At 38.0% G+C, this 136993-nt stretch overlaps 10 protein-coding genes and 1 long non-coding RNA gene across 11 annotated transcripts; 7 read left to right on the top strand and 4 right to left on the bottom strand.

The window, feature by feature from the left end:
- The first annotated feature begins 268 nt into the window (after nt 1-268).
- On the top strand, nt 269-16226 carry stra6 (signaling receptor and transporter of retinol STRA6). The gene is made up of 17 exons (XM_015002515.2): nt 269-853; nt 2366-2432; nt 3127-3209; nt 4963-5096; nt 5548-5714; nt 6443-6568; nt 8672-8742; nt 8816-8895; nt 8992-9053; nt 9373-9535; nt 9627-9702; nt 10085-10218; nt 10331-10448; nt 10769-10870; nt 10965-11128; nt 12357-12494; nt 14349-16226. The coding sequence occupies exons 1-17, from the start codon at nt 783-785 to the stop codon at nt 14576-14578; spliced, it is 1986 nt and encodes a 661-aa protein (XP_014858001.2). The 5' UTR covers nt 269-782; the 3' UTR covers nt 14579-16226.
- A 271-nt stretch (nt 16227-16497) lies between these two features.
- On the bottom strand, nt 16498-19891 carry islr2 (immunoglobulin superfamily containing leucine-rich repeat 2). The gene has a single exon (XM_088006252.1). It carries the CDS (start codon nt 19889-19891, stop codon nt 17720-17722), a length of 2172 nt encoding a protein of 723 aa, XP_087862378.1. The 3' UTR covers nt 16498-17719.
- A 4951-nt stretch (nt 19892-24842) lies between these two features.
- Nucleotides 24843-38134, bottom strand: sema7a (semaphorin 7A (JohnMiltonHagen blood group)). The gene is made up of 14 exons (XM_015002517.2): nt 37780-38134; nt 37435-37574; nt 36278-36319; nt 36093-36188; nt 35737-35824; nt 35477-35587; nt 34651-34793; nt 31588-31766; nt 31397-31505; nt 30600-30795; nt 30350-30462; nt 29470-29615; nt 28538-28602; nt 24843-28456 (listed from the first exon to the last, which is right to left on the bottom strand). The coding sequence occupies exons 1-14, from the start codon at nt 37889-37891 to the stop codon at nt 28050-28052; spliced, it is 1947 nt and encodes a 648-aa protein (XP_014858003.2). The 5' UTR covers nt 37892-38134; the 3' UTR covers nt 24843-28049.
- LOC148158661 (uncharacterized) lies at nt 38131-41217 on the top strand. Its single transcript, XR_015763035.1, has 2 exons — nt 38131-38255; nt 41082-41217. It is a non-coding gene; the product is annotated as an uncharacterized LOC148158661 (long non-coding RNA).
- Nucleotides 41218-42181: 964 nt separating this feature from the next.
- Nucleotides 42182-44284, top strand: commd4 (COMM domain containing 4). Its single transcript, XM_015001939.2, has 8 exons — nt 42182-42340; nt 42614-42685; nt 42765-42830; nt 42919-42958; nt 43132-43251; nt 43439-43519; nt 43652-43828; nt 43917-44284. Exons 1-8 carry the CDS (start codon nt 42338-42340, stop codon nt 43955-43957), a joined length of 600 nt encoding a protein of 199 aa, XP_014857425.2. The 5' UTR covers nt 42182-42337; the 3' UTR covers nt 43958-44284.
- Nucleotides 44285-44375: 91 nt separating this feature from the next.
- On the top strand, nt 44376-50771 carry neil1 (nei-like DNA glycosylase 1). Its single transcript, XM_015001938.2, has 10 exons — nt 44376-44692; nt 46060-46541; nt 46624-46743; nt 47711-47819; nt 47911-48004; nt 48088-48209; nt 48295-48322; nt 50216-50283; nt 50354-50552; nt 50643-50771. The coding sequence occupies exons 1-10, from the start codon at nt 44579-44581 to the stop codon at nt 50687-50689; spliced, it is 1383 nt and encodes a 460-aa protein (XP_014857424.2). The 5' UTR covers nt 44376-44578; the 3' UTR covers nt 50690-50771.
- man2c1 (mannosidase, alpha, class 2C, member 1) lies at nt 50567-58551 on the bottom strand. The gene is made up of 26 exons (XM_015001935.2): nt 58341-58551; nt 57279-57404; nt 57057-57180; nt 56904-56974; nt 56642-56819; nt 56368-56557; nt 55936-56042; nt 55740-55850; nt 55441-55533; nt 55211-55327; nt 55028-55123; nt 54797-54942; nt 54363-54486; nt 53775-53896; nt 53603-53688; nt 53378-53524; nt 53226-53305; nt 53061-53155; nt 52882-52986; nt 52626-52782; nt 52398-52541; nt 52209-52318; nt 52042-52121; nt 51826-51968; nt 51067-51170; nt 50567-50982 (listed from the first exon to the last, which is right to left on the bottom strand). The coding sequence occupies exons 1-26, from the start codon at nt 58439-58441 to the stop codon at nt 50871-50873; spliced, it is 3069 nt and encodes a 1022-aa protein (XP_014857421.2). The 5' UTR covers nt 58442-58551; the 3' UTR covers nt 50567-50870.
- Nucleotides 58552-68123: 9572 nt separating this feature from the next.
- Nucleotides 68124-81778, bottom strand: ca12 (carbonic anhydrase 12). The gene is made up of 9 exons (XM_015001936.2): nt 81570-81778; nt 81355-81375; nt 77022-77201; nt 75922-76064; nt 73252-73347; nt 73081-73144; nt 72159-72316; nt 71932-72058; nt 68124-69279 (listed from the first exon to the last, which is right to left on the bottom strand). Exons 1-9 carry the CDS (start codon nt 81631-81633, stop codon nt 68630-68632), a joined length of 1503 nt encoding a protein of 500 aa, XP_014857422.2. The 5' UTR covers nt 81634-81778; the 3' UTR covers nt 68124-68629.
- Nucleotides 81779-85759: 3981 nt separating this feature from the next.
- LOC106926791 (kunitz-type serine protease inhibitor bitisilin-3) lies at nt 85760-89279 on the top strand. The gene is made up of 6 exons (XM_015001919.2): nt 85760-86001; nt 86990-87181; nt 87630-87806; nt 87894-87938; nt 88092-88170; nt 89083-89279. Exons 1-6 carry the CDS (start codon nt 85935-85937, stop codon nt 89159-89161), a joined length of 639 nt encoding a protein of 212 aa, XP_014857405.1. The 5' UTR covers nt 85760-85934; the 3' UTR covers nt 89162-89279.
- A 2623-nt stretch (nt 89280-91902) lies between these two features.
- usp3 (ubiquitin specific peptidase 3) lies at nt 91903-99738 on the top strand. The gene is made up of 15 exons (XM_015001933.2): nt 91903-92346; nt 92611-92671; nt 93628-93765; nt 93933-94016; nt 94212-94293; nt 94379-94458; nt 94977-95090; nt 95347-95460; nt 95551-95700; nt 96279-96385; nt 96553-96633; nt 96728-96846; nt 96957-97070; nt 98046-98113; nt 98621-99738. Exons 1-15 carry the CDS (start codon nt 92256-92258, stop codon nt 99045-99047), a joined length of 1830 nt encoding a protein of 609 aa, XP_014857419.2. The 5' UTR covers nt 91903-92255; the 3' UTR covers nt 99048-99738.
- A 3397-nt stretch (nt 99739-103135) lies between these two features.
- On the top strand, nt 103136-110185 carry fbxl22 (F-box and leucine-rich repeat protein 22). Its single transcript, XM_015001916.2, has 2 exons — nt 103136-103797; nt 108708-110185. Exons 1-2 carry the CDS (start codon nt 103460-103462, stop codon nt 109054-109056), a joined length of 687 nt encoding a protein of 228 aa, XP_014857402.1. The 5' UTR covers nt 103136-103459; the 3' UTR covers nt 109057-110185.
- The last annotated feature ends 26808 nt before the right edge of the window (nt 110186-136993 follow it).

Here is a 136993-nt window from a genome sequence, read left to right on the forward strand (position 1 = left end):
CCTTGATTCTTATCCATCTGACAGGGAGAGATATAACCTTTTGGGAGAATGTTCTCTGTCCTGCTAAACACATTCTGCCGCATGTGGTTTTGGTGACTCGCCTTGATTAGCCTTTGGTAACCTTTCACACATGATTTGTCGTGGTACAGGGTATCCCTGTACCACGAACAACAGTAGAATTTCCCTGTTATCAGCGTGGAACTCCAATGGCTCTGATAAGACAGACCCATTGCTTCCAGCTACCCACACAGTCAAAGCTGGAGTTTTATTACCATGCACACCCAACCTCTTAAGCCACAAGCAACAGGTCCGCCAGCGGAGTTTAAACAGTAGATGTAATCCCGGTAAGACACAGGTGGCCTTCCAGATTGGCTCCCCAGATCTCCACATATCTCCCTCCTCTCTCACATTCTTGCCCCCCTCTCTCACTCTTTTTCTCCAGGTTTGTTGGTGGTAACCCTAAGCTGAAACAGGGCCTTAAAGCAGGGTGGAGGCAGCAGGCAGGAGCTGGGACTTGTCACATTATACTCAGGACCAGAGCGGGACGAGGGCACCTGAATACAGACTGTGAGAGAGGGTAGCTGACGCTGAGTGAGAGTAGACCAAACACAGAGGAACAAGGACGCCGGGGCAGCAGCCGCAGCCGCAGCAGAGGCCAACGTAGGACTTGGCAGATTCCTCCCCCCACCTCGAGGCAGGGGGATCACAGCTTTCCGTCACCAGACACTGTGGACAGTTTTCCAACTTTTTTGTAACAGGATCTGTTTAAAAAAGAGAGCACAATGGATAAGGATGCGCTCGTGGACTATGAGTATCCGGATCTGGATCCACTGCCATCCAAAATCGAAACAGAGTAAGTATAGCACTTTCTAACTGCACTTCATTTCAGATCCGTATTTTGTCCGTAATTTTGAACATCATGCTGTTTTTTTCAAAAACAAATTCAACTTCATCTGTCCTGTCTTTCATGTTGAGTAGTAATTCCCCAATCTTTTGTTTGGAGTCTGTGCTGAGATACACCTCTCTGTTGTGACTTTTTTACACTTATGTTGTTCAGTATATTTGCATGATAAGTGACTGATTTACAATTATATGTTAAGCATAATTTACATGATGATTATTATTAATTGTATTGAACATGATTGTATATAATTACAAAGGCGAAGTGAAATATATTTCAGTGCAAGACATGATTTATTTGAATAGAGGAAGTCTTTTATTTTGAAGAATGCTTAAGGATCTGTTACTGTTTTGTCACTATCTTGCTTTGTTGACTTTTGATTGCTATTGGTAACGAACAGCTGTTGTCCGTTATCAGCTGACGCCGTTTTTTTCCTCTTCAATAAATACTGAACAGAAAGGTTCAGTAAAAGAAATACGAGCCTCCGTCTTGTTTGAGAAGAAGCTTTACTCCGTAACATTTTGGTGCCGAAACCCGGGAGTTGTCTGGAAGCTGGTCTTTGTCACATTGCCAGGGTAACTCAACTTGGTACCTTCCGTCTTCAAATGTTGTTGTTTGTTCAAAACGTTGCATAATTTCTGAGTCCTCTGGGCTTTCTGACTGTTTATTTACAATACCCAGGGACTCCACCTCCCAGTGAGATATAAGGTGACTCGTACCAAACTTCTTCTGTGTCACAGTAGGTGACCCAGATTGGAGTTTTTTTTTTTTTTTTTTTTTTGGTCATTCTTAAACTATATCATTTTCAGGCTTTTAAGTTTGCAAATATTATTGGCTGAATCTTTTTAACAAAAAGGCTTAAAAACTTTAACACATTTTACCCAAAATAGGCAGGAATTCAACATTCAGTATTGATTTGGAGTTTAAATCATTTTAATAAAGAAAAACCTCTTAAAGGAAGAAAAAGTCCTGAGACTAGGTCAAAGGTTCAACTTCAAGCAGGAGAACAACAGTAAACAAACAGCCAGACAGACAATGGATTGGTGTACCTTACTAATGTATTGGAATGGCCCAGTCAAAGTCAAATTTTCAATTGAAAATTCAGCAAAATGTGGAACAATCCACGAGTGACTCTGCATGAAACAACAAGCAGTATGCCTAAAAAGTTACTAAAGGTCAGAAAATGTTATGTTTGATGTTTTTCTGGACGCCCAGTGTGAACCTAGCATATTTACCTCCCCTGTCGCACAGGAACATGATCATAGGCTTTTCTCGTGTCACACTCATACCACTCCGTTTAAATCCAAATCTCTGCTCTTAGACTTTGTCCACCAAGTTTCCAGCAACAAATGATCCTGACACTGACGTGAAATGCTTAGTGAGGCACAACGAAGGTCAGCTCAGGAACTCTGGGCGTAACCTTCTGTCTTTGGTAACATGTGAATCATTTGTCTTTTTCTTTAGAACTATCCCTCCATGTGACCCCACTGCAGATGACATGCTGTATCACATATGCATCACTGCGATATCTGTGAGTCTGACATCCGTTCACTTTTTCTCTTACACAATATTACGCTGACGTGCTTAATGAGGTTATGCAGCGTCAGTCATGTTTCACTTCCTGGATTATGGAAGTTACTCCATGCCTGGTCCTATTATCATTAGCAAAAAAAAAACAAAAAAAAACAACAACTCGGTCTAGCATGACCCCTTGGGTTAAAGAAATTACATTATAAAGCAAACTTTAGACATTTGTATTTCTTGTGGTATACTGAAAAAACCTTTCTGTCATGTTTTGACTCATGAAAATTGTACATCTTCATCAGAGATGTTCATTCATGACCACTGATGGTGCAAAACAAATGCGCAATAGTTAAGAATAGTACAGTATCCACTATCTTAAATCTTGCTTTAATTTCTTTTTAGATTACGCCTTATAATCCTATGTGGAGATGATACCCAGGGTTTGTTCTTTTTAGAGACAATTGCGATAGACTGCCTCAGTTAATAGCCAAACATTGTTCCCACCCCAGTGTTTCCTAAATGTGTCACAGGTCAAAAAGGTCATTGAACCCCACAACTCAGTAAATGGTCATCCTGACTAATGACACGTTGGTCAGACCGCATCTATAGGGAACACTAATGAGACTGAGGTTAAGCCTTTTGTTACATGTCACTGCATGGTGCTCTGCAGCTGAAGCTAACCAAGATGTCTGTTCTTTCAGATGGTCATCATGCTAATTCTAGCCATCCTGGCTAGGCGCACAAAGGTCGGCAAGAGACAGAAAGGACTTCCAGGTTTACTCAGGTATCATTTATGTTTTTCTTTACTCAAATGAATGGATTATTGTGATGTTCAAGTTGTTTGGTAACATTCTGTTCCACTGGCCTCAAATCCTTTGGAGTAAAATAAGGTTTAACATGTAAACAAGTTTACTTAGATGGGGGAAATCTCTCTTGGAGACCATTTGCTATTGAGGGGTGAAATTTCGCCTTTAAGATCTCTGAAGTGTTTGTTGGTTCAGTTGTCACGTCATAAATCAGGGGTAAAAGTGTATGTTTATTTTGCTTTCAGTTGTGTTTTCACTTTTCTTGAAAACATTTTGGGAAACGCATTTTAATATGGTTGCCAACTAACCAGGAAACCTGAAAAGGTTGGCAAGTTTGTTTACTTCTGAAGCACTGTTCATATAGTTTAATATTCCATCAGTGAACAATTGATGGAACAGTATTAGATTTATTGGTGCTAGGAAGCTTAATTAGAATCAGCTTCATTTGCCAAGTGTGTGCACACAAACAAGAAATTTGACTTTGGTTCCACTTTGCTCTTAATGAAGACAATTAAAAACATGTATTGTCCCTAAAGTTGAAATTGCATGAGGACAAAGTTCTTCAGTTGTAAGTAATAGAAACAGTTAAATTTGCTGACTCCTCCTAGCTGTTCAAGTTGGAATTTAAACTTTAGCATGCGTAAGGCTTGTGTTTACAAAGAGACATCTGACTTTTAACATTTAACAGAGCACAGTATTAAAGTTCAATATTTAATATGGGTGCCATGCAAACAAAACTATTAGTCAATTTTTCAAATTGTGTTTCTAGACCAATGGCACAAACCATACAGCGATTCCTTGAGAAAATGTTTCTTCATAGAGTTTGATCACATAAGTCTATATTTAGGGCCTCTAGTTGTGAACAAATTACTTTAATGTTTGAACACATCAGGACTTGAGAAATACATTTTTTGTTTGCATTGCAAACACTGGTTAGCATTTCAACAATCAGAAAATCCAATATCCGAGCTAACATCTGAACATGAGTATCATGTGGATTTCAAGCTGGCTGAGTAAGTTCTAATGAGTTCAGATGAGTCCCAAATGAGTATCTGGAAAATCAGCTGAACATGCACCAACATGGGCCCTGCTTCTTATCCATAATTGTCCAGCATCAAACTTTTATAGGCAGTTAACACAGGGCATTACGTAACCAAATAATCCCATCTGAAAGACATTTTCAACCCATTTTCCATCCATGAGGGCCCCATATGTAAATCGTGCCTGTGTGGTCCATCTTGCAACTATGCTGCATTCCATTTTCAGTCAGAGCTGATCTTCCAAGTTACCAGTTGGAGAGAGAGAAAAAAAACCCCAGTTTGAATTCACATTGGGGAATCCGAGGACTCGTTGAGCAGACATAAGGTTCATAAGACATAAGTATGCAATATGACTGCCGTGTGTACAAAACGTAATAAACATTGAAGATATAATCTAACTATTACCAGTTCTGAGGGTTTGCTTTGATTCTAACCAGTGGCACACTCTATTTGTGAATATGTTTCTTTGGTGTTTAAATTCTTGGAGAAATACATTCTTATTGTTCTGTACTGCTACTATACTATTCTACTACAATAATCAATTCCCACTGATCTTTCCACCTATTTTAAATGAGAGGAAGATGAATGATAAAGATTCCAGCTTTTAAAATGCATTGACTAACCATTCTCTCATTCATATTTTGGTCTGGTAACATGCGAGCACTAAACAGCTGCTGATTTGCTCTCTCAGTCCAGTCAACTTCCTGGATCATACGCAGCACAAGGGTCTGGCAGTGGCAGTGTTTGGAGTGCTGTTGTGCAAACTCTGGGGGCTGCTCATATCCCCCAATCCCTTACCTTTCACCACAGACTCCACGAACAAACGTGAGCTCAACCTCATCCTGTCTGCAATGGCTTAGCGTATATTATGTCCATATTGTGTGATAAAATATTTTTCAGGAAAACACTGGAAGGATAACCACTCTTAAAACACTACATTTGTTCTAAAACTTGATTGTTGTGTCTTGTTGCATGCCTGCTCTCCTAGACTCAGACATTTTGAACAGTTTTTTTTTTTTGTTTTTTGTTTTTTTTTGTCTGAAATTACATAAGAAACAGCTATAATTTTAAGGAGTCACTGTATTGTACCTTTACGCCAAACCATAAACCGTAAAAGCTTCACAGATCAGAAAAAATATAGCTGCTAAATAATTAACACCTGTTAATCCAAACAGATTCTTTAAGATTTATTTAGGCCAGAACTACCTTTAGTGCAAAGATGAAACAAAATGTCGTCACACCTTCAGATGTTCACACACTGGTGTTGTATTTGCAGAGAACTGGGTGATTCTGGGAGTCTTCTACTACCCCACTCTATACTACCCTCTCCTGGCATGTGGCACTTTGCATAATAAAGTTGGCTACGTACTTGGTAGCCTCTTATCCTGGACACACTTTGGTGTTCTGGTGTGGCAAAAAATCGACTGCCCCAAGACACCTCTGGTGAGTAATTTATCTCTTTTGTTTTCTTTGGAAATAACTCAGAAATAACCTTCATTCTTTGATGTCTTCATTTGTGTGAGAGAAGGAAAAGGAAGCTGTTCATGTGGTTTATTTCTGTCAGTCCGTCTGTGTGGTGTCTCCTTCAGTGTAAAATGGATTATTTCAAAAACAAAGCGGCTCTGTCCTGCAGTGGAAGCCCACTGAGTACCAAACAGAATTGGTCTGCAGTGTGACACAATTAGAAAAGATGAAGACTGAGCTACCCTGAAAGATTAACGGACCTTTACTCCGAGGCTTTGAATGTAGCACAAAGACAGATTTTGTCCAAAGATTTTAGGACTTTTTGTGCACTAAATAGCGTTCTGTCCAAACGATTAGCTGCACTGTCCTCTGATCTGAACCAAGATGTTTTGTTGGTATTAATCACTTTAGAGTGTGTCAGTTAAAGAAAAAAAAACCTGTTGAATTGATTCTTTTGTGATAGTCTTCTTCTGTGAAGCTTTGTGAGGTATTGAGCATCTTTACTTACCAAAAAAGCAGGATAAATTTTTTAATTATTGCTCTTTTAATTTAATCCAAAATAACAGGAAAATGACTAAATCCCATCTCAACACAGGACATGCCTATCTTGTTCTGTATCATGCAAGACGTTTTCTAAATGTGTTACTATAAAGATCCACAACCACAAGTGATCTAAAGTGTTTGTTTTTTTTTTCATTCCTCTGCAGATACACAAGCACTACTCCTTGTTTTCCAGCCTGCCTCAGATAGCTTGCTTAGCATTCCTCAGTTTCCAATATCCCCTGCTTCTATTCAAGGGCTTCAAGGATGCAGAAAGGACCAATGCCACAGAGGTGAGCTTTCACCAGGGAGCATCTTAGGCCTGGTTCAGGATGGTTGCAATTATTCAGCTTTCATACTACCCAAAAATAGGTCCATGTTCTTTTCAAATATACATATATATATATATATATATATATATATATATATATATATATATATATATATATATATATATATATATATATATATATATATACACTGCTCAAAAAAATAAAGGGAACACTCACATAACACATCCTAGATCTGAATGAATGAAATATTCTCACTGAATACTTTGTTCTGTACAAAGTTGAATGTACTGACAACAAAATCACACAAAAATCATCAATGGAAATCAAATTTATTAACCAATGGAGGCCTGGATTTGGAGCCACACACAAAATTAAAGTGAAATGTTCCCTTTATTTTTTTGAGCTATATATATATATATATATATATATATATATATATATATATATATATATATATATATATATATATTTTTTTTTTTTTTTTTTTACAAAATGCACGTTTACTCTAAATCTGTGCACGTGAGGAGGGTTTAAGTACTGGTTAAACAAGAAGCTTACTGCACTCATTCAGTCGAGGCTTAATAAAAATTTCGGCCCCTCACAGTACACCAGTCGCGTAATCATTTTAAGCAGGTTTGACGCAATTGGTTTACAATATGCTCTTGATCAGATTATGAAAAGGTTTCCAGGTTTTTTTCTTTTTTTGTTGTTGAAGGGGAAACACAATGCTTTTTTTCTTCCACGCTAATCTTGGCACGGGCGTGACAGAGTTTGGTGAGGCGATTGCCTGGATTTTGTATCACCTCCATCCCACCTCTGCTGAAATCTTCCACAGAAATGAACCTCATTAACCTTATCAGGAAGAGATTTATTTTCCATAACCTTTGCAAATGACAAAATCAAAATTTCTAAATGTTTCAGGACTTTATACATGTGAGCAAAGTAGTTGTACTGAGGTCTTTTAAATCTTTTCTTTGAAGCTTTATTTAATTCGAGTAAATTACATAACACCAATAGAATGTTTTGCTGGTACAGACTGGCTCAAGTCTGGAAATCTTTGCCATTTTACTATAGCTGTAGTTAAAATGCCTGATTGAAAAAGTACATTATTCTCATTATCAATGTGGAGTTTATTCACACTGTTCTTCTTTGTTGCTACAAGCAGGAATCAATGTGCAGTGTGAATTAAGTTAAAGTTAAGTCAGATTGCAATCCATTCGCCCTCGATTTAAATAGATCTTTTTGTTTTTAAAGTGTATTAAAGCACAAAATAAATGTGACATTCACTGCCAGGGATGTAAACTTCTAACTGGCAGTGAAGACGGTTCTTTTTGTGAGTTTCTTTCTGGTCTTTTCTCTTCAAATCTGAAATGCAAGTTGAGAAGGTTGTTGTCTTATGATTGACTGAAATATTAGAAAATAAACTACTTCCTTTACTCTTTAACATTGCTTTTATTTTGCATTTAAGCTGTTTATTTTATTATTATTACTATTATTGTCTATATTGTTTAAAAATTCTCCAACCAGGATTTGGCTTGAGCTTAGGTGACACCATATATCCATGTAGATTTAATTTCCCTTATGTCACTAAAACACTAAGAAACCTGTAGTGAAGTTTTGGATAAGTTTTCCAAACAAAGTCTTCTTTTGCAATTCTTGAATTGCATACAGTTTGTATTTCATTTCATTAAGTGTCATGTTCATGGTGCACTTGGCTAATGGCGCACTTATCTCCATGAGGCATTCATCACTTAGACATTTTGAAGATGGTTCCTTGACCACAAAGTGGATCTCATGGACATATTTTCTACTTGGATCAGCTCAGTGGATATGGAGGCTTTTTCTGTTTCTAACCTAACGGCTGCAGGGGGGTCTTTTTGTCTCAAACCCCCCCAATTGTGCAGGGGTTTGGTCTCCAAACTATAAATGTAAAAGGTAACAGTTTGATTGTAAATGCCACATTTAGAATAAAGTGTGTTTCTGTTTCATTAACAGCCATAAAGTAAAGTCGGGGTTGAATATTCACAAACATGATGAATACGCAGATCGTGACTTCATTGCATCTTCCGATATAAAGCATGTTGACATTTTCTGTTCCTTCAGGATCTTAATAGCAGCTATTATAGAGATTATGTGAAGACAATTCTTTATGAGAAGAAGTCCAACAAAGTCAGGTAAGAATAATATGTTGTCCACTTTGGTATTTAGTGCAGTTCAAGTGCGTAACTATTTACTTTCCACCTTTAGCAAATCAAGCACAGACAAACCAAAACTCCCACAGAGAGTGACTGATGCTGTGAGATCTTATATTTACACACCAGAGGAAGGTAAGAATGTGTTCATGTGAACTGGTTATATGCATACATAAAAAATATTTTTCACTTTTTTTTTTTTTTTAACAATAATGTTTTCTTTTCAAGCAGCTTTCCGTTTCCCTTTGAAGTTGGCAATATCTTGTGTTGTGTCTTTCATAACTCTGTATCAGGTAACTACCTTTCTTCTATAGATATATTTAGCAGTATATTCAGTTGTATATCCCTCATCAATATGTTCTATTTAACACAAAATAGACCAACACCGTTGACTGTATCAGTATCACTTACTGAGATATTTACATTCACTGTATATAATATCCCTCGGACATTAAATCAAACTTTTCCTGTTTCAGGCAAAAAATTTTCCTTTTGCTGAAACCCAGAATTATTACAGATTTCTATTTTTGCATTACTTTTGTAACTTTTTTGTTTGCTTGGAGAGAAATGACCGAATGAATTCTGTTTTTTTTTTTTTTTTCTCTCCATCAGATGGGACTCGTATTGATCTCTGCTGTGGTGCCAACAATGCAGAAAGCCCGTTTTGGCGTCGACGAAGATATTGCAAATGTTTTAGCTGGCTTCCAGATTATCCTGTCTCCAGACAGAAAGGAAGTCGTCAGAATCGTTGTTTACTACATGTGGTGTGTGGAAGGTGAGTGAATGAACAGCCTCAGCACGTATCTTTGTTTTTTGAGCTCGATGCGACAGCGTTTTGAACTTGCCACATGCTGATGTCCCTGCAGTGTGCTACATCTCTGCGATGACTCTGTCTTGTCTGGTCAACTTGGTGCTGCTCATGCGGTCGATGGTTTTGCATCGGTAAGTCAGAAAGCATAACTGAACAATTGCTTCCTTTTCCCTATTTCTGGTCCCCCGGTCGGTCAGTGTCCAAAAATTGCCTTTGCGTTCCACTGTGCTTCATCCTGATAATTTGAAGGTTATTATAACAAAATAGAGAGGTAATCATCCACACAGAAGAGCAGCCAGGTTTCCGTTTCCTGCTGTTTAAGTTGAAAACAACAGTTTAGATGGAAAATTAAAAATAACAATTACCAAAATGGACATCATATTAAATGAAATGGCTTCAAAGGTAAAGCACAGTCTTGCATTTTTAGTAATATTTTACCTCTGCAATATGAGTTTTATATTAAGTATTGTGTTTTCCACCGTGCTCCATTGTCTTGAATGTGTTTTCTTCCAGGTCCAACCTAAAGGGGCTGTACAGAGGAGATATTTATAATGTCTACAACTGCCAGCGAAGCATCAGGGCATCCAGGCCAGCTCTGGTCTGCTGGATGGGCTACACCAGCTTCACAGCAGCTCACATCTGCATTGGTACTAACATTACCTATCCAGTCAGAATGAGGCTTGTAGAAATGTATTTCTAATTCATTGTAGTAAAACGGAGGGAAAAGTGAGTCTGAAATATTTCATGTTTCTTATGCAGGTATGATCATCCAGACCTTGGTGTTCTTCCTCTGCCTTATGGTCGCTGTCTTCCTCATAATCATACCCATTTTGCACAGGCAGAATCTGATTCTCTTTCAGATCGTATTGAGCATGTGGTGAGCGACATCGCACTGCTTGCATTTTACACTCACAGTTGTCCTTTTACATGTTTTTAATATTTCTGTCACACGAGACACTCGTTTCATATGTAATTTTTAGCAATGCATATAAAAGATTTCAGTACATATCAAAGCAATCTCTCTCTTTCTCTTTGTTTTTGTTTTGACACCCAGAAACCATTTTCACTTTACAATATCTTCCATGTACAATTCATAGGAATAATTTGGCTTGGCCACATTTCCTGTCCGCTACAAATAGGTTTTTTGTCTCCTGTCTAAAAACAGAAAATGTTTGACTGTCAAATTTGGCCTTTCAGGCCTTTCTGGTTGATGATTCTCCTAGCTGTGGTGCTTCAACACATCACTGCCAGGTTTTGCTTCATCAAAAAAACAGCAGGAACTCGAGACCTAACCAACAGGTAATTCTCTTCACTCGCCGTTTGTTTGTCTGTCTCACTGTTTAACAGCTGCATGGCGTTTTGCACGTTTGACGCGCTCTGACCTATCTTGCAGGGGTAATCTGTTCCTGCTGACATATCTGCTGTTTCCCGTCAATGTTTTGATTGGAGTGTTGCTTGCTATCTGGCGCATGATCATCACAGCTCTGTTCAATATCGTTCACATGGGACGCATGGACATCAGTCTTCTTAACCGCAACGTGGAAGCATTTGACCCAGGTGAGCCAGATATATTTTGCATGGTGTACAGAGGCATTAATGGTGCTGGGACTGTCAGTTTATAAAGATGTATATTTTATGTAAATGGTTTCAGGATTTAGAAGTATAAATAATGATCAAGTGTTGTAATGAAACGTTTCTGAGGCTGAGGGGGAGAGGCAAGATAGTTTTTCTTTTTTTTTTAAATCTGTAAAAGAATTCACACAACAAGATCACAACACTTGTCCACCATTATTAAGAGGAGCATAAGGAGTCTAACCTTCTATGCATAGTTTTCCACCATGGCTCTCTTGGTTCTTCTTTGCAGAATACGGCTGGCTTGATTGATGTTGAATTCCTTCTCCACGTAAAATCTCCAATTATCCCACAATGCACGAGCAAAGCAGAGCTCCCTTTGTGTGCCTCAGCTCTGTTGCGCAACAAAGGATGTGTTTACACTGCAGAGTTAAATATTCAGTTCTGTTCTTGACTCATGCATGTGCATGATGATAAATTATTCCTTTGGTCCTGCAAGTCGCTTTTTTTTTTTTTTTTTTTTTCTGTTCAAATCATTTCAAGCACTTTGCGTTTCACAAATGTGTCGGTCTTTGAGTATTGGATGCATTTTGCAATGACTGTCATTTCCATAAAAGTGCATGAATATGAGTGGATTTTAGAAATAATGCATGCATAATTATTATTTTTATTTATACCCATTACATCTGGGTTGAGAGACAGGGGTGATGCTGGGGTGTGCAACATTAAAACTAAATGTGCAAGCAAGCCATAAGCACACACAAATAGCTTTCAGAATTTCCATGATTGTGTTTACATATCAGAGAGTAGCTCCAGCATGCTTGTACACTTGTAAATGCATTGTTATTTTTCTCACATAGGTTTCAAACGTGGCCTTTTAACCAACAAGAAAGAGCTTCTGTTATCCCACTTAGAGGCAAGAAATTAGCATCCTATCCATTTTCCTGTTCTGTCAGCTCTCTGCAGCTTGCATCATATCTGTATTCTGTGCAGTGTGCAAACTAATTGGACACCAATCTCTGAAATGGGCTCAGATTTAAGACATCTGTTGTCAGGAAAAGCAGGTGCTGGGGGGAAAAAAAGAGAAAAGTGTGATTGTGCAGCCATTATGTGTGATTGCCTCAAAGCCAACATGAGGTGTGGCCTTGGCTTTTTATTGCTTTTGCCCTGTCAGAGTAATACCCCCCTCTCTCTTTCCTGTGTCTGCCTGCAGCCTACCGCTGCTATGCTCATTATCTGAAGATTGAGGTGAGCCAGTCCCATCCTGTGATGAAGGCCTTCTGCGGGATACTGCTGCAGTCTTTGGACCAGGAGAGCAAAGCTGCACAGAAGTCACGGGATGCTGAAGAGGGTCTGTAGCACCAAGTTAAATTCACATCAACAACAATTCCTTCATAAGGCATTACAGCCTTATCTGTTGGATTTTTGCACAACACACTTGATGTTTTATGGCCTAACTTGAGGCCATAAACCCTCAAGTTAGGTACACTTTCAGGATGAACATTTTGGAGACAAAAAAAATAATTTAAAGTTTCAGAAAATAACTTTATCTCTACCAACATGATAGTTTATGGAAATAGCATATTTTCTGTGCTGTCTTTGTACCACTAAGGCTTCTGTTGTGCAGTTCAAGCACATCCCACTCTCTCTTTTGACTTGAGAGAAGCTGTACTACAGTCCTCTTCATGTGCTATCACAAGAGGTTAATCTACTAAACAAAAGGAGAATTTGGATGAAGTGAGAGATACATCATGTTATAAACAGCCAATAAGAAAGATGGATTCTATTGGACAAGAGAGAGAGCAAACCTTTAAACTGTCATTGCAGATATCGACAATGAATAGATATTTTTGTAAATTTTGACACGGATATTAAAAGTTTTTATAGCACAAAACTTCAAGCTAATAAAATCCTTCATGTTTTGGAAATTACTAACTCCATCAGTGAAGAAGAATCGATTTTTGGTGGATGCATCTAAAGGGACATTTCAATGGGCCTTGCAGTTAAACAGTTATTTTATGTGAAAAGTCCGATCTGAGAAATAGTGCTACTTCCAGTTTATTTTATTCGGTTTATTCAATTAGAGCTTGGGAAAGAACTTGAGATGCCATGAGTTTGATAGCAGAATATGATGCATTTAACTGTGCGGTCGCTGATTGTACTGCTAAACTACATTGCTGATTGTGGTGATAAGCTAATAGTGATATTGATGAGACGGACACTAAATAATCTTAATGATTCCGAGGAAACAGATGCGTCTTACAAACCATGAAGTTGCTGCTAGCATTTTAATTGTTTTTTTTTTTTTACACCAGAAAATAACTCACAAGGTTAAAGATGAACGCCGGCCCGATATTGGCATTGAAAGCGAGACGGAAAGTTATTTAATTTTATCTGAAATCAAGACATGGTAGCACATAATCAGATCTCAAAGCTGCCTTGCACACATGCTCAAGATGGGAGATTCGCAGTTCTGATTTAATTTTCCTGGAACAAATTGAGTCTCGCTGAGGAATAATTTACAGCTCTGCTGCTGGTCTCAATCAAATCTTCCATAAATAAATCAGCGTCCCTCATTGCCCCGGTGAGCTTCCATCACCTGAAAGACAATATCATCGCTGCTAAAACTGTTATTTCTCCTCATTCAGATGAAACCAATTTTATACTTTTAATTACTCACAGCGAGTAGGGCTGCTTGGAGGCTCTGCTGCTGAACTATAATCATAGCTGCGAATGGGAGGTGAGTGACAGTCGCCCACGCAGATAGTCAGAGAGAAGCAGGGAAAACTCATCAGGACTCATCAGCTGCTGAGGAATGCAGGTTCCAGTTGAGTCTAATTACAGACATGCTGTGGACATGTTGCTTGTTTGCATCCAGAAAACAATGCATCTATCAGGGATAATCTATTGTATTGTAGAGATTACATCTTCAGCAGCTGATTAAACAGATGAGCTACACTAATTGCCTGCTACATATTCATGCTGCCCGAGGGATTCAAGCTTTCAGCCAGTATGCTCCCACAACGCTTAGAGGATTAAAAAAAATGATTGCTTTCTAATATTACTCTTTTCATTGTATCTTTCAAGCCCTTGGTGGCCCATACAAGAGGACCTCATTTCAGCTTTGAATCTAAAAGATCTTTTTTTGTGTGTGTGTGTGTTTCAGTGTCTTGTTGGGACCATCATATTGTCTGTCTCCCCTCAGGGATCCAGCTGGTGCAGCAGGAGAAAAAGCTGCACAAAGTCTCCAGTGCCAAGCGGGCTCGGATGCACTGGCAACTCCTGTACACTCTGGTTAACAACCCCTCCCTGGTGGGCACCAGAAAGCACTTCCAGCTTCAGACGGCAGATAACTTTCTAAATGGAAGCCTCAACCGGAACAGCAAAAAGGAAGCGATACCCAAGGAGGCGGAGGCAGCAGCAGCCAGCAATTGAACCAGTGTTTAACCCTCATAATGTATTGGCTTCAGAAGCTGCAATAATTTATGAGATTTCTCCAAACCTGCAATAGATGTCCGCAACTTGCATTATACAGAGTCTTGCATAAGTATTCCTGTCCCTGGAATTGCTTCAGGTTTTACACATTTTCAACCACAAACCTCTGAGGATTTTATTGGGGTTTGTCTGTGACAGCACATGACATAAAGTAATGAATATTTCTGAAATGCAGTGAATAAGGCGCACGGTCTTCCATAGTTATGATAAATAAAAACTCTAACGTTTGACATGGATTTGTAGTCAGCCCATTTAAGTCTGGTATCCCGAAATAAAATGCAGTACAATGAGTCACCTTCAGAGGTCACACAATTATTCCAATTGTATGTAATTAACTTTCAGTATAAATACAATTGTGGGAAAGTTAAAATCAGAGTTAGGATATAAGGCGATATATCAAGCTTTGAACATCTCGTATGCCACTTTTGAGTCCATCTTCTCTAAATGAAAGACCACTGTAGTTCTGGGGGAGCTGCAAGAGAGCAAGAGCTCAGGTGTGGAGATTTTTGTTGTTCAGGACAACTACAGTACAGTTTACAAAATCTGGCCTTTATAGAAGAGTCATGCCCTACAGTCCATGAGGAGGACACGACAAATGTAGAAGAACGTGCTCTGGACAAACAGGACAATATTATACTCTTCAGCCTGTATGTAACATAGTGTAAAAATGTGTGGTTGTAAACTTACACTGCACATCATCCTGAACAAAAAGTCCTCACGGTAACACACCATGGTGAGGATAGTTTGCTTCAGCAGGAACACTTAAGCAGGTCAGATCTGACTATAAGTTGGAATGAACTAAATACAGGACAGTCCTGGAACAAAAGACTTGAGACTGGGACATAGCTCCACCCCCTCATCAGAAAAACATCAATGAACTTACAGCAAGTGTTGCAGCGGTATGGTTCATAAACGTGAGCTATAGTGGCACAGTCCAAGTCCAGACCAAAATCCATTCATTATCCATTTCTAAGATTATGCATTACTTTGTATTGATCCATCACGAAAATCCCCAAAGAGGCAACATGTCCGTAGACTATAAACAGTGCCTCGTTTTGAATTATTTATCAAGATTGTAAGGCCTGTTTTGGTCATGTGACTGGAGCATTTTTGCTCAGTCTGATGCGAAAGCTCGCCCGACTCTGGTTTTTCCTACAAATGCATTAAATATAATTTGCAACAAATGAATGTGCTCACCTTGGGTTAGACCTTAGCTGCACCAGAGTTTAAAACCTCTAAAATAATCATGTTTTCTTTTGTGAAATGCAGAACTTACATATGTTTAGTTCCCTACACTGAACACGTGACTAGAGTCCAATGAACCATCTTTCAGCTGAAGGTATTTATATAGAGATAAAGAGAATATTGACAGAACTATTTATAAATAAACAAATGTTTTTCTTTTTTAATTATTAATCTGTGGAATAGGAGCTGCCATAGAAATCGTGTCTTGTCCCATTTAGTCCAAACGCACTTGCTGCTAAAAGCCCTTTCTATTGTTATCACAGCTCTATTGTGGTTTACCTTGTCTAGTCATGCTTCACTTTTCTGATTAATGTGTCAATAAAACTTAAACAAGTCATTTGAATTAATGTGATACGTCTTTATGTATTTTCTTATTTCAGTTTTAAAAATGTAGGGAACCTGGGGATATACGAGAATTTGGTCTCAATGTCGCTTACAAATCCTCAGATTTCTACTTTATGTTTTAGTCATTCTAAATTTCACCCTTTAAATTCCGTTCATATTTAACTAGTGGTATTGTTTCTTTTATCCTAGAATTCCGGGGGAAAAAAATCTGCCATTTATCATATTTAGGAAAAAATGTACGGTTAAATCAAGACAGAACAGAGCATCCGTTTAATTTTATGGGTTTTATTAATTCCACTCACATAGATTTATATCAAAAAATCGTAAAAGGTCACGTTTTTATGTTTTGGTTTTACAACATTGTTCACAAAAAACTCACCATATGTAACAAAAATGCAGGACAGTGAAGCCGCAGGGCGCTCCGAGTGCCTTTTTGTCATCCCGCTTCGCTGTAACTGGAAATAAAGTAAAACCCGTAAAAAAAAATAAAAATAACTGTAATTTGCTGGGATTTACATCACAGTTAGACAGCAACATCTAAAGCCCTACAGACTACACTAATCAAAAACCACACAAGGAAAACACGCGTGACATGCCATGGACGCGTTCTTTGTAAAAAAAAATAAAAAATAAAAAAATAAAAAAATTAAAAGAAATAAAAACAAATAAAAGACGAAAGAAAAAAAGAAAGACAGTATAGGTACCGCAAGCACCCTTTGAATAATTTCTAAAGCCTTTTATACGTTACGTGAAACAACATTTTATCAGTAAATAACCTAGAATTGTTTTTTTTGTCTTTCTTTTTTTTTTTTTTTTTACCATCAAACACACACAGCTGAAAGCGCAATCTCCCTTTTTGGACGGACAGGACAGCGAACAAGGCGCAGGTGTGCGCTCTTCCCGACTCTAATACCTGATCACCTTATCAAACGCCACATCACACTGAATCAAACACTTTCAAGTGAGTCAGTGACACCTGAGAGGATGTTAAACGGCGGCCTTAAAGCAGAGCACAAAGACGCACACAGGTTAACAAGAGAAGCGTCCCTGACGTCTGCTTATTAAAACGACTTTAAAAAACATTATGGCACTTTGCTTGGTTGAGTTTTTTTTTTTTTTTTTTTTTTTGCGGTCCCAAAATGGCCATTAAGGTTTCATTTGGCTTTTAATTATCTAACTCGCCGCACCTCTGTCTAATTTGCGCCTGCGCGTGTGCTTGTCCTGCAGAAAGAGAACATTTTGCTGCTTTCTTTTGGTGAGGTCCGAGAAGCTGTCTAAATCTGTGCTTGTTCTGTAAACACGACAGACTACAAATGCAACACGAATTAATTCACAATCTCGGCGACTGAAGGACTCTGAGGTAAAAAATAAATAATTAAAATCCGCTTTCTTTTAAAATCACGTGTTTCGATGAGGCGTGGGTTACCTGCTCGAATGTGGGCTACTTTAAAGTAAACTATTTTACACAATACTCGCAGGCGTCCGTGGAGCTCAGCGGCTGGGCTGCTTGTAGTTTCCGTTAATTTCCTCCGAGATTGTGACGGCCTCCGCTCCGAGCGGTAACCTGTCGCTGTACTCGGAGCCGACCTCGAACTCCTCCGGATTGGTTTTCGATGAGGATCCGGGGATGGATTCGGTCACCACGCTCCCCTCAGCATCCCCATCCCTATCGACGTCTCCTTCCTCTCCCTCTCTGTCTCCCTCGGCCTCCTCCTCGTCTTCTCCCTCTCCCACCTCACTCGGGTTGAAGGTTTTCTCTGACTCAACAAAAGACGCCCTCGGATCAAAATCTCTTGTCATCTGCTTCTCCACCTGATCCAGATTCTGCGCCTTCATGATCAGCTTGTAGGTCTTTCCTTGGTATTTGTACAGCAAATGGCAGCAGGTGGCTCCCAGCAAGGGGACAGTGGCCAGACCCAATAGGAAAATGCTGACAACCACAATAATTAACAGGGAGGGGATCTTTTTTCTTGTCGTGAAGACTACTTGGACCTGGCAGTCCTGCCCCCCATAAGTGAGGCAGAGAGTGTAATTGGTGCCGGGCTTTAAGTCGTGGAAACGATATGCATTTACCCCCTCCTCTATGTTGGACCACTGCACCAGGGAGTGTCCGTTTCCTGTTTTCACACAGAGATAGAGCATGTCCAGTGTGTCCTTGCTGGAAGAAGACTGCCGCTGACCAAAGGGCTCCTTGACCACCATTTCCTGGTTCTCAGCCTGACTCAGATGGAGGTTAGACTTGCTGCTGGGGAGCTGCAAAGGGTTTAGCTGTACTTTGGCCTCCGTCTCTGAAACTTCCAACGCAATGACACCAAAATCGAAGGTGTACTGCTTCAGGTCATCCAGGGTCATGTTGAAGGCGTGATTGGAGATGTATTCGCTGCCTTCTCTCACACCACATTTGCTCCCAAAGCTGGGGTCCTTGTAAAAACCTCCCGCTTGCTCTGAGCCGCCGGTTTTGTGCTTTGAACTGTCGTCTGTGCGTTCCTTTGTCTTTTCCTCATGCTTATTACCATAGTTGATCACATTGTTCTTGGCCACTTTGGGGTCTGAAAGCTTTTTGCCAGATACACGGCTCTTGTCCAGAGTTGAATCAGGGACTGAATTGCTCCCTTGCTTTGGGCTGGGAGCCAGAGCCAGTTTGACACTTCTCTCTGCTTTACCTAACTCGTTCACAGCAGAGCAAGTGTAATTACCATCCTCCTTCGTAGTCATGTGAGGGATGGCGAGAGTCCCGTTCTTGAATATGAGGAATCTATTGTTGGTTGTTTTGTCATTTATTGGCGCATCATTTACTTCTACGGTGGGTGGCAGGGGGAAGCGGTAATATCGATTCCCAGCAATCACCTCCCAGTTGACCTGAGGCATGGGGCTTCCTTTTGTCTCGCAGTTTAAGGTGACCGAAATGCCTTCATGAAGAACAGTGTTCTCTATGTTTGGTCGATAGGTTATGGTGACATTAGGGGCTTCACATTGCAATTTAGGAATCTTTGAAACCTGCACACCCTTCAGATGTTCAGGGGCCTCACACAGGATTTGAGTAGGCTCTGGCACAGAAATCTTTGTGGTTTCAATCCAATCTCTCAGCCACTCTAGGCTGCAGGAGCAAGTGAACGGGTTGCTGTAAATCTGCAGGTGGGACAGAGAGAGGGCACTGAAGGTGCCCTCCACAATGGTGGTGAACCTATTATTGTTGATGCGCAGGGATCTGAGCTCTTTGAGTGTGGAGAAGGCGTCCTTCGGAAGGTTGACCATCTCGTTGTTGTTCATTTTCAGTAGCTGCAGAGCCGTGAGGTTCCGCAAATCCTCCCAGGGGAAGTTCACAATCTTATTGTTGCTGATGTCCAGATTGCGGAGCTGAATCAGAGGGGCCAAGGTGTTTGTCTGTATGCTGTCGATCTCATTGTGTGCCAGCCAGAGAGAGGTGACCTGAGTGATGTTGATGAAGCTGTTACTTTCCAGGGATGTGATCTTGTTGGCTGAGAGGCTGACGGTGGTAACGTTGAAGGGGAAGCCAACGGGCACCTTAAGCAGATCTTTGTAGGCGCAGTCAGCAAACTGGTGGGCAAATTTATCCTGGCAGTTGCAGAGCTCCGGACAGCTCTGCACAACGCCCGTCAAAGTGGTCCACAAAGCAAGAAGCTGCAGGAGCCTTCGAGCCATTTCTGTACCTGCAGGCACCAATGAACAAACATTATAAAATGCTTTGCAGTTTTCTTACTCGTATAATTTAAATGCATGTTTCAAAATGATGTATTTACTAACAAATGCAAACAAAACCACAGCGGATGTCACAGCATGATTAGATCTGATAGAAAAAGGAAGTGTCATTTTTTTTTTACATTCTATCTTTTTTAATGTGCAATACTTTAGTTGATTTATGTAAATAATGGCACAGTAAAACTGTATTGCAGGCTGTGATGTTACATGAGCAGACACTCCGGGGTCAAATTATCTTTCCTCCTTCGGGCGCGCTTCTGATTCCGCACCAGGCGAAACGGCGCTGTCCATGGTGACTAAACCACGTTTTCTCTTTTAATTTTAACCAAAAACATTTTATTCTTAGCAATGCTTATCAAAGTATTATCTTTTAAATCGGCATGCAAAACGTTATGAACTTTAGGGTAAACGTCCTTTGTGATGCATAGAAGCTGCTCCAGTTCGCCTCTTTCACCTCATCTTTAACACTTACAGTAACTGGCTTGATTATTTATCGAATCGTCTTACCTTCTGAGAGTTAACTTCAATTCCTGTTATTTTTATACGGAGTTTTGCAATCCTCTAGATTTTACAAGTTTAAATGTGGAAAAAAGTGGCATCCGCACGCGTGGTAGATCCCTTCACATATTTTTTGCCGAGCTGGACAGCACTGAGGAAGGAGGACGGTGGCAGGAACATTTTTTCCCCCTCTTCCCCTGGACAGTCGCTGTTGCGGTCCGTCGGCCGCTTTTTTTTCTTTCTCAGTGCGAGTGAAGGATCCGCTGCGCGCTCCCGTCGCTGCGGAGCGAGAAATGGGGACATGAACGCGCAGCCTCTCCCATCTCTCTGGCCGCTATTAAAGATACAGAAGCTCCGGGGCTCCTCCGCCCTCAAAGAGAATTCATAATTTAACATTTGATGTTTAATTTATGGCTCGCACTCCAGCCCAGTCTTTGACCTCTTTCGGTCTGGGTGCAGCCTTTTGTCTGTCAAATACTTTGTAAACACACTTTATGATTTGAGATAGTTGTTCCGCAAGTGGCGACACGGTTGAAGGCTGCAGTATTATAGATTTTGTATTTAAAAAATACAGGGGGAAAAAAAATCAGACAAGCAAATCTCTTGGAAAGGGAAATTTTCTATTTCGCATGTAGCATACCACTTTATTTTAGGCTTCTTATTTTTTTTATTTTATTTTATAAACATAATCCGATATAAGTAATCAGAACTCTTGTTCCTGGTTAAATGCTGCCACCTTCTGGCGTTCAGTCTGAACTTTTCCACTGAGTCCAAACAACTGAATAGACAGTTTCGCCTTAGGTTTAACCATAAAGAAATGCTAAACATTTTCACTCCCTTAAAAAAGTTAATCTTCCCCTTGAGCTTCATATTTTGTCACATTAAAGTATTTTTTTGTGTGTAGTATGCCAACACAAAACAGAAAGTCTAATTATAAAGTGGAAGAAAATTATTCACGGTTTTCAACATTTTGAGAAATAAAAATCTGAAAACTGAAGTGTGTATTCTTATCCAGTCCCCCGAGTCAGCACTTTGTAGTACAATCTGTTGCTGAAATCCCAGATTCATGTCTTATGGGAGGCATGTCTCTTCAAGCTTTGTACATTTAAAAATTAAATGTATGTCAGTTCTTTACAAAACAACTCAAACTCATTCAGATTAGAGTTTGTGAACATAATTTCCCCAGCCTCACTATAGATTCGGGTCTGAACTTTGACTTGCCATTCTAACACACAAATGTGCTTTAACTAGGCTATTCCACTGTAGCCTAACTGTTTTTTTTTTTTGTTTTTTTTTGGGTGAATAACTCGTAACGTTGGGTCTCATCAATTCTGACCACCTTCCCAGTCCCTCGTTTTAAAACACAAAACAAAAAAATCAACTTTACAACATGCTGCTACCACCACCATGAGTCATGATGGGAATTATCTATTGCGAGTAATGTGAAGTAACTTCCCCCCACAAAAAAAATACAAATAAATACATAAAATTGCTGATGTAGGCCAGAAACTTTACTTATGTCATTTGACCAGAGCACCTACATGCATGCTGTGTCCCCTGTGGTAAAATATAACTGGGGATTCTGTTGACTTCCTTTTGCCACTTCACAATATCGTGAAGTGCACAAATATTTATGTCAACAGATTCCCCCACTTTAACTGTGGATTTCTGCAGCTCCTGCAGAGTTACCATAATTGCTGCTCTGATTAATGGTCTTCTTGCAAGCAAACGGATGGTAATATTTTGGTAAGTTTGCAGTTTCTGGATTGAACAGTGCTGTGTGAGATGTCAAGACAATATTTTCTAACCTTTCTAAACTTCTCCAAGCATAACAATTTGACCCAGTTTGTTGAGTTAAAGCAGGAGCCTCAACATTTTTCACAGAGTGCCACTTAAAATAGATAACAACCTGACCAGACTTCAATGGTCAGGTTGCTCTTTGATAAACTAAATAGCAAGATGGTGAATAGGTTTTTGACAGGTAAAATGACCAAAAATCTATTCACATGATTTTTTTGTATAAAAATGTTAATTTTGGTAAATGGCTTTTGGTCAAACACAGTTTGTTCCATCCATTCATTCCTCCCATTTTTGGTGAGATCCTAATTTTATCAGAGGCACCTGAAGAAGGAAACAAAACAAAGGCCAGTTTTGCATGCAAATAGCGCCCTCTGCTGTCAAAAAGAAATTACAATGACCTAAAACTAAACTTTCCCTCAAAGTTTACTTGTCCTCCAAGTAACTTTTACATGAGTATACATTAAAGTTAATTTTGCATATTCCTTATTCATTTGTAAATTTGTATTTATTTTGTCCCATTTCTTTTACATTTCTAAGAAAAATGTGAAAACCAGTAAAAAGCAAGTGTCATTGTGCATAGGTGGTTCAACAGTGTTAGTTTAAGGGAGTGCATGCTCACGTAACGGCATATTGTGCCTTTTTATTTTTTGCATTTTGTCCCCTTCTGACTAATTGGCTTGTTTTGTACAGGATAATTAGAATGTAACTTATGAGGACAAATTTTAAAAATAATTTAATGACAATCTCATTTTCTTACTTCACAAAAACCTGGCCTTGCAACAGGGGCGTGCATGTTTTTAAGAAACACTGTGCCTGTTTTATATAAAGTTTAGTTTTTGACTTCCACCCTGCAGATTTCTGCATCCCATATGCAAAACAGGAAACCATGGAACTGGTTCAAGGTTTGCTTCTAATCGGAACACGACGGAGGTAAAAGAAGGTCACAGTGGCCGTTTCTGTCAAAACAGACTACTCAGCGTCACTGATCCGGCTAAGAGCTTCAGAGATAAAGAGAACGCTTCTTTAAATAGGCCAAAGGAAAATCCAATCAGCGCTGCTTAGCTGCACAGAACAAAGGCCAGACACAAGCTTGCAGAAGACATCTTGACCAGGTTCTGTTATTTTACTGTCGAAATGAGAACATGGAGTGTTTAACTGCTCTGGGCGACTTGAGAGGATGACTTATAATTTGGTTTCCCCACAAAAACCAGTACACACAAAAAATAAAATCCTCAACCTCCTTGTAATGTCTACTAGTAGTCTAAAAGATGTCTGGCAGCTAAAAGACTGTAAACCAGAGTATCTGTTAAAGTTACCCAAGTGTGACAACACCCAATGCTCTGCACCAACACCTGATTTTCATCTGAAAAAATAAAACAAAACATATGATATGACCTCAGACACATCACCAGCGTTTTGTATTTAGTCTTTCTGAAAACCTCCAGAATCTTTTATAGTGAGCTATATCTTTATTATGTTGAGTAAGTACAATGTGTTGGCACAAGATTTTGTTTGGGTGGTGATGCTTTCATAAAAAAAAGAAAAAAAGAATAATATAAAAGAAAAAAAATAGCATGTAGTTCATGGTTCCATTTAAATGGGAGTGGATTTAAATGGTTTCATAAGATACTTTTGTGGAGCTTCTCAGAGATGATAGCTGTAACTGTTATCTGCGCAAACGGGAAGCGTTTCCCTAATCGTTATTAAGAGCGTTTAGCCTTGAGATCCAGGAAAGCCAGATTAACTTTTAGTGTCCTGATATACCAAGGCATTCCTGCCTTAGAATACAGTCTTGAAATAAGTGTTATCTTTGAAAGGCATTTTAACAAGAAATGGTTTTGCACATGTTTTGGCAATAACATGTTACCTCAAAATTTGATACCTCAAAAACAGCCAAAAAATATATTTAACTTAAAAGTAAAAGGAAGGTCTCGTTTTGTACCCCAGGCTCTGTAAAAATGCAGCAGATCTCTCCATTGCATGTTATGATTGGTGATGAAGGCTACTTTAGCACATGGACTGTTAGTACAGACATTACTGTTGTAATTGGTGTAGAACAGATTTTGGCATCAAATTGTTGCAACAAAAAAGGCTCCACTAGAATACTACCCATGTTGCATCACACACTTTTGATTTTTGCCATAAATTGAGATTTTAACCTGTGGAAGTCAAACATGCTATGTTGTGTTTTATCTGCTTTTTTTAAATCACGTTACTGAGTAAAAGACAAAAGCATTTTTTTTAACACTTTCAGTATGGTCAGTTCTGAACTGAAACAGAACTGACCAGCGTCTTGCAGTTTGTGGGAGGTATTAGGCAACAAGAAAGCATTTCCTGTGTCAGGTTGCTTTTGGAAGCAGAAACAAAGTCCAGAAGGAAGGATTTGACTGCGCGACAAATTGTGATGACTAGACAGCTGTCATGGGATCTCTAAAAGTGCAGCACTTATAAGATTCTCTTGATTTTAAGTGGCATGAAGACGTATACCAGAATGAACGGTGAATATTGGGTCCCTGGGGAAAGAGGCTTCATGAATCTCACAAAGTAAAAAGATGTGAATCTTCAGAAAATTAACACATTGAAAGCACCAGATGGCTACATCTCATGAGTTATGTTTTATTAAATCTGGTGAGTACTAAGTTTTTAAAAAGTCAAAGGCCACATACATCAACAACCTGGCTCAGGCAAAAAATATATTAGCATTCTGCTGTTAGAGGCATTTATGACATCATTCACATTATTTTACAAATGTTTCTTTTGGGTCACCAGTGACCTACAAGTTAACAATATTCTCTTTGTAATGTGACATTTTCAAACGGGTTAATGCACTCTAATGAATGTTTGAGGAACCAAAATCAAGTCAGTTTATTGCCATGGTCTATAATTTCCATGCTTACCCATTGTGGACCTTAGGGCACATTTGACCAGTGTTGTGGCTACACCTTGTCCAGAGTTCCCATCCGTACATTTCTCTGGCTGAGGGAGTCCACAAAAACATATTTCTCACTGAAGTTAGCTTAGATGATAATTCTAGTAAAATACCAAATACAAAAAGAACACAGAAACAAAGCAGATAAAAGATATAACAATAAATGGAATCATGAAAAGTGCTTAATCAAAACAGCAGGAAAGTCAGATTAACTTTTGTTAAAAGTCTCAGCCTTATAACAACTAGAGGCAGAAAACTATGCAGCAGTCGGGGGGTTTCTGTTGATGCTGTGGTACCGTTTGCCTGGCAGCAGTTAAAAAAAAACAAAACAAAAAGAAAACATCAAATAGAGGGTGGGAGGAATCTCTGACACTGTTCAATGTTCTGTTGCTGCAAAGCGATCCTGCACACAGGGAACGGACACTACAGCAGTCCTTTTGGCTCCCTTCACTAGTTTCCACAGAGGATTCTCGTCTGCCATATTGCTGCTGGAGGAGTTGATGCCAAGTAGTGTGGACTCGGGTCACAACCTCTTCATGTCAATGATCATCTCCTTTGTTTTGTCCAGAGTCATTAACTGCTGAACAACTTCTTTTTCCGGTGTTATCCTGAGCGCGCATTTGCTCCGAAAATTTAGCTTACAAATTTACAGTTTTCCCAGAGTTTCAGCTGCTTAACATTGTATTGCCTTTGTAATGTAAGAAAAATATACAGTTTTAAAAAACACTAATATAGTGCAATATTAGGTTCATGTTAGGAAAATGCAACTTTCAGATAAAAATGCACTTCATGTGACCTACAGCTGTTTTTTCTCTCTTGACTGCACATTTTTCACTGACCACTGAAAGGAATTATAAAAACAAGTTAAATAACTTAATTTCCCTTATTACTCCACCCCTTCTCAAACCATCTAATACAGATATACTCTTATCCGTGCCAAGGAAAGAGCCATGCCCAGGATGAGCTCTCTGCCTTTCTTGGCACGGAAACTTCATGTTTTATTTGCTTTAATGGGAAACACAAGATCTAAAAGTGCAGATAAACTGCACTTGTGGTGTTTTTGCAGCTAAAGAGAACAGTGAAAATATTCTGTTCTCGAAGCATAACAGTGATGGTAAAAAAAAAAATGAAATGCCTCCTGCAACTTCCTTTCATTTCTCTTACTTCAATGAAATACTGTCTGGGTGTGCCGTTTTCTTCCTTAATCACTACATGTTCCAGCTCAAAGTAAGCAAAAATAATAAATGCCTCAGCTGTAGTGGATTGAATTCCACTGAACTCAGCTATGGTGCAAATCCATCAGGGTGAAAACACCTGAGCTGGAAGATATTGATTTACTTGTTCAGCTGCTGAACAAGTAAATCACCGTTTTGTGACTTCACCCACAAAACAAGCGCAGAACCAAAAGAAATACTGAAGTTTTAAACATAAAACACAGTGCTGGGCTCAACCCTTTACGGCATGTTTTTCTCCCAGCAACTCCCTCCATCTCAAGTATTTCCACTCTTACAACATCCATAATTCATCTGTGCCATGTTCTTTTCCTCCTTTATAGGAGGAAAAAAAGCCTAAAAGATCAAATATCCTTCATCTGTACCTATTCAAGCCAATGCAGTATTTTGTATACAATTTTGTCTCCTTGCCAAGCAGTAATGTTTCCAGTTTTCATCCTGTTTGACCAAAGACTATTACCTGTCCAATTTTGCCTGTGTGTACTTTGGTTAGCAGTGAATTCTCAAAGACCTTACAACTGATACCCAACTCTAGTTATTCTATTCGAGCATTAACCCGAATCAGGTTTACAAGAATGGGTGTGGTTTTCTCATTATTAAAGGTTATTCTAAGGCTTTGACCTTACAATGTGTGAAAGAAAGAAAACCTATTAGCATTTGCTTTTTTTTGTTGAAAGAAACGAAAACGTTTCACTTGTTTAAGCGAATATGTAACACCATGCATTCATATATTGCCCTTTGTGCCAAAGACGTAGCAAATCCAGGTAGAATTTGCAGACATCCCAAAGTATTCTCAAGCTAGAAGGGATATTTAGTGCCTTCGAAGAGTGCTGGTTCTGCCTCTGACTCTCCTGACCAGATGTCTGAATCACCTAAGCTGATTCATTCTGATGCGGAGGAGCCGAGTCCGAACCCTGAGTTCTCCCAGATATTGGAGGTCCTCACCTCGTCTCTAAGATTGAGTCAAGCCACACTTCAGAGGAAGCTAATCTCAGCCACTTTATCAGAAATCTAATTATTTTTGTCAGGCTCCTTATGAGAAAAAAGGTGACAGTTGAATTAACTGCATGATAAATTAAAACGAGCTTGATAATAAAATAAGGGCGATAATATTGGTCATTTGTTTTTTGTCATCTCTCTTTCTACCAAAGAGACTGGATGTCAAAAAGCTTCACTCCGGTGCCTCTAGCTACGCCTCCGCTCATTTCCTTGGTAATAGCTAAACACACAGGGAGCTAAAAGCTTCAGTTTTTCCTAGACACGATATTGACAAAAGTGGCATGGCTAGCCAGCGTGTGCACATCTGCGTGTACAAGGGTAGGTGAGCCAGAAATGCATTTTCTTTGCCTTTTAACTATGCTCTTCCATCAAAACATTACTTCAAATGAAATCCTTCTCCAACTATTTATCAAGCTTTCCATCCTCCCAGTAACATGACACACAGGTAACCTCCCTTTTTTTCCAGTGAGAACTATTTAGTAAAAGCTGCCAAGATGTGCATGCCAGAGCGGAGTCTCACAACAAAAAGATCAGACTAAAAGGTCTAAACTAAAAGGTCAGTTTAGCTTAATTTGATGTTATAACTGTGGTACGGCCTGCCATTTTTTGAGAAAACTGATATCAAATCCCAAATTAGCAGAAACTATCTCAAAATTTCCCACAGCACTGCAGTGCAGAGTATAACCCACAACAGCTCAGGAGCAAGGATTGGTGCATCATTCGGTTTATAATTGGCAGACCTGCCGTCTTGCTTTTCATACTGCTGCTTAAGAAGGTATTTTTTCAAACTTTTGTTGTACTCCTTCTCTGTGGAGACGCATTCATATTCCCCATAGTCCTCTGGTCCCATTGAAGGAATAAGGTGCAGACAGTTAGAAAGCATTTGCAGGCACGGTCTGTCGTGACTTCCATGCTTCCAGGTGTACTTTGCATGATAAGACTCTATAGGACAGGACAGATAGAAAGGGACACCTTCGGGGACTGAGTGGACTGTCCCTGAACTCTCTGGTGAACGTATCTGCCTTTTGGACCTGGTCGTTCCCCGTGACTCTGAAAAAACAAAAGAAAAGGCAGCTAGGTAAAGATGTGACAAAGCTGCTATGGTACAGCATGTGGCATTTTATAATTTACCATTCGCTACTTTATTTTGTGAGCAAACACTTTTGTGTCCATCCTTTATATTTTGAATGCCCCCACTGTGAAAAAATGACAAAAGGCAATTTATATGTCCATACATCATACCAAACGGCACATAACAGACAACCACAGGACAGGTCATAAAAAGAGAAAACCTTTCCACTTGCAAACAGTAATCTGGCTTTTTATGCAGCTTTCAGAATGGATTCTTCCTAGCTGAGTGATCTTTTTGATGTTTGTAAAGCACTTGCTTCTCTGTGGATAATATCTACAACTAGACATTTCTGCTTGCTCGCAATTGTTCCAACTGATGAACATGGCACCTTTAGGGTCCTGGAAATTTTATCGAATTGGGACAACTGCAATTCTCATCTTGACTTTATGTCAAGCAAAATGCTTCCAATTAGCTAACTCTCAATAGTCATGATAATATCAGGGCTTTCTCATATTTTTTGAAAAGATATAAAAAGGAATTGCTACACCTGCCTTAGGAGTCAATTAAGCAAGTTTTCTTAAAGGGGGATGTTTTACTGCACTGAAAAATAAAAGGTACTCCAACAGTTTGATTTTTCTGAGTTCTAAAATTAGTGTACGACTATCCAATAAAAGATAATATACATCAATACTTATTATCTTTACAAAACAATACTTTTGTTTAGTTTTTTTTCCCCCACTTAATTTTTGGTCAAACCCTCCCGACCCCACTAAGGGACAAAGGGTGTACAGAAAATGGATGGACGGATGATTTTTAATCAAGATGTTTACCAAGACTCCAAACAACTCTGATCAGTACTTTTGATTAAGCTTGATGAAGTCTGTGGGAACCAAGACCCCACCAATCCAAACAATGGTAGATCTGTCTGATGAGAACTGAGTGGACATTTTGGACTATTATTAGATATGTGAGGAATAAAGCTCGTACTTACAGGTTAGAAGGGGTGCATCCAGATGTGGTCCATGCACAGTAGGGGTCCCGTGCCAGGACACAGTCAGCACAAGACGCATTGTACACTTTGCACTTTTGAAGGTCCACTGTAGATATTTTATCAGAGAAACCCACCACTAACCTTTTCTGAGAAATATGAAAAAAAAAGGTATTTCTTATAAATGCGTGTCATTCAAAATATAATATACGTAAATGTAAAAATTACATTCATTCTTCCATAGTTTACTATTCTCTTTGATTTTGACTTATGTAAGTGAATCTGAAGCAAGTAACATTCATTTGTGTTTTAAAAATTATTGAAGAAAACTCTCAGTGACCATCCTTTTCATTTCTTTATGTCAGGAAGGTGGATAAGAATAAATAAGTTCTTTGTCACACAGTCTACTTGTACTCTGGTTGCCTTTGACCTTTGTTTAGCCTCACAAAGCCTTGGAATTGTCTTCCCAGTGTATCTCCATTGTTCCTCCCTTCACAGTTTCAAACTGCTTTGCTGAATAAACAAAAGGCAAGAAATGAACTTCTGTCTAACAACTAAGCAATTGTTCCCAATTTTAAATACAAAGCTTTGTTTGTGTCTTTGAGTATCAAAGCCCCAACAGGGGTTCTTTGGAGATAGCTGCCAGGTGTAGCAGAGAGTGATAACTGCAATAACAGAGCTGGGACTAATCAAAAACAGAGAGGTCAAGGACCAGCAAACCGGGAGCAGATTAAAATGGTTCATTTCTGGTCAACTAACAAAAGCTCTATGGAGAAACACATTTCAGGTTGCATTTTGCACATTTCTCATTCTTTTCAAAATGTTAAGCAATTAAACACATTACAAACAATACTGAGGAAAATATTTTTTAACTCAACTGTACCTTTTGAGAGTCAAGCATCATTGCCTGTATAGATGAAATTTTGGACATCTGCGTTTCCAATATGATGAAAGGCTCTGAACCAGCCTCTAGGACTTTATGGATTTTGCCAGTATCTGTTGGAACAACCATTACAGTGTTGTTATTCTAGGACGGATACATTTTTAGCCCATTGTTTCCCAGCAGAGATTGTAAATAATGCATAATGCCTGGCCAAGAAAAGGCAAATTGACACAAAGCAACCTTGGCTTACCAGTAGCAAGGAGCAAAACGTTGTACACTTGCTGGTCTGCTCCTTGAACCCGGTCAACGACTATTTTGGTGTAATTATAGTTGCTTACATAAAAAGGAGCTTTTGAATGAAGGGAATGCACCCAGTCAACCATTTCAGGATGATCCTTCACTACGTTCACTGTGGCCCGGGGCAGGCTTTTGCTGTTTGGGACGCACTACAAAAACACAATCATGCAAAAGTTTACTCAAAAAGCCGATGTTTAAGAAAAGGCAACAAAATTACTTGGATCACAAAAAGTAAAACCAAATGAGAGAAAATGTGGAGAGAATTCTATCACCTAATTTACACCGAATCTGAATGGTAATACATGCCAACCACTTCAAAGTTTTAGCAACAATATCACTTGAGTTGGAAACTACCAGATTGTACTCAACACCAAATAATTCCTATGTTTACTGCAACAGTTCCTTGCAAAGGTTTTTAATATTTTTTACTTTTTTTTCTGTCACATTATAAGCCATTTTGAAGCACCTTTTTGGCATACAGAAACGCCTTTTACAGCAAATTTGTCTGCTGTAAAAGGCAGACAAACCTTCCCCATGTACATCACATAGTCTCCACAGCACATTATAAAAAAAAACTTGGCTCATGACAGAACCCACAATATCCACAACAAATACATGACCACGATGAGGTAAACCCAACATAACTTCCAAAGCAACACCCATTTTTGCAACACGCCCATTTTAAATAGTCTTTTGAGAATGACTATTCTCAAAAAATAAGGAAGATGAAGTATGAAAATAGATTCTTACAGTTCCAGGCCTTGGTGTAGGGATTTCGTTAGCATATCCTTTGAAAGCTGAGTTTTCAAATATCTTCTCTATCATTTCTATTGAATAGATGCAAACCGCAGTTGAGTTCCTGAAAAAGAAATGAGAGGTCATCATACCATCACAGTTTAAGCGGTTAATCAAATGTTACAAAAAAAAGAAGAGTGTTGCACCAGCTGCTTGTGAAAAGTGCGTAGACTCTGGTTTGGTGCCAGTCATCGGCGTGCACCACATAGATGTCCTGGAGACGATTGAAAAACAGTGACTCATCAGGAAACCCACAGACGAGGCGAGCCTTTAGGAAAGTCGTCCACATGTTCTGGAAGAATCTTTTTGATCCACCTTCATCGGTCTACAAAAATAATGTCAAAAGACTTTATTAGGAAGAGAATCAGTTTTCTTTTTATTTTGTCCATAGAGAGTTAAATATCTGAGACTGCACCACTTTAGAGATGAAATGCAAGAACTGTTCAAGGTTTTTCTTAGCATGGATGATATTACTTCCACACAGCAGTAACATAGGAAGCTGCAATTTGGCTTATGGCAATGGAAGTAAAAAAATCAATCAGTCAAGTTTCTTTGTAGGGCACATTTCTGCAACAAGGCAGTTCAAAGTACTTTACATCATAAATACACAACAATATCAAGTCATAGAACATGCAGTCAACAATTGAGAAAACCAGCAAACATTACATGTTGCCGAAAGCCATCATTACACATCAAAATGTTGGTCAGCGTCACATTTCTTATGGTTCAGAAGCAACTCTGCACCAGTGAGTTTTAAGTCTAGAATTAAAGGAATTCAGCATTTCAGCTGTTTTGCAGTTTTCTGGATCTTCATTCCAGATTTGTGGTGCATACTTAATACTGCTTCTCCATGTTTGGTTCTAGTTCCGGGGCTGCAGAGCAGACCAGAACCAGAAGACCTGAGAGGTCTAGAAGGTTCATACAACAACAGCAGATCTTTAATGTATTTTAATGTAGTGTGGTGCCAAGTAGTTCAGTGAATTATAAACCAACAGTATTGTAAAGTCTAATCTCTGAGCTACAGAGAGTCAGTGCAAGGACGCTGGTGCTGTAATCAACGCGACTAAAGATGAATGCATCGATGTGTTTCTCTAGATCTCACTGAGACATTAGTCCTTTAATCCTGGAAATGTTCTTCAGGCGATAGAAGGCCGACTTTGCAACTGTCTCGATGTGGCTATGAAGTTTCGGGTCTGAGTCCATCACAACACCAAGATTTCAGACCTGATCACTAGTTTTCTAGCAAGTAAACACATCCTGCAGAAAGTGCTCAATTAAGGAACACTTTTTTTGATTATATATATATATATATGTGTCTTAACATGTCGAGACAAGGTAGTCTTAACATGTTGCTCAGAAAACCTTAGCACCAGTGTTTTAGTTCCCCTTCTGTTTTTATTTTAGCTTATGATCGAATCGAGGACAGCAACTGTCAGCACCACTTATCAACACTGCAACATAACTTGCTGATTACCCAGCAAACAGAAGCTGTGTTTCCACTGTTCCCTATTGAAGGGTAATGTCAACAGCAAACAGTGATGCTGACCTTTGTCATTTAACATGCGGGTTTAAATGTGTCCGTTTTACACAAATTGTTCACCACTCTCAAACTGAAGTGAAAACATACAACACAATTTGGAAAGCACAATACAAATGTTATTGAAAATGTAATATAGTGTCTTGCAAAAGTATTCACACCCCTCAACTTAAGATGTTTTTTTATGATAGACCAATGCAAAGTTGGTGATACCTAATTTTTTGCTTACAAAATTAAAACTTCAGTGTTGCATCAATATAAAGTCAGGTCGACTTAGTCAACACAATGGAACCACCCGTCAACATGCTTTACTTCTGCAACTCTTTTGGGTTATGTCTCAATGAGCTTTGAACATCTATAGACCGAAACGCTATTTTTGCAAAATAGCTTGAGCTCAGTTGGATTGGATGTAAAAAGGAATTTCAAACCCTGCCACAGATTCTCAATCGAGTTTAGGTGAACCATCACCCCAGTCTCAAGTGTTTTGGAATCTTTTTTTGCAGACATTTCCTGTTTTGTGCTCCATTCAGCTTTATGTCAACTCTGACCAGTTTACATTGTTCCTGCTGAGAAAACAAAATAAAGCATTCTCACGGCATGATACTACTTCCACCATAATTCACAGTGGCAATAATGTGCTCAGAATGATGCACACTGGTAGTTTTTCTCTGCACCAAGTATTTTGCATTCAACCCTAAAAGTTAAGTTTTGGTCTCATTTGACCTATGCACATTTTCCAACAAATTAGCTTCTCTGATTTTCTTTCCCTGACAGTTTGATGGATGAACATGCCAGGCTTGCTGTAGTGCTATGCTGTTTCCATTTTGGTACGAAGAAGCCAACAGTTCTCTGAAATGTTTGAGGCTTAGGATATTATTTCATAACCTAACCCTACTTTCATTTTCTCTGCACGCGTTTGCTGTGATCCTTGGGTATCAAGATGCTTTTTAATCATTTAATGTTCTCCAACAAACATCACAGAACAGAGGGAGTTTTATTGAAATGAAGAATCCATCAGAATAAATGAGGCTCATTACATATACACAAATCTTCAGACTTCTTTAGAAAAACAAATTGAAAACAATATTTCATGCCACTTTATAAATTTGCACAGCTTTGCATTTGTCATATGAATTCCCAATTATGCATTATTAAATTGCAAAATGTAATGAATACTTTAGTGTGCTGGGCATGTTTTTGTTTTTTTGTTGCTGGCAAGTCATGCTGCAACAGTATCTTTAATCTTTGTTAATGTGTCCACAATTTATTTGTTGCAAAAATGGAGTTAATCTGTCCAAAAGGAACATTTCTTTCTCAAAAATGCAAACTGACCTTGGAAACAGTAGGACTTCGTTCACGGCTCACCTTCTCCACCATTTTGAAGCATCAATGCAAAACTTTGAGCACGTAGCTTTTTGTGTAGACACTGATGTGGTTCAGTCAGTACATTAAAATCTGTCCATTTTAAAAACCTTCTGCTCTCTGAAATGATAGTCATTTCCTCACAGCTTATGAACAGTTTGAAAAGTGTCAATTCTACAGTCGTCACAGCGTTGACAAATTATCTGGTTGTGTTTGAACTGCAATGACAGTATGGCACTGAAACAGAAGCTTTCAATTGGCTAGGTAGCAGTCACATTTATAGCTCAGCTGTATGCAGTGTGCATTGTACCTTGCAAACTCTGGCCACCCTAGAAATCCAGGGATCGGCGTCTGGGCTGTGGTCAGAGTTCTTTTCGCGGAAGAAGATGTAGATTTTCTCATTGTCCGGATCTTCGCTGCGCTTCACCCAGGATGCTGATATGAATGTAGGCTCTGCAAGATGACGTTTAGTTTAAAGCAACCATAAGCAGTCTTTATTGACCAGTGGTGAGGCATAACAGTCACAAAAACAAGATATACCACAGCAAAGCAAAGCCAAACATATGTGGGAACCACAAGATAAAGCTAAGTTAACCAAAGCAAAAGAAAAAAAAAAAAAGAACTATTGCCAATTTACCATTTTCAAACTCCTTTTCTTTAATGCCAACAGTTAGGCATAGAAAGTGAGTAATTTTGTACAAATGTGGTCTGCTTCATTTAAAGACTCTACACCAAGATTAATGATGTCTTTGTACAAAAGTCAGTCCTCTTTTGACCTTTTTTCATGCACTCTTGTTGCATTTTTTTTAACTGCTTGAGTAACAGTAAACCAAAAATCATAAATTTTGCACAGACTTTTATTTTTATGCAATCATTTTACTTCATAACACACAAGTGGATACTTAATGTTTGACTTCCAGCTTTGAACAGAATTAGATTTGGGACTGTTCTAATTACTCAGACCCCCCACAGCTCAGCAAACATATCCTTTAATGTCATTAGTGTTTGAATCATTAAACTTTATACATTTGACATAACTATTAAAATAGTTAAGTTTTGCAAGGCTGTGTATAAATTATTCATTTGCACGTCACAGTGGTGAGCTCCTCTGTAACATCAAGCCCAATCACTCTCACCTGATAACCATCTGTCATACATCCAGACATTAGTCCGCTTGCCAGCTTTTCTCCTGAACTGCAAAGAGTTTCCCTCAATGTCCAAAGGCGCTGCTGCGTATAAATCCCCATCTGAAACAGCAGAAATACTGAATTATTCAGAAGCTGTAACAAGGCAACCTTGTTACAGCCATTTTAAAACACAACTGGATGTGGTTACGCAAGATGGCATGCAGCACTGAATCTTGTTTAAAACCTTTAAAAATCGGTCCATAACATACCAACTGTGAGCGACAAACAGTTGTGCGTGTAGACCAGTGGGGAGATGCCTGCTCCCTCATAACTCTCCACTATCTCATAGGTCTGATTCTTCACAGAAGGGACATGCACAGAAGAGGAAAACAAAAACACTTCAAGGGAGCTGTGGTGAAAACTGCATTAGCAAATAATGGATCACCAGACATCCAACACCCTACTTAATTATACATCAAGGACGCAAAGTTTCACAGTAAGAGCAGCTCCCCCCGCTTTACTCAGCTTTGCCTTGTTGTCTCTGCTGAGTCAACAGGTCACAAGAAAACTCCAGTACATTACAGACAGACCTTATGTTTATGTGGATGTTCACATAGACACTTACGAGTTTCCAGCACTTTGGTTTGTGTCCGTTGGTTCCACACACAAACATGCCATCCTGAAACTTCTCAATGACGGTGATTACATTTTTACAGGGACGCTAAAACACACAGTGCAATGTTAAACAAAACTGAGACGGTGTGTTTAGTTTAAATTTAGCTTATGTACATTTCTGCAGGAGTAACTCACATCAGAGCACTTATGGTGTTCAGTTGTTCTTATTGGAAATTTCTGCCAAGAACATATGTAATAAAAAAAAATATTTATTCTTTTTGCATTTCAATCAAACATTCCAAGTTTTAACCAACAACATGTCACTCAAAATGCTTCATTGCCACAAGCTAAAAAGAGTGTATCTGAGATCAAGACCTATTCATCATAAAAGTGTGAAGACTATAAGTGATGAGGAAGTGATAAAACACACACACACAATATGAGCAGGCCATTTCTTACTATAGCACCCAATATGTGCCAAGATTGAGAATCACTCTTCCTCTTTTAAGAAACTGTGCAGACATCAAGCTAAAAGATAAATCCTGACACTGAGAATATATAGTATATATAGTTTTAGACATGGTGCTGGAGCCAAATAGGGGCAACTTATGAGGTGAAACAGGAGAAATAAAAGCCAGAATTAATTTTAGTGTCATGTTATTTAGGTATGTTACTTTGCATGAATCTAATATTTTGGTCCAAATTTCAGTAATATGTCAGCACCTTTATACCAGATATTAGATGGTGTTATGTTAGAACATGCTCTTGTAGTCCTCATAATATTTGTAGTCATACTTTTAAAATTGTAGCTGTAATTATAAGTTTTGTTTTTCCAAATATCTTGTCAAAACATAGCAACTCTAGTTTTGTTTTCAAAGTCATCCAAACACACAAATATGGAACAGAAAAAGGATTTAAGGCAGTTTTTAAGTCATCTTCATCTACGTTTTTCTAATACCTGTGTGTTTCCCTTCAAAGCAGTCAAACTTTCTTGTAATCTTTCAAACTGGATTTCTGTCTTACATACAGTAAAATAGGTCTGGCAGCCTATGGCAATGACCTGAGTATGGGTGGGGCCAGGACTGAGACATTAAAACAGGCATTAAATAGGACAAAAATAAATTTTTAAAAAAGTATTTATATAAATGTGCTAAAACGTTGCAATCCATTGAAGCTTTGTTCTGTCTTTAATTCAAGATTTTAGATCAGACTCTGGCCAGAGAGGAGGGTGGCAAACAAAGGGTTGACAGTGCCCTTGACTCCCCTTTGGTGGCGTCAATGCACATGAAGACTGCAGGTGATCAAGTGAAAACTAAAAACTTTAAGCACACAAAAAAATAAGAAATACTCACCTCTATGACGCTATAGTTATTTGCATTGAGTTTTACAACAAAGTCTGTGCCTCCGACAAAAAGCTCCTGTTCTTCCTCCCGGTATGAGAACACACTATGGGTCTGATTAACTTCATATTTATACTGATCACTGATAATACCTACGGGGAAAAAAACAAAAAAAAAAACAAAGCAAGAAACCCTGTTATTGACAATGCACAGCAATAGACCATGACGCAGGAATAATGAGCAAGATTAATCGTGTCCTAAATACAGCACTGGCTCACTGGAGGCGCTGAAATTGAATTTTCTCCGTCGAAAAACTCAGGGTTTTAAAAGCTTAATGGTGGTTTACAAATGTCTTACCTGGTATCAAAAGCCTCGGGCTATTTTCAGACCCAAGAGCCGGGGCATCCTTCGAAAAGACCAAATCGAAATACACCGCGAAACAAAGATAAATATGAACGCAAGGCTTCATTTTTGCGCAGTTCTGCTATGGGTGAGGACAGAAATGGTTAACCTCTCCAGTCGCTAAATTTACAACCATTTTCTGTGGAAAGAAATGTTTCAAATGAGAGCCTAAGTCCCACCACCTTCCCAGAGCCGTTCCGTATTGGTACGTCACGCGATCAGCCTTTTATTCAGTGCCGAAGTCCTCAAGAGCTAGCATCCTGCACCTTTTAGATGCACCCCTTCTCAAACACCTGCCATAAAGTCATTACCAGATCTCTGCAGAGCGGAATAATTGCTGCGTGATTCAGGTGTGCTGGAGCAGGGAGGACGCGTCTAAGAGTTACAAGATGGTATCTCTTGAAGATGAGACTTATTCCCCGCTGATTTGGGTAAAATAATTTCAACAATATTTTCTGGAGAAAAGGGAGCTAAGATCCGTTTTTCCTCTTCATTTTATGAACTTGTGGTATTTATCATCTGTCTGTCATCCCGCCCCCCTCTTTATTTATCATCTGTCTGTCATCCCCCCCGCCCCCCATCTTCTTCTACTTATAAAGATGATGACAAAAAGAACGGCAAATATCTGTTATTACTCCAGACGGGTAATCGTTTTGAACCCACAACAACTAGGATCTACATGCAAGAAGAAAATTTAAAATGCAGACCACAATAAATTATGTTCCAGTTGCTGTTAATCCCATGCAACTCTAAGCGAAAAAGTCTTTAGCCTTGGTGTCTCACAGGGTTTCAAAATGTTTTAGTTTTCTGTAAGTTATTTTCCATATTTGAGAAGAATGAAAACATGACTGCTGCTTATCCATGTTTATTTCTGATTGTGGATATCCAGAGTAGATTAGAACTATATGATAAGTACAAGACTACAGTAACAGAGAACATGAAACAGTGTGGATCAGCTGCAGCTGTCTGACTTTTAAGAAATCATTGTGTCAAAAGCACAGATACATTTGAATGAATGATTTAGGAATGCTTATAGCTTGAATTAGTAATCATGTAACTGTCATGCAAAATGCTTCTTATTATTTACTAAAAATGTACTAGCAAAATCAGCAATCCACTCTTAATGTAACACAAGCCTTATATCCCAACGCAGTGTAGGCTTTTGAAATATTTATCTGGTACCTCAAACTTATCTTCCATATTGAATAACTTTCTATCATTTGTTGTTGATGCATAACATTTTCCCTTAAGTAAAGGGAAATTGAAAATTTTCCCCACTCGCCATTTAGAAATGGAATTAGATACTTAGCAACCCTGAACAGGAGCACTAAGTTTACATACTTTAGAACATTAGATTAGTTTTCTTTCCTCTTTTTTTTCCTTTGGTTTGTTATTTTGTTTGTATTTCCTTTTAATCATGTAAAGCACTTTGAATTGCCTTGTTGCTGAAAATGTGCTACATAAATAAAATTACCATACCTTGCAATAATATTTGAGAGTGAATCATAAAAAAAACCCATCTGCCCCAGACATCCTTCCACTTTTAAACACTTCTACATTTTAACAGTCTTTTGTATCCAGTCTCGTGGTTTGTCACTAAAAAAAGCCTGTTGACAAAGTATTTTCATATTTCATTTAAGGAACCATCTGAATCATGCATCACTCTGTCTCCCTAGGACAACTATCCTGACCTTGAGCCACACAAGAAGAGATAAAAGAAATTCCAAGGAAAATTATTTTTGAATTGTTTATAAAATATTAAGTCAAACAAAGATATGGGTGTTAAGATGTTGAGGATAACTCTAATGGGAAATGTTTATATTGCTGCAGTAATAACCTATTTAATTTACAAAAAGAAAATGAATTGTAAAAGTGATTTTTTTTCTGATTTCTGGGAATTTATGTGTATGTGGTGAGAAAATGCACATGCTGTGATAGTAGAGGAAGTGCATATGTAAACTAGAGTTTATTTCTTGTGTATTTTTTAAGAAATAAAGCTGTCAAGAAATTGATGGCATGTTTTACTTGTGAACTGAAACATTGGTTGTAATACACAACTTACAATTCAGGTCAAAGTTAAAATCTAAATGATTTTAAAATGTGAGTTTCATGTAAAGAAAAATAATACAAAGTGTGAGACATTTTTATCTAATTCAATACATAAAACCTGACAGTTGAGTCAGCAGGACTAAGCTTAATCTGTCTGGGAATAAGGAGGTTACAGTTTATCAGGATTTTTTTTTATTTTTTTTTTTTACTTTAAGTCAACAATGATTCATTTCCAGTTAAGCCATTGTTAAAAACTGATAATTTACAAAAAGTAAGTAAGGAACAAAATATTTATCCATTCAGAGGATACAACTCAAGGCCAGAGTTCCAGAGTTGAGTCAGAGGTGGAAAACTCAGTCAGTCTTTCCATTCATCCATCCATCCATGATTACTGACTGTTTAAAATGCCTTTTCTGGTCTTTGTGATTCTAAATTTCGGAATAATTTAATAAACTGTCCTTTTTTATATGCATTGTTTTCGATTTCACATTATCGCTGTAATACATTTGACAGAATGCTGTGCTGCAAAGTTTTCCACACTCCTGTTGGTTTGTGATCAATGAATATGATGTTATGAGAGAGCTTTCAGAAAGCAGCTGAGCCATGGAACGTTATTACTAGAAAACCAAATGGGACCCATGGATTTAGCTGCTCCGGCACTGGTTTAAGATTCAACCCCTCCAACAAAAAGAACATTGGCAAAACTGAAAACTATGCTGTTTTATTTTTTTTTATTATTATTTTTCAAACACATTGTTTTTGGTATTAAGGACCATCCATCCATCCATCCATCCATCCATCCATCCATCCATCCATCCATCCATCCATCCATCCATCCATCCATCCATTTTCCATTTTCTTCCGCTTGTCCGGGGTCTGGTCACAGGAGTAGCAGCTTATGAAGGGAGGCCCAGACTTTTCTCTCCCCAGCCACTTGTTCCAGCTTTTCCGGGGGAATCCCAAAGCGTTCCCAAGAAACATATGTCCCTTTTCCACCGGCTCGGCTCGGCTCTACTCAGCTCGCTTTCCGAGCTTTTCCACTAGCTTTTTTTTGGGGCTGACCTGCTTTCTAAAAATACAAGTGTTTACTTATAAAGTAGCATGTCTGTCTTAAATAATTCCTTCTGTGTATGTCACTTCCACCTCAGTAGCTGTTATTTATTTACATTTATATCCTATAAGCTATAACACCTCATTACTTTTCCCAGGGAACGGAAGAAGAGGAACATGGCTGACATGATGGTGAACAATGAGGAGCTACCAGCACTGAGATGGCAGAGCTCCATGAAGAGTTAAGGCAACAAAAGAAGAAAAATAAATGCTGTTGTGCTCTCAGTGAACAAAGTCTCTCTTTTTTTTTATAGTCACTCCACACATTATTGTACATACTGTAGTTTGTTTGGCATCCAGGTCCTAAAACAATCCTCCCAAAATGTGAGGAGCTTTAGACAGGGTGAAAATAACATTGTTACGGAGTAAAGCTTCTTCAAACAAGACAGAGGCTCGTAAGTCTTTTACTGAACCTTTCTGTTCAGTTTTTATTGAAGAGAAAAACGGCAACAGCTGATAACATCAACGGCTGTTCGTAACCTAGCAACCAAAAATCAACAAAAGCAAGATGGTGACAAAACAGAACCAGATCCTGTTAAGCATTCTTCGAAATAAAAGACTTCCTCTATTCAAATAAATCATGTGTTGCACTTAAATATATTTCACTTCACTTTTGTAATTTTCATGTTCAATTCAATTAATAATAATCATCATGTAAATTATGCTTAACATATAATTGTAAATCAGTCACTTATCATGCAAAATATACTGAACAACATATAAGTGTAAAAAAGTCACAACAAACATATTATATATTTCATTGTAGATTACCAATGAAGGTATCGAAAAGTGAATAGATTATTGAGCAAACCAAACATTTTGACATTTTTATCAGGGTTGCTATTAACAAGAGCCCAAAATACAAGTCATGTTAATTTCTACTTTGTACAACATCATTCTATCCACTCACTGTTTAGCTGTCTTCCTGGAGAATTCCCTCGGGTGGTATGGTATCAGCATGCCCAAGAGTATTTTTGAGGAAAGAATTAAAACGTTCCAAAACCATTTATATGGCTCGTCAGGTGCTTGTTAACGCAAAAGGCAAATCAACCAATCACAGGGCCGCAGCGCAGTTTAATGTATTCAGATAAACTAGACATGTTCTTAAACGTCACAAAGCGTACTACAATGACAGTCACCACATTGAGTCACCTCTTGACTGATAAAAAACAGACGTTTTGTCCAAGTTAAATTATTTTAATCTACGGTAATCTTATTTCAATAAATACAATATTTTTACCTCACGTTACGGAGTATACAGGGTAGTTCTGAAATTGACGGCGGAAGAATCACGTGTCACGTATTGAAACGTCATTGTGAACAGAAACGACTGTCCGTCCAGTGAGCTACTCAAATGGTAATAACCCATTCATGATTATTGTTATTTTTACAAAATGTTTTGTATTTGTGAGTTAGCTAAATTAGCAGAAACGTCAGCGCTGTATGTTTTTCACCGATTTTAATGCTAGTTAAGTCAACTGAGCAGAGTTGCCATTTAAGATAGCTTTCATGTAGCTAGCATGCTAAGCTAATAACAATAGCATCCCGTGATACAAACCTGCTGTTGTCACAGTAAGTACATCTTGTTTATTGCCGAACAACAACTCATTAGGTTGTCTGTGTTCTGCAGCGGTTCCGGTTCTGTGGGGATCTTGACTGCCCAGATTGGGTTCTGGCCGAAATCAGCACATTAGCAAAGATTGTAAGTAGCTAAGTTGATGCTCAGGATTACTCAGGAAATGTAATATAAAATGCTAATTTTCTACTCCATTTTTATACAGTCCAGTGTGAAGATGAAACTCCTTTGTGCTCAAGTGTTGAAGGATTTGCTGGGCGAGGGTATAGATGTAAGATATTAGATACGCTTACTCATAGTCATCTAAATATATTATACATCAGACTTAACAGTTCTATGTGCCGTCTTTCTTATTGCAGTATGACAAAGTTGGAAAGCTGACTGCAGATGCAAAGTTTGGTATGTGTCCCCTCAATACATTTAAAACTGTTATCAGATTGCATGTTATTTCTCCTGTTATTACTCTGGAACATGCTTGATGTGATGAATGCAAAACTTTAGAACTGGTGTATGTTCATTTAACACTGAATGATCATTTAGCATTTATGATCTTGTTTTTTTTTTTTTTGTAGAAAGCGGAGACATCAAAGCTACTGTGGCAGTGCTCAGCTTTATTTTGTCCAGTGCTGCAAAACATGATGTTGATAGTGAGTCTCTGTCCAGTGAGCTGCAGCAACTTGGCTTGCCTAAAGGTTCGTGCTTGGCATGTTTTTTCTGCTGGACTGCATCAGGTTTTGTGGTCCATTAAGACAATATTTTATGATTCATTATTGTTGTTTTTCCTCAAATGCTAAGGTTATTTGGGTTTTTAGATTTTTATTTGTCATAAAAATGCATCTGTTCCTTAAATCTATTTATTAAAAAAATTTACTTCCATAGAACATGCCACAGGTCTTTGTAAGTCCTATGAAGACAAGCATTCTGCTCTTCAAGACAAACTAAGAGATACCAGCTTGAGATGTAAGTCTTTTTTGTCAGCCTCCCTTATTTATGAAATAGAACGCAAATGTTTTGATGACGATTGCTATCTGCTTTGAAGTTGCTGACTGAGCACTTACTGAGGTGTGCAATTTGCCCTGTCATGAACTGCAGTGAGAAGACTCGACTCAGTTTCCTGGCGCGTCGATTATACTCTGAGCTCCAGTGAACTAAGAGAAGTAAATGAACCTCTGGTACATCTGAAACTGCAGACACAAGGAACAGAGCCAGGCTCCTCTGACACAACAGTAGTCTCTATTTCTCCGGATAAGTTCAGAGTTTTGCTCACTGGTTTGTATTTTTTTACCCCTTTTCTGATCATGTTTTCTTTTTCTAAAAATTACTTTATTGCAATAACAATGTTGTGTCTGCTTCGCAGAGCTCAAACAAGCACAGACCATGATGAATGCACTACAATGAAGAATGAAGAACAAACCTTTGATCAGGAGCGAGATACAAATGATGCTGATGAACTGCCAAAAGTGCCATATTTGCATCTTGTACAGTATTATTTGCTTGAATTTGTTCATGTTAAAATAAAGTTTAATTTCTTACTTGAATGTAATGATATTTAGTTGTGTATTTTTCGGCTATAATGTATCCCTTAACTAAAAATAGACAGGCATTTTTTTCTTTTTTGTAATATTATAATTTTTTGACATGATTTTGTTTGAATCCTGTATATATATTTTTTGTTGTTTTAAATGCATCATTGTGAAGAAAGCAAATTAAAAAAGTTATCGCAAATTTGCGGAATGATTTCCTACATATCCCATAATGCATCTGGTTTAGATGCAAACAATTCATCTGCGGTATCGTTTCTGCAAAGAAAGAAATAAAAAAAACTTCTTAAAATACAAACTTAATTTATTTTAAAGCTATTTCAATTTGTTGAAAAGATAAAGAACGATCAATTTGCATGGTAAGAAATTTTTTTTCTTTACTAAAAAAGCAACATCTCGCGAGATTCATCATTTCGGAGCGACAGCGATTGCATAACTTGTTTGGTAACAAACGCATGCTGCAAATGTCTTAGGGTTTATGTTATACAAATTAGCAACAAGAAAGCACATATTCGTTGAAATATATATCGCAGATATATGTGCCTGCTCTAAACAATCCCCGTTTTTACCCGGAAGCGACTTCCTGATTTGGGTGAGTGTTGCACGCGTATGTCAAATTCCACAATAAATGCATTGTTGTCTCTTTACACTACACAGAAAGCATTGCTCGGGTTAAATAAAGAGAGAAAAAAATATTTAGTGTGCATCTTAATTTCAGATGTTTTTGCTTTTTTTGTGTCTATGTTTTTATGATGTAAAGCACTTCGAACTACCTTGCTGCTGAGATGTGCTACAAATCAATAAATCAACCAATACATTTTATTTATAAAGCACTCTTCATACTAAAAGCTCATAGTTCTGCTTTTAGTGAGCTTGATTGATTGATTGATTTCCACAGTTTTATAAAGGCGACAAACTTCAATGTATTTTATTGACAATCTGTCTGATAGACCAACACAAGTGTAAGGAAAACACTGCTTAGTTGGAGAGCATTAATTGTAGAAGCAGCTACATGACACCTGAATGTGAATAATGTGCTGATAGGACAACTTAAACAAACAAAACTCCACAAATCTGACAGTTATGAGTGTGAAGAATAAAGCTGTTCCTAGTCATATTTTTGAACTGTGGGAGGAAGCCAGTGTATCTGGAGAGAACCCATGCATGCACAAGGACACCATGCAAACTCCATGCAACAATACTGGGATTCGAGGCCAAGAATCCCAGTACTGCTGCAAATCAATACTGCCACTGTGCAGCCATGAAAAAAAAAACATAATAGAGCTTTTGGTCTACATGCAAATACAATGTGTGGGAGACGGCTAACTGGACATCACTCTGAACACACCATCCCTACCGAGAAACATGGTTGAGACAGCATGCTTCTGTTTAGCAGGTTATAAAATGCAGGACACTGACCCTCAAAGTCCAGAGCTGAAGGTCCCTGGACTAGAAGCTCAAAAAGATACCAGGTCAGAGTTTCATCTTCAAAACAACAGCCCCAGACATACAACCAGAAGTACAATAAAATGGCTAAGAACAAAGCCTGTTCATGTGCTGGAAAGGCCCGGTCAAAGTCCAGATTATAATCTATGTGAGGATTTATGGCAAGCTTTACAACACTCAGTATGATTGAGCTTGAGCTATTTTGCAAAAAAGAATGGGCAAACACACAAGTTGGTTGAGAATGAACTTAAAACACAAATGTTTTTAGAGCAAAATATGATTCTAGAATGTATTGAATTAGGGCTCTGAATACAAATTAATGCAAAACAAAATATTTTTTATTTGTTAAAAAAAAAAACTACGAAATAGATTCACATTTTCCATTTTATAATGATTCACTAATTTGAGTTTGACATGGGAATCCCTATTTGGTTACAAAAATAAGGTTAAATGTTCAGCGGATACTTTTGCAAGGTACTCTATTGACCATTATCCAATTCTCTTCCTCTGCAGCACATCTTCAGTTGTTCCATCAAAATGCCTGAGGGACCCGAACTCCACTTGGCCAGCCTGTACGTAAACAAAATGTGCGATGGAGTGGTCTTTAGTGGACCAGTTATAAAATCTGAAGTCAGCAAAAATCCAGAAGTGGCCTTCATCTGTGATTCATTTCGCATCACAGCCACTTCCAGAGGGAAGGAAGTGAAGTTGACTTTGACGCCCATGAAGAGTGACGATGATGGGAAGCGGCGATCAAAAGGTGGACAGGCAGATCAACATATGGACATAGTCTTTCGCTTCGGGATGTCGGGTTATTTCCGCTTTACGTCAGAGGACGAAGTTCCTAAACATGCCCATCTACGTTTCTACACCAAGGAGAAGCCTCGCAGAGTGCTGAGCTTTGTAGACACACGAAGGTTTGGCAGCTGGCAACCCAATGGAACCTGGCAGCCTGACAGAGGGCCCTGCATCATGTTTGAGTACAAGAGTTTCAGGTTTGTAATGCCGAGAATGTCATCGGTCACCAACTTATCCCAAATCCTGCTTTCAGATTGATCTTTGCAATCGTCTTTGCAGGGAGAATGTCTTGTCTCATCTGAGCGATCGGGCTTTTGATCGCCCAATTTGTGAGGTCCTGCTGAATCAAAAGTACTTCAATGGTATTGGGAACTATCTGAGAGCTGAAATCCTGTACAGGTGATGAACATGCATGAAAATAAAATGACATATTTCACACGCGTGTAAGCTCGGAATGTTTTTAAACACTAAAGTAACATGCTCACAAATCCAGATTATAAGAAACGCCGCTCTGTCAACAATCCTGTAATATTTACCAAGTTTTAGCCATTATTCTTCAAATAATTTGCTCCTGATTAACAATCTGCAGATCCATCGTCCATCTTTGAAAAAGATCATAAAAATTAATGTGTGACACTTCAGTAAGCCAAGTTACAAAGCAAGCTCAACTTATTATATACTGTTAAGATCACCTCCATTCCACACTGTTTTGATGCAAAAAAAGCCCAAACCATGAGTCTCATTGGTTTTTTTAGAAGACTAATGATCTTGTAATAAAAATCCCATTATGATATTGGTCTTTTACAATATTAACAGTTTTGAAGCAATAGTTCTAAGCGTTGACCTATAATCATCTAAAATCAGAGATTGAAATTCAAACATTTAATGAATTTATCCAATATGTTTAATTTTCTAAATTAAATCAGGAAGATTAAGTAAACTAAGTAAGTTTAAGTAAGATGAACTTTCCCTCCATTTGTTGTTGAAGGGAATTATCACAGCAGGCTTCTTTGTAACATTTACATACATTCAAAAGTATTTCTTTAAACAATTGAAATTAAAAGCAATACATCAGGTTTGTGCCAGACTCAATATCTTTTTGTATCCAGAAAGGTTCCTTTCTTCCAGCCTTCTTCCTGGAAGAAACAAGGTGGCTTTGTTCATTGGAAAAACAGACTGAACCAAGCACGAATTTTCATTTTTTCACAAGTTCCAATGTTAGTTTCATACACGCACAATGTGAATGGCTTTTTGTCTCTGTATGAGGGCATGTCTTCAAATTTTCAAAGCAAAAAAGTATTTTCTTTTTTTTTTCTTTTTTTTGATTTGTGGAACAATTGCAGTACTGTATTTGCTTCTGTCGTAGGTTGAACATCCCACCGTTTGTGTGTGCGAGGGACGCACTGGAAGGCCTTGAGTTAGAGGATGAATTTGAGGACGGGAAGCCAGTGAAAGACGAGATCACAGACACAAAGGTGAAGAGAAACGGGCTCACTTTTGTTTTCCTGAGAAACTTCAGCATTTTTTTTTTATTCTAACATGAATCACTGTTAATTTTCCTAAAAGACTCCAGAGAGGGCTAAAAAGAAAGGAATGAAACGGGAGGCGGGGGATGTCCTCAGACTTTGTCATACAGTTCCTCTGGAGGTCGTCAGCTTAGGTGGGTTCTGATTCATTTCCTGTCCAGTTTCTCCCTTACAATCTTAAGATAAATCTCTACTTATGACAAATTTTCTGTAATAGGCGGTAAGGGCTACGACCCTGAGAAGATGGACTACTCTGCCTTCGAGGCATGGCTGCGGTGTTATTATGTTGATGGAATGAAATCAGTTCGGGACCACAATGGCAGAACAATGTGGTTTAAGGTGAGTAAATGGGACAATTAGGTGTTTCTTTTTTAGAATGAAGTTTCAAGGTATTGTAAAAATTTTATATTCTGATCTGTTCCAGGGAGACCCAGGGCCCATGGCACCCAAAGGTAAATATTACACCTGAATGCACAACCTAAACCTAAAACTATCTAAATGACATTGTTATTTTGATCAGATCAGGTATCGGGGAAAACATTGCTATATCTGAATGAAAATATGGAAGTCCCTTTAAATTGCATTTCTAAAACACAAGAGTACCGACTGACTGACTGGAGACAGAACCTTAACAATAGAGCTTAAAGTTGAAATGATTGAAGGAAAATCCACAATCACCTGTGTCTAAAATTTACCTTTACATTGTAAAACACAAAAAAATCTAGGTACAGGTATATCTCAGTAAATTAAATTAATACTGTAAAGTTGATTTATTTCAAACAGTGAAACTTATACTCAGTGTGTTTCAAGTGTTCATTTTTGGGCATTTTGATTATTATTGATGATTACAGCTAAAGAAATTCCTAGGTTCAATTTTACTGATTAGAATTTTATGTACGACTAAAAACACAAAGACATTTGTAAAACAGATATGTTACTTAAAAGTATATCGATAAACTGTATAGAACATGTATTCAATACTTGGTCGCAGCTGCTTTTTGCATGAAGTACTGCATCACTGCAGTGTGGAATGGAGTCAGTCTTTGGGTGCCACTGATGAAATGTGCTTGTAAATGTAAATGTGTGGGAGTTTATAAAATAAAGTGGACCAACATCAGCAGATGACAGTCATTGTCGACTTTGGGAGCTTCATGCCAGTAACTCAGATTTCAGGGTTCTTCACTTTTCTTGTAGAATCTGGGCACTTTATTTAGAGAATGTAGGTCCACAGAGCAGAGCAGTCCTTTTTCACATCGTCTGCCTCTGATTAAGAAGTTCCTGAACACAAGGAATGCAGGCGTAGCTTTTGTCTGTGTGTTTTAGCCCCTGGCAGGTCTGCAATCTAAACATTTTGAGGCTTCCTGAAATTCTTGAGTGGGAATTACTGTGAAATACTTTCAAGGTTGCAGCTCCCCCTGTGTTTGCATACGCCCTTTTTTTAGCCACTTTTCCCTCCCACTTCCTTGTTTTGTCAACTTGTTTTGTAAATGAGTGTTTGTCAGCAGGACGACTGTCGAAGTCAACCCCATAAATGACACCAGATTTGACAAGCCATATTATAATATTTCAATTTTTTTTAATAGTAATATTTTCTGAAAAAAGTAAACTTTGAGTTTCTTTTTAGCCATAAACCGTAAACTATGGTGTCATCATAAATCAAATGGATAAGCACTTGAAATATGAGTGAGTTCTATATTGACCTACTGAAATAAATTAACTTGAATTTTAAAATTCTCCTAAAAATCTCATCATTGATGATAAAGGTCTGCATGCAGGACAGATACAGTGAATACACAGGTGGACACTGACATTTTTGACACTTTGCTCCCGCCATCAGCAGAAAGGTTTAACAAAAAAATTAACACCGCTGAGTGAAGAGCATTAACTTTTGTTCAGGAGGCGAATTAACTCAAGCTTTAACAAGAAGCAGGATCTCAGTCTGATTGAAATATGGGATGAAGTGTAAGAAAAACAAACAAAAGAGGTGGATAACGAGGCTCCATCCTGCAAAGCTTTTATCTGCAGCACAAGAGGATTGCAACTTGAGGAAATCCCTTTATATTAGAGGAAAACAAAGCTTAATAAGAAAGCCAGTCTCAAATTTTTACTATAAGGGACAATCTGCAGTCACTTTAAGTATTGTTTTTGTGCTCCATTTTACAATGGCAGAATGTGCAGTTATGAAAATGAACTACTAAAGGGCATTATTTCTGATTATATATTTGTTGCAAAGTTGCTGGATATTCCCCCCAAGAATAATGATTCTGTAATTTCTACCAAAGTGGCTGAGTGAGTGCAACAACTCAATCATACATAACTCGATTTTTTTTTTTCCCTCGCTGAAGATTCAAAATCACCCAAGACCAAAAAGAGGGCAAAGAAAGATGATGACCATGATTATACAGAGAAAAAGGTAAAAGTCTCTAACTGCTCAAAGCCTCAGTCTGTGTGAACTGTTAATAGCACTAGTTTCCTTTATTCAGGTGGCCAAAAGCATGAAAGAGAGCACCACAAAGAAAAGGGTGGTCAAAAAGGAAACTCCCAAAAAAGAAAAACCCAGACATCCAAAGGAAGTCGTTTCAAAGAGAGGAAAAGCTGAAAAGACCCAGGAAGAAACACAGCAGAGTGAAACCAAGTCAAGTGCACGTAGAAAGAAAAGTAGCAGCGTAGAAGCTGCTGCAGGTAAACACCTGGGATTATGTCACATTTAAAAATGCTTTATTTTTGTAAAATGTAGAGTTTGAAAATTATTTTCCATGCTTGTTATTGCAGGCAGAGAGAGACGAAGTGGGAGAGTAACCAGAAAAAACAGCAAATAAACATGGAGTCGAATCTTTCTATAAAAGAATTTTATACTTGTATATTTTTAAAAATAAAAAATAAAAACTCATTTTGGAAAAATGCGGTTATTCATTCATTGCAAAGTGATCACACTGTTTTAGTAGAATTACACCAAATATTCCCTCTTTCAAGTCGAGTTTTGAAACATGCTGGAATAAATCAAAAGCAGAGCAGAAGTGTCACAATTTGAAAGGGTTCGAAGTTCAGAGAGATTCCCTCAGATGTGATGCGTGCTGGCCGGGTGGGGTCTCGCCGCTCCAACAAATCACAGCTGAAAGAAATGGCATTGTTCTTAGAAAATCATGCCAAAGCAGCTTAGAGGACCATAATAAAAACTGAAATTAGAAGCACTTACTGCCACGCTTCCTTAACTGGAAGGTCGCTGCGCAGAGTTGCAGTAACACTGCTCCCATGTGACTCATAGAGACGCACGACAAGGTTCCCGTTTCCATCCTCTGCCTGTTAAGAAAAACAACACTTTAGAGCAGTGGTCCCCAAACTGTTTCCTTTTAAACAAACTTACCCGGAAATTCTCAAGCTGTGAATGGGATATATATTACAGGATGGTAGGGGTTGGAGAAAAAAGATAAAATCTTTACTGTTCTTTCTACTGCTCTACAACACAGTTATTTTGTCTTCCCCTGTCTTGTCTTTACCTCAAATAGTATTAAAGTTTATTCTAGATACTACAAAAGGTAATCTATATGGCATAGTTTGAAATAAACAAATCCCTACCAATACATTGTAGCTGTGGCTGTATATTTTATGTTATTGGCAGGTGAACCTCATGATGCTGTCACCACCGTGTTTAACTTTGGGGATAGTGTGATCGGGGTGACTTGCTGTGTTAGTTTTAGTAGTTGCGCCAAATTGTATTTTGGAAAATCGGAGTAATAATTTAAAAACAATTTGAAAATCATATTTTATTTTCTTTCCACTTTGTTTTGAAAATTATGCACTACTTTGTGTAGCTCTGTCACATAAAATTCCAATAAGGTACATCAAGGTTTGTAACATGTTCAGAACTGGAAAGGTTCATGAGACGTGAACATTTTCACAAGATACCGTTTCATGAATCACTTTCTGGTTTGGAGCTTGGCTTATAATGTGATACCCGTTTAATGGTCTCCAGGACGACTGCTGACGGACAGAGGGAGAAGGCACTCCAGGCTGCAGAGTCGGGGCGGCACTGGATTGGCCTCAGAGGGTAGTTGAGGCTGTAAGCACACTGAATGACTGAAGCATCCTGGAAGGATCCTGTAGAAGACACACACGTTCAACGAGTCTGTCTGGTTTGTAACAGCTTACATCAGAAATAAACCAGATCTACCTAAGTGGGGCATGATGGCATATGTGAACTGGTGATCCCCCATGTCGGCAGTAGCGTCTGGCGCCTTTGGGGCTCTCAGTCTAAAAAAAAAATTGCAGTTACAACAATTGAACACTAAATTTGGCTCAACCGGCATTATGATGTAAAAGAAAAACAGGAAACCTCACAGGGAAAGAGTCATTGTGTTCTTGTGGATGGAATAACCATATTTGGAGTCATTCAGAAGAGTCACTCCAAAGTTGTGCTCTGACAGATCAGCCCACTTGTGACCCCAAACCTTGACAAGAAAACACATTAAAAACCATGATGTGGTCATGACTTAACAGGAAATAATGAATTACATATTACTGCCACACCTCAAACCTAGCCCAGTCCCACGACGTGTTCCAGTGGGTGGGTCTCTGCAGATGACCAAACTGAATCTCGTATGTCGCATTGGGGCTTCGTACTCGCACGGGAAACTCAACTTTGAGAAACTTGTGCGACTCTGCCCACTGCACCTGGAATTGCACAGATGTATTCTTCAGTTGGACAAATTAAGGGATCTTGGAGAGAAATAAACGCTGCGTCAGAAATCAGGGTGCCTTTGTGTTGAACTTGACGTAGGGACACATGGCATCCATGATGATCTCCTGCGTGACGGTGCTTTTATCGCTGATCCTAAGGGTGAAGCTGACGCTGCCTCTGACCCCTCCTGGTAACGCTACCTGGACAGGCTGCACCACTTCCATTATTGGCTTCCTAAAGAGTTTTTATTTTTATTTTTTTAGATTTCACAATATTTCAAAACACATTCCTCCTAACTCTGTGATGTTTGTAACAAGGTGACAGTGATGAGACCTTGTCTGAAGATGGTAGTCCATCACATCCCATGCGTCCCAGTACAGGGGGACGTCGTCGAATATGATGAACTGGTTTCCAGAAGAGCCATCAGAAATGGCTTCTCTGAAAGCGTCAGCGGTCGTTATTAGATGTGCCAATAGATGACATACAAGAGTAAAGTTATGGTCTAAGTTTACCTGTTAGCACTGATTAGACACAGAGATCCCAGTGTGCCATCTTTTCTGATGACTACTTGTAAAATCCCATTCTCCATAAGAACACTGCCATCCGCCTGAAAACATGCACAGGACTCGGTTAGAAATATAAAATGTGAACAGTGCTAATGTCTTTGTAGCAAATACCTGAGGAGTGACAGAGACTGGAGTCGCAGGCTGCGTTTCTTTGACAGGAGCCATGCCGAGGCTGGGAGCTCTCACCAAGGCTGCAGGACCACAGAGCAGCAGGTTTTTACTTTAAACCTGAAGAACCTAAATATCCTGAATATAAAGCTTACCTAGTTTGGAAATGTCTGGTCCATCTGCAATCTGAACGACTTCACATCGCTCCCAGGGCAGAGAGTTAAACACACCAGGAGAGCTGCCCTTTGGCTCCAAGGCTTCCAAAGCCTCCCGCAGAAGGACCCCACCGTCGTTTCTGATATCTTCAATAGGATGGAGAAATATTGTACCCAAGATATGTCTGACATGTAAACACAAAACCCCTATCTTAAACATTGTACCTTTATAATAATCAAGAGCATCTTCCACAACCATCCCTATGCAGCTGCCAGGAATCACATCGTGGAACTGGTTTAGAAGAAGCAGCCTGTCAGAGAGAGAAAAAAACCCCGCAAAAATTTAAATAATTGTGTTTTAAAATACTTCTGATTGAATCTGAAGTTATATTTAAACCTCCAGAGGCGCTGCAGTTTTTCTGCAGGATACAGAAACGTATCGGTTCGGCAGAGGGCCAAGCTGCTGGCCGCCTCGATATCATGAAGCAAAGTCTCACACTGGCGGTTCTCACGTTTAATCTGCAGGGGGGAAAAAAAACAACAACCTGAACACAGTGATGCAAGAAACCATGTCTGGAAACTCAAAACTGTCTTTTTGTGATGCATCAATGTGCCAAAGCTACATTTATGCTTATTTTAAATTTGATTTAAAAAGAAAAAATTCAAGATGTTCAACAACATTTCGATTTCAGAATCCTATACTTTTCCAAACTCAAATTCTGAGATTTAAGCCAGAAATCTTGAACCTCACTGAGCTTTATCAATATCCTCCACAATTTGTGAAACAGAACAAAAGAAAACAATTTTGTGAGTAGAAAATTATAACCTCAATTGAGAATGTGTGGCAAGAAGTAAAAACTGCACAAATATAGTCTCAACTTGTGTTACTCAACATGTATTTTTTTTTCCTTATTAAAATCTTTTATTGTAACTAAAACAAACAACTCAGCCTTGACTGTGGATGCAGCCTCTGTTCTGACTCTACCTGTGCCTCAGTGGTGTAGGTGCCATTATGCAGCTCCAGGAAGAGCTCTCCGGTCCAAGTGCACAGTAGCCCTGAATCAGCCTGCAGCTGCGAGAAAAGCTTCGAAGGGCTGGACATCTGGACCCTGAGAAAAGCCCATAACAGGGCACGGAAGTGAGTATATAGTTTCAACGTTAAATATCATTTCTTTTGATTAACCATGACAACATTTATTGACACTGGAAAAACTGAAGTACTGCACAATGACAGCAGATCTGCTTCATTTTCCTGTAAACTTAACCATGTCTGAACCACCCTTGTAAAACACATAGGAAAGTGACATAATATTGCATAATAATTCTAAAATAAAAACATGGGTGGGAAGTGTTTCCTGCTCAGACGGGACTCGGTTGTTGTTACTGACTGATGATTTAAAGTGAAAGACGGGAACTTACTTCGGAAGTCCATCTGTGTCCCTGACCAGGCCCAGCCTATCGAGCATCAGCTGTGTAGGGCCACCGCCGCCGTCGCCAAAGCCAAACAATGCTGCACTGTGATTGGTTCGCCCTTTGTCTTTGTTATTCTTCACAGTTTTCACCAGCTTTGGGCGGAATTAAGCACATAGGAAAGTTAGACAAATTTCCTCATCATTTATCATACCTGTAAGCACCAAACTGCAGACTCACATCTTCAATCTTTCCCTTCATTTCATAGGAATTCCCTGGTGGGAAGTGGGTTAAAACTTTGGAGCCATCCAGACCCTCCCAGAAAAATGTGTTGTGCTTAGAAAAATAGATATAAAAAAAATAGTTACTTTAAAAAAATAATAATAATGTTTTCACAGGAAACGCATGCAAAAAAATACTTACAGGAAAGGTGTTAACCAGATTCCAGCTCAGCTTCTGTGTTAGAAAGTTGGAAATGCCACATCCCTGCATGATTTGTGGAAGCTGGGCAGAGTAGCCAAATGTATCTGGAAGCCAAAACTTTAGAACAATTATCAGACATTATAATGTTACAATAATAACAATAAAAACAGGCATTAGTAAAAAAAAAAAAGTTAATGTAAAGTTTTGTTGGTATTTATAAAGACTTCTACCTCTTTGCAATATATGCCAAACTCTTGATTAAAGAAGCGCTGGCCCTCCAGGAACTGTCGAACCATCGACTCACCTGAGGGCAGATTGCCATCCTTTAAGACAGATAAATAGTTGTTACTATGGCTTCGTTTAAAAAGGTTATACATAATATATGGTATGTAAATGGGATAACTATTCAAGCCTGAACGCAGCTGAGAAGGACAAATACTATTATTATTTTACGTTCATGTAAGGGTAAAGCTGAAGCAGGAATAATAGAAGTCTTTTCTGCTATTATCTATTTATCAAATAGGTTTACCATTTCCACCCATGTTCCTCCCACTGGAATGAATTGCCCTTTGTTCACGTAATCTTGAATCTTGGAGAAAAGTCCCGGATACCAGCTCTTTACCCACTCAAACTGCTGTGCCTGTGGCAAACAAAACGGGCGAAAATGGGATATGATTAGATATCTGGAAAATTTCTCTAAAAATCCACTTTTAGTGTGCAACAACCTGAGAGCAAGTGAAGACAAACTCCGGGTTCTTCTCCATTAAACTGACGACCGTCACCCAGCTTCGGCCACATTTGCGAATCGTCTCCTCGTACGGCCAAAGCCAGGCTGTGGACGAAGCAGCAGAAAAGTTGAATGTACTTGCTGAAAATATACGTTTTCTGTTGTGGCACAAGTGTCAAAACGCTTTTTTTCCCTAGACAACACAGAAGTTTGGAAACAACAATGTTTCACGATTCAAAGACCAACAGTTTAATAGCACCACATTAAGTAAAACACTGAAGACAGTGTAATTCTTGGTAACGGTATTTTGTCAAACAGGTTGTTTAAAGCTACCAGTGATTGTATTCTGTTTTGACGACCAGTTTAAAAAACATCTCTACTTCTTTGTATGAATGATAGTTGAGATTTAACTGAGTAAAAAAAAGAAGACCTGAATCGATGTGGCAGTGACCCATTGCATGGACAGTATGCTGGCTGTCTCCATTCCGCTGGTTAAAGAAATTGTGGGCCAGGCTGTGAGCTTTAGAAAAGGAGCTGGGATCAAACGGCTCACAAAGGTTCACCATCTCATTGGCAGTGAAGAGCGCCTGGTAGCCCCGTTGCTCCCCCTCTCCGAGCTCCTGTTCAAAACATGCAGAAAGTCAGGTTCCCCCCTCGTAATGTCTTACTCCTGTATTGTCGTGCTCTGGTTTAAGTAATTGTACCTTAACAATGTCAACAAGCATCTCAAACTCAGTCAGCAGCTTCTGCACATCTCTGTTGAAAATGACCAATTCTGCTTTCTGTACAGAAAACATCCTTTTCGGGTCTGGAGCTGCGATCATGGATCCTTGACCAGCGCCAAAAAGCCCATTACAGGCTACTTCCACATATAGGGTGACGCTTTATAGAAAGAAGGGAACATGAAAAAAAGATTTTAAAAATTTCAGAAATAGTATTTAAATCAGGTTTCAGTCCTGCACTGACCTCTGAGGCTCTTCGTCTTTCAGACAGTCAGATAAGATATAACTTGTCTTTTCACCCTCTTTAGTTAATCCCTGTAAGAAAATACATATATTTCACAGATTACATCTGGTTCAGGTGCTTTTTTAAGTTTAATAAAAGTTGCTGCAACACTACCTGAACTGGTTGTCCATTTCTCCAAACCATTCCCTCCCCATCACTTTCCCAGAGGAGATGGACCTCTTTTCCTCTCCATGACTCGGGGATCGTCAGCGACACTTTAAACCAGCAAGTCCACCATCTTGAACAACAATCAGGATTGGGTTAGTTCCTGGATTTTGAATGTGTAAGATTAGGAGCTAATAAAAACAAAAGGAGATCAGACAATGCATCACTTACGTCGGTCCAAAGGTATCACCGATTTTATAAGGTGCAAAGTTTTGTTTGGAAGCTTCAGCAAATGGGATTCTGGTCTGAGACAGGAAGAAGCTGATGGTTTCCAGTGGATAAGACTCTCCATAAAGACTGCAAAGATGAATAATTTATGAAGCAAAAGCAAGATTATTTTTGACAGAGCTACAGCGGCACGCATGAGTATTCATTCAAATTTTCAGTATTTACTATTTGTGGTGTGAAAAGCATAAACTTTCATGTATTTAGTTTGTGCAATAAAGTGGCACAAATTACCTTAATTATAGGAGATTGGTGATTGGCCAGGACTTGCATGATAAACCAACATTATCCACCAATCTTATCTACCTCCACAAAGGCCTAAAAATCAACCATTGTCCCCTTTCACTGTGCTGTTAAAGAGGGCAGACTGACACAGGTCATGTCTGCAAGTACTTGGGTAATAATAATCACTCCACTTTTGCCAATTTAAGTGACGTTGTACCTATATTTAATTACTTTTGAGACTAAACAAATTGCAGTTGTAAAAATTGGAATCAGCAGATCAGTATTTTTAGGTGATTGGCCAGAAAACTGCAGTTGGTGCACTGCTACTGTAAAGATATTTGTCGTGCACTTTGCAAATCTGGCAAGACAAAAATCCTTGCTGAGATAAAACCACAAGAACTCACATTTTCCAATGTGCTTCAAGGGAATAGTGCTGGTGGTGCTCTGATCACATGACCAGATTTAGAAAATAAAAGCAGGTGTCTGTCTAGAGCCGTAGATACGTAAAACTAATAAAGTCGTAGCACAAGGAACGTGCAGTTGCAGCTTCAACGGATGGTGGTCCTAGAAAGTGTAGACTCAAATGGTCAAGACATTTAGTCACGTGACACTTTTTTGGTAACAAATAAAAGGCTTGCTTCATCGTTATGCGCGTCAAAAGTTTGAGGGGGATGAATACTTTTGCAAGTCACTGTACATAAACAAACTCAAATAAAGTGTTTGGTCTCCTTTGTGATTATGCATTGACATTTGGTCAGTGTAGCTCAATGAACAAAGCCTTACCGTCCTCTCAGATTGCAGTCTGTAAAGTAAATATCAGATATAAACTTCTCCGCTCTCTCCAGGAGAGTGCGTCTGTTCTTCAGCACAGGCAGATGATACATCACGAATGAAAGGTAAAAAAAACACACACAAAGGCAAACGTGTTTGGACTGTAGCAGGACGTGAACAGCTCAAAGGGTTTACGCATGCAGGACCCGGAAGTAAAGAGATTTTTATTTTCTTCTTGCATTTAAATATATTGGCCGCTAGATGTCAGTGTTGCTTGATAACAAAATAGTGCAACGTTCTTGTCACGCATGAGTCACGTAAGTACAATTTCCTCTTTTCAGTGTGTAACGGGTGATTAAAAAAAAATGTATTCCAGTTTGAATCACCAAAAGATCAAGAGTATTACTGAAATAACTCTGTGTATTCAATGGTAACTTTAATAACGGAGTAACAACTTTGATTTGGAAAATAAATTCTAAAAAAAAAATGGTTGAAAAGACGTTTAAGTTTTATTAATTTTTGTTTGATTTACACAAGTTATTTACACTTGGTGCAGACTCACAAAAAAATTCCACTTTGGACAACAACCACATAAATTTAGCAAGTAAATACATCTTGACACATGTCATGACACATCATGAAAATACAAATATGGCAGCAGCATATTCGCTATGATATGTAGGGAAAAGCAGCAGCATGCAGAGAAAAGCGCCACTGTATAACTGCTGTATGATATTTTACCAAACATAGCAGTGCACAATACTTATCAACTTATTCCTTTATGTTACATCATCCTGTAATTTTGAGAAATACGGTTAAATTAAACTCTGGGACATCTATGCTCTTGTAAAATGAATGCAGAGGTTTAACATGTTACCAGGGCTCAGACTGTACAAGCTACAGAGAAGCTCTTTAATGAGCTAAGAAGTTAGTCTTGTGATCGGACAGGGGTTAAAAGTCAGCCCACATGAAGCCTGAAAACACAAAAGCCTTTTTTCACCCACAGCATTATTCACAGGGAAGGATCTGTGTTTGTACGGAGCTGAGCACCCTTTTATTATAAAATCCGGAGAGCAATTCTAAGTACAGGGTTGGTGGAAATGTAGTGCAGCCCTTCCCTCTCAGGCCATGTCTGCCGAATCCTATCCCCCTATTGTTTGTGCTGTGGTTAGGTTTTCCACCATGTCGGGACAGCCCTGTGGAATATGTCTTGATCTGGCTTGACCTGAGATCCTCACCAGTTCAGGTCTGGCCCCACTCCACTTGCCTGGAAGCCTCCGCGTGGCACCTTCCTTCAAAAACCAGCCCTACAATGTCACACAAACGAAGTGGGATTTGTTCAGACAGTTCTACCCCTTCCTTTAGGGGAGAAATCATGCAGTCTAAAAAATTCAGCATGGAGGCCAATCACGATCTTTCTGCCACGTCACTGCTAAGCGAAGCCTGACTGGGGCTTGAAGGAGAGGAAAGGAGCTCCCCACAATCCTGAATCTCCATGAAGACTTTATTATATGAAGTTGCATGCAGGCATAAGTGTCTAAAATGAGCCAAAGGACAACTTCACTGAAACAAAATGGATGACAAAAAGAGACAACGAAGATCCTTTGATGGGAGGTCCTATACTCTCGAGCCATACTCGTCTCTGTCTCCGATGTTGTACACAACACTCTTGCTTTTATTCTGGTCAGATCTATAAAATAAAATAAAAGAGAGATAAAAAGAAGACATGTTAATCTGCATAAATAGATTAAAAGTTTAGTTCTAACTTGGGCTGTCTTCTATAGACAGGTAGGGTTCCTTCTGGTTATTGCTCTCCCATCAAGATAATGTTTTATAGAATGCCTGTAACATGTATTGAACCCTCGTGGATGTATTTCCATTTTGTTGGTTTGTAAATTTCGATCAATGTAATTTTATTTTATTTTTGAAATAAAATATTTAAAAATATCAAGGAATATTTATGTTAGAATAAAATGATTTTTTTAACAAACTAATCTTAATTTGGTATGGCATATCTATATAAATCAAACTGGTTGACTATCCTCAAACAGAGTGAATAGGAAAAAAAAGAGAGGCGTAAAAAGCCACCAAGAGACTTGCAACTTTGGATGAGTTAAGAGCTTTCATCAATCAGATTGATAAGACTGCATATAGCAACAATTACCCAAAAGGTTCATCAATTTAAATTGAACTTGAGAATGGCAAAGAGAAAGCAACTGGTAAAATAAAGTTCATAATAGTAATTCATTTGAATTCAAAAGAATGTTTGAGACTCCAAGGTCAAGGTTTTTTGCCTGATGACACAAAAATCTCTCAATGTAGAAATATTGTGCCAAATCCTAAAGGATTATCTGACTTGGTCTGCAAGATAACTGCGTCTCAGGAGAAGATTTTATTTAAACAACTGACTATGTTTAGCAAAGATCTGCTTTCATTTCAATATCATTTTTCTGTTTTGTTTTTGCTTGTGGAAAAACTTAAATTGCTTTAATTTTAAAAACAATGAGAGGGTTGACAACAAAGGGGGCTTATGTGTTTCATGAGCATTGTGCATGAGAGACTACTTTGACAACCCGTTTAATCCCACCGGCAACAATTGTTGCCAGACGTTTTTTGTAACTTCTGAACCTCTAAAAGAATTGTTTGGACTTTTAGCAACTAATTGAAGTTTTTAAGTCAAATAATAGAGTGTCTACTCTAAGCAATATCAATTTCATGTATCTAGTGTGAAAGGTCACATGACCAGACCTTTTTACTTCCTGCCTGTAACGGTGGAAAAAAAAAGGGATTAAACTGGTTAATGAAAGACGCATCCAATCAATTTCAGTGTGTCTCACTTCAGGATGTGTTGTTGGCACTTTGCTTACCAAGGCAGAGCTTAAGAGGTGCACACAAGTCAGTGAGGATTGATATGGTTGTAAAGGGAGGGCTACTCTCCATTAATTAACTGATAAATTGCACTCTACTACAGTGTCCCAACAACAATGTGCCTATTAACTTGTCTTTCTGCAACATGTTTCACTAACTTTCCAAGTTTGACTAAATTATGGCTAACCCTAACCCTAACAATAAAAAAAAAAAAAAAAAAAACACTACGATGTGGGACTATGATTGCTTCAGGCCATTTATGTGGGTCTTCTGTAGGACAAGATGATAACAGGGGCTGAAGTCAAGGCACCCGTTGCACATCTGAGCGAGGTAGTGACAGCGAGGTAGTGACAGCGCCGTCATGTAAGATTTAATAGGCTGCATGGCTTGAAGGTGAGATGTGGCAATGACAGATGGTTTGTGCGACCAGCTGTCTGGCAGATTTAAGGTGAAAACACACTGGGACCTTTGCAGTGTAGAACTTCATTTATTTATTTATTTTTTACCACTACGACACACATTAGTGCATTAAGATAGAACAAATCAGTGGACTTCAACCAAAGTTAGTTCCTTTACTAGGTGACGCTTGAAAGTAGAACAAAACTGAGAGTGGGTCATATGCCAGTGATGTGTTGAAACCTTGAGAAGGGAAGATGTAGATAATGGCTTCTTTTTCAAATGCTTATAAGTCAACCAAGACATTGGAGGTTTGATTGTCAATATAAGTGGCAGCTTTGAAAGGGACTTATCTTCACAACTATATGATGAAACTATTTAGCAAAGAAGGTTTGTAAAATGTTTTGAGGGACAATTCAAGGGGAGAAAACAAAACTAGTTTAATAAGATTGTTAGGCCAAGTTACTAACCAATAAAGTTACTTTAAGGCTCCATATTCAGTTCCTGAAGCAGTCAGGTCTGAGGAACAGAAAATCCTGATAAAGATTCAGAAGAGCAAACCCAAGCCACTTTCTGAGAAACTATTAGCACTCTGCAATTTTTTTAAAATCAAAAATTAAATTTTATCTCGTCTGCATTACTAGGTACCTATGAAATAATCACAGCACTGGAAATTATTTCATTAAGTAAGGCATAAATATTCTGGTTTCAAGTTCTTTGTTGGGTCAGGGAGGGAGTTCAAAACAGTTTTTAATATTTATGCCACCTCTTCATTACAGTTAGCTTTCATAAGTGATCCCACTATAGCACATGTGTCAAACTCAAGGCCCGCGGGCCACATGTTGCCTGCCATGTCATTTTATGTGGCCCACCCCAACATTTTATAGACCGATGATTGACTTAAAATAGGTTTTGAGCACAAATTGACTACAAACTACATCTCCCACAATGCATTCCGATTGTTACCAGCCAACATTATGGGTTCTCGCCACTAGAGAGCAGCAGAGTCCCCTCAAGCTGCTTATTGATTTTCCCAGCGAATAAAACTGAGATATCGACAAGCTAACATCAAAACGTCCAAGAAAAGAAAAATCGATTTACAAGTAAGACTGTGAATGAAGATGTGTCTGAGTTGGTGTCAGGGCGGCAGGTCGCACTAGACTTTTTTTGTTATCCGTTATCTTGACCGACAACATAAAAAAAAGTCGGCCATGTACTATTTTTATCCGTGAAATTACAATCATATTAACATCGGCTATTTAGTCGCATTTTATGCGGTTTAGTTAATATTCACCGTGAATCCAGATCCCATCACAAATTAAGCAGATAAATGCATCTACATTTTTCTCGTAGTGACAAAAACCACTGACTGAGGCCCCAATAACTTTTAATAAATTAAATTAAGCGACTTCACTTAAATTAGCATCGCTTCACCCGCTGGGGTCTGAACGCACTTCCTCATGGTTCCCATCTGCAGAAAAATCTGCGCTAATTCATCAGTCAGTTGGATCTGTCTGATCCAAACAGATCAACTGAACTCTGTGAGTGTTTTACCCTGCACAGTCCGGTGTGAGCTTTTACCAGGATTTTTTTTATTTATTTATTTTTTTTTTTGCGTGGTTTCGCTTCTCCAAAACAGACAGATGTTACGTCTGCAGCTCCTCCAGAGCGCCGCTCTCCTGGGTAACATGAACCCAGAAGGCTCCATTTGTTAAATCCGCTGGATGAGTTACTCCCATTGGTTTCTAAGTCTTCGCAGCGGCGGAGCAGTGTCCGCAGTGGTTGAGCTGCGGACTGCGCATGTTACAGTCTAATTAACTTTTGCATCGTCATTTATTTCCTCAAGATAAACTGCCGGCTCCTCAAATGGATTAACATAACGTTGCATTCTCTTTAGTTTTCTCTGGTCTGTAATGGAGATTTGAATTTAACGCTCCATTTCAACCAAAGGTTTGTAATGCGCTTCCTAACCATTTTTTATTTGTAAGTATTGATTTTATTTCATAGCCATTTGGCCAAGTCTCTGTAGAACCATTTGTATCTACTAATGACATCTTCAATACATTTTTTGATCCCAGGCTTAGTTTATGGACTGAACAGACAGAAACAGTTACCATTATACATTTTGAACTGTTGATTTTATTTTTGTACCATTTTTTAATGGTTCAAAAATACATTTTACACTTATTTTAAAGTGTTGATTTTATTTTTGAACCATTTTTTAATTGTAAAGTGTTGATTTGTTTTTGAACCATTTTTAATTTTGAAGTGTTGATTTTATTTTTGAACCCTTATTTATTTTGAACCATTTTTAATTTTAAAGTGTTGATTTCATTTTTGAACCCTTGTTTATTTTGAAGTGTTGATTTTGTTTTTGAACCCTTATTTGTTTTGAAGTGTTGGTTTTGAACCCTTATTTATTTTGAAGTGTTGGTTTTATTTTTGAAGTGTTGATTGTCTGAAAGACCTCAGACATGAATTGCCCCATATGGGGTTTGAACCGATGACCTCAGCATTACCAGCACGGTGCTCTAACCTGCTGAGCTAACCTACCTTATGAATTTAAGAAGAACTTACATGATCTTGATAAAAGTGCTTATATTCTAATGTTTTTCAAAACAACATACATAATATTTTATTTTCCAGAGATTTTGTATTTTGAAGTGTTAATTGTATTTTTGAACCATTTTTAATTTTCAAGTGTTGATTGTATTTCAGAGATGGTTTTTTTTATTTTAATGTGTTAATTTTATTTTTGAACCATTTTTTATTTGTAAGTATTGATTTTATTTTATAGCCATTTAGTCAAGTCTCTGTAGAACCATTTGTCTCTGCTAATGACATCTTCAATACAATTTTTTGATCCCAGGCTTAGTTTATGGACTGTGATGTGAAATTAGGCACCATTATAAGTCTGACAGTTTGTTCACCAAGTTACTGTGCTCTCTGAGAGGATCTGTGGTATAAGTATTTGACATTGTTCCATGCCAATGGTTGACATTAGTCTTTAACAAAATGTGGATCATCTACCAGGAACAGTGGAAAGAGCATGAGTTTCTGTAGTGTAGTGGTTATCACGTTTGCTTTACATGCAAAAGGTCTCTGGTTTGAAACCAGACAGAAACAGATTTAGTGTTTTTCTATTCATCACAGGTGTTTACTAAAGGTCAACAAGGGTTCTGTGGTGCCATGGTCTGTACTCTGAATCCAGGCATCTCAGTGCAAGCCTCAGTTGAAATTTTCATGCATTGCATCTCACATCATCAACTTTGGAACCTCAAACTTAAACAAAGTGGACAAGTTCAGTTCCTGTAGTGTAGTGGTTATCATGTTTGCTTTACACGCAAAAGGTCTCTGGTTCGAAACCAGACAGAAACGGGTTTTGTAGGTTATGCATCTCTTGGGGTGCAGTGAGACAACAAGAGCCTTCCTCTTTCGTGATGGTTCATCGACTTCAATGTAGGCTTCTTTGAAATTGAAGCTCATTATAAGCCTCTACAGAACTGAATGAGGGAAGTCAACCTTTTGTCTGGGGTGTTTTAGCAGGGATGCACTCCTGATTTGTACCGTCAATGTGGCCCGTTGAGGGTGGCCAATATGCTGAAGTGGCCCTTGGTGAAATTGAGTTTGACACCCCTGCACTATAGGGAGGATCACACAGATCACAACTTATGATGGCTTATCTGTGACTTTGCTGTAATCGCCTAATAATAATGTCAGAGTTCAAGATGCACAGAAATGCATGCTATCGCACTCTGCGGGCACTGATTTTGAAGGGTTGTATAATTTAGTATAACAACTGAACCTGGTATTTTTCAAATATTTTGAAGGATCTCGAGAAACTTTTGCAGGTTCTTGCGAAAGTCAGAATCCCTTTCTTTTTTCTCTCCATGTCCCCTTGCGGACTCAGCAAGAGACAACAGTTGTCATTTAAAAACGTTTAAACTTTTCAATAACATAGAAATGACCACTGGATGATTGCGTTTGTGTTTTGTGTGTGGGTGTGTGTGCGTGTGTGTGTGTGTGTGTGTTTGGTTTGTATTCTCAAACGCTCCGTGGGTCATGACATATGGCTGTTCACAACAAGCCAGCAGATTCTGTTAAAGCCTACTTCATGTTAAAGGGCAGCATTTCCTTCCACTGTCGATATGTTTATGATATACGTTAATGTAGGATGCGGAATTGCTGCAAAGTCAACAAAACATTGCAAGCAATTATTTAATAACTATGATCAAATTGGAATGTGCGTACTTGACTTGGAATTTGTCTGTATGATTGGATTAAAGTTCCTTTCTGTTCAAAGTGCCTTTAGATGAGGTGTTGTGAATTTGTGCTGCACAAACTGAATTGATTTGAATCAAAAAGAAATTCTACTCAAACCGTTTCACTAAATGTCTCTGCATCAAAAGGAAATGGAAGTTAAGCTTAGTTGAAGTGATGGCTTCCTGTGGCTGTGGATTCGTGGTTTTTCAACTTCTGAGGGCAGCCGAAAGTGACATTCCGCATAAATCTCAGCAGCTGATCCTAACTCAGCAACAGTCCCAACATCACACTGACTCTGTATTCCTGGCAAATTCTGAAAAGTTTCTCTGACCTCTGGTTGGTATAGAAAATCAAGTTTCTTTGTTATAAATAACATTTTGATAACAACTAAATATAACATAACTACTTGTCCATGGTTTCCTCAGAAAACCTGCTAAGCCCGTAGGGGCATTAGGGCGCTCCACAATTGTCCCACCATGTTTTTGCGTTAAAAAAATGTCAAAAGTTACAAAAGTTTGGCGGTGAATGAGCAAGCATCATAATTTGGAAATAAGAGCGTGTGAGGTCAACGGCCAGATGCAGGGATGCCGTAATTGGTGCACACCCACTCGGGGCCCAGTTCAATGAATCAACTATAAACCTAGCTTAATCTGTCTTTACTGTTGCTGTTACTGGTGTATAAAAAAAAACCTTTACTTAAAATAAACCAACGACACAAGTAAAGCCTGATGCCTCACCAGGAAACTGGAAACTGGAAAACCTGTTGACTCTGCTATAAAATGCCAATATGTGCCTGGGAAATACATTACTCCTCCTCGCTCCTTTAAATCTTAACTTCTGCTGCCTCAAACCTAGTCAAAGTTTCTACAATGTGCGTTTTCTTCAGTTATACTAGAAAGATATAGTATCTTGGTTTTTGATCTTTGAAAAACAACAACAACGACAAAAACACTAATTTCATGCACTCTTAACATCCACTGCAAGCAATCTTCAGACTACAAAATTATGTATTCCGGTCACATTTGCGTTGTTTGGAAACTTTTCTTTTAAATCTTTTGTTGTTGTTGTTGTTGTTATAAACATCAACAATAATTAAAAAAGAATACATTTTATTTGAGGGTGGGTTTCTAAAATCTAAGCTGACCTTAGAGAGAAGAAAAAAAGATAAACAGCTAAAAATAAACAGCTTGAACGGGTGTGTTTTGAGCTGTTAGAAAGAGAAAGATGTAATATCCTGAAACTTCACATTCTTACTAAATACTAATAAGGTCCAATAACCATCCCCACAATTACAAATGTTATCCCACTTATTTATGTGGCGTCTCACTGTCGTGGGACTAGTTTCACAAATTATTCTTATAGAGTTCACTTTGTGAAGGCACAAACACTTTAAACTTTGCTGTTAAATTTAGAACTGCAGATTTCTTCAGAGTTCAAGATACACCAGGTCTGAACTATTCGCAAAGGCTTGTGTTCGTAATTGTTTTTAAGTGAATTTGAAAAATTTTACCTTTGCATAGTTTTTATTTTTTCCTTTGACTTACCGTTTTTGCCTTAACCGGCAGCATATTAATGGGACAATAAGAACAACTCCCAGGATGGAGCAGCTCACCAATATGGGAACCAGTAAACCTGCAGAGTAGAGAGGAAGCAGAGTGGGTTGTGTAATAGCTATGGCGTTAAAGATTATTCTTTATGTGTTTACTTTACAGGTTAACATGGACATTACTGCATTGATGAGGTCAGGGGTAAGTTCTGTCTTTTATGGTGTATTTACAATCTACACTAGAAGTAATGTGTTACAAGTAGAGGATTTTCTGTTTGTTTCAGTAAATAGGATATTTCATTCAAAACATTATTTGAAAACCAAACATATAAAATCAACATACCGGTCTTTATCCAAAAAGAGTCATCTGAGTGCCAGAAAGAAAGAGAAAAGAAGCAATGGTAAAATACAAAAGAACACACACATCAGTATCACAGAAAAATGTAAAATAATATCATTTATAACTGTTAAGGTGTCATATTTATGTGTTTGTATAAGACAAATATTTTTTAAGGCACTGTATCTTGAGCAAGATATTTCATAACTATAAAAACTATAAAAGTGTTTTACTATGGAGTCTATATGTGGAAACATTTGTTTAATTATTTGTGCACAAAATATCTCTTGCTTTTTAAACTCAGATTCTGTTCAATCTTCTTTTTAAAATAAAAAATCTTCTGATTTATAGATAAAGTGTGAAATAAGAGAACAGATTTGTCATGTTTCATTCAAGTAAGGTGCTTTTATTTATAGTAGCATTTGGCTTTTATTGATAGTAGCATTTCACGCCATGCCCTTTTTAACTTCATTGCTGCCAAGGGCAACCTGAAAAGTATCAAAAAATGTTAGAGAACACAAAGAAAACTACATCTCTACATACCGTCTTTACAAAGATAGCTGCAAAGTCATCACACTAGAGAAACGTTTCAGCTCTACATATCCTATGTAAAATATGTTCTCATCTACTTTGAGGAGCTATCGATGATCCCAAAGTCAGCCAGAAATATGCTGTAAACCACATTTAAAAACAACAAAATGACTTTATTTACAAATTGATTATAGTCCTGAGTTCATTTGCATATAACCACATACATATCTGAGAGTGCATGATTAACAATTATTAAATACAACGTGTTTAAGGCAGGTTTGGAGAAAAGAAAGGATAAAAAATAGTCTTTCGTTGTTGTCAGCTACAAAACCAACTTTGTGAGCTATGTCTGGAATCTCTCTAGTCTTCCCACTCCATTGGCAAAAGCCAGGGATGTGGATGGTGCTGCCTCAGAGGTTTCTGTGGAGCAGCAGAGGAAAGGCCACCGTGCTTTGTCTGTGACCCTTCATGTTTAGTTGCCACTGAAGTCTTCTGATGATTCATCAAGGCTTTTGTCAGGGAGCGGTCCAATTCCAAAGCCTCATCCTTTGGACGTCTGCAGAGAATCCATCTAATGGTAGAGAGGGCTAAATCTGACTTACAGTCTAGATAGCTCTTGAGGTTGAGCTCTGGGTAAATTTTGTCTTTGAGAGCTTCAACCAACTCATTCCCCACGTGGGACTGTTTGAGCTGATGGGAAACGCTCTGCTCCATTGAAGTGTAGCAAAGCGTGTTTTCAGCCGTTCCCAGCTTTCCCACATAGCAGTTGGTCTGACTCTTCTTCCAAAGAGTTGGATTCTTAGTTTGCTGCTTTGGTTTGGCCAGCGTCACACTCTGCCGGCTCATGGGATCTTTTTTCTTGCCAGCTCGGAGTGTCTGTGAACCACTCGGCAGGAGCTGATACAGCCCTTCATCTGCCAAGTCTGCAAGGTCGCCAGCCAGCAGCTGCTGAACAACTCGCTTCCTCGTGAATGGAGGTGAAACTGTAAGAATACCATGCAGTCCTCTGCCTGCATCAGACACAGAGCCAGTATTATTAAAACATCCCAGAATATCGGGTATTTCTTCGCAATGATCTTGCCTTTTCAACTCTGCCATGCAACAGCTCAGAGGAGAGTGAGGTCTGTCAGTTCCTAAAATGCTTCTCAGGAATTTTGTTAGCAAAGGCTTTTAAAAAGTGCCAGCAAAGCTACCACAAAAAGTTTTGCTGAGAGAGAAACACCGAAAATGAGGAAAAACATGCACATACATACCCCAAGATATGAAGCAAGTTACCATAAAATGTGGTAAACCACACTGCAAATGCAAACATGGTATTCAATTGAAATTTGCTATCAACTGTCACTTTTAGTAAGTTACTAAGAATTTGTGGTAGAAAAGCCTCCAACTCATTCTATTTGACTGGGATTAATTTAGAAAAAGTATGTTTTTGATAACTGTGCTTTGACTCAATACTACATACATCCAAGTTGAGTTTATTTTTTGTTCTGGAGCCAGTAATGTATCTCATCTGACTCGTGAAGAGAGACTAAGCCTGGCGTTTCCATGAATACGGTCACATTCACTTAGTGCAACATCTGAACAAGTCTCAATGTATAGTTTTATCTTCAGATGGGTTGTTAGCACTATGCTAACTTTTGTTGCCAACAATAACAGTCTGTGCTTGTCAAATACAGGACTACCGTTGAGTGTCGACCTGTGATCACCACAGTCAACTAACTTAAAGTTTTTTGAGCGGGTTTGTGTGGGGCTTGAGATCATCACATTGATCTCACACTGATGATTGAGAGTGAGATTGATCTTTATTTACTGCATATTTTATCAGACAGAATATTTTAAAATAAAAATATGCATTTCAAATATTTTATGTAATTAATAATTCTGTTAAGCAGGACTGCAGAGTGGTGCAGTGGTGCAGTCGTAAAGCACAACCCGTGCATGGAGGCCTTTAGTCCCCGACGTGGCTCTTATAGGCTCGAGTCCTGACCTGATGACCTTTGCCATGTGATTTCCCCTTCTCTCATTATCCACTTTCCTGTCTGATTGCTCTGAAATAAAGGCCACTAGAGACAATAAAATCTTAGTAAAAAGAAATAATAAGTTCCTCGGTTTAATAATAGATGACAAAATCAGTTGGAAACCTCATATTAAACATTTACAGAGTAAACTCAGTAGAAGTATATCCATATTGGCTAGAGCTAGACGTGTATTGAATGCTAAATCACTTCATATTCTATATAACTCTCTGATTTTACCATATCTATCATATTGCTGTGAAGTGTGGGGAGTTAATTACAAGAGCTCTTTACATCCGGTAACCGTCCTACAGAAACGAGCCATTAGAATCATCCATAATGTCGGTTATTATGAGCATACAAACCCGCTCTTCATAAAATCCAGAATTCTCAAATTTGACGAGCTTGTAGAATTTAAAATGGCTCAATTTATGTTCAAAGTATCTAAAAAGTTGTTACCTGAGCACATACAGAGCACGTTTTCTGAAAGAGAAGGGGGGTATAACTTAAGGGGTCACTCAAACTTCAAGATCCGCAATTTTAGAACAACAAGAAAAAGCTTCTGTATTTCAATTAAAGGTGTAAAGTTATGGAACAAGTTACATGAAGATTTAAAACAAAGCAATAGTTTAACACAATTCAAAAGAAAGTACAAAGAGGTAATTTTCAATAGATACACATACGGGTGATGGAAAGCAATAAGGTGTGTATTGCAGATAACTTGGTGTAAGGGTTTAGAAAGACAAACCAGCATAAAATGGGAAAATGTATAGGTAAATATTAGTAACTGTTACTTCTGACTGCCACTTTGATTTTGATTTTTTTAATGACAGTAGGACTCTAAAGTTTCAAGTGTTTAGGGGGTAGGAGTTTATAAGTTCTCACTTCTTCCTACCCCATTTTGAGCATGATATGTTAACTGAAACAAAAAAATCTGTATTTTCTCTTCTTTCTTATGCACTTCTTGTTACTGTGCACTATTTTATTTTTATATTTGTATCATGTTCGAATAAAATTTCATTTCATTTCATAAAAAAAAAATGAGAGAGAGGAAGGTCAAGGACTCATTCAAGAAATTTGGTTTATTTAAGTGAACTTGAATAAACCAAGTAGTAGTTGTAGTAGTAAGTAGTAAGTTGTAGGTGTTTAGTCATTATAATGGAGACTACATTTATATCAAGCAATCCACACAACTAAAAAAAAATAAGTTAACGCATGACAAATTACTTATTTCTTTTTTATTAGTTGTACTACATGATTTAGTGCTGCTTACTTAAAATAAATGAAGTTTTTTATTTTTTTTTACTAATTTTAAGCTTACTTGAAGCATTGAGTTTGAATAATTTATTTTTAAGTAATGTGAACTAATTTGATTTTACAGTGCAGGCAACCACATGGATGTTTCACAGAGTGCCAGTGATGGCTTTTTCAAATGTCAATAACAAGACATAGGCTGCCTTCATTAAAAAGCATAAATAATAGGTAATATTGCTAGCACAAAACACAGCCACAAGCAAGTAATTCCCTACAACCCAAAGTCAGAGCCAAAAACACATTCAAAAGCAGTTTTTAAGCCATTCTAAAAGCAGCACAATGTGTTTTTTTCCTCTCTTCTTTTAAGCAAAACATATAAAAGCTCATATTAACCTTCCTTGAAAGAGACCAGGACAACACGGCTGTCGATGGGCTGTGGCTTCCTGAAATTGTTATTTAGTGGGGTAACCTCTGGGTTTTGGACACTGGAGGCGTGTAGGGACGTTACTAGAGCCAGATACTTGGAAAAAAAAAGAAATGGGTCAAACATAAAAGTTATGAACATGCAGCATTAACACTTCTAAAATATATGGTAAAATATGCATTTAATGTGAAAGTACCTGCTGGCGAGAAATGGTGACATGATTTCGAAAAACTGTCCAAAGCACGCTCGGAAAACACGGAGGAGTCGTCAGTGACCCGTCGTATCGGTAATATTCATCCAAACGAGCAGGGAGCAGTTCTCTAACGTTAAAACCAGGTACCCGCACTTCAAAATCTGAGAACACAAAATAACAGATATGAAGTAAAATTTGGTTTACTTTGCTTGACAATCTCTCATGGTCTACCATGTTTCGGAGACAACATGCTTGGGCTGAAATTTTAAGAGAAAAAAAAATCTCTTTTTGTTTTCATATTTATGTTACTGTTTATGCTTGTTTTGCCTTTTTTCTTTTTGCAAAGAAGGTTGGCATTGTGAATCACCTCCATTCATCCAATTCCTTTGTCTAGCAGGATGAGTCCAATGTCACAAATCTTAAACTGTTTGCTTGAACATGACAATGAGGCAATGAAGAATTAATACAATTCCAAAGAGAAAGGATAAAGCATCAAACGTACAGCTAGATGTACCATACAATGTGAAACTGTTGGTACCAGCAGCTTGTCTGTTTATTCACAGGATCCATTAACATAAAGAGCCACAAACAGTATTTTACTGAATATATAAGTCAAATGAGCTCTTTATTATTATGTACAAAGATGCCCAATAGATTAAGGATCATTGAGTACAGAACAGTTTACTATTCATAAAAGCTTAAGAGACTCCATATGTGAATGTACACTTCACCTGTTGATTTCTCATGTTGTCAGAATAACAGAAAAATACTGACCCAAATGCACTGCACCAATAAACTAAGGGTAGGCATCGATATAGGATTCTGATTTTGTTAAATTAGTTAATGTGCAATATTTATATTAAACAATATTAAGGAAAAATCATTAATCTTGTTTCTTTTTTTTTAAATCTAATCTATTACTCACTTTTGTATCTGGCACCATTGATAAACCTCAGAATCTGCTCATAGGCAGGATTGAAATCTCCAATCTATGGAGAAAGAGTCATTAGATGATTAAACTCTACAAACAAAATGCACAAATAAAGTGCACTTTATAAAGTTCATTTTCACTTTATAAAGATCCACAAAGTCTCACCTTAATGAGGACACCCAGCACTGCCAAACCATCAGATTTATCTACAGCAGTGTTAATGTCAGGGTACTTGTCCGAATTGTAATGTACTATATGCAGCTGTGGGAAAAAAAGAAAATAAATAAATAAAAGAAAATGTCAACATTTTCAAAAGAAGCAACAAAACAAGACAAAGAAAGAGAAGTATGAGTTGTCACTTTTCACTATCTAGAGGAGCTTCATGCTTAATCTATGTAAAGTGTGATAAAAAAAAGCCTTTTTGTTGAAAATGTATGCTTTATAAGGTGAACTAAATCTAAGAATATGAGTACGGGCCCCTTTTCCTATTAAAAACATCACCGCCACCAATTGCCTTTCATTTCATTACAGATTTGGTTGAATCTGCAAGAGGGGGCCAAGTTGTATTTGTGAACAAATCGAGCTCAAATACAAAGACTAAACTCAGAGCATCAGACTGTATCTATTATAAAACAACAATCAAACTATGCGGATTATTATTCACACTTTTACAAAATCTTAATTTTAAATGTTGAGCAATTTTAAATATTTTAATTTATCTATTTTGAAAAGGTTAAATGTTTATTAGTGTGCTCATTTTATTAAGCAAATGTTATAATTATAGTTTTGGAGGTGTGAAGGCCCTAAGCAGGTGCTTAATTTGTTTATGCTTTGGGCCGGTTCTGTTTAAGACTCACAAAAGAGAATAGATTTAACATTGACACTAGTGTTCAGCCCACCAAATCAACCACTAATGCAACTAGAAAAAATTTTTTTTTTTCCTTTACCAAAATTTTGTCATGTTTGTGAAAACGTATATTCCATTCTACTAATATAGAGCATAAGCAAATGCCAGTCAGAAGGAAGTTACGGTCATAATGACTTCCCGTCAGTTTGAGGACAAAGTCAAGCTTGTCATTGAGGGCAAATTTAATGATAATGTGTATGCAGACTAACGTATGCATTTTCACTGTTTCTGGGAAATGATTCATTCCTCCTCATTTCACCCCATAAAAAGGACCTCTCATCATGGAATTGTGGTCCTGAAGCTTGGAGAGTCTTCAAGGAGATATATGTCATTAAGCTAAAGTCAAAACTCACCACCTTGGATGTGGTTGCTGTAAGGGAGGCACAGTAAAATAAAATTCACCCAGGTGTGATAACATCCAGCCACTTTGAATCAAATGAAGAAACATTAAATAAAATGGTCTGTTTTCCATTATTTAAACTGCACTACCAGATCATCTCATTTCCAGATGTAAACTACAACATATAATTGTCTTCTGTGTTAAGCCCTTAAAATCCTGCTGGGGTGAAACACAACAGGGCAGCATAAGTGGGCCGTGAGTGGACTTCTATCCTGTTTTAGAGCAAAAGACACGATGGACCACAATATGTGAATCTTACTGTTAAAAGACGTTTTTGAAGCCGTCTTGGAGACTGGTTAAAATTTTAATACAGTGTCAGGAAAATGCAACAGATGCAAAACAGAGTTTCTTCAGAATGAGCTGCATGAACAGTATATTGTGTCATCATCTCTGATGTCAGTGCCAATCAAAAGGACTTCATTTTTGTCATGAAGCATCAAATCAGGAGAGAGATGTTGTCATCTCAAGTAGCAGATAAAATGAGGGTCATTTATGTGAATATTATGCATGGTTTTATTACATTGACATGTTATCGCTGTTTTGTTTGAGATCTTTTTATAACTGTAGATAATACTTACATTTTGTTTCAAATGTATATTCTGCTTCGCTGTTTGAAATGTAAACTCTACAAATGAAAGTCATATATGTTCTAATATTTGTATTTGTTTTAAGCTGAAGGGTCTCTAGTCAGTTACTGTTTATTCAATGTCACATGCTGTTTTTATTTTTGTTTTTTAATTATGTAAAGCACCTTGAAATGCCTTGCTGCTGAAATGTGCTATGCAAATAAAATTTGATTGATTGATTGATTGATTGATTGATTGATTGATTGATTGATTGATTGATTGATTGATTGATTGATTGATTGATTGATAAAAGATTGTACAGCCCTTTCAGTGGTTAATGCCATAATCAAAAAATGTAATGGCCTTGTTGGTTTACGAGGTCTTTTTTTTTTGGCTTATTGAATAAAATCATTTGAAAACTGCTTTATGTATCTACTCAGATTGTCTTTATAGAATAGTAAATTTTGTTTGATTTTCCTAAGCATTCAAGTGGAATGACAAAGCAAAAAACAGAATAAAACTATAAGAGGGAAAACATTTTCACACCACTGTACATTGAGCTCTACCACTTTTTTTAAGAGGAGATGTCGAATATCCTCCCTGAATTATACCTGAAACTTGTTGGCTACAAAAATGTAAAAAAAAAAATAATAATAAAAATGGCGTATTCAAGGCACAACCAACTGCAAGAGACTGAAGTAAATCATTGTAGGAGTAATTGGTGTTAGAGAAACAATTGGTGTTTCTCTAACACCAATTAGAGAAAATTCACACTAAATTCAAGCTTGTACACCCGATTTTTGTTATTAAAATTCCATCAAGTTGATCTGATTAAAAGAATTAAATTAACAGGACATTTGCATGAACCATCCTGGAAATGTAAGTAAATTAGCAGAATTGAGATTCTTTTATATGCCATCTTGTAAATAAACACTGAGAAAGAGAAATTGTGGTCAGTTTACCTCTGCTGCAAACTGCTTGCTGTCCACCAAGTGTTCAGATCCTGTAGGCCAATTGGAGGAGCCCCAGTGGAAATGGAGCTGGGCTGCAGTGAACTGATTTGGCAAGCCGGCGACGTACATCGTCGGGGGCAAAGATAGTTTCACTGCGAATCAATTGAAATCAACAACAAAGATTCACTTTTGACTTACAACAATCAGCATGCGTTCATTTTAACCTCATCTGAAGTGAGGAGGTCAGGACGGCCCTGCTCTGAGACCCCAAGGTCAAGAGGCTGCATCGAACACAGCTAGTGTTGGAGTGATTCAACATGTTCACGCGTGTGTCATGACTGCTTACGCATGAAAAACCCTCGTCAGCTCTTTTCAAACACACGTCACACCAGCATGCCACTCAGCTTGTGGTGTGAAGGTCCATCACATATGCAAACATAAGCATTTGTCTGCTCTTTGCATTCTGTCACCTGTTTAAAAAAAAAAAAAGTACACTTACAGAGATTTCTCATGTTGAATCATCACTGTGACCCAGGAGACGTCGCATGCATGTTAAGCACAACTGTCACTGAAATTCCCGATGAAATTCCTGATGGAATTTTGTCAGACATCCATTGAACCAGACGTCCTAAAACCTGCCTAATGCACCACACAAGAATGGTTGTCTGCAGTGTGTCCTCATTGTAAGCTGCTAAAAGATAGCTTACTGTTTGAGATACTGTTAAAAATAGAGACCGCACATAAAACTGATGCAATTTCTGTGGCCTAAAATAAAAGTCATAGCTGAGGAACACCCTTGGCATGAATTTTCTTGGCATGTGGAGCTCTTTCTGTGGACAAAATGACAGCTAAGATAATAAGACAGTGACTACAGAAAATTGCCGTGGCAGATTTGGAAGGACGATCCTCCCTTCGTTTTCTTTGTCTTGCCCCAGAAATTAGCTCTCCACATTTATATGTGGCCATGTCTAATGAATACCTTGTTTACTTAATCTAATTTGATTTAAAGAGATTCTGCATCTCAAAACCAAACAAAGATATTTGTCTGTCTTGATTCAAAATTGTCCCTGTCACCTGCTTTCTTGTGCTTTCTGCACATTTATACTTACAAGAATGTCCGTCGTTTCTAAGAGTGAGTTGTTCCGTCGATGACAGTTTGTAGTTTCGCACCTCAATCGGGCGCAGAGTGGGACTGAACCTCAGTAGGTCTGACGTGATGTGTATTGGAGACTGGAAAGAACCGCCGCAGTAAGGGTATTTGTTGCTCCAGTAATCCTGACCTGTTGAGCCTGTAACAACAGCAGTAAAACACGTTGAAGGTGTTCCTCTGCAGCTGGCAAATCACACATGACAAAAAAAAGCACATATCTGCTTAGATTTAAAGGACCAGTAGTAAGCTTTATATTGCAACTAACATTTTCACTGTGACTTTAATTCCTCTTTTTCAATTTAAAGATGTTAATTGTGTGGGAGGGGGGGAAAAAGGTCTCTGTGTAAATCAAAATAAGTACATTATGTTTAATGCTCAAGATTTCATAAACCATTGAGTGAGTTGTCATAGATGTTACAGGTGTTCTAGAAAAACTGCTGGTGTGTGCAGGATTTACAAGAGTGCATTGAACGTTTTTCATATTTTGCCACGTTACATAGCCTTCAGTGTACTTTATTGGGATTTTATCTGACAGACCAAAACAAAGTAATGCCTGGGTATAAGTCCTAGAACCCTAACCTGCAAATTAGGCTTTGGCTGGAGAGCCTTAAGACAGGAAGATGGTTTCTGTTAATTATAACATTGTTTTATGTCTTGTCCCTGCTCAAATGAATTTGAAGTAAAAACATAGTTGTAATGTGGGGAAAAAAATATTCACGGTTTCCTTTTATTTCTGTAAAAATCTGAAATGTGTATCATGCATTTGTATTCAAGTACCCTTTACTCTGATCCCCTAAGAAAAAAAAAATTGTGTAAATTGCCAACAGAAAGCATCTTGTTTGTAAATTCAGCCAACATTGTGTGTTTTTAAGAAGAAATCACACAGGAATGAATCGTGCAGCTTTATGAAGACCTCAGAGATTTGGAGGAGAACATGTTCAACCAAACATCACCATGAAGAGAAAATAAGGTGGGGCAGAGATAAAGATGTGGAGAACTTTAAAACAGGTTATAGGTTCAAAAAATGTTGAGCTCCAAAAAATCCTCTTAAACTGACTGAGCAGGTGAGGAGCACATTAATCACAGATGCATCAAAGAGGCCCATGGTTTCTCTGGAAGACCTGCAGAGATCTACAGCTTAGGTGCAAGACTGTCCAGAGGATAACTATTTGTGTTCCTATGCCACAAAACTGGAATTTACAGAAGGAAGGTAAAAAGAGCTAATGATGGATGGAAGCCTAAATCAGCTGTTTGTAGTTTGCCACAAGCTGTGTAGAGAGCATAGGGTGGAAATTTTAGGGCTGTATGATAAATAAATGATAAATAGACTGTACTTGTATAATGCTTTATCTAGTCCAGAGGACTCCAAAGCGCTTTACATTCAGTCATATACACACGTTCACATAGTGTGGTGGTGTATAGCCAGGGCTACCATGCACCACCAGCAGGCGAGGTGGGTGAAGTGTGCTGCTCTAGAAGACAACTACTAAGACAGACAGAGCAGGGGTTTGAACTGGCAACCCACCAGTTACTAAACACATTCCTACCACAGCTGCTCCTATTGAGTGGTTAAAAAAAAAAATCATCATCTCCCTCAATACCATTCCCATTGTGACACACAGTTGTGTTGCACTGTTCTTCTGCACAAACAGCAAAAGTGGTCAAAGTTGATGGAAATCCCGATGCAGCCAAATACAAGACAATCCTGGAAGAATTGGCTGCAAAAAAGGTTAAGGCAGAGGCAGAGGTATGATTTAAATCAACACGTATTCTTAAGGTAATGGTTCTCAGACAGCTGCTGGTCAGATGCTTTCCATTCATGCTGATGAAGTTTGAGCTCTTTGGGAGCAATAAAAAAGACTCACACAAAAGTCTGTAGCTGTACAAAGCTGGTAGCCATATCCCAACAGACCTGAAGCTGTAATTGCAGTAAATGGTGGTTCTATTAAGTACTGAAACACAGGGGACAACTCTGTCTTCATCTAATAAGTGGTTTCCATTTACCACAAGATGGCAAACATGACCACATTTTTCTAGTCTTGCACTTTTACAAAGTGACCTCAACTGCATGGTCATGTCTCTTTGTGATGTGTCTGCAAAATAAATTAGTCACAGTAACAATGACCTTCAAAGTAAAGCTTAAGTTTAAAAAAAAAAAGAAGAATTCTATAGCTATTCAAGTTAGAGCACCAATCATGATAAAAGACGACAGTTTTGGGATGAATTTGATCAGTGATTTGAAAAGCACTGAAAACGTACACCCCCGCTGAGTGTTTGGCACTAAATCATCCCCCATCAGGAATTAATTTGATATTTCACCATTGAGCAGATCCCAGCCAGCCATGGTTAATAATGAATGATGCAGCATGAAGCTGTTGCCTAAGAGACATTCAGATAAATGTGCATCAATTGCATCATGAATGCCAAAGAGTTTGGTGCAATGCCCAAAGTTCAACTGAGGAAAATCCACCAACACTCAGTGAAAGAAATGCAGACTTATATCTATAATTATTCACTCTTCGCCTCATTTGTGCTCTAATTTGAGACAGGCTGTCCTTCAGCTCAATCTGATGGTCCTTTGGTAGTGCCTGCTTGATCATATGTGCTGGTGGGTAATTTCCTAAATACAGTCTTTTCTGTGCAGAAGGAACCATAAATTAAAAGGGTTAGAACATTTTTTAGAGTACTCTATTCAGAGCCGCCACGATTAACGTCACAAATTAAAATTTACTGTTTGTCCTCTGCTAGAGGGTGACGTGTTGAAGTTGGGATAAATTGCATGACTCAGCAGGGGACTTGTCAACAGAAAGTGCTACCAGCCTTAGAAATGACTCGACTACCATGACACAAAGCCTCTCAGGGCTCTGGATGTGAAGTGCAGATGAAATGTAGTAGTAGCAGTCTGGAAATGTGGGATTTTCTTTTTAAACTGCTTAATGTGATTTAATGAACTAGGTCCATAAGATGTTACCAGACATTTTTAAAACTTTATTTGAATTTATTTAAATTGGGTGTCTTACATTTTAGATGGGGATATTAGTACATAAACACCAGACAAAATAGAAAATAAAGCGTTTGCTAACGATGGCTTTTGTAATGTTTTGTAATGTTGCCTCAAAAAAGAAATGATTTGGCTCACTGAGCAAAACTCTACTCATTGAAGGATTTGGATGCTTATAATTTGGTTTTCTGTAAAATCCACTCCCTGATTGCAAAAGACTGTTTATATGCAGCGATACGGAGACAAGGTCATGTCGTGACCACAGTTTATGTAACAGAGCGTCATGGGTCAAGAAGTTCTCAGACCTAAAGGCATGACACAAAGGCAAGTCAACCACTAATGCAATGTTGTGAATGCAGAGTTTGTAAAAGAACCCTACAATAACACGAGGTGATGATGGTGAGGTAGTGCTGGTGGACCACAGAAGGTTTTATTTTCCTTAGCATACGACACTGCATTTAACACTTCCAGCTGTGTCAGAAATAATATTTCACATGAAACCAAATTCTGATACTCAATTCAATCATCTTCATGCTTAAAACAAAAAGGTTGCAAAAGTTAAAGCTATTTTATCTACATTTTAATTCTAATTTGTTTTGTGCCTTCAATCCACAAAAATAAAAAAAATTAATGCTTAATATTATTCCTTTGCTCACAGTGTTACAGTCTTCTGATAATCTTATTTATCTTATGTTGAAATTCACTTCCAAAAATAATATGGATAAGAACATATTTTGGACAAATTTATTTTAAAATTGAATGTAGAACCAAGTAGAAAGGGAATGAATAATAGTCACGTAATTCTCCAGAAGAAAGGGAATGGACTACATATTTATGCCTATCTTTATTCCATTTTCGAGAAATTAGGTAGTCAGTGTGCCATTATGTTGGTACATGTTTAGAATAAAGGTGTACATAATTCATTTTGGATGTAGACTAAAAATAAATAGTTAATAAAAATGTCTATATATATATATATATATATATATATATATATATATATATATATATATATATATATATATATATATTTATATATATATATATATATATAGATAGATATAGATATATATATATAGATATATATATATATATCTATATATATATCTATATATATATATATGTATATATATATATATATATATATATATATATATATATATATATATATATATATATATATATATATATATATATATATATATATATATATATATATACACCATATACAGTATGTGTGGTGTTCATGCAATTTATTGTAAAAAAAAAAAGTAATAAAATACAGACTTACCACTATACGTCCATTCAGCACCTGAAATGGACAGAAAATAAATGAATAAAATTGTGGTTAAAAATACTTAGAAGCGGTAACTTTTAACACTGATAAATGTCAATAATAAAACGTCAATAATAAAAGCAACCATATGTCATCTCATCCGTGAAGCAGATGTATCGATGTGTACTAAGTACACTGGAAATCCTCAGTTTTTGTAGCCTAGACCTTACCGTGAAGGAAGCTGAGGGAAGTCAGCAGCAGGAGCACCCTGGCGATGAAACTCAAAATGCGCATCTTGACCTCCTCTCAATACACAACTCCGGGATCTTGGAGCACTCGTCTCCAAAAAGCTCTTTTATACCCATGCTGTTGACACAAACTGACGTCAGAGCATCAACAAACTCGGTGGTAAGAGTCATCTAGGGCACCGGAGGGTGACAGCCATGCAGCGGCTCCTTAAGGTCTCCACCTCATGCATGAAGTAGCGCAGCAGTAACGCTGAGCGCGGCGCTCTGTCAGGTGAAGTGTGAGCGCTCCACACTGCAGCAACCTGTTGGCGTTATTACGTCCAAGCCACATGTTTACACTCAGAGTATAAAAGTTTTTTTTTTTTATTCCAGCTTTATTACATATTTTAAACAGTGTACCGAAATGCTACTCCTTTCCACTGCAACGTTTTCTTGCAGATTATTAATTCGTTCTCCGTACAGAGAATGAGTCTGTATGAATCTATGTCGTACATGATGATGCATTCTGTGGCCAGCACTTTCCATTTTATGATAAAAAAAAAATGTCTAGACTTATGGTTGTCTAGACATTTGGATAAAATGTATTAACAGTAAATGTTGGATTATTGGGACTTTTATGATGTTGGTTTTGATTCGTTAAGTCATTCAAGTGTAAAGTGACATTCAGTAATAACCCGGCTTACATTCTGCTGCAAGAAAGATCATGAAGTGTAGCTTGTTATTCTATTCTTTGAACTTTTTCACGTTTTTTGTCTCGTTAACACATTTTAGATTGATTTTATGTCATAAATTAACATCGAAGAAGAGCATAATTGTTATGTAGAGCTGAATTAGGGTAAAAAGAAAAATAGGAAAGAATGTGGTGCAAATACCACTTGTTACAGAATCAGTATTTTGGCACCTGGTGCATAGCTACAGGTCATTCACATTGGACTGAGAGGAAGTTTAGACAGCTTATCAGGCACTAGAAGAGAGACCAGTTCGGCTGTTTATTCAACTGTTTATTCAAAAACAGTTTTGAATAAATTACCAATGGAGAGAAATAGTTTTGTAGTCTTTAATCCTCATATTAAACAAACACGCTGAGTTGTTTTTTTTTTTTTTTTTTTTTTTTTAACTCAACAGCTACATAATAGTTGGAACACATTAAATGATCATTATTGTTGTATATTGCAATGATTATGTCATTTTCCTCTGTTCTTTCTTTTCTATAATCGCATAAGATCTAAACCTCCCCTTGAGATTGTTTGCATCTTGATCATTATTATCTTGGACCAATGTTGGGATAAAGGTCTGTAAAAGCCTATCTTGGCAGCCAATTAGCAAAGATTAAAGGAACGGCACCTGGAATAGTAGTTGGACAACCACATACAACTGGAACTAGTGTAAAGTGTTTAGAGTAAAGTGGATTCAGGTGTTAGAATGGCCGATATTCTACACCTTAATCCAAGGGAGGATCAAAACAAGACTTGGAAACCGACAGTCGCATATGCTCGCCAACCTGACTAAGCTGCAGCTGTTTTTGGATAAATGAACAAAGACTTTAGTCTTCAGATGTGCAAAGTTTAATTCAAAAATACTTTATTGATCTCAAAGGGAACTTGAATAAGTTGGTATAGAAATATACGCCAAAGGATCGTAACTACAGCAAAAACATAGTTATACAAAGTATTGAATCAGGAGGGTTTGTACAAATGCTAGCTTCAGTTTCCAAATCGTTATTTATGAGACAGTTTTAAAAACCACAAATCCCTTTACACCAACTTTATAGCTATGCACTCCTTTTGCATTAGTCACATGAAATCTAAATAAAACGCTTTGCACTTTGAGGTGTTAATGCAACAAAAAGTGGAAGAAAATGAAGGGACGATAATACTTATGAATAGAATGAGATGTATGCACGTCTGAATTTTTTTTTATTTGTCTTTATTTGCTATTTCTCTTAATGATTTTGTGTTTTCTGAGGTTTTGATTTTGCTTGTCAAAGCCAGTTTCTGCTATCTGTTGTGCTTGTGATATATTTATCTTTTGTAATGTACTTAAATTAGATGTTGATTTGTGGACTTACTGTTGATTTAGTATCTTTGTCAGCACAAAGATACTGTGTTCTTTTATCTCTTTTTATCTCTTTCCTAGCTAAAAGCCCACATCGCAACCCTGTGTAATTCTTTCTTGAAAACTGTAATAAAGCAAGGACAAGGAGCTGGAATGTACAATGTGTGTCAAACCACAAAATGGCACTAGAAGCTAACACTTCTTCAGGTCATCTAGGGTCAGATGTAGAAAGAGCACATCTCACAAAACCAAAAAAATAAAAAAATAAGAAAAAAGAAACTGTTGAGCTGTTAGCCTGTGCATTGACTCATTACTGTCCCCTTACATTCTGCAGCAGGAATAGAATTTATTTTATCTGCATATTTTATAAAAATGAGTAACAAAAGAATCAACAAATATATGCAATATGCTTTTGAATCCTATAGATCCACTCTACTGAGTGAAACAAAAAGTCAAATGGTGGTTGGTTAAAAAAAAGTAAATATACAGAGCATTTGTACTTTACAGCCTTGCCTCACACCAGACAGTACAAAGGAAAAAGCAAGATGAAGAGTCTTGTGTATTTGGCAATTGTTCTGTCAATATGTCACATCAGTCACTCAGTAAGCCCAGGTATGCAACTCTTCTTTTTATATATAAACTAGTTAACCCATTTCATGTAATTTTGTGGCGTTCCGCACTACTCTTTATTTAAGGACTAACCAGAACTGTTCTGGGGAGTTACTAAAAATAGTATTTACAACTGTGTATACTAAGCAGCAAATATTATTTACCCTCTCCTACTTGCGCTGAGCTCACTGATTCATTTTCTTTCACTGTAATTTTGAAAATTTTTAAACAATGAGATTATTCTGTCTGAGTCTGACTGCTACAATCTACATCTAACTGGTTTCTGTAAACAACATGTCAGTTTTGAAAAGAGAATGTTTAAGTAAACTCCCTTGGTGGAAATTGACAAAAACCAAGTGGTATACACATTTCTGGCTTTTTTTAAATTATCATCATTACAAGAGGTAGTAGGTGTTTGGTACTGAGGTGGATTAAACATGGGTTGTGTTTTATTACCCCTGCAGAAACCTTTCCACACAGAAAATCTCCAGATTTCAACTATTAAGTAAGATTTTACTCAAATAAATCTAATTTGCAGTTTATTTTATCATCATGATGCAGGTCATGGAACAAACTTCACAAATGCTTTGTAGTATTATGCCAAACATGACTGCTGCAAACCCTTTCATCTACAGAGGCCAGGGAGGAAATGTGAATCGTTTTTTCAATGAGAGAGCGTGCATGAGAACCTGTTCAACAAATGCAGAGGGATCTCTCCCCCAGTATTATGAGAATATTTAGTCCATATATATTGGGGGAAAATTTTGATTTACTGTGGCACAGTTCATTTTTGGAGGTGGATGTTTTTTCAGTTTATTCAGGCATGAGCAATAAAGAAAAAAAGAAAAAAACATTATGGACTACTGGCTCCAACGTCTCTCCTACAGGATAAGATTAGAAAAGGCAAGTGAACATGACATGTCACACAACTTTTAATATTGTAATTTATGCCAAAGGGAAGCAGAAAGTAATTGATAACTAATTCAAAAATCAATGAGGTAAACTTCTTCTAACCTTTCCTAACTCAAGTAAAAACTTGAAGAGAGACTTTATTAAATCTGCAGAATATATGAAAAAGCTGAAATAAACAGTAGTTGGTGAATATGACTACTCTTTAAAGTTTGAATGGTGTCTCTAGCTGTAAGTACGTGGAAATACTTAGCTGTGAAAAAGTGTAATGTTTTTAGCAGAATTTTTCAGAAATTATGGGATGTTCCCCATTTGGGGCCAAGATGATCACACAAATATTTTATAAGCTATTGGTACCAATGTTATTTCCATCTTTGCAGTAATTAATGAACATTCAAGAGTTCTGTGTGAGTTGCCAAATTCAAAAAGTAATAAAATTCAGGATGGGTAAATCCTTTTTATTCCATGTTCATCCTGATAAATGCATAAACATCGTATTTGAGCTGACATAACAAGGCTTCAGTTCACATTTATTGCAATATGGATCTTAGCATGTCTATCTACGCTCAAATATCACAACCTATGAACTTTTTTTTATGACAGTACCACTGTTACAGAGAGGAGCTCTCTAGTGTTCCCATTAACTTCAGTTTCGATTGACAGAGTTATCATTAGGACAATACATGTCCAAAGGTCAATAATGGGCACCCACTCCCATCGTAGTTTATATCCCTCATTCACTCCAGGAAAGACAGCACAAAGACAAGCAGCAAAATGAAGACACTTCTGCTGTTAGGAATTTTTTTGTCAGCACTTCACACCAGCAACTCACAAAGACAAGGTATGGCTGTATTTTTTTTGTTTTTCTTTTTAATTTTTTTCTTAAAATGAAAGATAATTTAAAGATAATTAGGAATACATGTCGTAGAGTTGAAGCTAGCTTTCTATAATCTAGACCAGCACACGGGCGTATGTGTTTTTGCAAGAGTATGGAACTGGTTGCTGAATTCAGTCTGATTTATGTTGTTCGCTTGAGCTGAATGAGCTAATTTCAACGACACTGTAATCTCCAAGGTACGACTTCACCTTGAGTTATTTTGGTGTGACTTGGGTGTTATTTTTCCTGAGGCAAGGGACGACTGAAACTGTAGACATGGACTAACAGGACAAAACAAGTCAGTTCAGCAAAAGTCTGTTGAGTTTACAGGTAAAAACTAAATATTACCCTTTAAACAGCTATTACTACATTATCATTGTACCTTTGTGTCATGTTCATGTTATGTCTTGAAGCTCAAATTATAGTATTTTGTGATTGTTTATTTTGCTGAAAATGTTATATATATATTCTCCTGCTTGTGCTAAGCTGACCAGACATTTTCTACCTCTGTAATTCAAAACCTTTACACACGACTCACCTTAGTTCTGCACCTGAATGTAAGCTGAGCTGAAACAAACCTTTATCTTCACTTAAAGATACAGGTTAGAGTTAGAACCCAAATGGTCTTCGTTTTCCAGATTTTCATTTTGTTAAAGAGTGTCAATTACATAGGTGACCTGCCTATATTAAACTTACTTTTGTAAAAAAGAACTGCTTGAAACACACTTCTTTTCTGTGAAGCCCATAAAGAGCAACATGGCTGAAAAATATATGACACTTTTTATTGCTGCTGTAAAACAGGGAGTGGGTCTCTGGTGATCATGCTAGTTAAACATTAGTTATAGATTTACAAAAATGTTTGTTTAAGCATGCATTATTCTGAACAAAAAAGAGAACTTGACTGTTTTGAAAATAAAAGTATCCTTAAACTTATCTTTTTGTCATTCAACAGAATTCTGCAATCTGCCCCAGGATCCAGGTCAAGGCTCAACTTTCACGTTTTCTGTGTATTACAACCCTGAAGAAGACAAGTGCTTGCCTTTCTTCTACCAAGGCGAGGGAGGAAACGCCAACCGTTTCCGAAGTGAAAGACAGTGCATGAGAAACTGTTCATTCAATTTCGAGACGTTGTACCCAACAGATGGTGAGAAGATTTTTTTTTATAAGCAAAATAAAAATTACCTGATTTAAAAGTTCATTTTATTTTCACCACTTCTCAGCTGTAAATATGAATCATGGCAAATATAACTGCTGAACATCCTTCATGCCGTTGGTGGACTTTGGAGTTAGAACTCACTGATAACAGTTTAATGGCCTAAAGAACCATGACAAAACAACTAAGCCTTTTTGAATGGGAAAGACAAAAGAAATGCTCCTCAACAATATTCCACATAGGATAACATATTATTTTTCTGTTAACAGAAAGGATTTGGGGAGTTTTTTAAATGTAATGCCAGGAGGCCACTGTTCTCTACAATTTGTAGCAATTATGCGCCACCAAGTGGTGAAAATCTAAGACAGACAGACAGACAGACAGACTGACTGACCGATTGACTGATTATCTTGAAATTAATTGTATCTTCTGTTAACAGAAACTGAAGCTTGTCACTTTAAATATGCGCCTGGAGGGTGTAACAGTAAACGCCTCAGATACTACTACGATGCCATTCATGACAAATGCAAAACATTCTTTTGGACTGGATGTTTTGGAAATGGAAACAGATTCTTTGACTTAGAGAGCTGCAATAGGACCTGCGTTGGCATTCATGGTGAGCTAATAACTATCTCAAGTTGTGTACTTGTTTTTTTTTTTTTTTAATTTTTAACATGTTAATGTTGATCCATCTGGTTTTTAGATGAAGGGGATGAGGCTGAGGAGGATGAACCGGACACTCCTATTAGTAAGTGGAGACGGGGACAAATGTCTTAAGTGACTGAATAAATGCTTGTTTGCCTTTATTGAAATTCTTATTGGTTGCCAAGTTGGAGATTCTACCAATATTTTCAATAATTTACAATTTACACACTAGTTTAACAGCTGCCTTTTCCAACAGCCATCATCTTTGCGGTTCTGCTTTCCATTGTCATTTTTGCTGTCTTGTTAACTGTGATTCTCCTCGTAGTGAAGTCAAAGTAAGTCTGCTTTTTGTTCTTCTCTTTCATATTCTGTCAAGTATTTTAACTCAACAGTATGTGTTTTAATGGTATTTTTTCTGATGGACTGATGAAAAGTAGAGCATACTTGAGAATTGAAAGTAAAATAATACCTATTTTCAAATGATTTTTTTTACAAAACAAATCTGAAAAGTTTTCTAAAACTCTCTTTGCAGCAAATTGCCCAAAGAAGTCCTCATGATTAGTCAATGTGAATCCACTTGAGTTTATTTAACATAAGGATAAACACAGCTTCTTGACCTGTAAAGATCAAGAAGCACACCTTGGGTTGTGGGAAAACAAAATTGCACATTCCCCCTGACTTAGCATCCCCACTTTGATGCATAGTGGTGGCAGTATCATAGTGTGGAAATATATTTGTTGGGGAGAAGGAACATGTTTAGACCTGATGGGGAGAAGGATGGATTTAAATATACACCAGTCCTGCAAAAAACTTGAGATGGAAGTGGAGGTCTACTGTGCAGTAAGGGGAAAACCTTAATACATGGTACAGCCATAGAACACGAATGGCCTAAATCTGAGAATCTGCAGCAATAATTGAAAATTCTTGCATATGGACTCTGTCTAATTTTGACTGAGCTTGAGCTATTTTGCATAGAGGACTGGGTAAAAATATTAATCTCTGCAGAAAGGATTGATTCAGAACGCTTATTCAAAGGGGGCTGGATACGCATACCATGCTTTTTTTGTATTTATATATATAAATATAATAAATAAAACATCATATGTCATTTTTCTTCCTTTTCACAATGATGTGCTTCTGTTACTAATTTAGAAAATTTTTACAAAATATATTAATGTTTGTGGTATGAAAAAATGTGAAAAAGTCAATTTTTTGCATGTATTTCATGATTTATTGCACTTTTGTAGGAAAAAACACCAAAAGAAGAAAGCCAAGGAGTCCCAGGCTGACGCACCACTTCAGGGGAGTGGGATAGAAATGACATAGGAAGGCTCCTTTTCTCCAAAAAACTGTTTTTTTTTTTTACCTGGTTGCCATTAAGAACTAAGTTTTGTGGGTAACACTTTATTTGAAGGGGGTTGAATAAGACTGTCATGACACTTTTCATAAACATGACATAACACCTGTCATGAACATGAATAAGCCTTCATGAATATTTATAACTGTTGTCATAAAGCGTCATTTTAATACAAAGTTGACATTATTCAAAATGTCTTTGTTATGACAACTTGACATTAACCAGGAAATCATTACTGTTTAAACTTTACCTTTAATAACATAACGTTACCTAATTTTTAAAGTGCAATCAATAATACTTTTATAACAAATTTATATCAGTAATGATTTCTTGGTTAATGTCAAGTTGTCATAACAAAGACATTTTGAATAATGTCAACTTTGTATTAAAAGTGTCATAATTTACCGAATGACACTTTATGACAACAGTCATAAATATTCATGAAGGCTTATTCATGTTCATGACAGGTGTTATGTCATGTTTATGACAGTGTCATGTCAGTCTTATTCAACCCCCTTCAAATAAAGTGTTACCGTTTTGTGTCCTAAAACCAAATGCATATTTTTTTCTGTCCCTGAGAACTACACTCTAAATTCCATTTTAAAAAAAGCAGATATTTTCTTTTAATTAGAGTTGTTTAATTTAGGTTACATGCTAAGAGATGTTTTTTTACTTTTCATAGATTTAACCAATGTTTTCAACTTTTGAAGCAAGACATTTAAAATGCAATCAAATTAAAATATTTGTAAGTTTAAAATGATAAGTAAATAATCAAAAATCAGGTGCATATTCAAAAAAATCATGTTCTTTGAAACCTCACTTTTTAAGATATCTTGCGGGGGGGTTTTTTTGTCTACAATAAAGCCCTTTTGCAGTTAACAACTGTGAAACATAGAAATAAAAGCAACCCTATAGATAAGGACAACATTCTCTAAAATATTACTTTTTGCGCATATGTTGGCAGTTGTTTGGATATAAAAATGCATTGTGATTTTGCAGAATGTGCTGTATGTTCTACCAAATGTCTGGATGAGAACCCAGCTTAGCTCTCCATTTCGAAGTCTATAACTGTGAGCATTCAACAGATGTCTTTTTTTTTTTTTTAAATCAATATTCTGTTTTATTTACCAAAATCCATTCTGGATATTTTTCAGTGCTTTATTTACTGTTTACATTGCAGTGGGGCTTAATAAGGTAAAGTTTTAAAAGTTTTAATCTTCAATAAATTTAGTTTTTATGTTTGTGTTTTTATCAGTTTCTTCAGCATTATTGTTGGAAATCTTTTTTGTGACTATTAAAATACAAAGCAACAAAGTTTTGCAACACACTACATTATGACCACAAGGAAGGTAAATGTTATCATGAATCTTTTTGGTGTAATGTTCTGAATTGTTCATTCTAAAATTGGGAACTTGCTTAGACAGTTTTTCATCACTCAATCTAGTTTATTATGAACATTTTCAAACTTTATGTTGATCAGGGGGAGCACATTCAGGAATAAAAGCTTTTTAGGATGAAAACTACTTTATTAGGGTTGAGATTGTATTGGAGCTGTAGAACATAATAGAAACTTTATTGAGTCAGTTTATAACATCAGGTTTTGACTCACCAGCTTATAGGCTGCTGGAGCCATATGGCCTTAAACAGTCAGAATTGAAACCAAATATTTACAAATAAAAAGATACATACATTTTGTTTTCTCATTGTTTGAACTTAAATCAGACCAAATGTCTATTGTTTTAGGTTCGTTACCAAAATTATTTCTATTTGTTAAATGTCAGAAAAACTTAGCAAAAACATTTTTAAGACATGTTTTGCACCACTTTCTTTGAATTCAGACGTTTACATACATTTGGTCAGTGTCAGGGATATTTGTCTTTTTAACTCTATCATTTGGGTCAAACCTTTCCGGCTTCGTTCCAGAAACCCTCTGATAGGTCAGTTTTTGAGTTTAGCTCTGATTGGTTGTTTCTGGCTCAGGAGCATTGTACAGTATCTCTGCAGACCACTGGAGGGACCCAGAGGAGGTTGATTTATTTTTATTTTTTTCACGTTATCGCTCTGCGCTTCCGTACTCTCTCTGCTGTGGTATACTGGCAGTTTTAACAAATATGTAAAAAAAAAAAAAAAAAAAAAAATACTGCAACAACAACATATTTTTATATAAGTTACTTGTGACATTAAATGACATCACATTTATCCGCTGCTTTTCAGTACCATTAAAAACGCATTACAATGAAATCAGTTATTCCCATTCATGCACACATTCACATTCTAATGATGGTAAGCTGCTGGATTGTAGCCACAGCTCTGGGGTAGTGTGACAAAAGCAAGGCTTTATTGTGCTATTGGCCCTTCTAACCACTACTACCCAGTGTAACTTTGAGGAGTGTTTCGACAAATAAGAACATAAGTTAGAAAGAAATCACTATGGATTTTCAAAAACATTATAAAGATGGGAGCGAAGGTTCGATTATATGTCACAAGGGCTGCCATATGTTGTTGGAAAGGAAGTTTTTACGAAAACTAGCTAAATTTAATTTAAATATAGAACTTGAAAAGGTAAGAAATCGTGCATTAAAAAGAAATAGTGCTACCTCACATACGATGAGACTGCCTACACACCCATTTCTATCTTTTATGCACAAGGACGGAAGCGCTAAAGCGCTTTTCTCTGAGGCTTTTCATCTTTGTGACGAAAACCAGCGAGAGCCGGTGGAATGTACGTCACTTCCTTGAGTTATATCCATTTGTTTGTGGCCAGCAGTTACCTACTGCGTAAACACCAAAGATATCGTTACTGTTTTACCTTACAATATGTGTGGGTGGAAACTACCGAGGGTTGATTTTATTTGAACTCTTAGTCTGAAAAGTGAAAGCTCTTTTAGTTACCTAACGCGTTGGCGTTAGCGAAGACAGGAAAACGTGTACTCGCTAGCTGCTTTAGGTTAATTGGCTAACTATTGTTAGCTGGCCGGATACAATTGGTATTGTTGAGGGTTTTTTGTAGAGTCCTTGTCTTGGTACTGCTGGTGTTGTTCTGTCCATAGAGTTGTGGAGCTGATGGAGTGCCCTCATCTCAGCTCTAACGTAAGCTGTACCACCGACTCCCCCAGGTTCCCTAACGGTACACCGTCCTCCTGGTGCTGTAATGGTAAGAGCGGCATTTGTCTCAGTTCCGTTTATAAAACTAATGTGAAGGTAGTTCAGTTGGAGCAGTCTGGGGTACATTTTTTTAACCTTATCCCCAAGTCAGACTTCTCATAAAATCGTATCTGTGTCAGTTTGCTAGCCACTCTGTAGCTACAAGTAAACAGCCACAAGGGCAAATCACAATTCAGTTGTTATAGTAATAGTAAAAAAAAATGGTTCAATCGAACGCACCATTTTGCTTTATTATGTTATGTTTTATGTTTAGTTTGCAGGTCGAATAAAAGTCCATGGATTTGCCTTACCTGTCTGATGGTTCACTGTGGACGGTAAGTAGCTGAGTTTTGCTATTAACAAGAAACCACAACTAAACTATTATTTAGTTTTCTCTTGTGATACTAATAATAATGCATTTTTTATTAAGCTCTTTACATTTGAAACGAATAAAAGACAAAACAATGATAAAAACAAAAATAGATTACAGGACATAGGTCAAACTGTCTAAGCAAGGAAGGCCTGTCTACAATGGAAGGACAGTCTGACATAATTATCTTTAACTTGCTCAAGTTAAGGTAGATATAAGTTTATCAGGTAAGTGAGTTTTTTTTTAACCAGGTAGGTCTTGAATATGTTATGGACTTGAAGCTACCTAGTTAAAAACTGTTTAAATTAGGCCTGTATTTGACATAAACCAATTCTTGCCATTTGTTCCAGTAATATTTAGAATTTAGACAAAATGGAAGTATTGATTAAAGATATTTAATACTGTAAGTTTTACTATTATTATATGAAAAAAAATAACTTGTCAGCCTTGGATAGTTTTAACCATTGCATTATTTATTCACAACTACATAAATCTGGACTTTTCTGCTTAGTCTGCTGGATAATGGATGGATACATCACTTTTTTCCCCCAACATTGTTAAGATACAGCCTGGATGTAACGTGTTTACATTCTTTATACATTGATGTCGTGATTTATACAAAATTTGGAAACCTGTCCCACTCAACTTACTATGAAGTGTAGAACGGGAAAACATGAGACATGTGTTCTGTGATTAGATATAGTTGAATTATTAAACTTCAATTAAAAATTATGCATTTTGGATAGAGGGCATAGTCCTTAATTTGCATAGTCTGATTGCATAATTAAACAGAATAATCCTGTGTTGTACAAGCCAAGATATGAAAATCAGAATTCCTGATTCTTCTTTTTTTTATTCTTAATATATTTTTCTGGTAATTATTGATGTTTTTACATTATTAAATTACCAATTCTTATATAGATATGTAAATGGACATGCCAAGAAACACTTTGAAGAGAACCAAGGCTCCAGCATTTGTCAAAGGAAGGGGGAAAAACAGGAGAAAGATAAAACCTATCATTCTGTCTGCATGGACTGCAGCAACTTCAGTGTATTTTGGTGAGTTTTCCCAAGAACAAATGCAGTTTTGCTACATTTCCTTATAACTCAAACATTTAACTTTCCTTTTTTTATGGATGCACTTAAGCTTTAATGTGTGACAATGCAGATATTTCTTAGAAATTGTTGTTTTAAATGTGTGTGTTGTAACTGTTTATTTCATGTAGTTACAGATGTGATGACTTTGTTGTCAATGACACCAAACTTGGGCATACACAGAAGGTGAGAGAACATCTCCAGAGTTTAGAAAAGTAAGTAAAAATATTCACTAATAGAGCCTTAAAGTGCATTTGATTGATTATTTATTCTGTCATCTCTGCAGTTCCTAAAATATTTGACCAAAACAATTTGCCTCAAAGATTATGTGAAATTTTAATGGTATTTGACTTTCAAACAATTTCTCACATATGTTGTAAATTAAAAACAAAACCTCATCCTTTTTTCAGTTCATTGCTTTTGGGAGACAGACAGAGGAAGAGGAAACTTCTAGAAAGCTCAGCTGCAGATGGAAAGCTGTTAAAAGACAATGTAAGTATTATTCCACTTTAAGAATAATCTAGAATGGCTTTCCATAAGATTTGACAGATTTAATCCTCAGCTTCCCCTCTTTCAGGACGGGGTGGCTGTGGGTGCCACTGGTCTTCGAAACTTGGGCAACACATGCTTCATGAACGCCATCCTGCAGTCGCTCAGGTAAGGCTTTGCTCTGAGGGACGTGGGTGGCCCACTGGATTTACAGCACAAAATCAGTAGTTCTTCCCCAGTGGAGCCAGGGCCCCAGGACCAGTCAGCCTTTATTAATACAGTCTGTTGCACATTGGAGGATATTACAGAGGCTGCCTAGAAACAAGAAGCAGTCAAGGCCAGGTTTCTCTACTTATACATCTTTGTATCATGCAGCAGGATTATCTAATAGTATCAAAACATGTTATATAAAAATACTATTTGATATTTATTTTCTAATATTTGAATCTGTTTAATATTTTAATTTTTTTTTAGTAAACTCCTGTTTATATTCCGTAGCATTCCCCTTCAATTTAATTGAGAATTAGTGAGATGAATAAAATTCTCCAGCTCTGATTCTATTGCATCTTACTATGTGACTGCAGAGTAAAGTTGAAGCTGAGATTCCTGGCATATTTTTTTGGATGTTGTCTGCTTCCACATGTCACCTCAGTTTCTATTTTGACAAAATGTTCTTCCTTTGACAGCAACATCGAACAGTTCAGCTGTTATTTCAAGGAGCTGCCTGCTGTTGCCCTGCGCAGTGGTAAGACGGCAGGAAGGAGGATGTACCACACCCGCAGCCAAGGGAACAACAGTGTGTAAGGTCCTCTTCTGCAGGAAGGAGAATTCATGGGCATAAATCTCCCATTCATTTCGAAGTGTCATATTGTAGCCAAATTATTTGTTGCCAGTCATGTAAAACCAATCACGAGGTATTTTGAGGAGCACAAAAATAAATCTCACAGGGGAATATGTCAGATTATCTGAAGTAAGCTTTAAGAAGAAGAGTATTAGATTTTGTGTTATTGTTCAAGATTAGGCAGCCTTGTAAAATAGTTGTTTTCTGTTAAACAGTTCCTTGGTGGAGGAGTTCAGGAAAACTCTTTGTTCCCTATGGCAAGGAAGCCAGACCGCCTTTAGTCCAGACTCCTTATTTTATGCCATATGGAAAATCATGCCCAGTTTCAGGTAAAAAAAAAAAAAATGCTACTTAATTTGTTTCTTCCTTTGCAATGAATGTTACACAGCTGTAATAGAAGACCATGTGTGTTTATACAGGGGCTATCAGCAGCAGGATGCTCATGAATTCATGCGCTACCTGTTAGACCACCTCCACAGGGAGCTCCAGTACAGCCGTAACGGGGCATCTTACCCTGTCTCGCCTCAGGACGGAGTCAGACTCTCCACCACAGACAGTAAATGCTGCATGTGAGTCTGTTTGAGTTTTGGTTTTGTTTTTTTCTTTGTTTATGTTTGTGGTGCTGAAAGTATGAGATTCTCAAGGTATTGCCTGATCATGAGGAAAAGTCATGGTATAAAAAAAGTACAATGTGATCTAATTATGTTTATTGAAAATAGAAATACATATATATCTTCTGCAAACATATGAAAACATATTTATAATTATCATGCCAGCATTTTCGTTGGCATCTCATCAAAATGGAATTTACTATTTAAACCTCCACGTATCTTAGTACTGAAGTGTTTCATACTGTTGTGCAGTAAAATTCCTAACCGCAAAGCGGCAGCTTTCACGCAGTCATGTTTCTAGCACCCATTAAATGGTCTTGAATTTTTTTTTTTTATTACTTTGATAACTGTTTTTTTATGATCAATTTTATAGCTTTTTAGATAATTCATTGGGTCATAATTATTGCTTGTAATATGCATCTTAATATGTCAAAAAGACTCTATGTCAAAAATCTGGCTTCCTTTATTTCTTCCAAATGCGACAGTCTCCCTTTTTATTAACTACTTTCAATATCTTCCTGTCTGATTCTGTGTAGAAATGGGACTTCCAGTGTTGTCACGTCTGTTTTTGGTGGTATACTTCAGAACGAAGTTAACTGCCTGATATGTGGAACAGAATCTCGAAAGTTTGATCCATTTCTTGGTAAGTTGAGTTTTTTTCACCTCCAGATTGCTTTTTTTTTTTTTGGAAAAGAACAAATTACACTATTGTCTATGTTTTTGTCTCTTCATATGGCATCAATGAAGGCATGATAAAACTTTTATCCATCCAACTAAGTATTCTTTTCTTCACCATTCTTGTTGCTTCAGATCTTTCTTTGGACATTCCTAGTCAGTTTAGACAAAAGAGGAGTAAGGACCAGGACCCAGGGCCTATATGCACTTTACGTGGTAAGTCTAATACTGTTGAAGATAACCAATTTTGTTGGCCATTCTTTTTTATGCTATCTTTAAAACAGGTTCGTATTTGTTTAATGTGTTGTAGACTGCTTGCGTAGCTTCACTGACCTGGAAGAACTTGATGAAACAGAACTATATTATTGCCACAAGTGTAAAAAACGACAGAAATCAACCAAGAAGTTCTGGATCCAGAAGCTGCCAAAGGTGTGAGGGAGACATATGTATTTATGACTTAATGACTCTTTTATTTATTTTATTCTCGTTCTTTGAGGCTTAAGAGGCATAAAAAGTTTTGTTTTGGTTTGGAAATGTAGGTCTTGTGCCTGCACCTCAAACGGTTCCACTGGACTGCCTTTCTGAGAAACAAGGTGGACACTTATGTGGAGTTTCCGCTGAAGGGCCTGGACATGAGGGGCTTCTTACTTGAGGTGAGCTGGAAACATCTTAATAGCCATTATTACTTAAAGTAGTTTTATATCATTTTAATATCTGGAAAGTTTTTTTTTTTTTTTTCACTAAGAAATAATAAAAAAAATACAAGCTAGCCTAGCCCCTTAGGTCTAGTGAAAGAAACATTTGTTGTGGCAACATACAGTCATTTAGGAACAGTTTCATGCTCCCAACTTTGTAGGAACAGTCTGAGAATATCCCCTTCCTATGACTGTGCACCAGTACACAATAGAGATGCATGCATGAGTGAGGTTGGTGTAGAAGAATATGAGATTCCTGACCTCAGCTTGATAAAACAGCAACTCTTGGTTCTAATTCTAGCAAAACACTCTGAGCAAGACTTTCTCATCCAACATCAATGTCTGACCTCACAAATGCACTGTTGGAAGAATGTTAAAAAATGTCCATGAAACACACTTCCTAAACAATATGGAAAGCCTTCCCAGAAGAGCTGAATGTTGGATCGCATTCAAGTTTTATTTTTGATGGTAGATGAGTGAATACTGTATAGTGGTTAAGTAAAAAGTTACATTTGTGAGTAAATTTGGTATTTCAGCTCTTAACAGTTTAATTAATGAGGAAAAGCTCATGAAAGTCTCTTCCTTTTCAGCTCCCCCTACATCACAGAAACAGTAGGTTCACCCTACCTGTTACAAATTTAAGCCTGTCATTGCATACATTGCATCCTGTATTTATATTTGCAAAATCCCTCAGTATTTGTCTCAAGTTTTAAGAACCAAACATGCATACTCTAGTTTAGATCGTAAGCTGTAAATTATTCCATTAGTCGTTCGGCAACAGCATTCTGGTGCAAATCTTTGCGTGTAATGGGATCTTGTGCACAACAAACCTGAAGTGTAAAAGCACCTTCTTAAGATGTGATTTTCCAAACATGTTGCTCTTGAAAAAAAAAAGACATTTCCATGATTGAAATCTTTCGTTTCCCTCTGCAGCCAGAGAACACATTACCAGGGAGTTGTTTGTATGACCTTGCTGCTGTCGTTGTGCACCATGGATCTGGGTGAGTCAAGGTCTTGCATCATTCAGGCTTTACTGCCATGGTTTACGCAAGTCATTTTGTTTAAGATATATTTGGAAAAAAGTATAATGATATTCATTGTTTCTGGCCTTATGTCTACTTACAAAGTACTCATTTCAAAAGCGTTTGTAGAACATTTATGTTGCAGCAGCCTAATAACCTTGACAGGTTGCAGGGCTTTTCAGCTGCAAAAGTGAATCCTCTGCACGAACGCCTCATTTAACCAAAGATTTCAATCACTGAATTATAGAGCAACACGTTATATGGACAGCTGCAGTTTAAAACAGAAAAGGCATTAGAGAGAGTCCTTGAAAGTACATTCAGATAATTGTTGCTATGCCAGATATGGCCACTAAGTGGCAGTGTTGTGCCACTGCCGTACGTTCAGGTTGACTGTGTTCCTGTTTGCTCCACCAGCAATAGATGAATCTGTAAAAATTCAGAAGGTAAAACGTGATTGTGTGTGTGTGTGTGTGTGTGTGATCGCAGGGTTGGATCAGGGCATTATACAGCATATGGCAGCCACGAGGGCCACTGGTACCACTTCAATGACAGCACAGTGACTCTGACCAATGAGGACACAGTGAAGAAAGCCAAGGCCTACATCCTCTTTTACGTTGAGAGGACTGTTCAAGAGGCTTTAGACACTGACAGCACTGCCACAACTCAGCCCGGCGTGGACACGGCAGCCACGGACTGCGTTTCGACAGAAACAGTTTCTCAGGACGAGGTTGTGGCAGACGCACAGACGTGTTTGGCGGACGGTGCAACCACACAAGCAAACATCCCGGATGAGAAAGCTGAAGAAGATGCGAGCATAGACATGGCTCCATTAAAAGAGGCGAATATGGCGTCGCAGGAGGCTGCAGCAGACAGAGATACCTCAGAGGAAGCTCTCCAAACTGCCGCACCGTGATTCAGTCACAATTCACTGCCTCACATTAGCTTTCCTTCATTTTGGTTTCACCTCAGATGTGTCACAGTGCTTGATTTATTATTATTGTAGTTTATTGTCCTATTCATTTTATGTGTTTCTTGAGTTGTTTGAAATAATCATGTTTGACTTGCTGCTCTTTTTTTGTATTTTTTTAATTGTTTTTTTGCTTCTTTTTTTCTTTGTAATTTTGTTAGACATTTGTGTATGTAATAGATTCCAAAGGTTATTGTTTATAATAATGAAGTACAGCTGGAGCCTTGGGAAACCTCAGGTGATCCAAAGGTCAGTAGATGGAGACTGTATCACCACAGAGTCATTGTGAATATATTACTGTTCTGTTATTTTCTTTAAATTTAAATTTTTTGTTTTTTATTTTCCAACATTTTAAAATGTGTAGCTCTCTTTTCCAGTTTTTAGTGGATATTTAGTGTTTATTCTGCAATGTCTTTGAATTTCAGTTTATTTGAGCTTTTAATTTGTATTTCCCTTTTTTACCACCAAACATAAAAAAGATATGATCATTTTGTTTCGTCTGTGTTGGTGGTGGATTATCATTTAACGTTTGTTTCCCTAAATGATCAGTCACGGGACCTAATGAAATTCACAGTTGAGTATGTATCAGCTATTGCTGCCATGACTGAATGCAATGAAAACTCTTTCATTCATACAATATGTTGTGATGTTTTTCCTTAGATCTGAACTCTATTTCTCTTCTCATATAAATCTACATTTTAAAGACAGATATTCAAATACATTTTATGAGCATCTTAATTGGAAAATCATTGAAAATTGAATGTATTTCAGTAACTCAAAAAAGTAAAATTGCATATAGCTTTATTACACAGTGATATATATTCTATTTACCGTATTTTCCGCACTATAAGGCGCACCTTCAATGAATGACCTATTTTAGGACTTTTTTCATATTAGACGCACCGCATTATAAGACGCATAGAATAGACACTTCATACTCTATTATTACACATCCACATTTATTTTAAAAAAAAATGGTCCCGACTACTTTTTATAGTAGGCTGGCCCAGTCGTTGTTTCACTCACGGTGTTGGTGTTGCGATATTGTGCCCAACTGCTTTCTGGGTAACACAGACCAACCGACACACTACCGCCACAGTCTCTGTCTCTCTTCCCCTGCCCCTCCCCCCCTGGTTTTAAATGTATTATCAAACTTTATTAACAAACCAGCGTTCTGATAACTATCCCAGCATGCACCGCGCACTTCTTCTTCTACGGGGAAAAAGAAGTTGGCGGCTGCTTGTAGTGGACCAACTATGTAAGCCGCCTATTGCATGTCTGTGTAAACATGACGTCTTTCATTTCGATCTGAGTTAATTAGCGTAGCATTTCTGTCGGATTTTCACAAAATATCAGCCACGACAATGTACAGGGGAACCAACAAGTTCATGTCATCTTTTTTGGACGACATCAAGGTGTTTGAGCCACGGGATGCCTCCAACATTGTGCGCGTCACAGCTAAAATCTACTGACAGATGAGGAAAACAGCAGATCCTCACACCCTCAGCATAAATATAGCTGTGGACAAGATCACTGATGCCTATTGTTCTTGCAAGGCTGGGTAAGTCGGCATTTATGGTTTTAATGGTCCACAGTGTACATTAGCATGTGTTTACTACTGTAGCTTGTGTTTGTGAGACGGTCACGCACGTGGTAGCTGCGCTGTGACGTAAAATGGGCATTAGCCAATGAAACGTGGCCCCAGTGGTAAAGTCTGTTGCTAGACCTGTTGTGTCTCAATATTGGTCCATATATAAGGCGCACCGGATTATAAGGCGCACTGTCGGCTTTTGAGGAAATTGAAGGTTTTTAGGTGCGCCTTATAGTGCGGAAAATACGGTACTACTTTTGGTGATTATTAAAACTCACAGTTCAGTGTTCTCTAATTAGAATATTATAAAAGACCAATAGAAAAAGCCTCACTATTGCAGATATTCATTTTTCTCTCAAGGCTGCTGTTTTCACTGTCGACTGTGTATTTTGTCCTGCTACACTTTTTCCTTCCACTAAACTTTCCATTAATATGCTTGGATCCAAATTCAGAAATAATTTATTTATCCCAAAGGGAAATTAAATGTAATTCATTAATTGGAATTATTCAAAAAGTTATTGTAGATAGTGATGACTGTTGGCAGGAAAGCTCTCCTGTAGTGGTCTGCGTTACAGTTAATTTGAAGAACCCTCTGACTGAAGACGCTGTTTTCCCAAACTGGACTCATGAAGAGAATGGTGAGAGTTGTCCATAATTTCCTTGATTTTATGAAGAAGATCCAGTTCTGTGAGCAGGAAGTATATATGTGGCTTGAGGACTGGGTGAAAGTTGATCACTGGTGGACACCTCCTGTCAACTCAGCCATTGTTTTCATGATTATTTTTTGTTGATCTCATGTAATATTCTAATCAAGTGAGAAACTGAATTTTGCATTATCATTAGTTATCAGCCATAATCATCAAAATGAACAAAAATCATTTACATGTGAGAATTAAGTTTCACTTTTTGAATCCAGTGACTGAAACAAATTAACATTTTAATGGTATTCTAATTAGACATGTTATATTCTGTATCCTGCCACTGACCATTGTTATAGGCATATTTTGTTTTGTTGTTTTAAGCAGTAAAACATGCAACTATTGGTTTTAAATCCAATTTTATACCATTCAAAACTTGAATGAGAGCAATATCTTACCATTCATTGTGAATTCTGTATTTGTCTCATTAACAAATGTCCAAATGCTCCTATTACATTTTCTGATGCTCAACAGCCCATGTTGTGTTAGAGTGAGGCTTTATAGTAGACTGAGCATGTTTTTTTTGTTTTTTTATTTGCAGGGCTTTTTATGCAGCTCGTCTTTAGCCTTCAGCAAAGATCTCCGCCCACGCCCAGGCGCACACACACAGAGTTCCCCTCTGCACACGTGCCAACCAGTAAACCCTCTCGCTGTGGCAGGAACAAGTACTTCAGTATGCACAGGAACAGCTGCTCTTGGTAGCCTTCACGCAGGTGGCTGGGAGGTCGTTTCTCCATCGCTCCCTTCCACCAATGGAACAACTCTTCTACTCTTTCATGTGCACCTTCCATCTTGTGTACTAATAATTTGCTTGCAGTATGTTGTTCTGTTTGCATCAAAAGTCTTGTTGGGAACATTATGTCATGGTACATAAAGTGATCATCCTCCAAAGATGGCATTTCCTATTGTTGAGGGTTTTCTTTTTTTCCTGTCCAACAGCCTGCTGATAACAAGTTTTACAGGACATACTTGGAAAGTAGAGTGATGACATACATGTGGACTAATAGTACTCTAGCATCAGAACATTCTCTGCTCTCCAGTTGAGCAAACACACTGAGTCACAGTTTAACAGGCTGCCTTAGGCAAGACCTACATAGCACTGCGTGTGCTTGTGTCTCTAACTCACATGTCCAACAGTCCAGCTTGGAGCTGGGAAGTTATTTGTCTTTGTGATTATCTCGAATGCGACGGTCTCAGAAGAGTTTGTGTAAACCATCCAGTGCTGCTGCTGCTGTTTACTCCTGTAATTATGATGTTGTACAACCTCTGCAGTAACTGTTGGGGGAAAAAAAAAAGTTCAGTTAGGGTAATTTCATGAAGAAGTTGAAGATTTGGTTGTTGTTTGATCTTTGTTACTTGAAAGATTAATTTACATAATGTTTTATGTCCCATAACTATATCAGCATTATCAACAGCACTCAAAATTTTAGATTAAATCAATATATATATTTTTTAAAAATCTATTGACGCATAACTGTCGGTTTATATTTTGCTCTATGTAAAAGGAATTGAGTGTTTTCTTGTAAAGTTTAACCCTTGGGCAACATCCTTAAAATTGTTAACATGGTTACTTAACAAAGACATGAGTCTTGGAAATTATTTTCTGTGGCTCACAATTTAATAACAGAATACTAAGCACTGGTGAAGATGCAAACTGACAAACTATATATAGTAATTGAGTAATTTGTGAATATATATATTCACAGTAAGTGTTGGAGTTGTACTTTTTACATGTGTTGCTGTGTAGCTCTGGTGTTTGCGTGAAGTAGGCCAGGACAGTGTAAACATCTGGCCCCGTCCAGGGCTTGCTGCCTGTTGAGAGCCATGACAGATGGGAAGGGAGCGCACGGCTCAAACACTTCCATCTTTGAACGTATCGTAGTTGTCTTCCCAAAATAGCCGTCTCCTCACCGCCTTATATGTGCAGGCCCTTCGGCGTGCGCCTGAGGGGGCATCATGTATCTAGGCCACACAATGCTGGCTGTGGGTTCATTGTTGCTGCCTACCAGCAGGCTCTGTCTCTGCCCCCAGAGACGAGGCCTCTCTACACGTAGCGGGACTTTTTAACCATGCATCTTACTCAGCTCAACCGCGAGTGTCTCCTCCACCTTTTCTCCTTCCTGAACAAGGACAGCCGGAGAAGTTTGTCCCTCACCTGTCGTCAGCTGCGTGAAGTCTACCTTGACCCCTGCCTATGGAACCTACTCCACTTCAGCTCCCCTTGTCAGCTTAGATGGGACAACTATGTGCTGGGACCGTCATTGCGTTACTTAACTATTTGCTGGTACTCCAGCAGAGTCCAGCTGGTGTGCAACATTGAGGACTGGTTGAAGAGCTCGTTCCAGAAGGACATCTGCAGCAAACATGACAGCCTGGTCAGCACTTTCCTGGCCCATGTGTGCCACATGTGAGTGTCTATGTGCATTTGCTCTTTGCTTAGTAAAGAATCACAATAAGTTATGAAACAAAAGTGAACAATCGAAGATTATGTGAGACGTAAAGCACAATTTCATTCGGGGATCCTGTAAACATGTGGATAAAAAGTTATTTGTTAGATATCATCCAAGGATTCAGGTTGCAAGTCTTCTGTATTTGGTTGTGCAGTGATGTGCAGTGTGGGCATTTTAACGCAGCTTTAGGTGAAATGGTTCTAGCTGTGACAATAAATTATGTTTGTTAACATATCTCTTAAAAGAACAGCTTCCCCTACCCCCCTGCATATATGCAAATTTTAGATTTGTAAGTTAATTTGTATCCTAAATAAATTTATATGATGTTTAGCTTTGATGGTAAACTTCACTCTGTGGATAAAATGCCAATCCAGAGAAGCTACTTACAGAACAAGAACATTTACTTATTGCTTTAGACACTCGACCCAGAACAGGAATCAAACTTATTAGTTAGTAAATAAAATTACCTTACCTTATCTTACCTAAAAATTTCTATGATTACATTTTTTTATTTATTCCCATAGAACACAATTTATTGATGCCATGGAGAGCTGTTCTCAGTTCAAATTCGTCATTTAAGCACAAAAACTTTCTGCCACTCACTAACAGGTTAATTTAAATAATTTTTTTTAAGTACTAGTACCTTTTTCATAGACCTTCTTTTTTAAAAAAAAGTCACATTACAATGAAAGACATAAAAGCAAACGATAACAGTAAAAACTTGCTTAGGTTGGAGAAGGCTAAAACCAGAAAGAGTTCACCTTTAGTGGGACACAGAATTTGAAAAGTGGAAGTGATGCAAATATCAGGAAGGAGAGAGCAACTGAGTGCTCTGGTTGTTCTTGAATGTGGGGAAAGGGATTTTAAAAATGCATGCAATATTTAACCAGGAGTCAGAGGAGCTGCTGCAAGACAAGCACATTCTGATTGGTGGGAGGGTTTCTGAAAGCTGAGTTCTCAATTAAGTGGAGCCACTTCAACTAGCTCCTCTTGATGTGGAGAAGCAGCAGCTCTACCGTGACGACCAAACTTTAAGAGAGCCCAGAACCCCAATTAGAAATGGGCTCGGTCTTGATCAACATAACTATGAACTTCAAATTTTCGGAAAGTGCTAGCGATAGAGTGCCACCTGTTGCCCTGGCAGCAGCCTTCTAAAACTGTGCCCCTTTTCTTGGTTTTGGATGTCAACAAAGCGGCGGTCATGTTGATAACAGTGTCAGGATGTTTTAAGGTCTCTAGAGTTCAAAATTGTGAGCACTGGTTTTAGTCAAACCCTCATGTTTAGCTGAAGGCACCAAGGATCAAAATCATTAGAAACAGATGCCGTATCCAAAGTTGCCTGTAAAAACAAAACAACAACATCTGCAGGATATGAGACTAATTCTATTGCCAAACACAACTGTTGGCACACGTATAATTATATTTACTGAGTGACGTGAAATTTGTATGTGATAGGTCATTGAAACTTAGCTCTTTTGGCTCCTGGCCTTGTGTGTGTGGCCGGCCCCACAGAGGCCAGGAATCAACCCACAGAGGCGTAATGAGGTCTCTGGATAATTTCTTCAAGGCAGCCAGTAATAACTGCTGATGTAAGGGGAGCTGAGCTGCTGTGGCAGGCCAGGACAGAAGGGGGAGAGGAGGCTGCACGTCCTGCATTGTGAAATTTGAGAAGCACAACACGAGAGCTGCGAGATGACTCAAAACTGGAGCCACCTCCTTTGTCGGGGAGCTTGTATTTCAGTGCCTTTCAGGCCTATACTCCCTGCATGCTGATAAACCCTCCTAAACTGTCTGAAAAGGGAGAGGAAACGGAGCGCACGTGACAAAGTGGGAGGGGGCACAGAAGGGCTGTGGGAGTGATAAAAGAGTTATTTGGCCACAGACACTCCCAGTCAGCTGCAAACTGGAGATTTATGCAGGCAGGTGGAGCCTACAATTGGCTCTTTGTTGCTGTTTGAGGAGCGAACATGTGCGTCTGTCTCTGCCTGCCTCCTCAACTCTGACGCCACATTTGTGTCTATCTTTATCTCCCTGGGAAAACCAATAAAGGCCAGCGTGTCTACAGGCTCCTTTATATTGTCGTTTTAAAATCTAACGCTCCTGCTTAACGGATGAGCATTGTCAAATGATTTATCGATAACTCATTTCTCATTATCCTGAGGTCGCAGTATTAATTGCACAACATAAGGAAACATGCTCGGTGTACCACGCTGGGTAGGTTTCACAGTGGGTGGTACTCGGAGATTTGCCTCGACCTTTGCAGTTGTTAGTTGGATTTTTCCGAGCTTTGATCTGCACCGTTTGGCTAAATTGATGCTTACAGTTACAAAATCAAAAGGAGCACGTCCTGTGCTTCTATTTTAATTATACTTTCTGCTGCCAACAAAGACAAAGCTTTAGCTTCACATATTTTTCACCTGGATCTGAAAGGCTACAAATTTCCCAAACCCTGCTAGAAAAGAAGCTTTTAATTCAAAAGACTGATGACGATAAAGCAAAAAATGTTCACCTTAGTTTCCCGAACAGGCCGATGGGATAATTTGACCAGGGAAAACGGGCTTAAGTAAACTAAACGGTTCATTAGAAACATAATTACATGTTGGCATTCTGTTGGTGTTTCACGCGGACCAGACAGCTCACTAAGCTGTTTTGTTTTAATTAGGAACACATCATGTCTAAAACCAAACCTTGATGGAAATGTTGCTGACGCTATGGGAATACTAAAGCTAACAATTGAGAAAAAGAGGGTTATGAATTCCCTAAGCTTTTATATCGAAATAAATTCTTTTGATGATAATTGTGGTTTCTAAGGACTAATGAAACTTTAGGTAAACAACAACTTGCATATCTAATTTTTTTTAATAGAGAAAATTGAAAGTAGAATCTGACATCAGAAAACAAGAAAATTATATTCACACAGAATGGTGTCTATCCCTTAAATAATTTAAGTTAAATTGTTATTCTACCTAATCCTGTTTTGCTTGTTTTTCTTTAGTGTAATGTAACTGCTTGGTTGAATTCAGTTACTTCTCAGAAGTTATTTAATTAATATTATATCTATCACGTAGTCACTGAAATCAGTACCTACTCACAAACCTGCAGAGGATAGTGAAGAAACAAAACGTTTGAAAAAAGAAACAGACTCATTGATGTGCCTGAGGTTAAATATCATTTCATAAAATAGGTCTTGCAAACGTATCCATAGCGATACTACTCTTTATATTTTGTCAAATTGCTGCCACGTTTATGCACCAACACCAAGTGAATCAAAGTGAAAGGAAAGTGGTTCTCACACATATCCAGAGAATTATTTTTTTGTCTGTTGTTCTTCACGTGGTGCTCCACCACTCATACTGTGTTTTTATGTAGTTCAAAAACGTTGGTCTTGTTTGGACAGAATATCTCCTTTCTCATTTTGTGTCAACATCTTGCAAGCTACTAATGTTGTCCTGTCCATACATTCACCCGTCTGAGCATTTCATCTCTGCAGCTCCTCCAGAGTAACCTCTTAGCTGCTTCTCTGCTCTCTGTTGGTTTTTGTGGACAGCCATATCGCATGGCTATGTAGCTTCGCTGTGTTCTTTCCATGTTTAGATGATGGATTCAACAGTACTCTGTGAGATGTTTAAATCTGGGATATTGTTTTAATTAACCAAAACTGCTTTTAACTTGTTCACAACTTTATTCTTTACTTGGCTGGTTTGTTTCTGACTCCCCAAGGATAGAAAAGACAACCAGACATTTTCTTTTTTGAGGGGGGGGGAAATTTTGAATGAAACGCAATGCTTTTCCTTGTATTTTTCAATTTCAATTATTCCCCTCACCTCACCTCTTCCTTCACCCCCATCCCTTACACACATACACACACACCTACACACACGCACTGCTCCAAAATTTATACAATGAAATTTGTCCAAAAAGTTCAAAAGGTATATCTGTGTGAGAAAATTAAAATGTTGCATATAGAAATGTGTGATAGGATAAACTAATCCGCATAAACAGTGAGTGTCATAAGAGTGCGTTACGTAACAATGCTTGATAATTTCTCTATAACTCCTCCTGTTATAAATACCCAGTTTGTTTGTGATCTCTGCTTCGTCTGTTGTCTCATGACAACAAACGAAACTCAAAGCGCTACGATCAGACCTCTTTCACATCCTCGTCATGTTTTACTGTCAGTACCGTCACCTAATAAAATCAGAGCGATCTTCTAATGGCACGGCCAGGCACATGACTGAGCTTCTGCATGTTCAAAGGTTACTGGGGCAGCGCTCGCACGGTGCTGGAATATGTTTGGCTCACATGTAGGGAAAGCAGTAACATTATGTAAGTCTTTATATAATCTGCATCGGCGAACATGAATGACACCCCTGGTCCAAGTGTCTCTGCCTGCATCCTCGGTGGAGATGGCCTGCAAGTGGGCTGCACTCCACCGATACTCGTTTTTTATTTGTTCAGAGTGCTTTTTTCATAGGTAGAGCAGAGAAGGCCCTCTTTATCTCACACTAAGCATCCTGCGACTGTTTTGTTGAGTATTAATCAAATACTCTTGGACAGTGGAAACACAAAGAGCCTCAGTGGAACAGAGCATACACAGAGGATAGATTGGTGTAGGATTCACCTTGGCTGGCGTTACACACAGGTCATGTTTCTTCTTCTCCATTTACATCTACCTATGTTTCCTCAGACTAGTTTGGACCTCAGCAATACTCATCAGGAAAACGCAAACAAACCTGACATTGCTATTTGCTTAAGACTTGACTTAATCCAGAGATATTAATCCCTCCGTTTTGTGTGGTATGGAAGTGACTCACCACTCTCAACAAGTGTACGAACACAAAGACTGTGACTGCTGTCTGTGCTGCAGGTGTCCTAACCTTCTCACCCTGACGCTGTCCGGCTGCGCGCACATCACCGACCAGGACGTGGTCTCTGTACTGCAGAGGTGCAAGAAACTGCGCAGCCTACGCCTGGAGAACTGCGTGCGCATCACAGACCGAAGCCTGCGAGGTGTAGCAGAGCACGGGGACAACCTGGAGGAAGTAAGAGTGGATTTCTGCAGGAACATCACTAAGGCGGGGCTGCAGAGCTGTAAGGAGATGAGGCCGGCCATCCAGCTGAGCGCGGAGAGGAGCGCTGATATGATTCCTGATAGCAAACCTGAAGAGAAGGAGCCACTTAGCAAAGCTCTGCAGAAATTCCTCCAGTACTCCTGAAGAAAGCTCCTAATGAGTAAAACACCTCTGACGCATTTATATAAGGACTTGACAGTGATGATTATGCTCTTTTTTTGATAAATTATTATTTTGGTTTTAAATTCTAATAACATTTTGTACATTTTATATTCCCCCCTTTTATATGTTTTGTTTCTTATAAAGACCAATGCAGTTTCTTCAAAGTCTTATCTAGACGTGGCCTTAACTCTGATTCTTAAACTCACATTTTGATATTGTAATTATTTCACTTTGATGAGTGAGCAACTGGTTTGTAGTTTGCTTTTGTAAATCATGCCATCTCTACATGTGTATGAAGACTATAAGGCCCTGGATGGCTGCTAAGAGAAAAAGCAGAAAAGAAAAAAAAAAGTTTCTTTTGTTCCTACACAAATGATTAAACAAAAACTCTCAATGCCTTTCTGTTTCAGTGATATACAGATTGTATTATCTTTGTTTTGTTTTGGGTTTTTTTACGTACAAAGAAATGTTAAATTAAAGTTTGCCATTTTATGAGTAAGTATGTGTCACACGATTTCTTGGCAATATACTTCTTGGTACTAGTGATTTCCTGGAGGACTCCTGGAACATTTGTCTTCCCATCTAAGTTGTGTTCAAAGATACATTTATTATCTGCTGACAGATTATTATCAACACAGCAAATCCAAAACTGCTCAAGCATTCACAATTCTCGGAAGCCTTAAATAGACAAGGTTTCTATCCAAATTCTCTCTATATAGATGCACACATGCAAGATGTGACTTCTCCTTTATGACCCTTATATATGTGATGGGAAAATATGCTTACTGAAAACAATGACTCATAAAATTGCATATATACTTACCAGCCAGTTTATTATGTCGTGCTAGAACAATGTTAAACCTGGTTTTGCCTTAATTCGTCGTGACATGCAGCAGGTAAACAAGTATCAAATACATTATTCAATTTTTTCAGCTTAAATAATTTTAATGAGGTCTTTCTCACACAAATGTCAACAACCCAGGTAATTCTCAAATACAAAGAAATCAAAGTAAGTCAGTGTATGAGTGGACTGACTTACTTTTTATTGCCTGCAGCCAATAAAAAAAATGACATTTAAAACTAGAATATTAAATCAACCCATAAAAAAAAACATTTAATACAGAAATGTGGGCTTAATGAAAACCAAGTTTAGCACCAGCTTAAGGTTTATTGACAAAAAGTACTTTTAATCTGACAAACTGTCCTCATCTGAATGCACATTCTAATCTATTGAATATCACTGTATGTACAGCAAGTACATTTCAATCAAATTCCTTGGCTGTTCTTCTTTGCAATTGTTTTTGTGTCACCCTTACTTTCCTGTCCAAAATATCGATAGTAAAACATAAAAATCTCACGAAAACAACACTGTGATCACATCTCTGGTTCAGTTTGTTTCATTCCCAGAGTCAGCTGGAAAATGCATGTTCACATTTCTGTGTAGAAGACTAAATATTGCAGCAACAGTTTTACAGCTGGAAGTTTAATCAAGACGAAAAGTTTTATTGTCATGGCGCTGATCCAGACAGCATGATAAAGAAGAGATTTATCTGGTTGTCCCAAGGGATGTTTCATCTAAGTCTGTGGAATGTCTCTTTGCTTGTGCTGATGAATGATAGTTTAGTTGAATTTATGACACATTTTCTATACTCTCGCCAAATAAGGATTTTAAAAGTAAAATCTCTGCGAAATAAAAGTGAGAGACTATACTAAATTACAAATAAAGAATGTGAAGCTAAACCATCCCCCCCCCCGGCCGCCACAAACATTTGAAAAATTGCCGACACAAGCAGTTGTTTTGGAGCAACAGGATGTTGATCAATTTCGTTTTTGGAGCTATTACTGATGCGTCAATCTGCAAGCTACAGTTTGATGTTGCTGCTTGAGGTCAGTTTAGAAAAAAAAAAAAAATCCATAATGCTTAGGGATTCATCTGAAAACCAAGAGCATAATATATTAATTTGATTTCATTAGACTGCCTGGTTGCTGTAGGTCAGTAGTTTAATGTACATCCATCATTAATATGAGCATCATAAATGCTTTACTAATACATTTAAAACTGCTACAGTCTTGGAGTTGTATAAACAAAAAGCAAATAATTATTTAAATACATTCAAAATTATGAATATAGGCTCAAATTCATACATACTCTCCAATTTTTAATGTCAAAAAAACTAAATTGTTATTTGCAAGTTGCAAAAGAACTTTTTTTTGTGACCACCTGCAAGCTTCTGATATATTTCTGCTAAGATTTTTGACAACTACTCTTTTCACAAATGGGAAGGGATATTTAAATGGGATGGCTTCCTTGTATTAATTCATACCTCATAAATTTTCAGTGGAGTTAAAGGTCAAAGCCATTCCAGAAGCTAAATGGTAATTTCCTCTTCTTCATCTGAAACCACTTTTGGAACAATATTTCAACCATCTATCTGTTACAATGAAGTGAAAATGAAGATTGTGAATGCAACTGTGTTGAACATTTATGGACTATTGTTAAAGCTAAAGTCCATGCCAGAAATCCTGGTAAATTGGTAGTAATTGTTAATTGGCTTCAAAACACGTGTGCTTTCTCTGCAACCTCCTACAAGATTTGTCCAAATAAAATTGGGACTGTATGACAAATCTGAGCCTGCATGTTTGTACATCCCTCATATACTAACACATGTGTTTCCAATGTTTGTTTTCTTTAAATAATTGAAGTTATTTGTTGTATTATCATTCCACGCTGAAAAATCCTACGATGAAACCCTGAAAAACGAATATGACGTTCATGCCAAAGACAAATTTATACATATTTCTGCCTGACGCTGTATCCTCTGCTGTTCAGCATAACTGCTGTTATTCAGGCACAATGCTCCATTAAAAACAATGTAATACAATGCAAATTGCAAAAGAATTTATTTTGCTACTCTTGTTCTATTAGAATAACAAATTTAATAAAAAAAATCAAATGGATCAACAGTTCACTCTAATCATTTTAATTAGCAGCTTCACACCAACCAAACAGTATCATGTGGAGCGAGGAGAGGCTTTTCCTCTTTGTAAGGAAGCAAGACAATGCAAATTTAAACAACTTTAAAAAAAACTACATAAAAACATTGGCAACAATTTTTAATAATGTATTTGTGATTTGTTTTGTTTTTTCTAAACAAAGGTGTCAGAAGTATGTACTGCATAATTAAACAGTGAAAAATAACATTTCAACATTGCAAAGATTCTTTTCTTACATAAAGGAGTTGGTCTTATCTTTCACAGACACGCATTGTTTAGATTTGACTGCATTGAATTATCTCAAGGTAAAAATTGTCCTCAGGGAAAGATAATAAAACAATAGGGTCACAATGGAGTACATATGAAAATAGAAAGTCTGAACATTTGTCCAAAGGGTGTACAGAAAATGGATGGATGATTTTCTTCCTTGTTGGGGATTTTGAAACGTTTTTAAGTCTTTCAACCCAATTCTGATGCTGGGCAGGAAGAAGCTGGAATTGGACGCACAACTTTCAAAACACAAGATGAGTACTCTGTCGACTGAGTCGCAGTCTTTCTAAAGACAGTAAGGCATTTGTATATTGTTGTTTTCATGTTTGTCGGTGTGAATGCTCTGAAGATGACCCGAAAACAAAAGAAGAAGGAGCAGAAAATCGAGTCTGTCATACAAAGAGAGGGAGTTCTGTTGTGTTGGTGGCGTTGGCCTGCTCCCTTGGTGAAATTTGAGCTGATAAAGACAGGATGTTGGCAATAATAACAGGAGGAGGTACTGACGCAAAGAACGTAACGGGGATATGGGTAGGCATTTGAGTCTCAAAAGCTGAAATCACTGGTTTCCTGGCATGCTCATGAGGTCAGCCATGGGAGGCATTTTCACAACTTAACCCCCAAAATACCCACTCATGCTGGAAGCTAAGAAGAGTGGGGTGATTTACTGCGACCGAGAGAGAAGTAAACAAGCTGGAAGATTTTCAGCAATTTGTGACTGAGCTAGTTCTTTCCCCAGCTACTGAAGGAGAATTTATTTATTTCTTTCTCAGAATGACAGCAGAGGGAAATACATTAATCAGCATCTGTGCGACTTTGAACAAGTCAAAGCTTTGTGTTGTCAGAGCCGGAGCTGTAACCTGACACTTCTCTTCAGATTGCATGCTCTTTACTTCGAAACGACAGTCTAGACAGTCCATGTGTGTGCCGCTTTCTTATGAGGGGAGAAAAAAAACAAAAAAGGCTTAGTTCTCGTCGCGGAGAAAAAATAAAAAGATACAATACCCTCCACAATCATTGCTCCCTCTGGTAAAGACTCATACAAATAACCAAAAAAAAACCAAACTACTGTTATGGAGAATTGGTGACCCAAAGATGGGGGCGGACTGGGACAAAAGAAACAGCCTTGACATCCTTCCTTTCATTTGTAAAGGGACTTGTTTCATCTGTTCTCGTCAACAAACTGTACAGCAGTCTGCTGTCGTCCTCTGATCACGCGAACCTTTAAAGCCACATTGATATTTAGACATTAGAGGAATGTTAATAACTTGTGGTGTTTAAAATATTAAAGCCTCGTTTAGGTTTTTACCCCATCTTCATTAGGTTTTGTACTTCAGCTGTTATTATCCTAAAACAATACTTTAATATTAAATATATTGTAAGGTTGTAGTATTAATTGTATCCCCATTATGATACGTATGTGTTAATTTTAATGAAAAAAACTACACTTGGGTTTTTCCACTCGCTTTTTTATGAAATAATAAATTTTGTTTAAGGCAGCTAGATATTAGAAAAAATATGTACTGGCAATACTATTGCTAAAACTTGCTATGACAATATTTATTATGATTACTATTATTTCCCAAAAATATTTCCTACGGTTATCAACCCATTTTTTTCAGAAGTCAGGTTTTACTACTGACTCCTGCTTAATCTGTAGCAGCTTCACACCTCGTGAGTTATCCTGCAAATTTTAGACACACCCTTGTTCCAACACATCAAAATCAAATGTACACATTTGTGCTATGGATGCCAATCAATAATGGTAGAGGCTGCTGCATCTATTTGAATGTAAGTCTTGGCTTGATTTGTTGCAGTGACAGGAAAAGATGAAACTCCTTCGCTGCGGCTGTAGTAGTCCACACCTCCTACCCTTCCACTACTCCGAGGATTTATTTATTTCCCGCTACATGCGACGGGTCCATTTCTGATACCTTCACAGAATCCCACTTAAAAAAGAAAAAAAAAACAACAACAACAAACAAACAAGCTATTGCTTTGACATTGTGGCTTTTTTATGTGTTATAAAAACAAGTATGAGCAGCATGAGCAATCACAGCTATGGTTGTTGTGCACATGCAGCTGCTCCGGAGAAGAAAACCGCTTTTGTTTGTCCACAATAAAATAAAATGACAAGAAGATAAATCTCATCAAGGCTAGAGACACATCCAGTGACAGTTATTTAAGTCTTCGAGCCTCAGACGTGGGCTCAGAAGTCGTGTTGAGTCTGATATGAGTTACAGCCCTCTTAGCATTGTATTTCATGTGTGTGCTTTGGTGCGTGTTTGTGTTATGGTTGCACCTTCTTAAGCAGGTGTGAGTCTGTCCTCAGGCTCCCGTCTGCTGCAGATGGAGGCAGCAGTTTAATAATGTAGGAGAGCTTTGAAGCCCCTCTTCTGTCTCGGGATACTATATTCTCCACATTTCCTCCAGGAGTAACTCAAAGGCTTCGTGCCTCAGGCCTCAGTCCTTAAGTAGCTCTCTTGAGCCTATCTTGTAGCGCAGGCCTCGCTCTTGAATTATTTAGTTCGATCTCGTCATACTTATTCCAGAGGTGATTCGTGCATCCAGGAGAGGAATCTCTGCTTCGGTTTAGGGTGAAATAATGTGAATACCACAACTGAAAAAAATAAAATTATATATATAGAATAAAAAATAAAAAAAAAAACATATATATATATATATATATATATATATATATATATATATATATATATATATATATATATATATATATATGTATATAGTACTAATTTGACTTTTAAATAGAAATATTTTCTTTCCACCAGCTGTGCTTTCATTTTGTAAGGTGCTATTGAAATGAGATGAGCAGGCAGCAGAGGAGGAGGATGGCTGGTGAGCAGCGGTATCCTAGCACTGAGAAACGGTAAATTAACTCAAGGACAAGTGAGCTCCGTGAAAAAAAAAAAAAATGTTTTTATAGGTGTGAAAACATGTCAGCTCAAAGAGAAAAAAAAATGAAAAGAAGAACACGGGAGCAACACAGATGGAGGTTTGACTCAATCATTAGCAGTCTCTCACCTCCCACTTTCATGTGCTGTGAAACCTCATCAAGACTTTGTTTCTGGATTTCTATGCAGAGTTTGGAGGGAAAGCTTACAGCAAGGCCAGTTTTACTTTTATTTCTTATTTTTTGTACCATTTTTATGTTTCACTCTCATATAAAACTGAAACTTACTTCACAGCGTAATCCAAATACACCTTTTTACTATATCGAGCTGCCTTTGTGCAGAGTTGGTTTTCACATGTGTAACTGCTGCTCCATTCTTATCACATATAGAGCATCACGTAACATGTCTCCCTAAAATAGGAGGTCTCGAGTAATCCAATCACCCCGCTAATGGCTTCCAGGAAATAAATGGCTTCCTTCATTATATCTCTGTCTACAGAAAGAGCTATGGGACTTTGCAAAAGTATTTATAACCCTTGTAATAGTTTAGATCGTGTCATGTCACAACCACAAGTTTAATTTTATTTGGGATTTTATGAAACGTGCATACCAACACAAAGTAAGGCATAACTGTGAAGCGGAATGAGAACTTTACATAGTTTTCCTTTCAAACAGAAATCATGAAACTGCAGATTAAATTTTCATTCACTGCAACACTGTAGAATTTTCTGCAAGTGCAGTTGCAAGTCCCATAGATATATTTTATCAGATTCGAACATCTTGGCAGAAATTTAGTATTTTCTTCTTTGAAAACACTTCAAGCTCAGTCAGAGTTAGTGAAAAGAACGTACGAACAGCAATTTTTGTTGAGCTGCTAAGAATTTTTAATTGGACCTCGGCCTAAAGTTTGACTGGACCATTCCAGCACATGAATATCCTTTAGATTCTAAAGCATTCTACTGTATGCTTAGGGTTATTGTTATGTTAAAAGCTAAAATCTAGACACCAGTCTGAAATATTTCGCAGCGTCTAACACATTTTCTCTCAAGGCTGCCCGGTGTTTGGCACAGTCAATCTTTCAACACTGATTAGACAGAAAAAAAAAGAGACTTCTATCAGCATGATACTGCCATTATCATTTCATAGTGGGGATGTTTGCAGGGAGCAGGTAGCTGCTACAACTCTCCTCCTCACTGCTCATTCAAATAACACTCTCCTTGTCCAATCTTTCAGTTTAAGCGAGTGGGGATTTCTTGGTAGGTTTACACTCGTGTCATACGCAAATGCGTTTTCAGATGATAAATTGAAATGTTCTGTGACATATTATTTATTACTTATGCCATTTTCAGGTTTTCCACTACTTTATCTAACTTTATCTGGTGTGTTTCTGCATTAATTGAGAAGAAACTAACTAAGTACAGGTTGAGTACTGAGTACTTGCGTCAGAATAATGTCATGTTTTTCAGATTTCTAGTTGTAAAAGATGTTGAACACCATGAATGATTTTGCGCTACTTTGTGTCGGTTTATCACATAAAATCCTAAGAACAGACCTTAAAATTTGTGGGTTTTAATATCACTAAACTTAAAAGTTCAGTTAGTAGGAATAGACTATTGGTTTGGCTCTTTTTATGAATCCAAAAAAAAAAAAAAAAGTACATATAAATCCCCTTTCAATAAGTGAAGGGGAACATCACCTCCATTCCGGCCGTTATTTTCCCAGTCAACCTGTTCTGGATTAGCCGTGCTCTTTTATTGACACACAGCCACAAGCTCCAAAAGTCAACCTATTTTCATAACAATATGTATTTATGCACACATTTGTCTCCCTCCCCTGACACCTCCAGTATGATCTAATAATTCCAAATTTGATTTCCCTGTGGTTCCTTCTTAACTTCTTTTGGCCTAGGGCACACATGAAATTTGAGGCAAGAGCACTCAGAAGTGGGGCTCGTGCTCCCCTGTGAGTCAGAGGATGGGTCTATTTGTGGAATTATTTCTCCTTCTGTCTGCAGCATCCACAAAGGCGGCTGAGCTCTGGCCAGAGTGCGTGTGAGGTTGTAACTGGAGCATCACAGAGGAAGACGGAGGGGACTCTGGCGAGGCTCTTTTCGCTGAGCTCCAGGCAAGGACGGAATTAAAAGCAGAGCCAGAAGTGAGGGAACGGGCTGTGCTGATGTTGCACGCTGAGTATTGTTTCCGCTTTGGACTGGTGATTAGACAGGGAGTCTTGTGTGTCTGCTATTGATCACAGCCTCTGCGAAAGGAGGCTTCCTGCATGGACCGGTCCGCCTATCCAACTGGTCGCCCTCGACAGGCGATGTAGGAGGGCAGCCTGCCTCCTGACGTCAAAGTAGACGAGGACTGAGCCGCACATGACATGTGCAAAAAGGAGTGGGAGGCTGAATGAAGCACACTCATGAGTCAGAGTGTGGACACAAGAAAGCTACTTATAATGACAGGCTTTCAGCTTGAGCTCATAATGCATTCACTCTTTTGTTGTCAGTGCTATCGCTGCTGAAGAAAACATGGATGGAAAGGATTAGAAACAAAGAGCAATTACGTCTCTGCACCGTTGGTGAATTCCAGTATGAAAAAAAAAAACAAAACCTGATGCACAGGAGAGCACACCCTTTTCACTATTGTACGGCAATCAGATGGGAACATTTAAAAGCAGAGGCCAATTATCTCCAATATTTTCAAAGAAATATACACATATAAAAACCTAGAGCAATTTAAGAGCAACCATTCTGTCTTATCATGTGACTGCGAACTTGCATCTGTACACTGGTGCATTTGTGCAGAGATTCTAGCGCAACATTAAACATGGAGCTTCGCAGCTTGATTGGCACTACACAATGAACACCTGGTTGAAAATTCAAAAATCTTATTATGCACCTTATTTAAGCACTTAGATCATTCTGTTACACTCACTCTTCAGTGTAGATGTCGTTACTGCAGGAAGGAAAAAAAGTCAACGTTAGCTATTTTCAGTATCAGTGATGTGTTAAAAAATAAAGGCAAAGAAAGCTCAGTGAGCTTAAAAAATATATTTGACTTTGCTTTTTATAACTCATTAACACTTGTCTGGTGTCAGTCAGCAAACAGAAAGGCTGAACGTTTGTTGTGGTTAAACTTTCTGATCAATTAAGCTCTGTTCTTTATGAACATGGTGGATTTAATATGATTGTCATATCCACAGGGCTGTGTGAATGTCACTACCGCCTTTGACTGCAAGGTGTAACCCACAGGTGTCTTCACAGCTGGAGCTTGTCAGGTTCAATCAGGAGGAGCTTAGAAGGGCAGATTCCTGATTGTTTTGCTCACATAATCTGTTGTCAGGTTTACTTTAACCCCTCGCTCTCTCAGCTTCCATGTTTTCTAGATGTTCCAATGCCTGCTTTCTATGTTGCATTTCCCACAGGAAAACAAATTTCCAGTTCATATTCCATTTCTTTTTCCATTACTCTCTCCCTCCTCTCATCCAGAGTTCATTTACAACTCACTCCAAGACTCCCTCTGTGAATCTCCTCAGTGGTTCTCTGGCTGCTCCCCTGGTTTACACTCCTATAATCTTACTCATCTAGTTATCCACCCTTTAACGTTCCAACAACTCATGGAAGAAAGAACAAATATATCATCATCAACAAAACACTTGCCACCACTTGCTAATCTCAGTCTCTGTGTGCATGCTCACATTTTCCCTTGGCACTCGAGCATCCCTGCAAAAATGAGGAAACCTTCTTATCCATTCAATTTCTTTAACGTTGCTATTTCCCAAAATTATCTTTTTAACTTTAGGATGACCTCATTTTATTATCCATTAGGCTGTATTGCAGTAACAATGTTATGTTTTATGGACCATGTTGCAAAAATATTTATCATTTGAAGCTGAACTGTTTTTCCTGTCCTTCCAACATTATTACTACTTAATCTTATGCTGACTGTTTTTTTTATCATTATTATTATAGTGATAGTATTATCAGATATTTATCAGAGTGAACTTTCTGACCTTTCACGTAATTGCACAAGTTTCCAGGTTAATATGTGGCATATCTTTGGAAGTTCCCATCAGACAACACATCCAGTTTCACAACAGTTCTTGTCACATTTTTCTCTAAAGTTAACAACCATTCTCACATGTGGAAAAGGAATAATGTTCTTCTTATTTGCTTTCTTGCTACTGACAAAAGCATTAAATACAGACAGTACAGAACACATCCAATCAAAGTACAGGATTAACTTTCATTTCTTTCATGATTATCAGCAGAGGAGTTGGAGGGCAAAATGTCCTTATTACTTCATGGCCTTTAGTGGCTCAAGTCAAAAGCAAAGAGTTTCCTACTAAAACACCAACTTGTTGACTCATTGCTTAATTCAGACTTTTTTAATGTTCTGGACAAATTGTTCCAATAAATAATAAAATAAAAAAAAATAACACAAATGAAGTTGCTCTGTGTTAAACTATTGACCTGTGCAGGATGCCCTGTCCTCTGCCCGTTGACTGATAGGCCCCATCCCAACACACCGGCAAGGACAAGCAATAATAAACCACTTATTTCAAAACTGAACAATACTTTACACACCTAAAGCATGTAAAGTATTGAAACTTTACACACCTAACCATATATCAGTTCGCTGAATGACTCAAGACAAATTACTTTGGGGTGAATTTTTAGATAATTTATCATCTAAGTAGTTTGATGAGGTCATTGTAGTGTGGATGAATACAGACAGGTTCCGATTCAATCACATCGACACTCACCAGGACCAGGTGGAAATCAGTGTGTGGGCCATGTAATCTTACCTTATCTGGTACATTCAAAACACCAGGTCAGCTTTGCATGAATCCAAGAATCACCTTCACATTAAAGCTGCTGGAGACACGTCCTGTGTCCTGAATTGTTGATCACCTGACTGGAAAGACGCAGCATGTCTGCCTGTGGCACCGTCTGTCAGGGTCAGTGGGAGGAGTGGGGTCCCGGCAGGTTGGCTGCTCTGTTATTCTTCCACTTCACTTTTTTTTTTTTTTTTTTTACAAAACAAATTTCTGGAGATTCTGAGGTAGACAGCGTTATGAGGTGCGTTATCAGGCAGTGACAGAGAGGAGTCACCAGCAGACACAACAAGCCGATCTCCAAGGCCATTAAAGAGAACAACGATCAGTCGCAGAAGTAACAGGAGACTCATTCAGTCTAATTGCAGTCAACACCATCATTTAAATAGCTTAGTCGTACTGGATTTATTTCATTCTATTTTTATTGTGTTCCACTGTGTACATGAATTACATTGTATTGTTTACTATTATTACTTTTACACTGTACTTTCGGTGGAGAAATGCGACAAATGTATTTAAATACATGTGAATCTGAATAACATTATGTGTGGTCGACTATCCATTTACAGTAAAAAAAATAAATAAAGTGAATAATTTTCTACTGATATCTATTTATGTTTTTAAAACTAAATCAGGATTATTTAATCATTCTCAGCTTAAAATTGAGAGGAAATACGGAAATGTTTAACAGTTCACAAACCTTCAAACTATATCTCTTCTGTATATGAGAAAATCATTCATCATTTTTCCTTCACAATTATTCATAAATACAGAATCGGCATTCTGTACAAACGGCTCAATGGATTTACATCGGCTATATATATATATATATATATATATATATATATATATATATATATATATATATATATATATATATATATATAGAGAGAGAGAGAGAGAGAGAGAGCTAACTTAAAATGTGTCCATGTGTGTATATATATATATATATATATATATATATAGAGAGAGAGAGAGAGAGAGAGAGAGAGAGCTAACTTAAAATGTGTCCATGTGTACTGAATAATAGAGCAGTATATAATTTAGATCAGTGTTTTTTCTAAAGCATTGTTGTGAATCTGTCCTTGAATCTAATGAACAGAATATTAGTCATGTCACAGTTTCTTGGATTTTTATTTTGGTATTATTTTATTATTTATCTGTAGTTGAAAGGTGCTATACTTTTACACTTTTTCATGAATTCTTTGTTGTATATTAATAGGTGGTGATTTTTTTTCTCAAAGATAATCAAGACCAAGGCGTTTAGGCATATAACAAGCCCATGCTTTATCAGCTGCACCCAAAAACCCTTACTGAGGCACAAATGCTGAGTTTAGTCACAGGATAAGTGAAGTACTTCATGTTTGCTTGGATCAAGATAAATATTTTCATTAAGGATGAATAGAAGAGCTCTACTGAGGCCAGAGACAATCAAAGGTTAAGTGCCGCATTGAGTCACTTTCTTTCCAAGTGTGTTCCATATTTGGCAAGATCTGCATCTGTCTTCATTTCAGGTGAAGGCGTATTTACAAGCAAGGCTCATCATATTAGATGCTGTAAGCCGTAACGATGTAATAAATTTAAATATGTGGGAATTGATGTGATTAAAAAGGACGGCTTCAAATTTGACTTTCTTCCCTTTACAACGCAGACTGGCTAAACTGGTGGCTCTATGCAAAAGAGAGACAGAAAGTGTGGACGGCGATATAAACCCACTGGATCACGTGGCTTTCCATACATTTGTTAGTAGATGGAAAAGTATACAAACCCACTGACCTGCTCAGAGCCCATCCTCCTCTGCCCGTTTCTCTTTGCTAAATAATACGACTCTCATTGCCGGGCCCAGCCACCTGTGACACTCTGAACCTCCTGAACCTTCGGGTTCAGTAAACTACGCTAAAATGTTTAATGGAGACTTCTCCCCGAACAGCACTTGTCCCCACCTGTTTTCTGAAGCCACTTCCTCTCCTTTGCCACCATGCACGTGTGTGTAGGGATAAGCAAAAACCGTACATACGCGGGAGTTTCCATGACATCATAATTCCCTCATACATAATTACTTACTTCCTTCTGTCTCCTGCCTCTGTGTTAGAACACTGTGTCCAAACCCTGGGCTGGTTTTGCTAAAATTGTACAGTTTAAATATGTTTTTTTTTTTCCTGTATAGTTAAAAATACATTGTTTTTATGTTCTATGGCCTTTGAGTTCACAAGAGAAAAACCACAATCATATGCGAAGGAACAGATGTTTATCACAGAGAGAAAGTACAGTAGGTGTATCTGGAAAAAATAAGCCACACTCACTGCTTGGTCACGTTTTATTGATTGAATGAAAATACCAAAGAGAGGATAGGCTGAAATCTGGCATGACGTCCTAAGCAGAAGAACATTAAGCGTAGCATAAAATTTTTTTAATGCTCTACGGGAACGCAAGGCATATAATTTAAAATTCCTATGATAGGGAGTAAGATTTATTACTGGGTAAATGGATGTACCAGGACTGGATTCGGTTGTGGTTATATCCATAATTAGCTGAATGGTCATTAAGCTGTTAATCTTGTCTCATGCTGAGCCGAGCTCCAGACAATACAGCATGATTTCAGACCTGCTTAAGAAGTTGGTGGGCCACGGGGGTAAAAGGCTGGGAGTAAGATTACATGACCGCATTTCATCCTGACTATGAGATTTGTGTCCAGTGTCCACAGAATAAGACTCCACCAACAACAATCCCCTCCCACCGTGTCAGCGCTGCTCCTTTAGCTGTTGGCACATTCATTTGAGCTTGACCCAGCAAACGTCTCCGGAGACATCCAGGAGTAAACACGCACGCAACTGCCCCTCTGAGGAAAACCTGGAATTTTCCATACTTTACAGACACACACCCAATTCACAAGAGAAGGGGGAAAGAGGAATGTGTTGGGAATGTAACCCTCTGTGTTTGAAGAGGGTCCCAAGACTTAACTTGACAACACTGACATCATGTCTAACTTTGTTGAAAGGTTGCTGCTAATTACTGTTATGTAAAAAAAGAAAAAAATCTATTTAAATTGACTTTTTGATTGCTTTTCCAATTGTGAATGGCTGATATATGAATAGACTTTAATTTTCATTTTAGAAAGAAATCCCTGATGCGACTTGGAACAATATTCAAGTCTCCATAGCGCCGACTGTGGAGATCGACGTTATGTTTCTGAAACGCGTTTCCAAGTTTGGGTCTCAAACATAAATATGGGGTACAAATAGGTTACAAATAAGAAAAGGTAAGAAAAAAGATGTGATCAATCAAAAGCAGAGGACTGAGGACTGAGTATGGGATAGCATAGGAGTCTCACAATATAAAAATGTTAAGAGGAAAAACCATGGTTTTATGGATGTGAAACTAAAAATTCAGACAAAAGTCATTAAAATAGTCTAATATTTGTTATTTATTACATAAACTACATTTCTGTAATACTGAAGCTGCTGCCTTATTCCTGACTGCACTGCAGTCGGACTGATTATGACAGAAGCTGTGAAGCACAGTAATTTAATTTGGTGTATAGTGAGCTGTTTTTTGAACTAACTAGTTTGATGATAAACTGTGACATGGTGTGAAAGAGGTGAAAAAAAAACTTTAAAACTGTTTGTTTTGTTATAAGACAGTTAATTTATGTCTGAATTCTTTGACATTTGAATGAATTAAAAAAATACTGATTGCAACACAAAACACTGACTGATACTTCTTACTGTCTGCAGGTTATTTTGTATAAAATGCAAGTATATTTACATCTTTTGAGTTTGCAAATAAAATTTCATAATATAGTGATTCCTTTTTGACTGCACTGCAGACTTTAACACGGTCATTATGAAAGTGTGAAGCCTGTTGACAACAGGATAAACTGAATACATTTGTCTCTGTAAGTTCTTATGTTTAGTTTTGAACGATAAAAATAAAAAACCATGGAGGCTAACATCAAGAAAGGAGAACTCGGATCACTTTTTGCAGCCTCCAACAGCACAACCTGGTTTGAATAGATGTGTGACTCCGACTATGAAATACTCATCTCTACTGATACTATCAAAGGTGATAATTGCAAAGTGTAACAGATGTTAAAGGCTGTTTTAGCAGGTCTTGGACCAGAATAAAACTGCTAAGTGGAATCTTTTAATTCAGATGTGCCATTTTGTGGCATTCTAGATCCAAATTTATTTAGAAAAATGTCAAGTAAATAAGTAAATAAATAAAATAAAAAAAGAACAAAATGTTTCAACTAAAAGAAATATATTGATATGTCTTAGCCACTAATAGACCAGCCTCTCATCCTGCTGCAGTGGTCTATTTTTAAGAATTTCATTGTTGGACAAGTACTATAGTGCAATGATAGAAAATATTTCAGCATCCTTTCTTCTGCTCAGGCAAGCCTCAGGTGGACCACTGACTCTCTTCTTGAGTTCAGTTGCATCGTGTAATCTTTGTTAAAGTTTTAAGATCTGTTTATATTCATACTTGTGCAGATATCAGTGAAAAAGTAAAGAAAAGTGATTCAACAAATAAAACTATGGGGTACATTTTCTGTGTTTGTGTAATCCCTCATTCCCGGGTTTTGTCTTTAAAAATGAGGACAAACACAATGATAGACAGTAAGCTTTTTAATATGTACAGCCTCCAGCTAAATTTATGAATCTTTCATTAACCTAATGGCACATGCATACAACAATACTTTTGTCGCATTCATAAAGCTGTGTGCGCGTGAGATTATCCTTTATAGATAATGCAAACAAACACATGGCCATCTTCCAGGCTTAATTGTAGCCAAAAATAGGTGTGGCGTGCTTTCTGTTAGATAAAGCCTAACAGACAACAAGGAAGGAAGCGTCAGTGTTATGGCCCCACCTCCACTGGCTAGAGCTGTTACTTTCCACAATCGCTCTTAACGTGTAATCAATATTTGTACCTTGGGCAAAATGATGCATACTTTTACTGGCACAAAAACTGCAATTTTAAGCAAGGATTTTAAAAAAATAAACAGTCGCACACTATTTAGAACAAGAATGTAAACAATGTTAGCAGTAATGTCATAAAGAAATACATTTTGACTTATCAAATGTTAACTCAGCAACAACAATTTCCAACAACATATTGGCTAAAGTATTTGCTGATGTGGGCCATAGGTTAAAGTCTGTTGAATTACTTCCAGTCACAAGAATAATTTAAAGATTACTTTAATCCTGTATCTACAAGAGGCATGGACAATGTTGGACTTAATTTAGTTTAGTTCACCAAATTCAAAATATAATGACATTTGTGGTTGGAACGTGTGGCAGAGCCTGCAGGGGCACCGTCACATAGAAGTCCTGGAGTTAAGAGATCAATTTGATCCATTTTTGGAGAAGTTTAGTTCACAGAAAGTCAGACAGAGGCTTTAAAATTGCTGAAGCATTCAGTCTCTTTTTTCTCCATTACTGGGAGTGCTTTCTCGGGCACATCTTGTACTGACAGTAAAAAAAACAAAAAAAAACATATATCACTGGGAAACTTTGCGGCAAAAAATAATATGTTCCCATCAGTGTAAAAGTGAAATAGAAAATTTACCCTCTTCAGTATGTTATTATTAAACAGTTCTTGTATGAGATGGGATGGCTGAAAAGCTGCGAAACCGACAACCTGATATATAAAGTCATCACGTTAAAGTTCACGTGGGAGAACAATTCTGCAGTAAATGTGTGTTTTCTTGTGGGCAAGTCGTGATGACACAAGAAAGACACAGAGTTTGACAAAAAAAAATAAAAGCTTACTGTCAAATTTCTGAAGGAATTAGAAAAGGAGGGGGGGGGTGTAAAATGTGAGACAGGGCAGTGAGGGGGCAGAACCAGGATTAAAGTACTGTACGCAGTGATGGGAGGTATGTCTGAGCCAGAGAGAGAGAGAGAGAGGGAGATTCAGCAGGGGGGAGTGGGAGAGTGTCACGTGTATGCCAGAATAAGCTCAGAGCTGCGGCGGGGAAATCTCTGGACAGAGCAGCAGCAGCAATAAGTCAGACCCCTCAGTCCCTCATGCTCCTTCCACATGTACTTTTTGTAGCAACAACACTTTAACACCTGTCCTCCCTTTCACCTTATCTAACCCTGTCCTCTTTCAGGTTTTCCTTTAATCCCTCCCCTCTGGCACAAGCCTTATTCTTCCAAAGAGTGTTCATGGTACAATAGATATTCCCCTCAAAGCAGCTTGTTTTGAATGACTTTATCTCCTCAGTACACATGCTGCTAATAGAGACCAACTCTACTGTAAATGTGCATCGACATCTGAAAGCCATTACTCACAGGCTCATATCTGCTCAGGCAAGTCCGGCAGGCACCCTAAAGCTACATAGGAGGTTCACCCTCATGTCTCCTAATGTGCCATTCTGCTGTTTCTGATTCAAGACAGGTGATGGAGGACGAGATGTCTGCTCCCTCAAAAATCTTCTGACTCACACTAATTCTCCTCCCCTCGCAGAAAAAAAAAATCATTGGTAGGAAGCCAGGTACTTTTTTTTTTCACTTTAAAGGTTGGAATGACATTCAAACAAAAGAGCTGGAATCCAAATATGGTCCTTACGATATTACGCAAGAGTTCAGCTGCAATAAAGCTCAAATTATATACACACACACGTATATATATATATATATATATATATATATATATATATATAGAGAGAGAGAGAGAGAGAGAGAGAGAGAGAGAGAGAGAGAGAGAGAGAGAGAGAGAGAGAGAGAGAGAGAGATAGCCCACGTTGATGTTTTACTTTTCCTATTGGAGAAGTAAGCTGAGACCTCACAGCTGGGGCAGGGCCAAGGACACGTGTTGGCCACGAACAACCCCTGCTATTAAAGATTTGTTCTGTTTGGAAATTTCTGAGGTCAGACTCCGTGACCGCACTGTAAAGTAACTCTAAATGGGCGACTAATGCTTGTCTGCTGCAGAGGTGACCATTAGAGGCGGTGAAGAATGGATGCTGACATTCTGCCACCTGTTTTAAGACAGTGTGTCTCTGCTTCAGCTTTTAAAGTGCTCAAACATAACATCTTCTTCTGCAGGTTAAAACAAAACAAAACAAAACAAAAAAACCTGTGAATGGCAGGTGATGCATTTGCTGTTTGATAAGTCAGCCCACTCATACGTTTATTTTGTGTGTACAGTCATGAATTTCATAATGACAGGTAGTGTAAAAAATGCGTACGGTTGCTAAACAGACACACAGGCCTCATCGAACCAGTGCAGCTGTCATATATCACAAACAACTTGTAACTACAGAGAAGCATAGGGTTTGCGAGAGGAAAGAAGAAAATGGAGGATGTTGTTAAATTCTCCTTGTTCTACCGTTACACACTAAAGTCAAAACCTTGCGAATGAAGTGAAGATAATATCTTGAAGGAAAGGTGCAACACTGAAACTGCACACAGACCATCCCAACGCATACCAAACGTGCTGACTAAGAGCGTACAACCACAGGATGTTCATGTCCTGAAAGAGAAAGAATTTCCTGTTGTCCTATCCTAACATATTAGCTTACGAGTTCACTTAGATGGTGTAGGCGGTGCGGTTCTTCACCGGTTTGGTTTAATGGCTTAATATTAGAAGGGGAAATTTATTTTCAGCATTTAAATTGTTGGTATACCATTTTTCATTTTTTTCTATTCTTTTAGTTTTTCCAATTGCAAAGTGAACAATTTGTTTTCGTCAAAGTGACGCCAATGCTGTGTCTTATTTAACTGAGTACTTAACTCGGCTTTTGCTTTTACTCCTATTGACTTCTTAAAACCTGACGTAGCTTTTTAAATTCTGCACAGGAATTAATTAACCAGGTATTCATGAGTCATGCTTTTTGCAGAACTTGTTAAACTGTTTGCACTTACGCTGAACTTGCTTTGTGAGTTAAGCCACGTAATAAATAGTTTGTCCTTTGTGAAATAAATTGCAATGGTCAGCGCTTCACTTTGTTTTAGCATATCTCCATTGCAATCAAGCACCATCAAAACAAATCTACTTTGACAGGGATGTGTAGTTTTTGATTATTAAATTGACTTTATACACTCCACTGTCGCCACATGCTTGCTAATGATGAAAGTGACAAGTTGTGATTTGCTCAATCATGTTACAAAGCAAAAATGCATTTACTATTACAGTACATGTATTTGGCTTTTAGTCTAGTAAAGTGCTTTAGGCGCATTCAAACGTATTTTGGAAGTTGCATCTCTTTTCCCCAGATAAACTATTTGCATTAGGATTAAAGGTGCAAATGCAACAGGAGAAGTTTGTCTTGCAAAAGTTCTCTCAGTGTGAGCAAGACCACAGACTTTCTTCGAGGACAGCGCATTGAGAAATAAATGTCCTGCCCCGCCGTTCAACAACTGTTTAACTTTGAACTTCTGGTTGAGGTACAGTCTCTCATGTGCCTGTATTCTACCTTATGTGGCTATGTTCCCTACTGTTTCCAATTAAACTCTCATTCTCGCTCACCCAAGGCTTAGAAATCACAAGTGACTAGAATGAGATGGAGAGAACATTGTAAGTTTCTGAGACATACCAGCAGGTTAGCGCTTTGCTTTTGATTAACCGTGTGAACATGATGAAAAAGCTTCCCTATCACCACAGATAATAGCTGCAATCAAACACAAGGTATGTATTTATGAACAACATCCTTATCCTCTGGTAAACACCTGCAGTATTAAAATCAATACACAGAGTTCCTGACACTCTTTCAGACACTTTTTTTAAAAATATTTTTTTACAAAAATAGAACTCTGAGGTGTGACGGACGACGTTTTTTTTTTTTTAGACTGAAAAACATTTAGATAATATGTATCCTGCGGTTTCTAGAAACCTGAAATTATGCTGTCAACGGGGCTGAACTGTGCTGCAGTGAGCTGGATAAGAAAACCCTGGACATATCTTTAGTTTTCACTGGTCACATTTTGGAGTTTGTCTTGAAGGAAGTTAACATTTTCAGATAACTGAACATAAACAATTGCAGATGGGTCATAACAGATTTCATAATATCGTACAAAATGTAGAAAACTTGGTATAGTTGATCTTAAATGTGCCACCATGCCTTTTAAGGCAGGCCAGGGTTTCCGGATTTTTTAAATGAGATTGAAATGAGGAAAATAAACTAAAGAACAACAGCATCTTGTAAAATGTAAAAACATGCATCAGTCTGTTTGCAGAAGAGTGCAAATCATCTAATACGACATTAAACTACATTATATTCATTTTTAACATTTAGTAACTCTTGGTTATTAACCAAACGTTCTGGATTCTAGTGATTCAGAGAAATGAACAGAAATGAACTTAAATCTCATGGAGAGGGGTTGCACAGAATCAAAATGATTTAATAAAACTAAAGCATCAGTCAAGAGCCGATATGTATTCAGTGTTGCAGTAAAAAGTAACTGATGACTAAAGAAAATATTAGAAACATCCTACATAACAGAAACTGGATGTGTTTTTTTTTTTCCAAATTAACGAAAAGATAAAATGGAAACAATAGTGCTAAAAAAAAAAAAAGCCTCACAAGTTCTACATGTCCTCGCTAAAATCTTCCAAAACCTTTTGGGTGAACCTGTTATGCTGAAAAAGATACATTTCTTGGAAATAGTTCCCTTTTGGTGGGAACTACTTCAGCATGTCAAGATGTTATTTCAAGCTTCCAGTTCCCTAAAACGCTTTCGTTTACCAAGGTTTGTCTGGAGAAACACTTCTGGGAAGCAACTCCAGCTAGACTTTGGAATGAATCCAAGAGATATCAGACTTAAACTGAAGATTAACTCTTAAAGTGAAATAAGCAAGAAGGTTCTTTCTTCGGACAATACAAACAGACTGACTGAAGAAGAAGTTACCTCTTTTCCCATCATGAGCACAACAAAATAAAAACATAAATCAATCGATTATCAGTGAAGCTAACTGGTTATTGGGTAATATTAGCCAACAAGAACCTGACTAAGTATTATATTTGTGGACGTTGTGTTCAATGTTTTAAATCTATTTTACGGTTATTTTGTCGTAATAGTTGCGTTTAAATAAAGGTAATGAATGGAGGAAAACCCTTCTTTTGTTTAACCTTGCACATTAGCCAGAGAAAATGCTTCATTTCTGGTTTTTAAGGAGTGTCTTGAGAAAATAGCATTATTATTAATGAACAATTCTCTTTAGAAATGTATTTATTTATATATAATATTAATACTGTGTTTAACTATTTCCATCCATATACCAGTATGTCTTTACATGACAATGTAGGTGTGTATGATCATCTTAAGAGATGGCTGGGTGAGACACACTCTCATCCTGAGCTAATATTAAGACATACAGGACAAACAACCACGCGCGCACACACCCATGCTTAAGGGCAATTTAGAGAGACCAATTAACTTATTATGCATGAGTTTGAATTGTGGGAGAAAGCCAGAGCCCAGAGCACATGCCAGAGCCAGGAGTGCTAATAACTGACGGCAAGCAACCATGCTCAGCTGTTTTATTTGATTACATTTTATGTGGTTCAGTGTATTTGAGTTGCTCTGTAAAAAGTAACAAAAGGTTACATCTAAAACAACAAGACAATAGAGAAAATTCAAATCAAATCAAAATTCATGGCATTTGTTCGTTGATGTGTTAGCGTTACATTAACCAGGTTTTTAAAACTTTTTAAATTTTGATTTATATCACTTTTAACAGGATTTATTTGCTTTTAAGTTGAATTGCACAGCGTATATGTCAGATGGATAAAGCGTGTAAATTATTTATAATTATTTTTTTCTTTACACTTTTAAGAAATCTTGTGTCTTAACTGGGCTTTGCACACTGCAACTGCTGTTAGTAAAGGCCCGTAATGAACTTGTTGCTACCGGACCGCATACAAGAGCCGTGGTCCACAGTTCCTCTCCAAAGTGGCTGGATGTTTGCCTACGGAGAAATTATCAACCTCTATTACATCACTTTTAGATAGAATCTCACACTGAACCGCCCACGTGACGATCCCATAAAAAGTGGTAGCAGAGGGAGCGTGGGCTGCTCTGCATTGGACACAAATTTGGCTGCTATCCTGTCGTCAACCATCTCATCAGCTCTCGGCGGGGAACCTCACATGAGGGCCGGTCGACCCGTCAAGACGTCCTGTGTCACACGATAACTTCACAATTACCAACTTTATTTCCAGCCACATGCTGGGAGATGAATCTCCTCCTAACAGCCATAGAAAAGAGCTGTCAGTGCCGTTTTTCCACCTTTCATAAATCCCCTTATGCAACCTCCCCCTAACCTTCACATTAAGATTACATTGTGGTGGAGCTGCTAACTCAAAGCATTACATCATCTGGAATCAATAGGAGCACATTAGCTGATGGGAAAGATAAGCTGTGGTAGCTCTGCCTCATCTGAGACTGTCATTAAATGTCTTTTTGAAGTGGAAGACAACTTTTAAGAATCCAGTTCCTGTGAACTCTGTGTGCCTGCGTGCATGTGTGTGTGTGTGTTCCTGTGCGCGTGTGCTGGCTCAAATTCCAGCCGAGTGCAGGAATTATTCAATGTGCTGCGAAGGCAATGCTTGTGGTAAGCTCCCAGCCCTCTGCATCATGTGTAGTCCTCCTCATCTGTGCGTGGAGAGCGCAGGCTGGAGCGCTTACATAATCTAGTTAAAATATATCCCGGTCACATGTAAGATTCAGCCCTGCAGATAGATATCCCACTGTCGCTTGAGCTGCTCTGGCTGCCATTCAGATATTAGAAAGAATATGAACGCAAACACACACTCGCAGACTCGGAGACTTGACAGTGATTAGCTGCCAGATATTCTCAACAGCTTACATGTGAAGAGTCTGCATGGAGAAAAAAAAAAAGAAAAAAGAAAGATCTGGAAGCTTTTCTCTCTGGATGAAGCACATGTGACTGAGTGAAGCCGGACCAGGAAGGGACAAAGGAGAGGGGAGGACGCACAGCAGGATGCTGGAGGCACATACCCCCAGTATTGCTTCTCCTCTGCCTGCGCAAGTTTGAATATTAATGCTAAATCCAAGTGCAATTGACTGGAGGCACGCACACGCGCACACGCGCACACACACACACACACACACACACATTGCTGCGGCACTGTGCCTACACTACTTGTGGTCACATATCTGTGTAGGTGGGGTTAAGTTGCAGAGCTAGCATTTACTTCATCAGGATGACAAATCAGGAGGAGTAAGCAGGTGAGATGGGGGAAGCCAGGCTTAGAAAGTATAAGGGATCCCAGATGTGAAGCTTTGCCTGAAGCATGAGCCGGTCCAGAGCTATGTCAGGTATTTTTCATGAGCAACATCTGAGGATATGATTAAGAAAACAACAGCAGTGAATGACTAAAACATTTTAAATATGAAGAGTGGCTTGTGATGACGCTCGAATCTCTGGAATGTCTAACATTCCAGGGATTCAGATAAATTACCAAGATTTTAGGCTTAGGACAAACATGAAGCACTACATAGATGTCAGAATAAAGCTTTATTCTTGTAAATTATTCTTATTAATTATTTTTTTTTTCTTTCTTCTTTGCAAAACTGTTCAGACTCAATCTGATTTATTTGACAGGTTCTGGTAAAATATATTTTTAAGTCCTGCTACAAATTTGTTAATTGGATTTAGGTCTAGACTTTGACTGGGCCATTCCAACACATAATGATTTTGTCTAAGCCATTCCATATTACCTATGGCTGTACCTTTAAGGGTGAATCTCTGTATCAGTTTCATGTCTTTTGCAGTCTCTAACGAAGTTTGTTAGAATGTCCTTGCATTTAACTTCATACACTTTCCCATCACCTCTGAGCATCTTCTATGTTCCTGCTGAAGATAAGCACACCAGTGCACCTTCCTCCATGTTTTGCCATGTCTTCTATGCAGTTTGTGGTTTTCTGCAAATTTAACAAATTTGGCGAGGTCAAGATACACCCAGATCGACTCCAATTTACAAATGAGGCGACTTCTTATGGCAGTTTCTTGCATTGGTTTCTATTTCGGGGCATCAGAGTAATGAAGGCCAATAAACATTTAGATTTTTTTTTTTTTAATTTGTGAAACATCATGACAAAGGCAGAATTTTACTTTTATTGTACAATTATGTACCACTTTCTGCTGGTTTATAACACAATCTAAATAAAATATATGCAATTGTGACATAAGTTGAAGGAATACTTTTGCATCCAAGTGTCAATACTTTATTTCAGCCACAGATTAATGCTCTTTGTAGGGGTTTAGTTACAACTAAAACGACTAAAGGTGCCTCAAAGCAGCTGGTCAGAAAAGAACATTGCCGAACAAAATTATGTAATCCTGTTATTGCGTGGATATGAACTGCTGCCAGGACGGAATAATTTGAACCATTAATTTTAGCCAGCCAGGAAACAGATCCTAACTGAGATTGCTCACAAATGTGCCCCCGGGTCATGCAGTCGACTGATATGGCAAACCTGAAGCGCTCACATCTTTACCACATACATTTTAACCAAAAAGTATTTGAGTCCGTAAGCGGCGGAGCAGATGGCTGGAAGCCAGCTAAGTCATATGCACGTCTCACAGCAGAGGACAGCTGCTCGTAAGATAAGACACACATAAACATGCTCCACTTCAAGCTGCACCCAAACACTCTCACTTGAGCCTGCATCCTTTTGCGACGCACTTAATCCTAAGGGCACTACTCACATAACGTGACGAAAAACAGAGGTTGACTGACAGCATCACACAAAGGTCCATGTCTGAGAGAATGTCATTAACAGTAAGCATTGGAGACAGAAATCAGAAGGTTAGTGTGAATTCCCCTACACCTTATGAAAAAGAAGAAGAAACAAAAAAAAAAGGCCATTTAAAAGTCAAACTTTATTTCTGTCCATATGTTGTAAAGTGTGGTACTGAGAGTTCTTCATGGACACGTGCTGCCCTTTTTTTTTTTTCTTTTTTCTTCTAAGGGGAAGTTTATACGAGGACAGATGTGCAGAGCCTGACCTGTAATAAAGTGGATAAAGTGGGTGAGAGTCTCTGATTGAGATTTCAATTTTCTTTCTTTTTTTTTTTTTTTTTTCATGAATGAGAGCAGGAGACATCCTGTCTCTGCGGGGTACACACTGCTCATGTCGCGTGACTCATCTAGGATCCTGATAGGAGAAGAAATCGCGCGGACAAAAGAGCTGCCTCCCTTGCGAGGAGACTGCAAATTATTTGCCGTTGTTTCTTATGCAAATGACAAATTGGTGAAATTGTCAGACGGCTGAATGGAGCTGGATTAATGTTAATGCTTAAAGATTCAAGGAGATCACACAGTCGATTTACTTAAGCATTCAGAACAATATGCGGTTAATGCAGAAAAAACACCTTCAAGCATGAAAGATTAAGTATCTGGATTACTGTATGTTTAATGCCGTGTGTATAATTTAAAATACCTCTTTGATCCTTAAACACACAGTTCCTGCGCTTTGAAGGGAACGTGATATATTCCACTGTGACATGGATGGCTTGAAGACAACAAAGGGAAATCAGAGTGAGCTGGGAAAACTGCAGGAAGCTCTCTGTCGTCACAAAGTCTGGGGTCAATGGAGGATCTGAGTCTGGGGAGCACAACGACTGGAGACTATTTTATTTTCTTTTTTTCTTTTATGGGATCTTTAAAAGATTGCAGGACAATTAGAATCTGGCAGATCTGGCAGCTGTGTCATCCCGACCGGCTTTATGTGTACTCTGGTGTGTGTGCACGCGCGCGTGTGTGTGTGTGTGGGGGGGTGTGTGTGCGTGTGTGTGTGTGTGTGGAGGTCATTCTTCACAGCAGGATGTGATTGAAGGCACAGCGGTGCAGAGCAACCTCTCTGTCTGGTTCCAGGGCTGCTGGGTGTTCCTCATTGTGACAGAAGCTCATAAAACATGAAGCATTCACAAAAGGCTAGGCTCCCCTGTGATCACTTTGCCACAAATGACTTTCTGAATTTAACTACTGTGGCACAATCTGCCCGTGCAAAGCACTGAAGACGAGCAAGAGGCCGTTCTACGCATTTTAAAAAGTCAGGCAATTCTGCAACCGGTTGTTGCAACCATCTGGGCAGCAGCGTCCTTGGCTCGCTAATCATCTAACGGAGCTTTTTTTTCCCCCACATCGCACTCGTTACGCTGGAGGTGGAGTGAAAAGGGCAACATCGTTTTAAATCCCACTCATCCTCACTGTCAATCGAGAAGGACGGGAGGGGGAAGGAGGCTGGTTCTTTCGCTGCTGGAGTGGGTGTTCTCAAAGCAAACGTGATCCCGTTTGCAGCAAGAGGGTTCGTGACTCACTGGCATCGACACTTGTCTGGCTTCCAACAGAGATCGCTCCTCCTTATCCCACCCTCTCAGCCAAACAGGTCCCATGAGTCATGAACACCAGCACAATATGCCTTAAATATTTTAAAAAGGCCTGTGTATCAAAATGACCGGTTAGATTCAGGTAGCCTATTAGCTTTGTGCTCTAAAATATAATCAGAGTTCTGAGTTTAAAAAAAAGGTTCTAATTTCACTTTATCATTCACTTAATGAAACTCAGATTATACCAGTGATTTAACAATAGAAACGTTTTCTGATATGATGACTTTTAACTCAGGATTTCAACAGACTTTTGTTCAGAGTTCAGCAGATATTGCCAGGAAACACCTTAAACTATTGCCCTAATCCCAACCGGTTTACATTGCTTACAACAGGAAATGAAATGACACTCACAGGGCTTTCGATGTATAGAAATCAAACAAAATTTCACAAAATTGTCATGCTTGTCATAATAAAAACATCCCAATTTCGTATTTCATGCATTAAAGTAATTTTCATCATTAAATGAAAGTCAAAGGCTTTGAAGCAAAAATGGAGGTGAGCAAATGTGAAACTGATTTTTAATATTTTAAATTTACGTAGGAGTTAGTCACGTGTTAAACATACTTGGGTCATTTTCACAACCATTATAAAGGATCATTAAATAGATTTTGCTGTAATGTTTTTGGAATCAAAAGCTCTTTTAACATGACAAGTCGGATTTGGTCTTGGCCTTTCTTGGGCTAGCTTTTGGCTTTTCTCTTGGACCGATATACGAAATAAAAGACACCAAGACGTTCAATGCAGGTATGGTGAGGTAAATGCAAACAAAATAAACCTAAGCCAATTTCTTCAAGCATTTCTGCTTCATCATCTTAAACTGAGGAGAAATCTACAGACAACAATGGAGGAAAGTGAACAACGAATAATAGTTAAGGCTACTTTTCATTGTTCTATAAAATCTGATAATACATCAGGGAATAACTTCAAAACCAACTTAACCATGTTTCCGTTTCAGCTGAATTTCCAGCAGCTAAGTATATGCAAGACATCCAACTTGGATTGAAAAGTTTAGGTTGGTGAGGCGCAACCAGCTTTCCCACTTTAAGGGACCTTGCTATTATTATTTATAATTTGGAAGAGAACCTTGCAGCAAGGAGGCCCTGGGTTTGAATCATGGTCCCTCTGCATGGAGGCTGTATCTTCCTCTGTGTGTGTGTGGGGGAGGGGGGTCTCTCTGGGTACTCTGGCTTCCACCCACAGCCCAGAAATGTAACTCTTAGGTTAACTAAATCGCCCTTAGGTATGGTTTTGGGAAGTGCATGGTTGCTTGCGGTGTGCAACTTTGTGCTGCCCTGGTAATGGATTGGCGACATGTCTAGTTGGGTTTAAAAAGCTATTCACTTATGTAAATAAGTTTTTTACATCATGAGAACAAATGTCTAAGATGTGGGGAAAAGATTTTGCTCAGTCCATTATATCCTCTCGCCGCAGATGCTTCCTGAAACCGCCGGCTTTTCATGGCCATGTCCCCTCAACTTACCGACATGCTTCGAGCCATGCATCATCACCACCATCATCATCCAGATGATCATGACGCCGAATGCC

This window comes from Poecilia mexicana, unplaced genomic scaffold (genome assembly GCF_051168715.1).
Source record: "Poecilia mexicana isolate PSO_F unplaced genomic scaffold, ASM5116871v1 scaffold_6, whole genome shotgun sequence".
Taxonomy (NCBI): domain Eukaryota; kingdom Metazoa; phylum Chordata; class Actinopteri; order Cyprinodontiformes; family Poeciliidae; genus Poecilia; species Poecilia mexicana.

Coding starts and splice junctions, on each gene's coding strand:
- stra6 (XM_015002515.2), top strand. CDS start 783: ATGGATAAGGATGCGCTCGTGGACTATGAGTATCCGGATCTGGATCCA. Junction 854..2,365: donor CCATCCAAAATCGAAACAGA/GTAAGTATAGCA, acceptor CTTTTTCTTTAG/AACTATCCCTCCATGTGACC. Junction 5,097..5,547: donor CACAGACTCCACGAACAAAC/GTGAGCTCAACC, acceptor TTGTATTTGCAG/AGAACTGGGTGATTCTGGGA.
- islr2 (XM_088006252.1), bottom strand. CDS start 19,891: ATGGCTCGAAGGCTCCTGCAGCTTCTTGCTTTGTGGACCACTTTGACG.
- sema7a (XM_015002517.2), bottom strand. CDS start 37,891: ATGAAGCCTTGCGTTCATATTTATCTTTGTTTCGCGGTGTATTTCGAT. Junction 28,603..29,469: donor GGATGCACCCCTTCTAACCT/GTAAGTACGAGC, acceptor ATTTTTTCACAG/TGGGGGCATTCAAAATATAA. Junction 28,457..28,537: donor ACAAAATAAAGTAGCGAATG/GTAAATTATAAA, acceptor TTGTTTTTTCAG/AGTCACGGGGAACGACCAGG.
- commd4 (XM_015001939.2), top strand. Junction 42,686..42,764: donor TCAGCACATTAGCAAAGATT/GTAAGTAGCTAA, acceptor ATTTTTATACAG/TCCAGTGTGAAGATGAAACT. Junction 42,959..43,131: donor GACTGCAGATGCAAAGTTTG/GTATGTGTCCCC, acceptor TTTTTTTTGTAG/AAAGCGGAGACATCAAAGCT.
- neil1 (XM_015001938.2), top strand. CDS start 44,579: ATGTTATACAAATTAGCAACAAGAAAGCACATATTCGTTGAAATATAT. Junction 46,744..47,710: donor AGAGCTGAAATCCTGTACAG/GTGATGAACATG, acceptor CTTCTGTCGTAG/GTTGAACATCCCACCGTTTG. Junction 48,323..50,215: donor AGGGCCCATGGCACCCAAAG/GTAAATATTACA, acceptor CCCTCGCTGAAG/ATTCAAAATCACCCAAGACC.
- man2c1 (XM_015001935.2), bottom strand. CDS start 58,441: ATGTATCATCTGCCTGTGCTGAAGAACAGACGCACTCTCCTGGAGAGA. Junction 55,534..55,739: donor GAGGAACATGGGTGGAAATG/GTAAACCTATTT, acceptor TCTGTCTTAAAG/GATGGCAATCTGCCCTCAGG. Junction 51,969..52,041: donor TGCCATCATGCCCCACTTAG/GTAGATCTGGTT, acceptor TGTCTTCTACAG/GATCCTTCCAGGATGCTTCA.
- ca12 (XM_015001936.2), bottom strand. CDS start 81,633: ATGCGCATTTTGAGTTTCATCGCCAGGGTGCTCCTGCTGCTGACTTCC. Junction 72,317..73,080: donor CAATGGTGCCAGATACAAAA/GTGAGTAATAGA, acceptor TTGTGTTCTCAG/ATTTTGAAGTGCGGGTACCT. Junction 69,280..71,931: donor CCTGGTCTCTTTCAAGGAAG/GTTAATATGAGC, acceptor TGTCTGATGCAG/GCAGAGGACTGCATGGTATT.
- LOC106926791 (XM_015001919.2), top strand. CDS start 85,935: ATGAAGACACTTCTGCTGTTAGGAATTTTTTTGTCAGCACTTCACACC. Junction 86,002..86,989: donor CAGCAACTCACAAAGACAAG/GTATGGCTGTAT, acceptor GTCATTCAACAG/AATTCTGCAATCTGCCCCAG. Junction 88,171..89,082: donor CTCCTCGTAGTGAAGTCAAA/GTAAGTCTGCTT, acceptor GCACTTTTGTAG/GAAAAAACACCAAAAGAAGA.
- usp3 (XM_015001933.2), top strand. CDS start 92,256: ATGGAGTGCCCTCATCTCAGCTCTAACGTAAGCTGTACCACCGACTCC. Junction 93,766..93,932: donor AGCAACTTCAGTGTATTTTG/GTGAGTTTTCCC, acceptor TATTTCATGTAG/TTACAGATGTGATGACTTTG. Junction 96,634..96,727: donor GCCTATATGCACTTTACGTG/GTAAGTCTAATA, acceptor AATGTGTTGTAG/ACTGCTTGCGTAGCTTCACT.
- fbxl22 (XM_015001916.2), top strand. CDS start 103,460: ATGCATCTTACTCAGCTCAACCGCGAGTGTCTCCTCCACCTTTTCTCC. Junction 103,798..108,707: donor CTGGCCCATGTGTGCCACAT/GTGAGTGTCTAT, acceptor TCTGTGCTGCAG/GTGTCCTAACCTTCTCACCC.